The 140278-nt window shown below is 45.8% G+C and overlaps 8 protein-coding genes and 2 long non-coding RNA genes across 15 annotated transcripts in view; 6 read left to right on the plus strand and 4 right to left on the minus strand.

Moving 5' to 3' along the window:
• The first annotated feature begins 5406 nt into the window (after window positions 1-5406).
• PVRIG (PVR related immunoglobulin domain containing) lies at window positions 5407-10061 on the plus strand. Its single transcript, XM_028523617.2, has 5 exons — window positions 5407-5604; window positions 5692-6039; window positions 6129-6252; window positions 6345-6402; window positions 6504-10061. The coding sequence occupies exons 1-5, from the start codon at window positions 5463-5465 to the stop codon at window positions 6660-6662; spliced, it is 831 nt and encodes a 276-aa protein (XP_028379418.2). The 5' UTR covers window positions 5407-5462; the 3' UTR covers window positions 6663-10061.
• A 4985-nt stretch (window positions 10062-15046) lies between these two features.
• Window positions 15047-17165, plus strand: LOC118499532. Its single transcript, XR_004902026.1, has 2 exons — window positions 15047-16148; window positions 16559-17165. It is a non-coding gene; the product is annotated as an uncharacterized LOC118499532 (long non-coding RNA).
• A 4663-nt stretch (window positions 17166-21828) lies between these two features.
• LOC118499533 lies at window positions 21829-36676 on the plus strand. Its single transcript, XR_004902027.1, has 3 exons — window positions 21829-21869; window positions 28894-28895; window positions 36472-36676. It is a non-coding gene; the product is annotated as an uncharacterized LOC118499533 (long non-coding RNA).
• A 12046-nt stretch (window positions 36677-48722) lies between these two features.
• PILRA (paired immunoglobin like type 2 receptor alpha) lies at window positions 48723-65714 on the plus strand. Its single transcript, XM_036020739.1, has 7 exons — window positions 48723-48905; window positions 49254-49646; window positions 59845-60042; window positions 63716-63746; window positions 64835-64884; window positions 65103-65134; window positions 65305-65714. Exons 1-7 carry the CDS (start codon window positions 48848-48850, stop codon window positions 65425-65427), a joined length of 885 nt encoding a protein of 294 aa, XP_035876632.1. The 5' UTR covers window positions 48723-48847; the 3' UTR covers window positions 65428-65714.
• Window positions 65715-66157: 443 nt separating this feature from the next.
• ZCWPW1 (zinc finger CW-type and PWWP domain containing 1) lies at window positions 66158-86075 on the minus strand. The gene is made up of 16 exons (XM_036020740.1): window positions 86008-86075; window positions 84990-85240; window positions 84444-84534; window positions 83455-83545; window positions 83042-83199; window positions 82709-82831; window positions 76553-76669; window positions 75702-75822; window positions 75009-75084; window positions 74279-74383; window positions 73257-73340; window positions 72577-72643; window positions 71853-71941; window positions 70065-70125; window positions 67268-67402; window positions 66158-66629 (listed from the first exon to the last, which is right to left on the minus strand). The coding sequence occupies exons 1-16, from the start codon at window positions 86033-86035 to the stop codon at window positions 66322-66324; spliced, it is 1905 nt and encodes a 634-aa protein (XP_035876633.1). The 5' UTR covers window positions 86036-86075; the 3' UTR covers window positions 66158-66321.
• A 5187-nt stretch (window positions 86076-91262) lies between these two features.
• On the plus strand, window positions 91263-96481 carry MEPCE (methylphosphate capping enzyme). Its single transcript, XM_028506001.2, has 4 exons — window positions 91263-94177; window positions 95260-95478; window positions 95639-95765; window positions 95890-96481. Exons 1-4 carry the CDS (start codon window positions 92519-92521, stop codon window positions 95940-95942), a joined length of 2058 nt encoding a protein of 685 aa, XP_028361802.1. The 5' UTR covers window positions 91263-92518; the 3' UTR covers window positions 95943-96481.
• Window positions 96482-97481: 1000 nt separating this feature from the next.
• On the minus strand, window positions 97482-99192 carry PPP1R35 (protein phosphatase 1 regulatory subunit 35). The gene is made up of 4 exons (XM_028524580.2): window positions 98346-99192; window positions 98014-98263; window positions 97797-97933; window positions 97482-97696 (listed from the first exon to the last, which is right to left on the minus strand). The coding sequence occupies exons 1-4, from the start codon at window positions 98622-98624 to the stop codon at window positions 97523-97525; spliced, it is 840 nt and encodes a 279-aa protein (XP_028380381.2). The 5' UTR covers window positions 98625-99192; the 3' UTR covers window positions 97482-97522.
• Window positions 99193-117712: 18520 nt separating this feature from the next.
• Window positions 117713-122145, minus strand: C3H7orf61 (chromosome 3 C7orf61 homolog). Its single transcript, XM_028528571.2, is given in 4 exon segments — window positions 117713-118008; window positions 118011-118212; window positions 120428-120763; window positions 120999-122145. Coding segments are annotated over 4 exon segments (621 nt in total). The 5' UTR covers window positions 121053-122145; the 3' UTR covers window positions 117713-117979.
• Window positions 122146-122279: 134 nt separating this feature from the next.
• Window positions 122280-133073, minus strand: TSC22D4 (TSC22 domain family member 4). 2 transcript variants are annotated; one of them, XM_028528559.2, is made up of 5 exons: window positions 132441-133073; window positions 130959-132001; window positions 128515-128681; window positions 123382-123430; window positions 122280-122958 (listed from the first exon to the last, which is right to left on the minus strand). In XM_028528559.2, exons 2-5 carry the CDS (start codon window positions 131718-131720, stop codon window positions 122749-122751), a joined length of 1188 nt encoding a protein of 395 aa, XP_028384360.1. In that variant the 5' UTR covers window positions 131721-132001; window positions 132441-133073; the 3' UTR covers window positions 122280-122748. The 2 variants fall into 2 exon arrangements, with proteins under 2 accessions (XP_028384360.1, XP_035876635.1); XM_036020742.1 differs by lacking the exon at window positions 132441-133073 and adding an exon at window positions 132236-132362.
• Window positions 133074-135768: 2695 nt separating this feature from the next.
• The window catches only part of NYAP1 (neuronal tyrosine phosphorylated phosphoinositide-3-kinase adaptor 1), a 9287-nt gene continuing 4777 nt past the window's right edge, over window positions 135769-140278 (plus strand). For 2 of the 5 annotated variants that reach the window (XM_036020743.1, XM_036020746.1), the window contains exons 1-4: window positions 136126-136278; window positions 137484-137635; window positions 139035-139390; window positions 139849-140278. The exon at window positions 139849-140278 is cut by the window's right edge and continues 1094 nt beyond it. In XM_036020743.1, coding sequence (XP_035876636.1) covers window positions 137568-137635; window positions 139035-139390; window positions 139849-140278 — 854 coding nt within the window. In that variant the 5' untranslated portion in view covers window positions 136126-136278; window positions 137484-137567. Of the gene's footprint in view, window positions 136279-136338; window positions 136514-137483; window positions 137636-139034; window positions 139391-139848 lie in introns of those variants that run through there. The other 3 variants (XM_036020745.1, XM_028515805.2, XM_036020744.1) reach the window with 3 other exon arrangements.

Raw genomic sequence — 140278 nt, forward strand, 5'->3', positions numbered from 1 at the left:
TAACACTAAACTGAAACGGAACCTTAGAGTCTTTTTTTTTAATCTTTTTTTTAAAGATTTTATTTATTTTTAGAGAGGGAAGAGAGGGAGAGAGAGAGAGAGAGACATCAATGTGCGGTTGCTGGAGGTCATGGCCTGCAACCCAGGCATGTACCCTAACTGGGAATCAAACCTGCGACACTTTGGTTTGCAGCCCGCACTCAATCCACTGAGCTACACCAGCCAGGTGAAACCTTAGAGTCTTAAGACTCCAAATGTTTGGGCATCTTCATCAGTTAAAAAAATTTTACCTGGCTGGCGTAGCTCAGTGGATTGAGCGCTGGCTGGAAACCAAAGTGCCCCAGGTTCGATTCCCAGCCAGGGCACATTCCTGGGTTGCAGGCCATAACCCCCAGGAACCGCACATTGATGTTTCTCTCTCTCTCTCTCCCTCTCTCTCTCTCTCTCTCTCTCTCCCCCCCCCCTCTCTCTTTCTCTCCCCCTCCCTTCCCTCTCTAAAAATAAATAAAATCTTAAAAAAAATGTTATATGTTTTATAAACATGTTACTTAAACATTTGCTTGTACATATTAAAATACAATGGATGAGTTAGTGATGAAGTAAATGTTTCTAAATACTTGATTGGTTAATAGTACAATACACTTTTTTGCACTAAAAACGTAGTGAGAGCAAAGTGAGAAACATTTTTTAAATCATAACTTAATATTTCTTTTTTTTTCTTAATTCTCACCTGAGGATATATATATTGATTGCAGAGAGAGAGATAGAGAAACATCCATCAGTTGCCTCCCATATGTGCCCTGACCGGGGATTGAACCCGAAATCTAGGTATGTGCCTTGACTGGGAATCAAACCCGCAATGTTTTGGGTCTACGGGATGATGCTCCAATCAACTGAGCCACCTGGCCAGGGCCAGAGCTTAACATTTTTGAGTATAGCTGAAACTTTAGCTTAATAGTTTCAATGGCCTTCATATCTGAAAAGAGTACGTCTCAAAAACATGTAAATCCAAATGGAATCAGTTCTGCTTTGGCTGCATTTACTACTTTAATAGATGAGCTCAAATCCACCGAAATTACTCATTTAGAAGACTTGTAACAGGTCGTAAAATTATTTCCAACAGCAAATAACAGTATCACCCATTGTTTGGGACCACAGAACTGCTACATCCTGTAGCATATAAATTACAGTCCATCATAATAGGCTGTGGGTTTCCCTCTATCTTAGGTTACTGATCTTATTAGAGGTGAACCATGACATTTGGATCTCAGTGAGGGCACCAGTGTCACTTAATAGTAATAAAACTTCATTGTATTTTTATCTTTAAAAATTAAAAATGTTAATCATTTTTTCTGCATGACACCAGTGAATGTTTTGTATACCACCTGTGGGACACACACCCCATCTTGACAACCACAGCTCAGAGGATTTCGTGCCATAAGCTCCTTGCCAGCAGAGGTCGAGCTGTGGGCTTCAAGAGCTGTTCCAGTGGGTTAGGCCCTGCCAGGCTGGAACTGCAGCAGAGGTCAGCTCAGGCAGGAGAGGTGGGGGCCTCCACATAGGCTGAAGCTCACAGGGGTTGATAAATGATACTAAGTAATGCTTTTCAGGAGTGTCACTGCTGTGCATTGCCTGTTAGCTTACTACTGAATAGTTGCTTTTAAAGTCATTTTAAACATGGCTTTTTCAACTCTGGTTTTGGCCATGAACTCTTGACAGAAAGTGAGTTGTTTGTAGTCTCTCCTAAATTATAAAGTGAAGGGTTTTTTTTCCCCAAATTGCTGAAAAAAGTCTTTAGCTAATAAGTAAGCCACCATCCTTTGAACTCTAAGCAACACTGACTCCGAGGGATTATAGGATGAAAGAAGAATTTGTGTTTGGTTGGCCTGAAAGGATGAGGTGGTGGAAAAGTCTTTGCTGAGCTCTGTAGTTGTTTCCCTGGGAATAGGGTAGAATGTTGTGATCCTTGAGAGGATACATAAAACAAGTCTTAAGCACAGATTCACTGAAAACCCTAACTATGAGTTGAGTTGGAATTGCCAAAAGAGTGGGCACTAAAGACTGAAGTCAGGATGGAGCTGAGAAATAGAAGAGTGGCAAACCCACTGAAATGAATCCCAGGAAACTAAAGAAGACCTCTAGTAGGTAGAGGAGCCTAGAATCCTGGGGAAACTTGAAGGAAATTATGTAATTTGATAAAGTAGATTAGAATGAGCAACGGGACTGAGTGGTATAATGGAAGCTGAAAAATACAGCATTTTGTGTGACTGCAGTGGCCTCTCGCATTAGAGGATGGGCAGGCAGCCCAGTCTAGGAATTCTGCACAGGTCCCCACTGATGGGGAGGAGGACTGCCTTTTTTTTTTTTAAGATTTTATTTACTTATTTTTAGAGAGGGGAAGGGGAGAGAGGGGGAGAGAGAGAGAGAGAGAGAGAGAGAGAGAGAGAGAGAGAGAGATCAATGTGCGGTTGCTGGGGGCCACGGCCTGCAACCTAGGCATGTGCCCTGACTGGGAATCGAACCTGCGATGCCTGGTTCGCAGCCCAAGCTCAATCCACTGAGCTACACCAGCCAGGGCAGGATTACCATTTTTTGACAAAAACTTTCTAATTCAATTTAAATTTTTGAACTATGTGTAGGAAAGGCAGCTCAGCATAATCAGTAGTGTGGGTTCTGGAGCCAAAGTTTTTGTCAGAGTTCAAATCTGAGCTTCACTGTGTACTAGCCTCATGACCCTGGGCAAGTTACTTCCTTATCAGATAACTGTAAGTGTGGAATCACTCACAACAAATTTAGCACATAGTATATATTAGATGTTACATCTTAGCTTTTATATTACTTTGATGCCGGAACACAAGTGACTTCTTCACAACATTGAAAATATATGTGAAAACTATATGGAGCAGTTATGTGTCTCACTCTGCAAACTCATGAGGAATATCTTATATAAAGGGATGGTCACCAGTACTCACTGAGGGCCAGAGCCAGGTGTGAACAAAGTACCACACATACATGATTACTCTCAAGTACACTGTGAAGCAGAGTCAATTCCTATGGAGTTCTCCGGGAGATGAAGTCACTTTGCCTAAGCTTGCAGAACTAGGAAATTGTGGTGCCAGTTCAACCCTCCTGGGCCTCATTCTAGAGACTGACCACAAGGGCTGTTTTCACGGCAGCTAGATTCGGGCTATGGCTGTATGGATGTCGGTCACCAAGAGGTGTTAGGGCAGAAAGTGGCTGTTACCAGATTTGTGTCCCCTAACCTGTACCTCCAGGCCCAAGAGGGAAGATGTGGACAAGACAGACCTGATGATTCAGAGCTTATGTTGCTAGATTTAATGGCCTGTTGGGTCTCTGAAGCTCCAAACTCTGGAGACTGTTCAGGGGTAGCCAAGAACAAAGGCCCTAACATGTATCAAAATATAAAAAGCATGCTACTTAGGGCCATGTGGTAATGAGACACATGTGGTAATCCAGAAGTATATCCATTTGTAAGAATTTATGATCAAGATGGCATTTTGGGACAGTAGGGAAAGGGACTACTATTCAATAAACGGGTAGGGGACTTCTGGCTCTCTACCTACAATGTCACACTGTTTTACATCCCCCGCCCGCACCCCTGACCCATTAAAATTCTTCATGGGACTAAAAATAAACCCTCAGTTAAGAATAAAACCAAAACTATAAAATTATGTTTAGAAGTTGGCCTTCCTAAGCAGTATACAAAATTCAGATATGATAAAAGCTCAAGAGTTTAAACTTCATGATAATTAAATTAAGGAGGGGAATGTGAATGAACAGAAAGGTGAAGGAGAATTTTGGTGTTTTCTAGTCTATGTTGTTTGAATTTTATACAATTAGAACTTACTGAGGGGACAACGTGGCTTACAGGTGGAAACAATGGAAAATGTTGGTGGGTAATTAACTTTGTACTATGGCTTTTAATCCATTGATCACCAAGAATTGAGCTCCCTTAGGTACTTGGACTGTGTGGGGGTTGAAGAGCCACCACTAGAGCCTGCCATCTGTGAGATGACTGTCCAAGAAGGCAATGTTCTCTTGGGGACGGCTTCCTGGAGGTGGTAGAATTTGAGCTGGGCCTTGCAGAATAGGATTTCAGGGGTGAGAGACCATGATCTTCCAGGCAAGGGAGGTAGAGGTTGGCGGCAGCCTCTGGTGCCCCACACTGGGCTGAGCCACCTTAAAGTGCATCAGCTCTACACAGGTCTTCCACCCTGTCCCAGAAAAGTAGTGGAGGAAATGGTGAGAACAGGCCTGAGTCAGATTTGGAGATTGGAATGTCAGTCCTTAGAGGTCAAAGGTTTAAGAGAATGTTAACTGGGCTGGGGCCCTCCTTACTGCCATCTGAGGTGTGGATGGGGTGACAGATTCACTGGAGAGACTGATTTGGTTTGTGGACAACAACACAGGATTAAACAGATGCTGAACCAGGCAGGTGGGCAAACCAGAAATGCGACCACATTCCTGAGGCAGGGCCATCTCTCGTTTCTTGCCACACAGTGGACAAGAGAGTCCTCAACAACCCCCTTAGCTCTAACCCTGAGCTCACCAAGTTACTATCATCCCAGAGTCAAGTTCAGCACAAGACAGAATGCAAAGCATGTTACTGCTTATACAGCAGCATTCTCTAATCAACCATAAACCGAGAAGCAATTTGGAGCAACACTTTGCAGAAAAAGTGACCTGAGTCAGGGAGGTGGCAATAGGAGTGACAAGAAATCAGGTGGCCACAAAGGAAAGTCCTCAGGATTTCCTGATGGGATGGAGATGAAAGAAGAATCACAGATAACTATGCTTTTGGCCTGTGCAGTTGGAAGCCAGTAGCCCTCAACAGTGGGGAGGGGGTGGGCTGCAGATGAGGCAGAGTTCAGTCTGGGGCTTGCTTGTGTTGTTGAGGGGGAGAGGGAGGTCTGAGCCAGAGACTTAAATGTGGGATAGGCTGGCATATAGACAGTGAGGACACCCACTTCGGGTGTCCTCAGTGGATACGTGATCGGTCAAGCTGGGCTTAGCTCTTAGGTAGCCCCTGCTGCTTATGGGTCTTCCTCTTCCCATGTTCCTCCACATTCCCTACCTCTTAGTGGGGAGGGTCTGGGTCAGAGCCTTCTTCCTAAGGAGAAATAAGGGTTCCCTCCCTCCTGAGTGAAGGAGATTCTTTTGAGGTCCCTTTGCAGTGTTCTTCCCTTCCCAACCCCTCACCTGTCCCCAGGGCCTGCCCTGCTGAGGTGGTTACCCACAGACAGGGCTGGTAAAGAAATCTGAGCCACCCGACCTGCTCACACTAAAGCACAACACGGGGACAGGAAAAACCTTGTCGCTGTCACTTTAAGTGTCCTTAGGGAGGGGGGTTCATGGCCCTGTGTTCACCAGCTGAGGTCAGAGAAGGAAGTGGATCTGGGTTGCAGAGAACACAGCCCAGCTGCCCCTGGGCCTGCTCACACATGAAAACTTCCTGCGATGAGAGCGGAAACAGGTGCTATCCTCACCATGACAGCCCCCAGAGCCTGGGCCAGAGGGGAGCCATGGACAAGCCCCGGGCTCTGGTCCTGCTCTTGGCACTGCTGACACTCTGCATCACTGCTGGTAAGTGGGAAGGCCAGAGAAAGGCACAGGCCATGGGGATGTGCTGGAGACTCTGCCTTATGCCCTTCCTATGTCTGCATCCCACAGGGACACCTGAGGTGTGGGTGCAAGTTCAGATGGCCACCAGGTCCCCATCTTTCACTGTTCGCTGTGGATTCCTGGGATCTAGCATTATATCCCAGGTAACTGTGAGCTCCGGGGGCCCTGATGGTGCTGGAGGAACCAAGCTGGCTGTGTTGAACCCAGAATTTGGCACCAAGAAGTGGCCCCCTGCCTACCAGGCCCACTGGGAAACTAAAACCAGCATCTCCCTCACCCTGGAAGAGTCTGATGCGAGAAGCCCCAGTCCTAACACCACCTTCTGCTGCAAGTTTACTTCCTTTCCTGAGGGCTCCCAGGAGGCCTGTGGGAACCTCCTCCTCGGCACCGACCAAGGTAGGGCTGATGAGGAGCAGGGCCCAGGGAGGGCAGGGAGGAGATTGGGACACCAGTCGCCAATCTAGTATGTCTCTCTTTGTGCACAGAGCTTCCTGCCCTTACTCCAGCCCCTGTTCTGCGGGCTGACCTGGCCGGGATCTTGGGGGTCTCAGGGATCCTCCTCTTTGGCTGCATCTACCTTCTCTACCTGCTGCATCGGCAGAAGCACCGGTGAGACCTAGCCCCAGCCAGGCCTAGTCTAAACCCTTACATCACAGGGCCAGCCACATGCTTTGTTTCTGACCCTCCTAACTCTCTTCCAGGTCTGTCATGAAGCTTCAGCCACCCCTCAGCAGCCTCCCAACACAGACACGAGCAAGGGTGAGGATCAGGGATGGCTTTGGAGCAGGGAACTGGGTGGGCTGGAGCGGGGGCCATGATGTGGAACCTCACTTGGGCCTTTTTCCCCATTACCCATGCAGGCCGCCAGCCAAGCTTCCCTGGCTTCTCTCCACATCCCCTACGCCACCATCACTGCCAACTACTTCTGCCCGGCAGATCTGGACACGGTCCTTCCACCCCAGCCATTGTCCAGGTGGGCACCGATCCCCACCCACACAACACGCCCGCCTGCCCCCTAGACACCTCTGCCAGCCTCTGCTTGCAGCAGTTTCATCTCCGTTGAGAATGGACTCTATGTTCAGTCAGGAGAGAGGCCTCCCCACATCCGTTCCAACCTCATCCCTTTCTCTGACCCTCGGGGGCCCAGAGCTAGGGAGGGACATATGAGAGTTCAATGAGAGGGGCCCCAACTCTATTCAGCCTTCCTCACCTCCCAGGCCTCTGGGACCCCCTTCCATTGGTGTTTACACATCTTATTAGGCCTCTATTTAGTGTTTCCACACCCACCCAGCCAGGGCCCACTTGCTGTGGATGTGGTCAGCGTATGTGCTCGTGTGGGTTACCTGTGGGCACATGTGTGTATGAGAAGTGACAAAACCCATGCCAGGTCGTTTCCTGTTTTCAAGTACCCAGCCCTCCCAGGCAATGTCAGTAACTAAGTTAACAAACGGTTTATTTGACTGAGGTCTTGGCTGGGCCTTTTCTTCTTTGGGAGCTTAAGAGGTTAGAGGTATTTTTGACCGCTGGCAGGTAGGAGCCAGGTTGGAATCAGAGGGGGCAGGGCGCCAGTACAGGACAATGTCCCTACCCTGACCCCTCCCAGACAAGGGGTCCCTGGGGCTGGGGTGGCCGTGTCAGGCAGGGGACTCCTGGCCCTACAGGCCTTGCTGAAGGACACCAGGTGAGATTGACAGGATTGGGGGTCCGACAGCCGCAGGCAGGATAGTCCATATTCAAACCCCACCATGTCCTAGGACAGCACAAGGGCTTCTGGGGCTTCAACTTGAGAAAAGACCTTGTGGTTTGACTTAGTGTCCCTATAACAGGACTCCCTGGGATGGCCTGGGGGTGAGCCCTGATGTCCCCCATCCAGAGCTGACACTCAGAGGCAGGGCACCTACCTCATATCTGCCCACAGTGGCTTCCTTTTGCTCCCCCTCTGTCACTAGGGAACCAGGACTACTCTCCACTGGCCACTAGCACACAGGCCCACTTGACACAGGGACTGAACTCACGCTCCCCTGCCCATTAATCTTCCCGTCCAGGATGCAGCTCTCCTTCTGTAAACAGACGTAGCAGTCTGGGCCCCATCACACGTCTGCCACATAAGACAACGTGTGAGAGAGCTCTGTAAGCTGAGAGGCTCCACGGGAATGTGGGGGATTCCATGAAGTGTGGGGAGACAGTGGAGCTCTGGAGCCAGGCTGAGCCTGCACTTCCAACCAGGGTGAATCCTAGTTCAGGGGCATACCTGCCACTTAGCCCCTTCCTTGGTCCTACATATGGGAAATCCCATGTAGAACCAGTTGCCAAAGCAGGAACCACCCTTTGTGCTTCTGCCTGTCTCAGGGAGGGCCTGCCTGGAGACCATGTTCAACCACAGAATCTTCTAGAAAACCAGCTTACTATTCCAGTTGTGCTCAAAAGAGGCCTTCTCAGAACCCAGGCCCATCCAGCCACCAACTCCACACTGTGCTGGGGAGAAGGTGGACCAGACATGGTGAGGGGGTGGTGAAGGGGTTATTGGGCCTGCCTCCCTCAGCCAGTGATCATCCTCCTCTGAGGAGGAGCCCCTGGCACTTGCCTAGACAGCTCAGTGGTCCCTGCAGGGCTGGGGGTCTAAAGGAGAGGGGAGGGGTTGCTGTGGAAGTCCCTACGGAGGGTGAGAAAGATGTCAGTAGGGGAGGAAGTAGCTGAGGGCCCAGCCACTTTGGAACCATGTTGAGACCAGGGACAGGGGTCTGGGGGGCAGTGGGGCTTGCAGGGTCTCAGGGGAGGCCTTAGGAGGTTTACTTCTCTAGGAAGGGAAGTGCCATTCATGGGACAAGGGGAGCTCTGAGGATTCCCCAGCCCCTAGCCCAGCTGCCAGCCAGGCTACTTGCCTCTAAGGGAGTTGAGGGAGAGGTCCTCTGGCCTGAGCTGGTCTTCCACAAACAAGCTCAGGAGGCCACAGCCCAGCCTGGTCTTCGTGGTATGCAGAACCAATATCCTGGAGGTGAAGGGAATCTCTGCAGCTGGTCTGCTCCCAAGTGTCCACCCCCGAGTGCCAGACCCAGCAGTGCTGAGGGGAGCAGCTGAGAGGACCATCTTGTGGCTCTACATTTGTGGGTATGTGGCTGGACACAGCCTGGGGGATCAGCAGTCCAGGCCCCCTTCTCAGACCCAGTCTGGGAGATCATGCTCACATTCATTCAACAAGTGTAGAAACTGGGACCCGAAAGAGGACTTGCTCAAGTAGACAGAACTGAATCAGCCCCAGGATATCCACAGACAGGCACCCAGGTTGTGCCCTCACACATAACCCAAGAGAAGGCTTGTGCTTTGAACTTGCCCTGGGTTTGATCCCAAGGGCTACTTACTCCCTGGCTGTGGGACCCAGAGGACTTAACCTCTGCGAGGCTCACTTGCTCATCTGGCAAGTAGTAAGGGTGATAAGGCCTGAAGTGAGTGGGGACTGTGCATTAGGGCCCAGTACCAAGCAGCTCTGCCTGGAGTATCTTATTTGGGACTTCAGCAACCCAAGGGGAAGGTAGTAGGTATTTTCAATAGTGTATTTAACAGATGTGGAGCCTGAGCCCAGGGTCACAGACTGGAAGAAAGAGGTGCTCGTAGCATTTGGGGGAGAGGAGGCCTGGGACTCCCCGCCTGGCCCTGGACACATTTGCTGCCCCAAACTCCACCTCGCTGGGGCGGTGGGGAGAGGTCAGAGCGCATTGGTGGGTACCCATGGAGGCCCCGGGCATTTGGGGTCGGATGAGTTGGCCCTGCAACGACACCTGCTGCCCAGTGGCACGGCTGCTCCCGAGGGTTGCTGGGAGGTACTTCTGCAGAAGACACTAGCCCTGCCAGAGAGAATAGGATCCTTGGAGGCATCTTGGGGTCGCACAGGGTTGTGGCCCACTGGCGACTGTGACCCTCACCCCCTCCTCAGCCCGCCCCTGTCCAGCAGCACTCTGGATGGAACCCCTGACCACCTCCACCAGTGGTCAGCTGATCCCCCAAACCCCACCCAACCCCACTGTGGTCCAGCAGTGGGTCCCAGAATCTGTCTGCCCTGACGATCTGCCCCTCAGCAACCACGGAGCCCTCCTTCCATGGCTCAGCCCTAACTACTCTCGGGCTCGTCCCCACTTCCAGCCTGCCGCAGCCCTCCTCCCTACCCATGTCCCGCCACCTGTCCTGGGAGCTCACTCCTGGTCCCTTCATTTCATCTCCTTTAGTGCCTTCCCTTCTCTCCCCGCCACAACCCCCTGCCTCCTCTGTTCGCCCCCAACATCCATGTGGCCCACTGCTCCTCCTGATCCCTGCTGTCCAGCTACTCTTGGCTCTGAACCCCCAGCTGCCACCGCCCTGTCCAGACTCCTAGGAGGCCAGTCAAGGTGCCCAGCAGTGGAACTCCCCCTCCCTGAGGTCCTTTGTGAGGTACCCACACAAAGTGCTGGAACCTGAGTGCCACACCCACCCGCCCACCCACGGGGGGAGGGTGGTAGTGATGGGTGACCACGGGCCACCAGTTTGCTGGGGAGCCTCATACCCTTGCCAGGTACGCTGTAGAACACTGGTCCACATTGTGACCTAGCTCCCAGCCCGTTCTGGGCACCCACCTACCTCGAGCTGAGGTGGCCAAGAGGCTGCAACAGTGAATGGCATGGACCTGGGACCTGGAAAGAAGGAATCAGACAGAGAGGTGTCAGGGCTTAGCCAGCAAGACAAGACCCTGGCCAGCATGAGGCAGGGGCTGAAAGGGACAGAGGAGCTAAGAGAGCCTCCTCTTCTCTGGACCTCTCCCAGACCCCATAGAGGAGCATCTCCCCAAAAAGAAACCACAGACTCTACCCCCATTTTCAACACAGGGATGCACAAATGCAGAGGATACTGTATTAATAGATCTGTTGGCCCAGCCATGGGCAAGGGAAGCTCTCCAACTTCAAAACTGCTGATGTGGCCAGTGACATCTGGAATTTCCATAGCTGGGTCCTTAAATAGTTTCATTTCAGCATCTGTGAAATGAGTCAGCTCACTTGGAAAGCTGGGCTGTTTGGAGAAAAGTAAATAAACTAACATTACAAATGTTAAAATTAAAATATCGGGGTGCTTTGAGAAGGTGCTCCAAGTAGACATTTAAAATAAAATCTGAAGGTAAGTGGGAGTTGTGTAGGCAACAATCGTGGGGAGACCCTTCCAGGCAGGGAAAGACAGACAAAGGCCCAGAGGCTGAAAAGAGCTGGGCATTTCAGGGGCCCAAAGCAGCTCAGTATGTTTGAAATAAGGTGAGTGAGAGCAGCAGGCAAAGCTGACAGAAGGGGTCAGGATTTTTTTTTAAAGATTTTATTTATTTATTTTTAGAGATGGAAAGGGAGGGAGAAAGAGAAGGAAGAAACATCAATGTGCAGTTGCCTCTTGGGTGCCCCCTGCTGGGGACCTGGCCTGCAACCCAGGCTTCTGCCCTGGCTGGGAATCGAACTAGCCACCCTTTTGTTCGCAGGCTGGCACTCAGTCTACTGAACCACACCAGCCAGGGTGAGATCAGGATTTTATTATAAGGATATTGTTATAAAATCCAGGGTTGGTTTTAAGTAGAGCAATAAAATAACCAGATTTACATTATTAAAAACAAAAAGACCTATCTGGGTAAAAAACACCTGTGTGGGAGGCAGGGCAGAAAAGTGGAAGTAGGAACAATTGAATCATCCAGATGGAAGATGGGGGTACCTGAGTCAAGGATGGTGGAATATAAATAGAAAGAAATGGATGGATTCAAAATATGTTTTGGAGACAGAGTTGTTCCTCATTGCTGGGAGGGGATTAAGGATGGTCTCAAGGGTGATGCTGTTTTTCAGCTTGAGCGACTAGGCAGAAGAAATGCCACTCACTGAGATGGAAGGTGGATAGGAGCATGTTCCAGGGAATGGGTGACAATCAAGGAACCAACAAGAGACAGATGAAGTTGAGATGCTTGAGACACAGGCAAGGTGGGGGCATATCGACCTGCCCCCGCCTAGAGCCCAGACCTTGTCTTAGGAAGGGGCAAGATCTGCACACAAAATATTGATGAGAGAAATCAAAAGTTATAAATAGAGAAGTATGGCATATTTATAGATTGGAAGGCTCATTGTTAAGAGTCCAATTCTTCCCAAATGTACAATATGTACAGACTCAATGCCTTCTTAATAAAAATCCTACCAGACTTCTTTGTAGAAATTTGCCAGCAGATTATAAAACTTACAGGGAAAACCAAAAGTGCCTACTGCAGAAAAAACAAAACAATTTTGAAAAAGAACAAAGTTGGAAAACTCATACTATTGGCTTCAAAACTTACATAAAAGACTTCCAAAGGTTTGGGGAGATGTAAGCCAAGAAATGTAGATGAAGACCAAGTATACCTGGCAAATGTATTTTGGTCATCCGAATGAGTATATGTATATATTTTTAATGTTCTCTTTTGAAATCATTTTTATTTTTTAATTATAGTTGACATACAATATTACATTGGTTTCAGGTGTACAACATATTGATTAGACAGTTATGTGACTTACAAAGTGATCACCCCAGTAAGTCTCATACCCATCTGACACCATGCACAGTTATCACAGTATTATTGACTTTATTCCCCATGCTGTACCTTACAACCTTGTGATTGTTTTGTAACTGGCAATTTTCACATCTTAATCCCTTCCCCCCTTTCACCCATCCTTCAAAACCCCTCCCACCTGGCAATCATCAAAATGTTCTCTGAATCTATGAATGGAATGTTTATGTTTGTTCATTTTGTCTTGTTTTTTAATTTCACATATAAGTGAAATCAGATGGCATTTGTCCTTCTCTCTCTGACCCATTTCACTATTGTAATACCTTCTAGGTCTATTCATATTGTTGTAGATGACAACATTTCATTATGGCTGAGTAATATTCCATTGCATATATGGACCACCTCTTATTTATCCATTCATCCATCTATGGATACTTAGATTGTTTCTATATCTTGGCCATTGTAAACACTGCTGCAGTGAATATAGGGATGCATATGCCTTTTTGAATTAGTGTTTTGGATTTCTTTGGACAAATACCCAGAAGTGGAATTGCTAGGTTCTTCTTTGTCTCTTGTTAATGCCTTTGTTTTAAAGTCTTTTTTGTCTAAGTATTGCTACCCCGGCTTTTTGTTTGTTTGTTTCCATGTGTATGAAATATCTTTCTATCCCTTTACTTTCAGTGTGTGTGTGTCTTTCAGTCTGAAGTGGGTCCCTTCTTCTTTTTTTCTTATGTTTTTAAAGATTTTTATTAGTTTAATTTCAACCAAGTGAGAATACATGCCAGGGAGCAATAAATCAAATGCTCTAAAGTGGGTCTCTTGGAGGCAGCATTTGTATGGGTCTTGTTTGTTATCCATTCAGCTACCCTGTGTCTTCTGATTGGAACACTTAATCAATTTACATTTAAAGTAATTATTGATAAGTAAGTAGTTATTGCCATTTTACTATTCATATATTTTTATTTTTCTTTAAAGAAGACCTTTTAACATTGCTTGTAATACTGGTTTGGTGGTAATGAACTCCTTTAGCTTTTTCTAGTCTGGGAAGCTTTTTATCTGTTCTTTGATTCTAGATTACAGCTTTGCTGGATAGAGTAATCTTAGTCGTAGTTCCTTGCTTTTCATCATTTTAAACATGTTGTGCCAATCCCTCTGGCCTGCAAAGTTTCTGTCGAGAAATCAGTCTTATGGGAGCTCACTTGTAAGTAAATAATTGCTTTTCTCTTACTGCTTTTAAGATTCTCTTTGTCTTTAACCTTTGGCATTTTAAATATGATGTATCTTGGTGTGGGCCTCTTTGGGTTCATCTCATTTGGAACTATCTGTGCTTCATAAACTTCTATGACCATGTCCTTCACTGGGTTAGGGAAATTTTCTGACATTATTTCCTCAAACAGGTTTTCAATCCTTTGCTCTCTCTCTTTCTGGTACCCCTATGATATGAATGTTGTTATGCTTGATGTTGTCCCAGAAGCCCCTTAAACTATCTTCATTTTTTAAAAATTATTTTTCTTTTTGAAGTTTTCACTGGGTGCTTTTGGCTGCTTTATCTTCAAAAATTTCTGATTCAATCCTCTGCTTCATCTAATCTGCTGTTGACTTTCACTAAGGATTCTTCATTTCAGTTATACTTTTCATTTCTGACTGGTTCCTTTTTATGTGTTTTTATCTCCATTTTATGTTTTCTACCTCTATTAAAAGTTCTCACCTGAATTCATCTATTCTCCCCTTAAGTTCACTGAACATTCTTATAACCAGTGTTTTGAACTTTGCATCTGGTAGATTATTTATTTCCACTTTGTTTTCTATTTTTTTTCAGTTGGAGCATGTTTCTTTGTCTGCTCATTCTGGCTGCCTTCCTGTGTTTATTTCTATGTATTGGATAGAGCTGCTACATCTCCCCATCTCGGTAGAGTAGCCTTAATGTAATAGGTGTCCTTGGGACCCCAGTCTCCCTAGTCACCTTTTCATCCCTCAGTGGCATGTCCCCAGCAGGTCCTCAGGAAACCAGGCTCCCGTCAGTGCTGACACAGCCCCATATTGTCCCAAAGCCACAGCATCCCCCCCCCAGCACCCTAAGGACACCAACCGCCTTCAGCATGCAGAAGAAGCCAAGTTCATGGGAAGAATTTATATCTCTTATCAATCACGTATCACAAGAGTAAAAGGCAAGTTATTAATGAATGTATCCTAGAAGATACTTTGCATACCTCATCCAGTCCCCAAGGACCAAACATAATGATTGAGCTTTAACAAGCCTCCAACTCCCCAGTGATAAGAGACAAACATGAGCCAGAGCAAAATGGAGATCAGATGAGACTTCTGCACAACGCCAGGACCCCTAAAACACTAAACCCTCAGATAGTGAGCTAGAAGAAAAAGAAGAGGAGGTGGTGGGGTTGAAAGAATGAAAAATATCTCCCAAGAGCATCCCTAACCACTCATAACACTCTTGAGGGTTTAAACCAGAATTCACAGTGCCTATGAGGCTTGGAAAATACAAAGCCAACAATGTCATTTAATGTGACCCTCTAGTGGGTAGCATACCTGACCTAGCAGATGTAGACACAGATCTCCTCTGGAGAAAGACTCTTAGATCTAGGCCTCACAGAATCCCCACAGATTAAGTTCCAAGCAATGAAATAGCAATTTTAAAAAATCATCAAGTACAGTCCTGGCTGGTGTGGCTCAGTGGATTGAGTGCCAGCCTGTGAACCAAAGGGTCGCTGGTTCGATTCCCAGTTGGGGCACATGCATGGGTTGTGGGCCAGGTTCTCAACAAGGAGCACGTGGGAGGCAACCACACATTGATGTTTCTCTCCCTCTTTTTCTCCCTCCCTTCCCCTCTCTAAAATAAATTAAAAAAACCTTTTTTAAAATAAAAAATCAAGTAGAATAAAACAAGTATTCATGTCTAAGAGAACAGCAGAAACAATTAACTGCAGAATTAGACCCTCAACAACTGCTGACATTAGAATTATCTGACACATATTACAAAATAATGTTTAAGGAAATAAAAGAAGACAGTGGTAGTATGAAACAGAAGCATGTAAAAATGACCAGATGGGGAAAACCACAAATGGAAATTCTAGTAATCTAAAACAAAAATTGAAATGAAAAAGTAGATGGATAACTTAACAAATTGAATACAACTGGAGATAAAAATTAGTGGGCAGACTAAAAATAGGTCCAAAGATATTATTAGAATGCAGCATGAAAACACAGAGATGGGAAACATGAAGGAAAAAATCAGAAGTAAAAGACAGAATAAGAATGTCTGCCATGTCTAATAATATGACTTAAGAAAGAGAGACTAGAAAACTGGTAAAGAAGCAGTATTTGAAGAGACAATGGCTAAAAATTTCCCTGTATTGATTCAAGAAGCCCAATAAATTTGAAGCATAATAAATAAAAAGAAGTCCACTGTTAGAAGCCTTTTAGTGAAACTGTAAATGCCCAAAACAAAGAGATGTTAATAGCAGACAAAATGAAAAGCCATTTCTACAGAATAGCCACAAATAAACAGCTAACTTCTCAATGGAACTCAGAAGACAGTGCAATGGCATGTTTGAATTGTGAAGGAAAAACAATGTCGACCTAAAGTTATGTACCCAGATAAATTATTTTCAAGAACACTAGCAAAATAACGACATTTTCAGACAGAATAAAAGTAACAGAAAGAAGTAAAGTCTGTGGGGCAAAAGGGAATGATGAGAAAAAAGTAAGGATGCAGGTAAACCAAAACAAATATTAAGCTTACAAAACAATGGCAACAATGTCTCATTTGTGAGATTTAAAAGGCCAATGTGTAGGGATTCCAGTTCTGGTTGAGTAAACGCACTGCACCCTACCTCCTCTATTGACTGCAACTAAAACCCTGGACAGAATACATAAAGAAACTATTGGAAGACTCAGAAAAGTAAATAATAGGAGACAGATTGGAGAGAGGTGTCAAAACTCAAGGGAAAATATGGCAGTGAGTTTACCGTTTTGTTTTGTTTTTATCCTCCCCTATCTCCCAGCTAGGGCTCAGAACATCCTGAATCCCAGAAGTGCATAGCAGGCACGGGGGGAAAGCTCCAAGAGAAACCCTCCTGGTCAGAGGACTAGGACAGGGAGAGTAGGGGGAAACCCTAGTTTCATTTCTAACCCCACCCAACCTTGCCCAAAAGCAAGTCCCTCTCTCAAAGATGCCCTCTTGTCACAGTAGTGGCAACATAGCAGCATCACCAACATACATGACCACAGTGACAGAGACTAGAAGAGAGAAAAAAGTCTTCTTGCCTGACCACAAAAACTGACAACTGGAGCCCCTAGGGTTGAAAAAGGGTAGGGGAAATCCCCTTGCTTTTTACTCAGTGTTTCCTCCCACTGCTTCCCCGCAAGTGGAAGATGCAGTTACAGGAAGTGTATGACAAGAAGTGCCTAAGCAAACTAAAACACTGGCTTTCTGTATGTAAAAGGAGCAAGCTTGAGAAAGGGATTCCATAGGCTGCATATGAAGTCCCAGGCCCACCGCCGAGATACCATACATGGAAACGATCCATAAACACATACCAAAGACTTCGAGAATGAAACTGTGGTGTAGATTCCCCACCATAGTCTCAGAATGGCCTGGGGGCAGGGAGTGGGAAGAGAGGAGGAAAGGAAGGGGTGGAATACATGCACAGGACAAATCCAAACACACAAATATTTGAAAATGCAAATGGCATTGGAACCACAGCCCACAGAAGCCATGTTGGGACTTGTCGTCTGAACCTAGTTAGCTCATTGTCTACCAAAACAGAGAAATCAACATTCTTTAAAGGCTTTTAATAGGGCCCAGAAGCTCAGAAAAATACTTAAAATATCCTGGATGTTACCAAAATTACTTGACATACAAGAAGTAGGAAAATCTCAACAACCCACAGGCAAAAGACACAAATGTTGGAATTATTAGTCAAAGACTTTAACATCATGATGTTCCATGAAATAAAGGTGAACAGTCTTTTTTTTTTTAAGAGTTTATTTCTTTTTAGAGAGGGAAAGAGAAGGAGATAGAGAGGAAGAGAAACATCAATGTGAAAGAGTTACATAAATCTGTTGCTTCTCGCATGCCCCCAGCTGGAGACGTGTTCCCAGTCAGGGCACATGCCCCACAACCCAGGCATGTGCCCTGACTGGGAATCAAACCAGTGACCTTTTGGTTTGCAGGCTGGCACTCAATCCACTGAGTGACACCAGCCAGCGCATAAAGGTGAACAGTCTTGAAATGAATGGAAAGAAAGGCATTCTCAGCAGAAAGTAAGAGCCATAAAAGAGCCAAATGGGAATTTTTACAGCTGACAAATATGGTAGCTGATACAAAAAAGTGAATTGAAAGAGTCCAATAGCAGAATAGAGATGAGAGAAAAAGAACCTATAATGTAACAATAGATCAAAAGAAATCATTCAACCTGAACAATCGAGAAAAATAAGATTTTAAAAAATGAACAGAGCTTTAAGAATTTTTTTAATGTTTTATTTATTATTTATTTTTAGAGAGATGGGAAGGGAGGGAGAAAGAGAGGGAGAGAAACATCAATGTGTGGTTGCTTCTCACATGGCCCCCACTGGGGACCTGGCCCACAACCCAAGCATGTGCCCTGACTGGGAATTGAACCAGCGACTCTTTGGTTTGCAGGCCAGCACTCAATCCACTGAGCTACACCAACCAGGGCTAAAAATAATCAACAGAGCTTTAAAGACCCATGAGGCAACATAAAAAGGTCTAACATATGTGTCATTGGAATTCTGGAAGAAGAGATAGAGATCAATGCAAAAAGAAATATTTGAGCAAACAATGGCTAAAACTTCTCAATGTGGTAGAAGATATAAATTGAGAGATTTAAGAAACTCATGCAACCCCAGGCAGGATAAAGTCAAAGAAAACGATGTCCAGACACATCATATCAAACTTAAGATAAATAAATGAAGCTCAAAAGCAGCCAAAAAATAACAAAGCAGGGGAACAATATATATACATGACTGCAGGTTTTTCATCATAAAATGTGGAGGCAGAGATAACATTTTCCCCCTTTTCCTTTTTTAAAAGTTTTTATTAAATTTATTGGGCTGACACTGATCAATAAAATTATATAGGTTTCAAGAGTACAGCTCTATAATACATCATCTCTATATGGCATTGTGTTTTTGCCACTCAAAATCAAATCCTCTTCTGTTATCATATGTTTGATCCCCTTTACCCTTCCCCACCTTCCCCACCCACCTTTCCCTCTGGTAACCATCGTATTGTCTGTGTCTGTGAGTTCTTGTTTGTTCAGTTGTTGCTTTCAGTTTTATATCCCACATATGAGTAAAATCATATGGTTCTTGACTTTCTAACATATTTCACTTATCATAATATCCTCAAGATCCATCAAGTTGTTGCAAATGTAGTATTTCATCTTTTCTTGTGGCTGAACAATATTCCATTGTATATATGTACCACATCTTCTTGATCCAATCATCTATCAAAGAATACTTTGGTTATTTCCATGTCTTGGCCACTGTGAATAATGCTGCAATGAACACAGGTGCATTTATTTTTACAAATAAATGTTTTTGAATTTTTCAAATAGATAACCAAAAGAGGGGTTGCTGGGTCATATGGTCAAAACTACATTTTTAAAGTGCTGAAAGACAAGAACTGTCAACCCAGAATTCTGTGTCCAATGAAAACATCCTTCAGTAATAAGGATATTTTCAAATGTTTCTATAGTGTCCTCACCTGGCATTGATATGCAGGCAATTCTGGCCTCATAAAATGAGTTTGGAAGTGTTCCCTTTACAATTTCTTGATAGAGTCTGGGAAGGATTGGCATTAATCCTTCTTGAAATGTTTGGTAGTTTCAATGAAACCATCTCATCCAGGATCATTTCTTTGTTGGTAGATTTGTGATTATTGCCCCAATTTCCTTATTTATTATTGGTCTGATAGATTTTCTACTTCTTTATTGACATTTGTAAATTAAATGTTTCTAGGAATTTATCAATTTCTTCTTGGATTATACAATTTGTTGGTGTATGATTTTTAATAAAATCTCATTATTTTGTATTTCAGTGGTATCAGTGTAATTTGTCCTCTTTCAATTATAATTTAATTTTTAAATAATTTTTCAGTTTTATAATCGACATTCAGCACCATATAAGCTTTTTTCTTTTAAATATTTTATTGTTTATGTTATTACAGTTGTCCCAAATTTCCCCCTTTGCCCCTCTTCAGTCAGCCCCCTCCCATTCCCACAGTCCATTCCCTCACGGTTGTCCATGTCCATGCATATACGTATGTTCTTTGACTATTCCCTTCACCTTCTTTCAACCAGTCCCCTCTCCCCCGTCCTCTCTTACAATTGTCAGCCTGTTTCATGTTTCTGTGCCTTAATTCTATTTTGGTTGTTAGTTTATTTTGTTCATTAGATTCCGTTTATAAGTTAGATCATATGGTATTTGTCTTTCATTGACTGGCTTATTTCACTTAGTGTAATAGTCTCCAGTTCCATCCATGCTGTCATAAAAGGTATGAATTCATTCTTTTTCACTGCTACATTGTATTCCATTGTGTAAATGTACCACAGCCTTTTATCCACTCATCTACTGATGGGCACTTACGCTGTTTCCAAATTTGGGCTATTGTAAATAATGCTGCTATAAGGGTGCATATATTCTTTTGAATTGGTGTTGTGAGATTCTTAGGATACATGCACAGAAGTGGCATTGCTGGGTTAAAAGGTATTTTTAATTTTTTGAGGAAACCCCATACTGTTTTCTAGAGTGATTGCAATAGTCTGCATTCCCACCAACATTGCACTAGGGTTTCCTATTCTCCACATTCTTGCCAGCCCTTCTTGTTCGTTAATTTATTAATAAGAGCCATTTTGGCTGGTGCGAGGTGATATCTCATTGTGATTTTAATTTATATCTCTCTGATGGCTAGTGATGTTGAGCATTTTTTCGTATGCCTATGGGCCATCTGTATTTCCTCCCTGAAGAAGTGTCTGTTCAGGTCCTTTGCCCATTTTTTAATTGTATTGTGTGTCTTCCTGGTGTTAAGTTGTATGAGTTCTTAAATATTTGGGGGATTAAACTCTTTCTAATGTATCATTGGCAAATGTGTTCTCCCCTACAGTGGGTTCCCTTTTCATATGTTTAGAGAGAGGGGAATGGAGGGAGAAAGAGAGAGAGAAAAACATCTACATGCAAGATAAACATTGATTGGTCTTTCTCCCACACTCCCAAGTGGGGACCTGGCCAGCAATCCAGGCATGTGCCTTGACAAGGAATCTAACTGGTGACTTTTTGGTCTGCAGAGCAATGCCCAACCTACTGAGCCACACCAGTCAGTGCTCCCTTTTCATTTTGGTGATGGTTTCTTCAGCTGTGCAGAAGCTTTTTAATTTGATTAGTCCAATTTATTTATTTTTTCCTCTGTTTCCCTTGCCCTGGGAGATAGATCAGCAAAAATACGGCTATGTGAGATATGTGAAATTTTACTGCCTATGTTTTCCTCTAGGATTTTTATGGTATCACAACTTATATTTAAGTCTTGTATCCATTTTGAGTTTTTTCTGGTATATGGTATAAGTTGGTGGTCTAGTTTCATTTTCTTGCAAGCACTAGTCCAGTTCTCCTTCCAGCATTTATTGAAGAAACTATTTTCATTCCATTGTATGCTCTTGCCTCCTTTGTCAGATATCAGTTGACCATAAAGGTGTGGATTTCTTTCCAGGCTCTCTATTCTGTTTCATTGATCTATAAGTCTGCTCTTATGCCAGTCCCAAACTGTTTTGATTACAGTGGCCTTGTAATATAGTTTGATATCAGGTATGTGATCCCTCCAACTTTGTTCTTCTTTCTCAAGATTGCTGAGGGGTCTTTTTTGGTTCCATATAAATTTTTGAAATATTTGTTCTAGAGCTGTATATTATACCATTGGTATTTTATTAGAGATTGCATTGAATCTATAGATTGCTTTGGGTGGTACGGACACTTTAATGTTAATTCTTCCAATCCATGAACACGGTATATGCTTCCACTTATCTCCACTTATTTGTATCTTCCTCAGTTTTTTTCTTCAGTGTCCTATAGTTTTCCAAGTACAGGCCTTTCACCTCCTTGGTTAAATTTATTCTTAGGTAACTTATTTTTTGTTTTTGTTGCAATAGTAAATGAGATTGTTTTCTTAGATTCTCTTTCTGATAATTTATTGTTGGTGTATAAAAATGCCATCAAGCCCTGGCTGGCATAGCTCAGTGGATTGAGCACGGGCTGTGAACCAAAGTGTTGCAGGTTCAATTCCCAGCCAGGGTACATGCCTGGGTTGCAGGCCATAACCCCCAGCAACCGCACATTGATGTTTCTCTCTCTCTCTCTATCTCCCTCCCTTCCCTCTCTAAAAATACATAAATAAAATCTTTTTAAAAAATCAATCATTAAAAAAATGCCATCAATTTCTGAGTATTGATTTTGTATCCTGCTACTTTGCCAGAGTCATTTATATTAGGTCTAGTAGTTTTTTGGTGGAGCCTATTGGGTTTTCTAGGTCATCTGTGAATGACAGTTTTACTTCCTCTTTTCTAATGTGGATACCTCTTATTTCTTCTTGTCTGATAGCTGTGACTATAACTTCCAGTACTGTTGAATAAGAGTGGTGAAAGTGGACATCCCTGTCTTGTTCCTGGTTTTAAGGGAATTGCTTTTAGATTTTTCCCATTGAGTATAATGTTGGCTGTGTGTTTTTCATATATGGGCTTTGTATGTTATGATCCACCTATTTCCACTTTGCTGAGAGTTTTTATCATAAATGGGTACTGGCTTTTATCAAATGCTTTTTCTGCATCTATTGATATGATCACATGGTTTTTACCTTTCATTTTGTTTATGTGATGTATCACATTTTGCAAATGTTATTGATTTGCAAATATCGTACCAAACTTGCATCCCCAGGAATAAATCCCTCTTGAGCATGGTGTATGATCTTTTTTATGATTGCTGGATCTAGTTTGCTAATATTTTGTTGAGAATTTTAGCATCTATGGTCATCAGGGATATTGGCCTATAGTTTTCTTTCTTTGTTGTGTCTTTTTTTTTTTTCCCTCGAAGATTTTATTTATTTTTAGACACAAGGGAAGAAAGGGAGAGAAACATGAGTGTGAGAGAGAAACATCAATCAGTTGCCTCTCGTACGTACCCCAACCAGGAAGTGAACCTGCAACCTAGACACGTGCCCTGACGGGGAACTGAACCAGCAGCCTTTTGCTTGCAGAACGACGCCCACCCACCAGAGCCACACGGGTCAGGGCCCACATTGCTTTTCTTAAAAATTATTATAAAATACACATAACATAAAATTTGCCATCTTAAACATTTTTAAGTGTATAGTTGGGTGGTAATAAATATATTCACCTTGTGCAACCCCCACCATCATCCATCCCCATAAATCTGTTCACCTCGTGGATCTGAAAACTCCACACCTATTAAACAATAACCCCCCACAACCCCCTCTCCATAGCCCTTGGAAGCCACTGTTCTACTTTCTGTCTGTTTTTTTTTTAAATATATTTTATTGATTATGCTATTACAGTTGTCCCATTTCCCCCCTTCTCTCCCCTCCACCCTGTACCCCCCTCCCGCCCACATTTCCACCTTTAGTTCATGTCCATGTGTCATACTTATGAGTTCTTTAGTTTCTACATTTCCCATACTATTCTTCCCCCCCCATCTATTTTCAACCTACATTCTATGCTACTTATTTTTTTTTTTATTTTAAAGATTTTTATTTATTTATTTTTAGGGAGGGAAGGAGAGAGAGAGGGAGAGAGAGACAGAGAAACATCAATGTGCAGTTGCTGGGGGTTATGGCCTGCAACCCAGGAATGTACCCTGGCTGGGAATCGAACCTGGGACACTTTGGTTCCCAGCTCGCGCTCAATCCACTGAGCTACGCCAGCCAGGGCGCTACTTATTCTCTATACCTTTTCCCCCTCTCTCCTCCTCTCACCCCCCTGCTGCTAACCCTCCATGTGCCCTCCATTTCTGTGGTTCTGTTCCTGTTCTAATTGTTTACTTAGTTTCTTTTGGTTTTGCTTTAGGTGTGGTTGTTAATATTTGTGAGTTTGCTGTCCTTTTACTATACACGTCTTTTCTTTATCTTCTTTTCTTAGATAAGTCCCTTTAGCATTTCATAAAATAAGGGCTTGGTGATGATGAACTCCTTTAACTTGACCTTATCTGAGAAGCACTTTTTCTGCCCTTCCATTCTAAATGAGAGCTTTGCTGGATAGAGCAATCTGGGATGTAGGTCCTTGTCTTTCAAGACTTGGAATATTTCTTTCCAGCCCCTTCTTGCCTGTAAGGTCTCTTTTGAGAAATCAGCTGACAGTCTGATGGGAACTCCTTTGTAGGTGACTGTCCCCTTACCTCTTACTGCTTCTAGGATTCTCTCCTTCGTTTTTACCTTGGCTAATGTAATTATGATGTGCCTTGGTGTGTTTCTTCTTGGGTCCAACTTCTTTGGGGCTCTCTGAGCTTGTTGGATTCCTTGGAAGACTGTTCCCTTTGCCAGATTGGGGAAGTTCTCCTTTATTATTTGTTCAAATACGTGCTCAATCTGTTGCTTTTCCCCTTCCGATTCTGGTACCCCTATAATTCGGATATTGGGACGTTTAAAGGTGTCTTGGATGCTCTTAATCTTTTCCTCAATTTTTTGGATTCTTATTTCATCATGCTTTCCTGCTTGGTTGATTCTATCTTCCTTCTGGTCCACTGTATTGTTTTGAGACTCATTCCTTCCTTTCACTATTGGCTCTCCTCCGTGTGTCTTCCTGCATCTGTTTTATGGTAATCTGCATTCTTTCATCTAAATTTCGTCCAAAGTCAACCAGTTCCGTGAGCTTTCTGATCACCAGTGTTTTGAACTGCGCATCTGATAGATTGGCTAATTCTTGGTCGCTCAAAAGGATGAGTCCTGGGGGACTGATCTGCTCAGTTGAAAACATATTTTTTTTTCCCCCTGTCTCTCCTTTTTTTTTTTTTCCCGGTCTGGTTGCTCTTGTTACGGTGGGGGGCAGAGCCTTAGGTGCTCACCGGGGCTGGGCACCCCAGTCGCTAGATTGTGACGTTATATGTGGGGGTGGGGCGGGAGCGGGGGCGGGAGCGGGAGCGGGAGCAGGAGCAGGGACGGGAGAAAACAATGGCAGTAGTTCCGTTCTCCTGGATTCGGACCCTTGTCTGGGCTTCTGGGCCGCGAATTCTGCCCTGGTCCACAATCGCTACCCCTCTGGGTCTGCCAGCTGCAGCTTGCGTACTCAGGGATCACCACTGCCTTCTTGCACGCCGGATGGCTTTTGCACCGATTTTGCACCAAACCTTCCCCCGACCTCCGCGCGCCGCCGACCGAGCCAGCCCCGCGCCCGCCGGGCTCGTCTTCTCCTACCAGTCTGGATGAACGCGTCTACTTCAACCTCTTGGCTGCCCGACTTCCATTCAGATAAATCCTCTGCCGGATCTGGGTGTTATTCTGATAGTAAATTATTGTTGTAAATTATTGGTTTTCTAATCTTGGTTGTACGAGGAGGTACGGTGTGTCCACCTATTCCTCCATCTTGCCGGAAGTCTCTGTCTGTGTCCTTTGTTGTGTCTTTAAGCACAAGTTTAATGTGCACTGCATAGTGATTTGACTTACATATATCACAAAATGATTGCCATGACAACTTCAGTTAACATCCATCACCTCATATTTTTTTAAAAGGATATTCTCAAATGAAGAAAAGCTAAATGGATTCACAGCTGGCACACCTGGTCCCCTGCCAAAAAAAAATGCTAAAAAAAAAAAAAAAGTTCCTCACTGGGAAGAGAATGACACCACAGGAAAACTTGGAATTTCAGGAATGTAGCATGAGCAACAGAAATAGTAATAATCCAGATGAATTTTAGAGATTCCTTTTCTCTTTTAAAATTATTTAAAATATATATATGACTGTTGATATAACATTATCTTGTGAGATTTCCTGTGACTATAGATTTAATACATATAACAATTATAACATAAAAGGGAGAGACTGGAGGGATCTATGTGGCTTTAAATTTTCTTCAGTTCACTTGAAATGGTAAAATAGTAATTCAAACAAAACTGTTAAAAATTAAACATACATATGATAATCCCTAAACCACCCCAGCAACCACTAAAAAACTACACAAGTTTGCCTTAATAAGTGCTGTTGTGGCAACTGGAAATCCACAGGCAAAAGAAAAATGTTTTTGTTGGGAGTGATGAAAAAATTTTGTGAATAGATTATGGTGATATTTGTGCAATACTGTGAATGTAAGTAATGACACTGAATTGTATACCCAAAAAAAGTTAAAATCACAGTTTTAAAAATTAATAATATAATATACAAAAACCATTAAATTATACACTTGAAATGAGTGGATTGTGTGGCATGTAAATTATGTCTAAGCAATGATTTTTTTAAGTGGGACCAAAAAATATTAACTACATATACTTGAAAATAAAGAGACACACAAGTAAGTCTTGAATCAAAAAGAAATTAAAAGAGAAATAATAAACCACTTGACAAGAAGGAAAACACATCATAACAAAACCTTAGGATGCAATGAAAGCTGTATGCAGAGAAAAATGTCCTGCCTTAAAGTCATTTGTTATTAAAGAAGAACGATGAAAAATGAAATAAATAAAGGATAAACAATAAAGTGTGAAGATTTGGCAGAGACTGTTAGGTGTTCCTCAAAACCTAGATCCTTTTTTACCAGACACACAAAAGTGTGAGTGTTATGGAAATGACTTCATGTATTTTTGTTAATTTTTAACAGAACATTATAGAGCTAAAAAAATGTTGAAAAATTGAAAAGGCAGCCTATTAAAACTTACAACACTAAGCTTAAATATTTTATTTGTACCAAAACCAGAATTTATTACCATTTTGTGTTTCTGGCTTTAGAAAAAGCAAACTCTCCATGACCAGTGTGGCTCAGTAGGTTGGGCATCATCCCACAAAGCAGAAAGTCAGTTCGATTTCCTGTCATGGCACAGACTTGGATTGCAGGTTTGGTCCCTGGTCACATCAACATTTCTCTCCCTCTCTTTCTTCCTGCCTTCCCCTCTCTCTAAAAATAAATAAATAAAATCCTATTTAAAAAGTCAGCATCTCAAATGTCCTGCTTAAAGCAAACAAACAAACAAACAAAAACAAGGCAGAATGGATTCAAGATGGCAGCAGAGGAGCTGGCAGCTCCGTTTATCTGCTCTCAGACTGACCAGATTTGCAGTCAGAACACAGAGCATATAGTGAGTGAAAGTGTCTGTAAGTAGAATTTCAAGAGCATGGGGAGTGCACAAAATATACAAGAACTGGTCCGCCTGGGAGCTGATGGCCCAGGTTTTCTAGGTGGACCACCACTGCCACCCAGCCCAGCACTGATAGCTACACAGAGTCAGGGCAGGTATAGATCAGCTCAGGACCTGCAAGCAACTGGGCTGGCAAGAGAAGGCCTGGGAGGTGTGAGCTCTAGAAATAGCACAGAGGGAGCAGGTCTACCTGAGGCTGAAGATCTCAGGAGGGAGTGGGCTCAGCACACCACCACTGCCCTGTGTTATGGTGTAGTTTCAGGGCTCTTCCCAACACCATTTTTTCCATCTGGGAAAGATTCAGAGAGAAACTTTATCTAAAACTGTCAGAGGCTCTGAAAGAGGTGGTGAGTCCTGACCTTGAAAGATTGTGAGTTTTGGGGGGAGGGAGGTATGTGGAGAACAGGACCCCCAGGGACCAATGCTGTAGCATGGGGACTGTATAGAAACTGATTTAAAAGGGGAGCTGAGGCAAAATCTGAGGCTCAGCTGGGTTCTGGGACTTGCATGCCTGTGCAAGGGCAGGTCACAGTGGTTTTGCTAACAAAAAACTCAGAAGCAGAGAATACACTGAAGGAACCCCAGGATCTGACCCAGCATAGCTTGTGGGCAGAGGGTAGCTCAGAGTGGAGAATTACGGCTGAACCTCCTGTGAGACAGCACCAAGCTAAGGTCTGGAAGGCAGGAGCTGAATGCCTACAGTCAGCCAGATCCTTTTGCAGACAGGTGAACCCAATCCCCACCTGCAGGATTACAGGCTTGGCAGAGCTGCGAGGTCAGGTTCAGGAGTTTCCTGCCGCATACATTTCCTCAGGGAAAAGAAGAAAAAATGCTGATAGGGCCCTTTACCAGACACTGCATGCAACACAGCTCCTCGCCCCAATCTGCTAAACCCAGCAGAGCAAATACAGACAGGCACAGCAAGGTGCTATCTTCTCTCCTGCATAGCCGTTTAACATTCATTTGATATCCTTCAAGTTTGAGCATAATATGGCACCAAGCTTTATAATATATTTTATTTTAAATCTCATATATTGTTCTTCCTTGCTCTTACTCCATACCACCTCCTTCCTCCCTCTTTGTTTTAAACTTTATTTTCTCTCTTGCTATGACTTGTCCCTATCCCACACTCTTACTATTGCTCACCTCTCCAGCCTCTCAAAACCATTTGTGATTGTCACTAGTCACCTCACATTCCTTTTGTCATTCTTAAAATACCCTTACTCTCTCTCCACCTTTATCAATCTTTGCTCATAGGTTGTGGATAAGTAGGTTGTTGTTACAGTTCTTCAATCTTATTTCTTGAGTCACTATCTTTGTATTTCAAATCTCAAATTTTACGATTCTCCTCTCCTACTCCATTTTGTCTTCCTACTGCCCTTTCCTTTTTTCATCTTAAAAATTAATCTTTCCCTGTCTTAGTTGGGTTTTCACTCCACACTCTTATGTATTCCTTCTCCTTCTATCCTCTCAAAAAAAACTTCTCTTTCCTCTAGACATCCCTTAAGCTCTTCTTTCTTTCCTTTTTCCCTCTTATTCCCATCCCACCTATATAAATCTTAGCCCATTGGCTGTTGATACTCCTATGGGTGAGCTTTTCCTACAATTAGGTGCATATTATTTTATTTTTTTTCTTGTTATGGTTGTCTGTTTTTCTCTCATTAGATATATCTTTTTTCTTTAAATTTTGGTTTCGGCCCTGACTGGTGTGACTCAGTTGGTTGGAGTGTCATCCCATAATCGAAAGGTCATGGGATCAATTCCTTGTCAGAACATACCTAGGTTCAATCCCCTCCCCCTAATTCCCAGTCCAGGTCTGGGCATGAATGAGATGCAACCAGTCTATACTTCTTTCTCACATTGGTGTTTCTCTCTCTCCCTCTCTGTCTCTCTAAAAACAATGAAAAAAATGTCCTTGGGTGAGGAGTAAAAGAATTAAAAATGAAATAAAATAAAACTTTCTCTAACAAGTGCATATTATTTTTTAAAAATTTGGTTTCAATCCAATACTATATGCTTTTCTTCTCTTACTCCATTCCACCTTCTCTCCTCCCTTTGCTATTTATGAAGTTAATTTTATTTTCTTTCCCTCTTTGCCTTGTCTCTACCCCATACTCCTATTATTGCCCCTCCCTCTACCCTCACAAAATCTCTTTCAGTAAATCATCTCATATTCATTTTTCCTTTCATATAATAGTCTTAATCTCTTTACACCTTTATTAATATTGGCAATTTGCTGTTGATAATGTAATTGTGGGTGATTATTTTTGCAGGTGTGAGTCTGTTTCCTGGTCTGCTTGGTTTTTGTTCTGGCAGCACCTGAACAACAGTATACAAGATGTGTATACTCTCAGAATGACTCTCAGTCAGCCAGCCAGAGGGAAGAACCCACCAAAGAATCACCCAACAACAACCAAAACCCAAATACAACCAGAGAGCCCACATAAATGGTGTAAAAGGCAGCTTAAGAGCATCAAGCTCAGGTGATCAAGGAGACTGCACCACGGAGTCCCACAGGTCTCCTATCACAGAAGATCACATGAAGACAGGGAGTCAAAGCAGATCAACCTAACACAGAGAAAAAGATAAGAAGAGTCACCTAAAATGGGGAGACAAAGAAACAACCCCCAATCAAAAGGGAAGGAGGAATCCCCAGAGAGACTGCTAACTGAAATTCAGACAACCAAACTATCAGACACTGAGTTCAAAAATAATGGTTATAAGGACTCTCAAGGAGCTCAGTGAGAACCTCAAAGAACTCCAGGGAAGCTTGAAGGAACTTACTATGAAATAAACCAGCATGAAAAAGGACATGAAACTATCAATAAGAGCCAGGAGCAAATGAAAAATACAATATCTGAAATGAAGAATACAGTAGAAGGAATTAAAAGTAGGATAGATGAAGCAGAGGATTGATTCAGTCAACTGGCGGACAAAGTAGAAAAAAATTCCCAGGCAGAAAAACAAAATGAAAAAAGACTCAAAAAGAACAGAAAGGGTTAAGAGAGCTGCAGGAAAAGGTTAAACATAATAGTATCTGTATAATAGGGATACCAGAAGGAGAAGAAGAGGAGCAAAGGAGAGAAAGTCTGTTTGAGAAAGTAATGACAGAAAACTTCCCTAACTTGATGAGAGAAAAAGTCACACAAGTCCAGGAAGCACAGAGGGTCCCAATCAAGATGAACTGAAAGAGGCCCACTCCAAGACACATCAAATTAAAATGGCAAAATTCAAAGACAAATAATCTTAAAGGCAGCAAGAGAGAAACATATAGTAACATAAAAGGGAACTCTGATAAGGCTAACAGCTGACTTCTCAACAAAAACACTACAAGCCAAAAGAAAATGGCAAGAAATGTTCTGAGTAATGAAAAGCAAAGACCTGCAACCAAGACTATCTACCCAGCAAGGTTATCATTTAAAATGGAAGCAGAGCCCTGACTGATGAGGTTCAGTGAACTGAGTGCCAGCCTGAAAACCAAAAGGTCAGTGGTTCAATTGCCAGTCAGGGCACATGCCTGGGTTGCAGGTCAGGTCTCCACTTGGGGGCATGTGAGAGGAAACTAATCAATGTATCTCTCACACATTGATATTTCTCTCCCTCTCTTTCTCCCTCCTTTCCCTTCTCTCTAAAAATAAATAATAAATAAAAAACATGTAAACATTGTAAACATGTATGCACCCAATATAGGAGCATTTAAATGTATAAGAAAAACCTTGGAAGTCTTCAAGAAAGATATAGACAGCAACACACTAATAGTAGGGGATTTTAACACCTCATTGTCAACAATGGAGAGATCTTCCAAGCAAAAAATCAGCAAGAATATTGTGGCACTGATCGACACTCTAGATCAATAGACTTAATTGATATTTACAGAACATTTCACCCCAAAGAATCAAAATATAAATTCTTTTCAAATAAACATGGAACATTTTCAAAGATAGACCACATGATAGAACACAAACGAGCCTCAACAAATTTAAGAAAATTGAAATACATCTTGACATGATGTATTTCAAGAAGCATTTTCTCAGACCACAAGGACCTGAAACTAGAGACCAACTTCAAGGAAAATAATCAGAAACAGTCAAATTTATGGAGACTGAATAACATGTTATTAAACAATGAACAGGTTAACAATGAGATCAAAGTAGAAATAAAAAAAGTTTCTGAGCCCTGGCTGGCATAGCTCAGTGGATTGAGCGTGGGCTGGGAACCAAAGTGTCCCAGGTTCAATTCCCAGCCAGGGTACATGCCTGGGTTGCAGGCCATAACCCCCAGCAACCACACATTGATGTTTCTCTCTCTCTCTGTCTATCTCTCTCCCTTCCCTCTCTAAAAATAAATAAATAAAATATTTTTTAAAAAAATTTCTGGAAACAAATGAAAATGAACACAAAATAACTCAGAACGTATAGGACACAGAGAACGCAGTTCTGAGAGGAAAGTTCATAGCAATACAGGCCTACGTAAAAAAGACAGAAAATTTTCAAATAAACAACCTAATCCTACATCTATAAGAACTAGAGGAACAACAACAAACAAAGCCCAGAGTGAGTAGAAGGGAGGAAATAATCCAGATCAGACTAAAAGAACAATCCAAAGGATCAATAAATCCAGGAGCTGTTTCTTTGAAAAGATAAACAAAATCAATAAGCCTTTATCAGACTCATCAAGAAAAAAAGAGAGGACCTGAATAAATAAAATCAAGAAATGAAAGAGGAGAAATTACAACTGATACCACGGAGATACAAAGGATTACAAGAAGTTACTACAAACAATATATGCCAAGAAGTTTGAAAACCTGGGTGAAATGAACAAATTTGTAGAAACATATAATCTTCCAAAATGGAGTCAAGAAGAAGCAGAAAGCCTGAATAGACTGATAGCAGCTAGTGAAATTGAAGCAGTAATCAAAAAACTCCTGCACACAAATGCCCTGGACTGGATGGCTTCACAGGAAAATTTTACCAAACATTTAGGGAAGAGCTAACCCCTATCCTTCTCAAACTATTCCAAAAAGTCCCAGAATAGGGAGACCCCAAACTATTTTTATGAGGCCAGTATTATCCTAACTCCAAAGTCAGATACAGACACAACCAACAAAGAAAACTACAGGTCAATATCACTGAAGAACATAGATGCTAAAATCCTCAACAAAATATTGGTAAACTGAACCCAGCAATACATTAAAAAGACCATACATCATGACCAAGTGATATTCATCCCAGGGATAGAAAGATGGTACAATATTCATAAATCAATAAATCTAATACATCACATAAACAAAAAGAAAGACAAAAACCACATGATCATATCAACAGATGGAGAAAAAGCATTTGAGAGTGGGAGTAGAGAGAGCATAACTTAACATAATAAAGGCCATATACAAAAAACCTACAGCCAACATCATACTCAACAGGCAAAAGCTAAAAGCTTTTCCCCTAAATCAGGAACAAGACAAGGGTGTCTTCTTTCACCACTTCTATTCAACACAGTATCGGAGATTCTAGCCACAATAATTAGACAAGAAAAAGAAATAAAAGGCATCCAAATTGGAAAAAAGGAAGTAAAACTGTCAGTGTGTGCAGATGACATGATCGTGTACAAAGAAAATCCTATACACTCCACCAAAAGAACTACTTGACCTAATAAGTGAATTTGGCAAAACAATGGGATAGAAAGTCAATATTCAGAAACTTAAGGCATTTTTGTATCAGAAACAGAAACTAGGAAAAAATCCCATTTACTATAGCAACAAGAAAAATAATGTACCTAGGATTAAACCTAACCAAGGAGGTAAAATACTTGTATTCAGAAAACTACATAACACTGAAGAAAGAAATTAAGGAAGACACAAAAAAAGTGGAAGCATATACTTCCATTTGTGTTCATGGATTAGACTTAACATCATACAATGTCCATACTACCCAAAGCAATCTATAGATTCAATACAATTTCTATTAAAATACCAATGGTATGATTTACAGATCTAGAACAAATAATTCAAAAATTTAATGGAATCATAAATGACCCCGAGTAGCCTCAGCAATATTGAGAAAGAGGAACAAAGTAGAACTGATCACAATATCTGATATCAAACTATATTACAGGCCACTGTAATCAAAACAGTTTTGAACTGGTTTAAAAACATACACATAGATCAATGGAACAGAATAGAGAGCCCAGAAATAAACACATGTCTTTATAGTCAATTAATATTCAACAAAGGAGGCAGAAGCATAAAAAAGAGTAAAAATAGCCTCTTCAACAAATGGTGTTGGGAGATCTGGACAGGTACATGCAAAAACATGAAACAAGGCCACCAACTTATACCGTACACCAAAATAAACTCAAAATGGGTAAAAGACTTAAATATAAGTCATGACACCATAAAAGTCCTAGAGGAGAACATATGCAGGAAAATTTCAGATATCCCATGCAGCAATATTTTCACCAATATGTCCCCTAAGGCAAGGGATATAAAGGAAAGAATAAACAAATGGGACTACATCAAATTAAAACCTTCTGCATGGCAAAAGAAAACATCAACCAAATGAAAAGAGAACCAACCATATGGGAAAACATATTTGCCCATGATACCTCAGACAAGGGTTTGATCTCCAAAATATATAAAGAACTCACATGAATCCACACCAGGAAGACAATTCAATTAAAAAATGGGCAAAGGACCTGAACAGACACTTCTCTGAGGAGGACATATAGATGGCCCAGAGACATATGAAAGGATGCTCATCATCACTAGCCATCGGAGACATGTAAATTAAAACCACAATGAGATACCACTTCACACTGGTCAGAATGGCCATCATTAACAAGTCAAACAGCAAGTGCTTGTGAGGCTGTGAAGAAAAGGGAACTCTAGTGCACTTTTTGTGGGAATGCAGACTGGTACAGTCACTGTGGAACCAGTATGGAATTTCCTCAAAAACTAACAATGGAAATGCCTTTTGACCTGGCAACTCCACTGCAGGGATTTTACCCTAAGAACCCTGAATCACCAATTCAAAACAACCTATGTACCCCAACAGCAACATTATTTACAATAGCCTAGTGCTGGAAACAGCCTAAATGCTCATTAGTAAATGAGTGGATCAAAAAAACTGTGATACATTTACACAATGGAATACTGTGCAACAGAAAGAAAGAACTCCTGCCCTTCGCAACAGCATGGATGGAACTGGGGAGCATTATTCTGAGTGAAGTAAGCCAGGCAGTGAAAGATGATCTCACCTATAAGTGGAACCTAAACAACAAGACAAACAAATGAACAAAATAGAACCAGAGACATGGAAATAAAGAACAAACTGACAGTGACCAGAGGGGAGGGAAAGATAATGGGGGAAAGAAAGGGACGGGTCTAGTCAAGGAACAGGTATAAATGACCCATGGACATGACAACAGGGTGGAGATTGACTGTGGGAGTGGGGGGAGGCTTGGCGGGGCAGGGGAGAACTATGGGGGAAATATTGGGACAACTGTAGTTGAACAACAACAACAACAAAAAGGCAAGCTCATCAACAACACTTTAAAAATCTCCTGAGTTTCTTGCCTTCCCTTTATGTCTTCTGTCTGAAGTTAGTGCCTCACTTGCTTCACTGTGACCCTGGTCCCACATCTAAATATATTTCCCAGCCTCTCTTACAGATGGGTGGTGTCATCCAACCGATTTCTGGCCAATGTGGTGTGGGAGGAAGTGATGTAACCCCTCTGTGGAATCTTCCACACTCTCTGTCTCCCCATTTGCCAGAGGGATGGGGAGGACCCTAAGGAACCAAAGGAGGTGAAGCTATGAGACAAAAGGAGTCTGGGTCCATGAATTACTGATTGGAGGTGAATGCCCAAGAAGCCCTGGACTGAGGGCATCCACTAAAATGTTGTACAATCCAGGACTGCACTTCCAAACCACGGGCATTGGGGGTTGTTTGTTACCATCGATGGACCTAAGGTCCAAAAGTGAAAAGATATATAAGATACAATTTATTTGATTGACTATAAACCCCCTTTCCTTCTGTCTACATTTCTCAGGCTACACTGTGGCTTTCGAACAAAGAGCCACTGAGCACATCTCCATTCTTAGCCACCGCACTTCTGCCAACAGCACATTCACACTCCACCTGCCTCTGTCAGGTCAGGAAGCAGGGTGGGTCCTGACTGGATACATGACTCTCTCAGCAAAGGCAATTAGAAGAGAGCTCGAGAAATGGACAGTTACAAAGGAAGGGGTAGGCAGGGTGCAGGAACACTAGAACAGTGTGGTGACTCAAGGCCAGCCCAATGAACCTGATCTTTTCATCTGCAGGCCTGAGAGAGTGGTTACCAGAATCCAGACAGAGGGAGGGAGGGAGAGCTGTGCAGAGAGGGCTGCTTGACAGGCACTGGGAACAGAGTCAGGCAAGAGGGATCCTACCCTGACCCCAGGCTCTAGAAAGTCTAGAACATAAACACTCAGGTGAATTTATGAAACCACACATGAACTTCGGGTCACCTGGATTCCAGCACTCCCATGCTGGCCCAGCAAAACTTGTAACCTATAAAGAGGGCTCTCGTGACTAATATCCTTCCCACCTCACAGAAGTGCTTCTCCCCACAGCCTGCCCCATGTCCTGACCCAAGGGGACTGGACCCAAATGCCATAAGGCTTGGGGAGGCTCTTGTTGATGGAGAAGCCTGCCTTTGTACAGGCCTGTGTGAAGGAAATGAACAGAGGAGGTAAAGGTGTTACAGAAAAGACAAATTAACTTGTTAAGTCTTTCCCTCAGATAACTGGAATGCAGTAGAGTTTTGCAAACAAACAATTGTGTCCTGGTTGTGTCAGCACCCACTTTCTCTCTTCTCTTTGGGTTCCAGTTTGTGGTTCCAGGTGCAAAGCAGCATGCTCTGCATAACAGCTGCACATGGCACTGTAGCACTTTAAACAATTCTTATCACATGTCTACACATGCACATGTATGTATATAACATACATGCATGTGTATTGTATATGGGTTTGACATGTATGATGCATGCTATCAATATTGCTTTATAAAGTGGTTAAAATCATGATCTAAGTGATAGCAAGTCAGATCGTGAAATTCAAATATTTTATAATATTTTCTACAATAATAAGTTCTGATACATAACCTACCACAAGTGAATATGCTGTGTAAGATGTATGACATTTCCAAATGTAAGTATTGCTGCAAGAATTGTATTCACGATTTCAGTTTGTGCCTTAGCAGAGAGACATTTCCAAATAGGAATTTATAATAGATGACTACCTCAGAACTATAATGAACCAGGAAAGGTTGTCTAATTTGGCATTACTGTCAGTAAAAAATGAATTATATGAAAATTTTTATTACAACAGCATATTTAGTGATTTTGCTGAAAAGGTAAATTTTACATAATAAATATGTAGTAATTTAAGAATTCCTTATTTAAGTGTCCTGCAAATATAACCGGCCCATTAACAGAGAGAACATCCAAGCTCATGCAATAATAATTAAATACAGGCGTCTTTGTTTTGTTCATTTTTATTGGTATAAAAACATGTATTTCTCACCCTGGCTGGTGTGACTCAGTGGATTGAGCACTGGCATGAGAACCAAAGGGTCACTGGTTTGATTCCCAGTCAGGGCACATGCCTGGGTTGCAGACCAGGTCAGGTGCCCAATAGGGGGATCTTGTGCGGCAACCACACATTGATGTTTCTCTCCCTCTCTTTCTCCCTTCTGCTCTAAAATAAATTTTAAAAATCTTAAAAAAAAACATGTATTTCTCAATTTTGTATTATGACATATACCCCTCAGGACAGAGAGAGAAAGCATCTTTTTTGTAGTAGACAATGAGCTTCATTGATAATGCTTGAATATTTTGACACAAGGCTTCTGGGCCTCTGGCCCAGGTCTCACAGTGTAGGAGACCGTTCTGCGTGACATGGGCCCAGCTCCCACTTGGAGATGCACAGGACCCACGCCCACAGATAGGTTCTCACGTGAGGTATTAGGCCTGCAATGTGCCCACACTGCTTTGACTCTTGCTCTTGCTAAAAAACTCCCTCACTCTGAATTGAGGACATTTACTACAAAATAACTTCCTAAAATCCATGCTAAACCTTCCAAGGATGAGTGTAACCAGTTCAACTACTTTTCCCTTTTCATTTGCAAATATCCCTCTTCAGTGCTTCCATTAGCGGCATTGGCTCCTTTGTTTTCTGTAAAAGGTAACCACCTAAAGTGAACTTGTGCATAGTAAATAAGGACCATCTTGTAATGTGCCGAGAGACCCAAAAAGGCTGGTCATGGCAAGGACCAAGGCTTTTGCTCCCCTTAAGAGAAAAGCCATGCTATCTCTTTTCCTCCACTGGACTCAGTAGTCTATGTGAATGTCTCATTTCATCCATAATGACGTGGACACTGAGGACCATTGTCTGCATCATCACAGTTGGTAGGAGCAAGCCCACCACCCACAAGGAAGGAGGCCTGCCTGCACTGAATTGACCACACCCCTGCAGGGCAGTCCAGGCAGGGGGCCTGGAGACACGGCTTTGGGATCTCACTGTCCTACCTCCCTCTCTCTCTGCAGGATCTCACTGCAGCTCCCGTTGTCTAAGCACAGTGAAACCTCAGTCCATCAGCCTTTGGACAACAGCAGGGAGGAGCAAAGTGTCCTGTCCAGCAGGTCTTGGTAGTGTCATACAAGGTCCAACAGGAGCGCATGCCTTATTTTGCTGCAGAAAGCATAGCTCTGTTAAAGTCTAGCTGATTCTTGCATCATCTCCTCTACCCTTAGAAACAAAAGTCACCAATTTGCACTGAGGAACACTGCTTTGGCTTGTACCAAATAATTAATTATCCACAGAAAGTACAGTTTAATAAAGGCCAGGGATGGATTATGTATTGGGGACAAGGGCTGCAAGTATGCTGACTCCAGATTTTCAGATCCCAGCCCCAACCTCCAAGAATCCTCTTCCTCCTTTGGTCCCTTGTGTGGAGTCATCCCACTCACTCACTCGTCTCAGCAAATAGAAACTCTCCCTGGGGTCTCACTCACCTTTACAAGCTTGTGCTATCTGCAGTTCAGGGCTAAATGTTTTCATCACAACTTTTATCTACCCTCAGTGAACCCCGCCAGAGCCAATGGTCCACGTTTGTGAACTGGGAACATAGCGGTGCCCAGTCTTGCGCAGTAGGCGTGGGAGGTGGAGAAGGGGTGATGCACCTACCAGCCAAGGAACCTGGAGCTACTGGGGCTACCAGGAGCTAGAAGAGGCAAGGGAGGATCCTTTCCCAGAGCCTAGAAAAGGACGACCCTGCCGACACCTTGATTTTGGACTTCTGTCCTCCAGAACCATGAGAGAGCACATTTCTGTTGCTTTAAACAAAAAATAAGTGAACAAACAAACAAATACCATGGGCTGGGAACATGCAATGACATGAAGTCTGTGGGCTGAGACAAACTGCAGCCTATGCTCAGGACCTTGGCTGAGGTATTTGCCCATTCATTACGTGCCATTGTGCCATTAGGTGCCTTAGCACCTGCTCAGCCTTTGAGAGCAAAAATTACTAAAAACATATTTTTTAAAGGAAAGAAAGAAAAGAAAAATGATTTGTGTGTCAATCATAATTCATCTTAAATTTGAATTCTGCAAAGTGCACACAAATTTCCTAGGCTATCTGAGGACCACTTGGGAGACCCCACAAATGGGGCATGTGGCATTGATTATGACATTTTGGGGAATGTCATGAGCCTGTTGTCAAACACAGCTATTATTAAAAATTAAATAACATACACACAACAATGTAAAAGTATTTAATGCCAGTGCACTGTATACTTACAAATAGTTAAAATGGCAATTCTTATGTTACATATATTTTACCACAATAAAAAATTTTTAATAAAAAATAAATATAAAATTACAAATAAATTATATCAAAAATGAAGGAAGCTCATCTCTTCCTGTAACAGGGTGCAGCCAAGAGGGGGAGCCCCAAATAGGGATTTGGAATGGGGTCCAGAACTCAGGGTGTCCAGGAAATATTAGAATGTCCTCACCCCGCCCCCCGCAGGTATGGGTTGGGGGAAGGGACAAATGGATCAGGGCCAGTGAGAGCTGTTTTGCATAGCAACAGCTTTGCAGCTAACTTCTGGTGTGGTCATTTAACATATCTATAACCTTTAACTGGTCACATAGATATGTTAAATAGTTGTGGTCCTGCTCTGAGCCAGGGGAATGGAAGTAACTTCCCCACCAAGACATAACTGGGAGGCAGGTCCCCCAGGTTACAGCGCCTCTGTGGGAGCTTGGAGAAGATTGGCTCCATGACATGGGGCCACACCTGCCCAGACTCACAATGGCAGCCCAGTAAAGCCGGAAGGATATGAGAGCGCTGGCAAGTGTGGTCAATTGTGGGAGTAGTTGGAAATGGGGCTGCAGAGGAAGATTGGCGCGGGGATTTAAACCCAGATGTGGCAGCCATTGGAGGGAGAATCACTTGGTCTTTAGCAGAGTGGGGACTCCCGTAGCCCTGTGAGAGAGAATCACCATGTGGCTTTAGCAGAGAACCGCCACTCGGCTTGGCAGAGTGGCGATCCCCCTCCTCACAGCCATTGAGGGGAGAGAACCACGTGGCTGTGGCAATAGAAAGGAGAGCCACGTAGCTTTGCCAGAGTGGGGACCCCCACAGCTTTAGAAGGGGGAACTACCACCTGGCTTAAGCAGAGATCCTGGCAACACAGCTGATGGCGCTGGGAACTGAGGGAGGCCTGCCAGCTGAGATGGATTACTGGGAATAACCAGGGGCTGCCTGAGCCACGGACTTCTATTTCTTCTCCTGATATATGGTACCCCAGACTAGGCAAAGGGGGAAGGAAGGACTGTGTGTGTTTGTGGGTGTTTTAAGGGACTTTGGGATTTTGGTGAAGACATTAGGTCACTACTTTAAGTCTGTACAGCATTAAATAAATATTTCCTTTCCTTTTCATGAATCTCTGGCATTGAGAGATGTCTTTCCTCTGGCAGCAGACATAACGAACCTGGGGGGGTTCCTTCTGGGTAATAGTACATCACCTTTGGGCCCCCCACTGTTGTTCTGTAACATTCTTACATATTTTACCATATGTTAGTATTATCTCTACACTTGAGGTTATTTACACTGTTGTACCTGCATAGTGAGGACACTGTATAATGACTGCTGCCTGCTTCTTCCCAGCTCCACGTTCAGTGACTTCACAGTGATAGTTATATTTGCCTGTCCCATTTATTCATCTTCTTTAACTCCCCTCAGCAATGTTTTCAGTGTTCAGATCTTGCACATCTGTCATATTTATTTCTAAGTATTTCATATTTTACACTATTGTAAATGGTATTGTTGTGAGTTCAATTTCCAATTCTCTGTCAGTGTATAGAAATGCAACTGATTTTTGTATATTGACCTTGTATCCTGAAGTCTCACTTCACTCACTTATAGTTGTAGTGGCTTTTTTGTAAATTCCAGTGTATCTTCTACATACACAATCAGGTCGTCAGTGAATAAAGATGGTTTTACCTCTTCCTTTCCAATCTGGATGACTTTTGCCTTAATGGTTGTACTCGCAGGATTTTAATTTATAAAGATGACTGAACGACAGGTCAGAGAGGCTAATGCCATTGACAGTTTTTATTACTGACATTTCTCAAGGGGAGGGGCGGGCCAGACCGTGCATGGGCACCAGTGTCAGTCAGTAGATAGGACCAAGAACAAGAGGAAAGCACAGGCCACAGTTGTGTTTTCTTCAGGAAAAGCAAGGCAGGGCAGGGGAATCAGTTTAGGATTGGCTAGTGTGTCTTAGGGCAAGGGAAATAGGGGCTTGATGTGTGAGAGTTAGATAAAAGAGGTAGTTGAAGATGGTGAGTTTGCTTATGAGAGGCATGCATCCAGAAGAACCCTTAGCTATCTCTAAGAATTGGCTAGCCCTGGGAAGGGCAGTCTCCCCCAGTCAGGGAGGCTGCAAATGACAAAGCATCAAGCATACAGAAAATAAGAAAATATACAAGGTCTGTCCAGAAGGTATCCAGACACATAATATGAAAAATAGAGACATTTACTGAAGAAGATATCAGATACAAGAAACATCATACATAGGACAATGATGCCTCAGTCCCCTTCAAAGTAGACTCCTTTGGACCTCACACAGTTCTCTCAATTGCCATCAGCTGTCCCATCATATTTTCATGAATCTCATCAACAGTCTGAAATCTCTTCTCTTTCAAAGGTGATTTTAGTTTTGGGAAAAGCCACAAGTCACGCGGCACCAAATCTGGGCTGTAGAGGGGTTGAGTCACCTGGGTGATTTCATGTTTCACAAAAAAGCTTTGCATGAGATGTCATGCATGAGTGGTTGCATTGTCGTGATGAAGCTGCTAATCACCAGTTTCCCATAGCTGTGGCCTCCTGAATCACCCAAATACTTTCCATGGAGGAATGTTTAAGCTTAATGCAAAACTTGATGCAAATTCATTATTCTACTCACTCAGTCGTTTTGAATGTGATGGCCACACAGTACACATGCTTCCTCAATGGTGTTTACCACCTCCACTGACTAGTACAGTGAAGTCATCATTGTTCACGCATGTGCATTCCAATACACTCCTTGGTTTCTGAGTTACATCAGTGTTGTTCAAACTGTTCCCATTATATTAACACTGGCTGGACTTTTCCCAGACAGACCTCATAGTTAGAGCCCTGGCTGCATAGCTCAGTTAGTTAGAGCAGCAGCCCCCAATCTTTTTGGCACCAAGGGCTGGTTTCATGGAAGATCATTTTTCCATGTATCTTGGGGGTGGGATTGGTTTCGGGATGATTCAAGTGCATTACATTTATTAGGCAATTTATTTCTACTATTACTACATTGTAATATATAATAAAATAATTATAAAACTCACCACAATGCAGAGTCAGTGGGAGTCAGATGGGAGGCAGTGACACCCGAAGTGTTTATGTCCAGTCTACTCTGTAATCTCTTTTTGGTGGTTGTCACTACAAAAGACCCTGCCTCACGAAGATAGAATGCTGAAAATGGAAGCAGGCTTTTCAGTACTTTTGTGGCAGTCTCAGGATATTCTGCCTTTATTTTAATCCAGAATGTATGGAGATGTGAAGTGGTCTCAAACATACTTTTAAGGCCACTGTCCTTTACGATCTCAAGCAGTTGATCCCCTTCTAGCTTGGACAAAGTCCATTCAACAGGCTTATTCACAAATGGGTTGTGGATCCATTCCTTCCCAGTTCAGGGGTCTTTTGTGTTTGGGAAGTAATGCTCACACTCTTGAAAGCTGGGATAGGTGAGCATGAACCAGCCAGGAGAAAGAAGGCCCTGGCTCAGTCTCTTTCAAAATTTCTGCTAATGTTTGAAACATGTCAGAAATCCCAGCATTCACTCATCGCCCTCATAATTCCAGTTTGGTTCTGAATGCAGCCACTTTATCTGCCAACTTGAGCACAGTGTCATTCTCCCCAGAAGTGACAGATTGAGTTCATGCGTGCTCTGCCTGCATCTCTTCACAGAGCTGTGTGAACAGATGGGAGCTAAGGACATGTACTTGAATGTGGTTGATGATTTTAATCACATCCTGCAAATCATTTTTAAGTTCAGGTGACATTTTTCGGCTAGCCAGCATTTCTCTATTGATGACACAGTGCGTAGACTCACATTCAGAAGCGACCTCTTTGACCCAAGCAGTGAAACCAGAAAGCCGTCCAGTCATGGCAGCCTCTCCATCTGTGCATATACTGACACAAAATGACCGATTCTGTTTTCCTGATATGAAAGACTTGAACAGTTCTGCAGCTGTGGCGTTAGTTGGCAACAAAAGTGTGCGTATCCTCATGCACATCCTCCTGAAAAATATATCGCACAAAAACAAGCATTGTTGCCTTCTTGTCAATATCTGTAGACTCGTCAACCTGGACTGTGTACCACAGTGACTCATTAATCCTCTCTAACAATTGTGCCTCAATATCCTCTGCTATTTCATCAGTTTGTCTAGCTACGGTGCTAGCTGAAAGAGGAACATGGGCCTCTCCTAAAAGTTCACAACAAATGTCCTTAGCAGCAGGCAGGATCACTCTTCACTAACAGTAAAGGTCTTCTTAGCTTTAGCAATGCAGTTAGCCACTGAGAATGATGCTCTTAGTGCAGACACATTTGATGAAGATGCAATAATTGTGTCTGTTCTTTGTGTTCACATTTTTTTTCTTTTGAAAAACTCCAAAGCCTTGTCTTTTAATGCAGGGCGTTTTGTCTCCATGTGGTAAAGCAGTTTTGAAGTTTTCATGGCTTAGTTGGATAGCTGGTCCCCACATATTATACATAGCAATATTGAAGAACGTGAATCACCTGTGCAATGACCCCATAATTTAAGTGGGACTCTTAGTATATTCTTTTAAATGCAGCTTTCTTCTTGTTGGCAGTCTTAGAGTCTTCTGCTGTGTGATCGTTGGGTCTTCCCCCTTTTCAAAGGAGCTCTCCAGTGACATTTGTTTTTCACTCATTTCAGCTAGGGTTAGCATATGGGCTCACCAAAACTTACTGAGACAAGTGCACAGTGCGGGAAAGAGGCATGGACGGGAGTGGTCAATAAAATAATGGGCAGGCCACGTGCAGACTAAAATAAGTGTCAGATTCTGACTTAAAGCCTTCCATCAGATGCAGCTGTACAATTGAAGCACATCAAGTCACTTGCCACAATAAAGCCTGCCACCAGATGCAGCTTAATTGTCACTTGCCACTCACTGATAGGGTTTTGGCATGAGTCTACAAGCAACTGATTTATTATGGTCTCTGTGGTCAAACCTCTCTGCTAATGATAATCTGTATTTGCAGCTGCTCCCCAGTGCTGGAATCACCACCTCAGCTCCACCTCAGATCATCAGGCATTAGATTCTCATAAGGAGCATGCAACATAGAACCCCTAGCATGAGCAGTTCACAGTAGGGTTTGCACTCCTATGAGAATCTAATGCTGCTGCTTATCTGACAGGAGGCAGAGCTCAGATGGTAGTGCGAGCCATGGGGAGTGGCTGTAAATACAGCTGAAGCTTCACTCACTGGCCTGCTGTTCACCTCCTGCTGGGCAACCTGGTTCCTAACAGGCCATGGACTGGTACTGGTCCATGACCTGGGGCTTGGGGACTCCTGAGTTAGAGCATGCTCTTGGTACACCAAGTTTATAGGTTTGACCCCAAGTCAGTGCACATATAAGAATCAAACAATAAATGAATAAATAAGTGGAACAATAAATCAATGTTTCTCTCTCAAAAAAATCAATAAGTAAAAATATTTTTTAAAAAACATATAGCCAGAGACTTCCGGCAAGATGGAGGAATAGGGGGCGCACCGTACCTCCTCACACAACCAAGAACAAAGCAACAATAATTTACAACAATGATTTGCAGTCATAATATCAGAACTGTCAGAGGATTTATCTAAATGGAAGACGGACAGCCTAGAAGTTGAAGTAGACCTGTACATCCAGACTGGTAGGGGACTACGAGCCGAGCGAGCAGGCGTGGGGCTGGCGCGGGTCGCAGGCGCGCGGAGGTCGGGGGAAATTTGGCGCAGAATCGGCGCGACAGCAATCCGGGACGCAGGAGCGAGCGCAGTGGTGTAGCGGGGATCCCTGAGTACGCAAGCGGCGGCTGGGGGAATCAGTGGGGCAGCGACTGGGGATCAGGGCAGAGCTCACAGCCCAGAAGCCCAGGGAAGTGTCTGACTCCAGGAGAACGGAAGGGTCACCATTGATTCCTCCTGTCCCCGCTCCCGCCCCTGCCCCCACATATAACGTCACAAGCTAGCGACTGGGCGCCCAGCACCGGTGAACACCTAAGGCTCCACCCCCCACCGTAACAGGAGCGACCAGACCGGAGAAAAAATAATTAAATAAGTAAAATAATAGGAGAGACGGGAAAAGACGTAAGATATGTTTCCAGCAGAACAGATCAGACCCCCAGGACTCATCCTTTTGAGTGACCAAGAAATAGCCAATCTATCAGATGCACAGTTCAAAACACTGGTGATCAGGAAGCTCATGGAACTGGTGGATTTTGGATCCAAATTACATGAAAAAATGCAGATTACCATAAAAGGGATGCAGGAAGACACACGGAGAAGAGCCAATTGTGAAAGGAAGGAATCTGAATCTCAAAACAACACAGTGGACCAGAAGGAAGATAGAATCAACCAAGCAGGAGAGCATGATGAAATAAGAATTCAAAAAATCGAAGAAAAGCTTAAGACCATCGAGGACACCTTTAAACGTTCCAACATCCGAATTATAGGGGTACCAGAAGGGGAAGACCAACAAGTGGAAAAGTTATTTGAACAAATAATAAAGGAGAACTTCCCCAAACTGGCAAAGGGAACAGTCTTCCAAGAAATCCAAGGAGCGCAGAAAGCCCCAAAGAAGTTGGACCCAAGAAGAAACACACCAGGGCACATCATAATTACATTAGCCAAGGTAAAAACGAAGGAGAGAATCCTAGAAGCAGCAAGAGATAAGGGGACAGTCACCTACAAAGGAGTTCCCATCAGACTGTCAGCTGATTTCTCAAAAGAGACCTTACAGGCAAGAAGGGGCTGGAAAGAAATATTCCAAGTCATGAAAGACAAGGACCTACATCCCAGATTGCTCTATCCAGCAAAGCTCTCATTTAGAATGGAAGAGAAGATAAAGTGCTTTTCAGATAAGGTCAAATTAAAGGAGTTCATCATCACCAAGCCCTTACTTTATGAAATGCTAAAGGGACTTATCTAAGAAAAGAAGATAAAGAAAAGACATGTATAGTAAAAGGACAGCAAACTCACAATTATTAACAACCACACCTAAAGCAAAACCAAAAGAAACTAAGTAAACAACTAGAATAGGAACAGAATCACAGAAATAGAGGGCACAAGGGGGGCTAGCAGTAGGGATGGGAGGAGGAGAGAGGGGGAAAAGGTATAGAGAATAAGTAGCATAGAATGTAGGTTGAAAATAGATCGGGGGAGGGCAAGAATAGTACGGGAAATGTAGAAGCTAAAGAACTTATAAGTATCACATATGGACATGGACTAAAGGGGGGGAAGGTGGGTGGGAGAGGGGGCACAGGGGGGAGGGGAGTGAAGGGGGAAATGGGACAACTGTAATAGCATAATCAATAAAATATATTAAAAAAAAAAACATATAGCCCTGGCTGGTTCAGTTGGTAAGAGTATCACCCTGTAAACCACAAAGTCACAGGTTCAGGTCCCAAACGGGGCACATGCCTAGATTGTGGGTTAGATCCCTGATCAGGACGTGTGCTAGAGGCAACCAATCAATCTCTCTCACATTGATATTTCTCTTCCTCTCTTTCTTTCTTCCTTCCCCTCTCTCTAAAAATCAATAAGCATGTCCCCAGGTGAGGATTAAAAAAAAAAAAGGAAGAAAATGTAGAAATGTAGTGAGTGTACTTGGCCCTATGATGACTGGATGTAAAACAAATGCAGGATCTAAGAAAATACAGTTAGAACATTTTATTTACTTTTCTTTCCAATTGCAAGGGATGGAACCTCCAGCACAATGAGTGGGTTAGTGAAAGCAGATTCTTTGCCTTACTTCTGATCTTGGGGGTAAAACAGAAGGAGGGTGAGGTGGGATGGAGGGGCAGATGGTGAGACAGTGATGGGTGTGACCAGTGAAGATGGGAGAATGGACGCTTGGGGAAGATTTAATGCAGTGGTCCTCAAAATGTGGTTCATGGCTCATTATGTCACTGCTGTCCCCTCCCCCATGGCCACTTGCTGCATTTAGGCTCTGCCCATCTTTGCATCACAAAACACCAGGCCCCCTTCCTCCCACAAGCCCCCTCTGTGAGTGGAGCCACAGCTTGAGGCCGACTCCCAGGCCCTCTCATTCTTGTTGAGGTAAGAAAGGATGAACAAATCTGGAGACCACATGCCATCTCTAAACAGAAATCATGTCTCATAATTCCTAGCCTCAGGGGGATCCAACTGGGTCCGGGGACTGAACATGACAGGAAATGTGCAACTTGCATCTAGGGAGGCTGTACAGGGAGCCAGCATAGCCTGAGGGCACCTGCACAGCAGGTTCTCTGCTAAAGTTACAGACAGTCTATTTTGTCAAAGTTCTGCGCTGCCCAATGGAATGAGCAGTGACACCCCTGGTGGAGTCCCCTTCCTCAGGCAGCCTGGCAATGAGGAGACTGTCCAGCCAGGTCTTATAAGTAGAAAAGCAAGGTGAGAATGGAACCCAAATATCACAATATCACCCCTCAGACAAGGCAGGGCACCCTCTGGAGGTCCTGCCAAGAAGTCAGTGGGTCCCCTGTCCTCTCATCTGCCCACATTTCCAACTGTTATCAATTCACAAGCATCTTTCACAGCCCAGAGGACTAATGACCGTAAGGCTCTGTGGCCTCAACTTCCCCATGGGTAAAATGGAGATAACAGTACACCCACCACAGAATGTTGTAAAGCTGAAAATGAGGCAATGGATGTTTATTGCCTGACTCAGATAAGAAGGCTCCATAAAATTTGAAACCCCTATTCTCAGGCCTTGGAGGAGGGTAAGAAAAGCAGACAGAGGTAGGCAGGAGCTGTCTGACTGGCCTTGGGACAAGTGTGGGAGAAAAGTGCTACGATTGGGGAAGAAACTGATAAAAAAGGAAGTCGGTCTGCTGCTTCCATCTCCAGAAGACCAAGGCCACTTCCTCTAAAGAAATCATAGCCATTCACCCACATGGTCTACTCAGTAAGTTGATGCCAACCTCATTCTGGGGGAGGGATGGGCAGCCTCCTGTGAGTCACCAAAGCTCCCAGTCCCCAGTCTCTCACCTTGTTCACCACCAGTCACAGGCTGGCATTGATGGTCCCAGTACTGTCCCTGGGGTGACCCATTTACTGCTCTGAGTCTTAATCCCCTCTGACCAGGGACCACTCTGGATTGGCCAGGGTCTCACAGCTGTGGATGGAATCACCTAAGAAATATTACAGAAATGCAGCCTCCTGGAGCTCAGCCTCCAGAGCTGTGCACCTTATGCCCAGGCCTAGAGATTCTGTGGTGCAACCATGTAGAAGCATCCAGAAGGGACAGAAGGTTCATGGACTTCACAAGACTGGAGTTTGAGCCTTAGCCGGTGCGGCTCTGTTGGCTGGAGCATTGTCCCATAACTAAAACATTGTGGGTTCGATTCTTAGTCAGGGCACATGCCTGTGTTTAGGGTTCAATCACCAGTTCCAGATATGTGTGGGTGGCGACCAATTGATGTTTCTTGGATCAATGTTTCTTTCTCTCCCTTGCTCTTTCTCTAAAAGCAATGAAAAGATGTTCTTGGGTGAGAATGAAAAAAAACAGAGACTGTAATTCATGTCCTGGACCCATGACTTCAGAGTCATGGACTTGGGGCAATCCCTCTCTGAGTCGTGGTCGCCTCAAATGTGAAGTGAGAAGACAGATGACCCTGCAGACCCAGATTTGAATTCTGTGGGTTAGGGCATGGCCTCCAGAAAGCCCTCTCTGGGGAGATGGAAGGGTAAGATCACACTCACCTCTTAACTTCAGAGAGGGTGTGAGGTGCACAGAGGGAACGGAATTGGGGGGGGGGGGGGTCTTGTTTCTGCCTGGGGACTACAGGGGAGGGCCTGAGGCCAAGAGCAAGCTGGATGCACCTGGGGCTGGAGCTGAGGGCTGAGGGCGTCTCCATCAGCGTCCCTCCCTCCTACTCTCTCTAAGGGGCTGTAGCTGGGCAGACTTCAGGGCTGCTTTTCCTCTCTTGGAAGAGCCTGAGCTGGTCCTGCTGCCACCACTTCCCCTGGATTGAGAGAGAGAAACAGAGGCTGAGAGGCACCCAGAGAAGCCGAGAAAAGGAGAGAGAGAAAGACAGAGCTGCAGACTGACTCCTAGGAGATGAGCAAGTCCCTGGCAGAGAGGCAGTAGAGGTGAGAGAGGGGAGGCCCAGGCAGCCAAGGTCAGGACCACACCCTTCAGTGTGAAGATGGGGACTGGGGGACCTTTATTATGGTTCTTTTTCACTGACAGCAAGGGAGGCCCTTTTGCAATATAGGAAAAGAAGAAGCCAGATGGAGGAAGGAAGTGCTTGTCACTCTGGGGCAGGGGTGTTTGAGGAAGGCTCCCACCCTCCCTCAGCCCTCTTAAGGAGCCTGATCCCGCCCCTCCCAGTTGTCAGACCACCCCCAGGCCGCCTCTCCCTTAGGCTCCCCTCTGGCCTAGAGGCTCTGCTTGTCTTCTCACCCCAGGAGGAGAGCAAGGCGATGGGTCTGCCCCTGCTGCTGCCCCTGCTGCTGCAGCTGCCAGCATCTCTGCAGGCTGGTGAGTGGCCAGGACCTCCTGGCTCTGTCCAGGGTTAGGGGGACAGGGAAGCCCCTCCTCCCACCTCTGGCCTGTGGCCAGGCATCTGGAGAAGGGGTCTACTGGGGTAGCCAACTAGGCCTCCCACCCACAACAAGCAATGGGCTGGGCTGGTCCCACAGTGCTGGGTCCCCCACACCCCTCACTCTCCTTTCTACCCCAGGCCTGGAAAGGGGGACACACAGCCAGAGAGTCAGACATACCACCTGTCACACTTCTGCCCATGGGTGAAGGTGCCAGGCAGTCTGGGGTTGTCTTTTGGTCTCTCCAAGTGGCTACAAAGTCTCTCCTGCTTTCTCCTTCCTCCAGGAGGCTCAGCAAAATGCAAATCAGGCCCTGCTTTTCAAGTCGACCAACCAGCGCACCTCTCAGCCCCTGTGGGTGGTTCCATCTGCATCCCCTTCTCCTTCTGTTACTCCTGGGAGTTAGCCAAGGATCCCAGGGTGAAAATATCCTGGAGAAGGGGACACTTCCATGGGGAGTTCATCTACAACACAACCCCACCTTTCACCCATGAGGATTACAAGAGCCGCCTCTCCCTGCTCTGGACAGAGGGCCAGAGGAATGGCTTCCTCCAGATCTCGAACTTGCGGAAGGAGGACGAGTTTGAATACTTCTGCCGAGTTTGTTTGAACACACAGACAGGACAAACTGAGGAAATGTGGCAGTCCATTGAGGGGACCAAACTCACCATCACCACAGGTGAGTCCTGCTGCCCCAGCGTCTGGTGGCCTCCTGCCCCAGGACTGGTCCAGGCGCCTCTCTTCCTGACCCTTCTCTCAAATCCTCTGCCTGCTCTTGACGCCTTCCCAGGCCTCTGACAACTTGACCTTTTTCGCCATAATCTCCCCAAACTTGGGCAGCCTTCCTTGCCCATGCCCCTCACTGTCCCCTTCAGATCCAGCCCCCAGCCCCATCCCCAGTCTTCAGCCCCTTCCTGGCTTCCTGGTTGTCTTCCCTTCTTGCTCCCAGCTGGGGCTCCAACCCTGCCCCCTGCCCTGGCCCCAAGTCCTGCAGGTGAACTTGACTTTTCCAGGATGTGGCCTGCCTTCCCTTTGTCATGTGCCTGTGTGTTGAGCCCCAGTGAGCCCCCTGTCTGTATCTCCCCACAGCCATGAGCTCAGCCTGGCACACACAGGAGATACCCAATGAGGGTCTGAGGACACCCCTGGCCTGGCCATTAACACCCCACCACCTGTTTTTCCAAGCTCCCTGCTTCCTTTCCCTCCTCTGCCCCCCAGAACATGGCCCTCAGTGCTCTAGCCTCAGTGCCGTCTCTTTCCTCTCTTTTCCCATCTCCATCCTTTGTACCCTTTTTCTCTCACAGCAGCCCCCCAAACCCCCACCTTCCCCAAAGAAACCCCTGCGTTGTACCCTTCTGCCTCTGTCCTGGTCATTAGAGGCCCCTCTGCAGCAGCAATAAGGGCAGCTCCCACTTACTGTGCACCACATCCCCACTGAATACTTTGGCATGCATCTTCCTAATCAATCTGCACCACACCCCTCAATAACAGTAGGTACCACTATCGTCTTCCTGTTCCAGAGGAGCAAACCAAGGTTCTCACCTGCACAAAGTCACCATCACAGCACAGGTGGAATCTGAACCCAGTTTAACCCCACAGCCGTCTCTCCTAACCATTAGCCTCTCAGTCTCACCTACTGACTTTATCATCCTGTTGTCTTGACCTATTTTTAACCTACTATGGGGTTGCTGCATTAACAGGTCTTCCTTAACTGCTCACTGGGGCATGGGAACTTGAACCTGAGCTTATCTGTCTCCAGGGCAGTGGAGGAGGGGCTCTCTCCAGGCCCAGGCATAAAGGGGTACAGTGTAAGTCGATTTACTTTTTATAATTGCTTATGCTGGCAACTCTAAACTGTCAGTGATGAATCACTCCTCCCAGCCTGGGTAAACCACTACCATGTCTTGACCACAGAGCTGGTTTTAGATCAATTATAAAGTGGCTCACAACCTGAATTAAGCCAGCAGCCTTGGATTTATACTTCTGGCACTTCCCCATAGCTCCTTACGTGGCCATTTTTAAGTGAGTTGGTCTCTTTTTAGATCCCTCCTCTTTCTTACTTTTTTAAAAAAAATTTTTAAAGATTTTGTTTATTTATTTTTAGAGAGGGAAGGGAGGGAGGGAGGGAGAGAGAGAGAGAGAGAGAGAGGGAGAAACATCAATGTGTGGTTGCTGGGGACCGTGGCCTGCAACCCAAGCATGTGCCCTGATTAGGAATCGAACCTGTGATGCTTTGGTTCTCAGCTCGCGCTCAATCCACTGAGCTACGCCAGCCAGGTCCTCCTCTTTCTTTCTTAATTCTTCCTTTTCTCATTTTTCTGTTTGAGTCGCATTTAGTTTAAGTTTTTGTCAGTAAATTAATTTTTCAGTTCATGCCATTAATAAGATATTCGTGCTCATTATTTAAAAAAAAACACAAGGAAGTAATTAAAAGATATGTTTTTAATCCAAGCACCATAAAGTAAAGACATCACCTGCCCTGACTGGTGTGGCTAGGTTGGGCATCGTTCCTCAAAGCGAAAGGTCACTGGCTTGATTTCTGGTGAGGGCACATGCCTGGTTTGCACATTCCATGCTTGGGCACACAGAAGAGCCAACCAGTTGGTGTTTCTCTCACACACTGATCTTTCTCTCCGTCTCTTTCTCCCTCCCTCCCTCTCTCTCTCTAAAAATAAATGAAATCTTTTTTAAAAAACAGATATCACACTAAAAGAATATTTGCAGTAAATATAATTGATAACTTTGTGGTTGGCTTATTAATTTTATTATGTACAGATGTTTTCTTTTATAGTGAAACCTAATAGTATTATCCTTTGTAATTTTTAAAATTTCATTTCTAAGCCCAAAATCCCATATGCCTCTATGGGTTGAAAATATTTTAATTTCTTCTAACTTTTGTATGGTTTCTTTTCACAATAAAATGCTTTAATATAGTGAGAATTTATTTGGTATATTATGGGAGGCAAATAATTAAATTGATCTTTATACCAAGAAAGTACTCAATTGTCCCAATCTAATTTTTTGATTTATTGAATATTTTTTTCTCTTCTTCATTGATTCATAGATCTGGCTTCTAAGTTTGTTTGTGGGATAGCATGCATTTCTGGTCCCACCATTCTGCCTCACTGTTTTTTGACAGGGTCATTTTTTAAAATTTATTTTTTAATCATTTTTAAATTTTCAATTATAGTTGACATACATTATTATATTAGTTTCAGGTGTACACCTCAGTGGTTAGATATTACATGACTTACTAAGTGATTATCCTGATAAATCTCACACCCATACGACACCATATATAGTTATTAGAATATAATTGACTGTTCTCCTTATGCTGTATTTTACATCCCCATGACTATTCTGTAATAACCAATTTGTACTTTTTATTCCTTCACCTTTTTCATCCACCCTACCAACCCTTCTCCCATTTGGCAATGGTCAAAATGATCTCTGTATCTATGAGTCTGTTTCTGTTCTGCTTGTTCATTTATTTTGTTTTTACATTCAATTTTGATAGATATGTATTTATTTCCACTTTATTGTTCACATTTTTTATCTTCTTCTTCTTCAAGAAAATCCTTTAACATTTTACATAATACTGGTTTGGTGGTGATGAACTCCTTTAGTGAGGTTCTTTATCTGTCCTTTGATTCCAAATGATAGCTTTCCTGGCAGAGTAATCTTGGTTGCAGGTCCTTTCTTTTCATCACTTTGTTATTGTTGTTTTTTATGATGAAACAAATATCAATTTAATGCAATCACACTTTAAGTGTTTACTAATTTAAACAGATATCATCTAAATACTATAGATATCATGTAAATACTATAGATTTTTAAAAACTTTTTGTTGTTGTTGCTCAGTTACAGTTTTTCTGCTTTTTTCCCAATTGGCCTTTCCTGCCCTGTCCCCCCAACTCCTACAGTCAATGCCCTCCCATTGTCTCTGCCCATGAGTCCTCTATTCATGTTCCTTGACTTGCCTCTTCCTCTTCTTTGCTCCATTATCTCCTTCTCCCACCCTCTCTGGTTACGTCAGTTTGTTCTTTATTTCCAAGTCTCAGGTTCTATTTTGCTCATTTGTTTGTCTTGTTGATTAGGTTCCACTTATAGGTGAGATCATATGTTATTTGTCTTTCACTGTCTGGCTTATTTCACTTAACATAATGCTCTCCAGTTCCATCCATACTGTTGCAAAGGGTAGGAGTTCCATCTTTTTTTCTGCTGCATAGTATTCCATCATGTAAATGTACCACAGCTTTTTGATACATTCATTTACTGAGGGGCACTTAGGCTATTTTCAGCACTTGAATATTATAAATAAAGCTGCTATGAACATTGGGGTGCATAGGTTGCTTTGAATTAGTGATTCAGGATTCTTAGGGTATAATTTCAGCAGTGGGATCAGTGGATTGAAAGGCAGTTCCATCCTTAGTTTTTTGAGGAAATTCCATACTGTTTTCCACAGTGGCTGCACCAGTTGGCATTTCCACCAACAGTGTACCAGGGTTCCCTTTTCTCCACAACCTCACCAGCACTTGTTCGTTGATTTGTTTATGATGGCCATTCTGACCGATATGAAGTGGTATCTCATTGTGGTTCCAATTTGCATCTCTCTAATGGCTAGTGATGACTGCCAACTTACACCATACACCAAAATAAACTTAAAATGGATAAAAGACTTAAGTCATGACACCATAAAAGTTCTAGAGGAAAACACAGGAAAATTTCAGATATTCCAAGCAGCAATATTTTCAGTGACACAACCCCTAGGACAAAGGATATAAAGGAAAGAATAAACAAATGGGACTACATCAAATTAAAAAACTTCTGCATGGCTAAAGAAAATGTCAACAAAATGGAAACGGAATCAACCATATGGGAAAATGTATTTGCTAATGATACCTCAGACAAGAGTTTGATCTCCAAAATATTTAAGGAACTCACACGACTCCACACCAGGAAGACAAACAATTCAATTAAAAAATGGGCAAAGGACCTAAACAGACACTTCTCTAAGGAGGACATACAGAGGGCCCACAGGCAGATGAAAAAATGCTTTTCATCACTTTGAATATTTCTTGCCCAATCCTTTCTGGCCTGCAAAGTTTGTGTTGAGAAATCAGCTAAAAGTCTTATAGAAACACTCTTGTAAGTAACTAACTGCCTTTCTTTTGCTGCTTTTAAGATTCTCTCTTTATCTTTAACCTTTGGCATTTTAATTATGATGTGTCTGGGTGTGGGCCTCTTTGAGTGCATCTTGTCTGGGACTTTCTGTGCTTCCTGGACTTGTGTGTCTATTTCCTTCACCAAGTTAAGGGAGCTTTCTGTCATTATTTTTTCAAATAGGTTTTTAATTTCTTGCTCTCTCTCTTCTCCTCCCACCATCTCCATGATGTGAATGTTGATACACCTGAAGTTGTTCCAAAGACTCTTTACATTATCTTAATTTTTAAAAATTCTTTTTTCTTTTTGATATTCTGATTGGGTATTTTTCTGTTTCCTTGTATTCTAAATTGCTGGTTTTATTCTTGGCTTCATCTACTCTACTGTTGATTCCCTGTCAATTATTCTTCATTTCAGTTAGTATATTCTTCATTTCTGACTGGTTCTTTTTTATGCTGTTGGAGTTCTCTCTAAGTTCATTGAGCATTCTTATAACCAATATTTTGAACTCTCCTCTGTAACCAAACAAAACAGAGTTTAGCTGCCTGCCACAACAAAAGCCAAACTCATGAGGCAGGTGCTGGTACAAAAGAAAAGATTTATTCAGGTGCCACACAACCTGAGAGAATGCTAGACTCATGTCTTGAAAACCATCTCCTCTTCCTGATCAACAGTCCTAGCCCACAGCTCTGCTAGGAATTAGGGAGGGGAGTGCTTTTTTTTTTCCCTACCCAATAATCTTGCTACCTGTTGGCATGCTCAGTCCTATCCATTTATATTTCTAGCTTTTGACACACTTGGGCCAGCCATAGCTTGTGTTTTGCCTGTGTCCACCCAGCACAAGCCACAAAGCAATCTGCAGATGGCTGCTACTTGTGCTAGGCTTGGAGGTTCCCAGGCAAGGCCAGGCCGCCAACCAAGTCTAGCTGATGCTAGTCCTGGGCCAAGGCCAGCTGCTGCTAGTACAAGAGGTATGGGGCACACTGAGGCACGCTGCTTGTTTGAGAAATTTCAGGAGAATCTGAAGCATGAGCCAAGACAGGACATTTGTATGGAAAAACTACTGGAAACAGCTTGGGTGAGCCCAAAAGTTGGGTGGGGTAGTGCATCAGGGAATCACGAGGGCAGGGCCAACAGTGAGAGCCAGGTTGATGGAATCCCAGATATGGTGCCCACCTGCTAGGTCTGTGTGGGGAGGGCTCACAAAAGGAACAATGGTCTGTGTCAGCACTTCCTCCTGGGGAAAAGTCACCCCCCAGCTTATGTACTGATGCAAGATAATTCAGTTCCTCCTCATATGGTCTCTGTTGCCTTTCAAGCTACTGCCCCAGTGTTGGAGCTCTGAGAGAGTGAGTCCACGTAATTTCACGTGCAGTCCCTGTCAGAGAAATTGCCTGGGACTCAAGAAACCCTCTGTCTCCCTCAGCCTCAATCCCCACTGGTTTTTATATCCAGAAGTTATGAGGACTTCTCTTCCTGGCACTGGAACCCTGGGCTGGGGGACCCAGTATGGGACTGGGACCCCTCACTCCTCAGGTGGGACCTCAACAGCCAAGATATCCTTCCTGATTTTTACCTGCCACACATAAGTGTGGGGCCAGCCCATTCCAAGACTCTGCCCTTCTTACCGGCCTCAATGTGGCTTCTTTAATTCCCTAGTTGTAGGACTTCCATTCAGTCAGATTTCAGGCAGTTCTGAATAATGGTTGTTCTGTAGTTTAGTTGTAATTTTGATGTGGTTGTGGGAGGAGGCAAGTACCACATTTACCTGTGCCACCAAACTGACCGACCAGCAGTGAGGGTCAAATATTTTTAATGTTATTTATAAGTTCCTCTTAGCATGCTAACTTATTATTTTTTTCCATTTTTACTGAGGAGTAATTAATATGCATCACTGTATAGGTTTAAGGTATACAGCATGATGATTTGATTTACATATATTATGAAATGATTGCTTATGAAAATACCAATGGCGTGTTGCACAGAACTAGAACTAATAATCCAAAAATTTATATGAAACCCCAAAAGACCCCTAAATAGCCACAGCAATCTTGAGAAAGAATGAAGTTGGTGGTATCATGCTATCTGATATCATGGTAAACACAATAGCATGGTACTGTCATAAAAACAAATATCTAGGTCCATGAAACAGAGTAGAGACCCCAGAAATCAACCCACAGCTATACAGTCAATCAATATATGACAAAGGAGGCAAGAAAATACAATGTGGTCAAGACAGTCTATTCAATAAATGGTGTTGAGAAACTGGACAGATAGATGTGAGAATAAGCTCAAAATGGATTAAAAGATTTACATGTAAAACCCCAAACCATAAAACTTCTAGAAGAAAACATAGGCAGTAAAATGTCTGACATTTCTCTTAGCAGTATCTTTTCTGATATATCTCCTCAGGCAAGGGAAACAAAAAATAAACAAATGGGACTACATCAAACTAAAAAAATTATTGCACAGCAAAGGAAACCATCAACAAAACAAAAAGACAACCTACTGATTAAGAGAAAATATTTGCCAATAATATATCTGATAAGGGCTTTATGTCCAAAATTTATAAAGAGCTCATAACAACTCAACATTGGAAAATCAATCTAATTAAAAAATGGGAAGAGGACCTGAAAAGACTCTTTTCCAAAAGGATATACACATAGCCAATAGATCTATGAAAAGATACTCAAAGATATAATTATTAGAGAAACGCAAATTAAAACTACAATGAGATATCACCTCACACCTGACAGAATGGCTATCATCAATAAATCAACAAACAAGTGCTGGTGAGGATGTGGAGAAAGGGGAACTCTCATGCACTGTTGGTGAGAATAAAGATTGATGTGGCCACTATGAAGAACAGTTTAGAGGTTCCTTAAAAATTAAAAATGGAAATAGACATATGTATCCACTTCTGGGTGTATAGCCAAAGAAACCCAATATGCTAATTCAAAAGAATAAATGCACCCGTGTTCACTGAAAAATTATTTACAATAACCAAGATATGGCAATAACTTGTGTCCATCAATAGATGAATGAATAAAAAAGTGGTGGCATAAATACCAGTATATATAATGGAATATTACTCGGCCATGAAAAAGAATGAAATCTGACCATTTGTGACAGTATGGATGGACCTACAGGATACTACACTAAGTAAAATAAGTCAGACAGAGAAAGACAAATACAATATGCATTCACTTGTGTGTGGAATCTAAAGAGCAAAATAATAAACCAAAAGGTAGAAACAGACTTATAGATACAAAGGTCAGATTAATGATTGCCAGATGGGAGGGAGGATGGAGGACTGGGTGGAAAAGGTGATAGGATTAAGAAGTACAACTTGGTAGACCCAAAATAATCATGGGGATGTAAATGACAACATAGGAAATATAGTCAATAATCTAATAACTATGTATGGTGCCACTTTGTAAAGCACATGATTATCTAACCACTGTGCTGTACACCTGGGACTAATATAAAATAATACTGAGTGGCATCTATCCCATTGTAGCAATGTATCATAATTTACTTAATCAGTTTCCTATTTAAAGACATTTAGGTTGTTACCACATCACAACAATGCCACAAAGAATACCCTTAAACCTTTCAACATTTGCACCAGCATTTCCATAGGACAAATTCCTAGCTCTGAAATCACTGGGCCTAAGAGCATGTGTGGGTATTTCACACTTTGATAGACATTCCCGAATGCATTCCCAAAGGTTGTGTCAACTTTGACTCCCATTGGATCAATACTGGGTATTTTCCCCTACTCAGATCAGTTTTTAAAAAACAACAACAGCCTTTTGTTTTAATACTCATTTTTTAAAAATTATGAATGGATAAGAGTTATCATTTTATGTAATAAATGAGAATTGCAGTTTTCTGTATTACTCTATGTTCTAGAAACTAATGTCTAGGAATTATCCATTCCTTAAATTTTTACTAGAGCTTACCCATAAAACCACCAAGCTTAGAATCGTAATGAAAGACAGTTCTTTAGTAGCATTCTCACTTCCTTGTCTACCCATCAGTTACACTTTACTACTTATAAACCCATTTTTTAAAAAATTTTGTTTCCAAAAATCATCCATTTCAGTGTTTTTTTTTTTTTTAATTTATCAACCTATAAGTGAGCATTCACTCACTCACAACTTAAACAAACTCTTATTGTTGGGTTTGCAAGAGTCTTGTCTGTTTTCTTGTTTTTTCCCCTAAATAACCACTTCCTAGATTTTTTATACCTTTTGCTATTCTGTTTCCTAATAAATTTATTCTGTCATACGTTTCCATTACTTTCAAACTATGAGTTTCCTTAGGGCTCACTCCCCTCTGTTTTTGGTTATTTTTTTCTTTAAAAATTTCATTCATTTAAAAATGTCTTCCCATTTTAAATAGTGAAAGCATTTAGCACTATAAATTTAATATTAGACTGCAGCTTTAGTCATATTCCAGTTTTTTTTTAAATATGTATTGCTCTGGCTTTTTTAGAATTTATTTTTACCTTTTTATTGAATTTATTGGGGGACACTGGTTAACAAAATCATACAGGTTTCAGGTGCTCTGGTTTCCCTTTTCTAAATAGTGCGTTATTATGTGCGGGGTCCGGCAGAAGCAAGGCTTGCGTGAGTGTGGTTGGTCAGGCACGTGAATGTCTCTCTGGAGGTGGACAGCACTTTGAACATTTCACCTAAAATGTCACATGGTGTGCTTGAGTGTGCTATTATGTTACAGAATTACATGCTTGCGATTTTGTAATAAAAGATTTTGTAATAAAAAGGGGCGTTATTTGTGCTGAACCCTGTATATTTCTAAGAATTTAAAATAGTTTACCTTATCTGAGAGATGGTATTTACCCTTTTATTACTAATTACCCTTTTATTTCTAACAAGAGTGGACAGAGAATCTGGTCCATGGTAACCTAAAGATTTTATTAGAATTAGAATTTTTTTCTGTGGCTTAGTTTTATGTTATTTTTTAATGGTGTATTAAACATCTAAAAAGTACAATCTGTAGGAACTAAAGTTCATGAACATATATTAAAGTAACTTTAAGAACATATTTCAAATATATATTAAGTGCTTTACAGATGTTTTCTCACTTATTAAGACAATCCTATAAAAGGACAAATATTATTTGATCCCAGGTATGTGAGGTGTCTAGAGCAGCCAAGTTCATAGAGACAGAAAGCAGAAGGGGGTGGGGGCGGGGCGGGGCGGGCCATGTTCCCAGGGCTGGTGTGAGGGTAATGGGGAGTTGTTTGTTTAATGGGGACAGCATTTCGGATTGGGAAGATGAAAAAGTCCTGGAGGTGATGGTGGTGATAATTGTACAACAATGTGAATGTGCTTAAAGCCGTTGAACTGTACACTTAAATATGGTTAAAGTGGCAAATTTTATGTTATGTGGCTTTTGTCGCAATAATTTTTTTTTTAATCCTGTGATCTAGTTATCTCTGTTTGTAGGTGATGCAATGAGGTTCTGAGGTCACAGCACTGATCGGTGGTAGAGTCAGGATGTAAACTGAGTGATGTATATTCTAAGCCTTCAGCCTTTCACCTTGTTAATCCCCTCCTGTGTGACAGCCTCAGAGGATTGCTCCCTGAACCCAATATTCCCCGAACTAGGGTGCAGGATGTGACAGTTTCACTCAGATACCTCCAGTTCTCCAAGGGACAATTTGCTTATTTCTCATGTCTTCTCAGCCACCGAGAAACCCACAGAGGGGCCCACGAGCACCATCACCACCACCACAGATGGCGTCAATGTCTCTGAGAAAGAGAGGAGCTCAGGGTCTTGGCACTTGACTCCAGGAGCTATAGCTGGGGTGGCAGTGGCCAGTGCTGTGCTCATAACTGCAATTTTGGGAATGTTGGTCTGCCTCAGGTGGAAGAGAAGGAAAGGTAAGTTGTCAAAGATCCCACTCTCTCCCCAAGCTTCCCAACCAGGTGTTTCTCTGAACCCACCTGCATCAGAATGACCACAGGTGCCTGTTAAAAAGGCAGATCCCTGCTGGGGGGTAGCTCTGGGCTTGGGAATCTGCATTGTTAACAGTTTCCTCAAGTTGTGTCTGTAAGTGAGCAAGGTCGAAACCAGTACTCCAGACCAACTGCTTGCCACAAGTCTGATCATTTTTCAGTTGTTTCTTGACTTAATCAATTCTCATCAGTCCTCGCCATTTGGTTCATGGAGAGGACAGAACAGAAGGGACAGGCACTTGGCTCAGCTCAGCCAGCATTAGTGGGGTGCCCTTTCTAGTCCTGGCTTGTAATTGGAGATAGAAGCAAATAAAACAGAGGCCCTGCTCTCACATAACTCTGAGGGGGCACGAGGTGCCTCATGGGCTGATTGCCTCACTTGGAAAGAGCTATGGTAGGTTGGGAGGAAGGAGAGGAAGCAGGGAGGACTTCCCAGAGGAAGTAACACTGTCAAAAATTGTCAAAGAATAAAAAAAGAATTAGCCACAGAAGTGGTGAGGGTGTTGTAGAGATCTCTGTTCCTCCAAGCAAAGGAAACCATTCTGGTAACCATAAGTAGCTCAGTGCTATGAAGGAGGTGCTACGATGGGAGAAGAGGACATGAAGCAGCCAAGAGGCAACCTCACTTTGCCTCGCAGATATGCAGATCTGCAGAGAGAGACGAATTCTGGAAAAGGTTAAGAGGGAATCAATCAGTGAGACTTGGTGATTGGATTAATGTAGGGACGAGGGAGCAGGAAGAAGTCTCATGTTTACAACTTGGGTGAACAAGGCTATAATGAAACCAAGTGAATTAGGGAACTTAGGAGGTCAAAGGCCACATTTTTGGGGGAGAAAGACATTTCCTCCAGATTGGGGTATGTTATGTTTGAGATACCTGTATGGCATCCGAGTAGAGATGTCCATCAGAAATTTGGATATTATGTGTTAACAGCTCGAAGAGAGCACAGTTAGAGGCATTAATTATTTATGCCCCAACAGCATCAAAATTGATTTGAAATTACTTTTAGAAATTTGCTACAAGGTTTCCCCCATTAGATATTAAAGCACAAAGGTGAAGAGCATAGAATCTGACTGCCTGCCATCAAATCATGGCTGGGTCAGCTCTGGAGGTGCTATTACTCTGTGCCTCAACCTACTCATCAGTAAAATAGGGATAATAATAGTAATTATCGTGGGGGTTGTCGTGACAGTTAAATATAATGCATTTAGAATAGACCTTGGTGCAAAGTAAGCACTAGATGAACATTAACATATAATTTTTAAGCTACAATAATTAAAGTGATGCAACACCAGCATATAATAGATAAACAGATAACAGATAAAGTGATGGAAGAAAAGAAAAAACTCTAATATAGACAAGATAAAAATAGACCCAAATATATGAAGGAATTTAGTAAATTAAAAGGTAAAATTTCTAATTAATAGAAAAAGATGAGTAATTCAATACATAGTGCTGAAACCATTGTATAGACATGACCTCTCAAAGTATGACATAAAACTGAAAAGCAATGAATAAAAATACTGACAAATTCAACTTCATAAAAATTGAGGTTGTTGCCCTGGCTGGTGTGGTTCAGTGGATTGAGCATGGGCTGCAAACCACAGGAGCACCAGTTTGATTCCCAGTCAGGGCACATGCCTGGGTTGGGGGCCAGGTCCCCAGTACAGGGTGCCCAAGAGGCAACCACACATTGATGTTTCTCTGCCTCTCTCCTTCTCTTCCCCTCTCTAAAAAAAAAAATGAATAAAATCTTTTTATAAAATGAGATTTTTTAAATACTCTGTAAAGAAAACACCACAGTGGTTTCTTCTAAAAGTAAGGATAAGGATCATATACAAAGAAAAAATGTGACATAGTCACCAACGAAACAAAAGATTGTAATTAACAGATTTGACTCAGATAAGAAGCCATAAATCTGTAAAAGCATCCTTGCACATGATTGTGTTTTTCCTCGGCAGTATTTAACCATGCAGTTTAGAAACCTTTAGGGCTTATTGGTTAGGGCTTGTGTTCACCAGTCAGCACTAGAGACCACGAGTAACAGTGGTTTAAATAAGACAGAGGATTCCCCGCCCACACACACACACTCCCCCGTCTATAAAAGGATCTGGAGGCAGATTGCAGAACCCACTGTCCACAGGTACTTAGGCTCCCACCTTTATCCTCACTGTCCTGAAGGTTGTTTCCTTGTGGTCCAAGGTAGCTTCTAAGATCCCAGCCATTATTTCTGAATCCAAGCAGGAAACAGGAGGAAGGAGGAAAGGACAAAAAGGCTATGACCCAATTACTGGGTCATACTGGGTGCCTAGATTATCTGTCCTCTAGAAAGTAAGGGTGAGAGTCGGAGAAGAGAAAATGTACTAAAGTCCAGGAGCCTCCCTGGAAGTCCTACCCACGCGTCCCCTTATATCTCATTGGCCAGAGTTTAGTCATATGTCCCACACCTATCTGTAGGGGAGCACACGGCCACTCCAAATAAAATCAAGGTTCTGTAACTGAGAAAGAAGAGGTGGATGGATACTGGATAAGCAAATAGCATGCCATGCCAGAGACGTATGCAGGATCGGAGGTTTGCCGGCTCGGTATGGCAGGACAAGGGAACTCAGGAGGTCAAGGAGCTGGTGAAAGGGTCCAGACGGAGAGTGGAGGACTCGCAGACATTCTAGGTAACCTGAAAGAAAGTGCATTGTCAGGGGACAAGAGCTCAGGGAGGTCAAAGCACGGGTGTAGGGGGAAGGTGACGAAAGAGAGCTGGGAGAAAAGAAAGTTGCAGCATAAAAATGATACTAGCATGTAGTTTTAGAGTTCTTATTCCCAGTGATTAAAAAAATAAAGGCCAGGGTATGGCTGAGTGAGGTGGAGGTCATTGGAGTTGGGGGGGAATGAGTGAGTCTGGCATGTTAGAGGACTGTCCCTGTGGGTGGTGACACCTCTCAGGAGGGTGGTCGGTGGTGGACAGGATGTGTGTGAACCAGGGACCATATGCCTGGGGAATGCTGTAGGGACTTGAGGAGGATCTGGAGGGGGAATAGGGTGTTTGTGGGGCGGGGGTGGAGGGGTCGGCTAGGTAATAGAGTCCTCAGCGGAAAAGAGGAACAGGTTGCAGTGCAAACACAGATTCTAGACATGAGGTTCACAAGGTGGGAGAGAGAAAGAGCCACCTCAGAGGGAACGACAAGCTGGTTTGTCAAGGCAGGAGGGAGCAATGATGCCTGTGACAAGAGGGGGTAGTGAGAGGTGGGTGGCCAGGGCTCAGCAGTGGAGGGAGCAGGCTGGGGGATTGCAGGGAGGTCAAGGGAAGGGGCAGGAAACAGACAGAAAGTTAGGGAGACGGGGCAGGGTGAAGGGGCACTGGGTGCAGAGAGCTTCCCTGATTTGGTGTTGAGGACAATAGCAGGACAGGTGTGGGTGGCTTTAGGGTGCCAGCTGGGTGCTTTCTCTGAGTCCCAGGCCCTTTTCATATGGGTTTCAGCAGAGCTGCTCTGCTGCCCTGGTTTATCCAAGGGTGGTGTCAGAGTAGGACAGAGCAGAGAAGACAGGAGGAGAGATGCTATTCATGTATGACGCACTGACATGCTATTGATTCCTCTACAGCTCTGCAGACGAAAGCAAGAGCCCCAGACACGTAAGTGCTTGTCCTCTAAGTGGGGGGCACTGCTCTGGGAAACAAGAGGTGTAGTAATGAGAACAGTGAGAGAGACCCTTTCACAGCTGCTCTCATCCTTGACTTTCCTAGGAACATCCTCATACATCCCTAACAGGCTGGGCTCTTTATTTCTGGAGGCTTTGGCTCCTAAGAACAAGCAAACAAAAAATAAAAATCAAGAACAGTGGACCTAGGTGTTCCAGCAGTTTCTCTGATTCTTTCCCAGAGTGTCTCCCTGTTCTCTTTCTGTAGTATCCCCTTTTCTCCTCCTTTCCTGGCCAATTCTCAGCTTTTCCTTCTGTTCATCCTGTTTTCTTTCCACCTTGAACATTACCCTTTCCAAACGCATTTCCCTGTTCCACGCTTTTCCCTCTTTCTTGCTCATTGTCCAATCTGCCTTTCCCTGCTGAGGTGCCAGGAGAGGCCATGGGATTCGTGGCCTCCATCACCTCTAACATCTGCCTTTTCTCAGAGCACCTTCCCCACTGAGCTCCCAGCCTGGCCTCCTCTCTGTGCCCTTCCTGTCCTCCTCTCCCTCCCACCAGTTTCCTTTTCTCCATCCTTCTTCCCATTTCCACATTCACCCTTCTCCCTCTCTCCTTTCTCTGCCTCCCTGACTTTTTGCCAGCTGCCTTCCTCGGCTCCCCTCCCAGGATGGCGTCTCCTCCTGGGGACCAAGGCCTGAGCACCCAGCCAGAGGCCATGACATGAGCCTCCTGGTTTTCCTTCTCCAGTCTTAACCAAGGCAGGGCCAGCACAGGGGACAGGAACTCACCCTTCCAATTTCTCCTCCCGTGCCCCCTTCCTACAAAAGTGGCTTCCCTAGAACAATCCTCTTCCTGTTGGCACTCAGGGACCTCTCCTGGGCTGCACCACAAATCGCCTTTCAACGCTCTTCCAGGCATTGGAAGAGCCTCCAATTCTGAGAGCCTCAAACCATTGCCTACACCCTCCAAGTATGTCCAAGCAGCTCGCAGAACCTCCCACAAGAAAACCAGCCAGGTGCAGGCCTTAGCTCTTGTCTGCTCAGCCTCTGACACATTTCCCACCCTCTCCTTCCCATGCAGGGGATCCTTCCATAACACTGAGGAGAAGTATGAGAACATTGGGAATACAGGTCAGTTCTACCACTGTCACTGCCCACTCTCCACCTTGGCCCTTCCTACTTCCCCACACTCTCTCCCCACACCCCTCCTCTTTCCCCTGCCTCTCCCATCCCTCCCATGTGACCCTGGTCCTAAACTGGCAGATGACCTCACTGCTGAGCCCTCCACCCACTTCTCTACCCTGGATGCTGTGCCATCTGACCCTGGCACATCTTGATTTTTTTCCTAGGACAACATGAAGACCCCAAGCTGGACCCAAAGGTAAGCAGCTCAGACTAGAGCCTGAAAGAATTAGGGGGAAGCTTGGAGAAGGTGGGGTGGACATACAGGGGGACTGTGGTACCGGCAGGGCTCTTAGATGTGGGATCACTGCTCTCAGACGGGGTCAGCTCCCCTCCACTTCAGCCCCTTCTCTTTCTGTTCTCACCCAGGTTGATGGCATCCTCTATGCCTCCCTCGTCCTTGCCAGCTCGACCTCACCGTCAGCACCTCCCTGCCACCCTGTCCACAACAGCCCCCGGGAAGAGACCCTATACTCTATGCTAAAGGCCTAAGGAGTGGGACTGAATGATGACCTCCTTACAGAAAGCCGCTCACAGGGATCACCACTTCCTATAATAGGCCCAGCCAGTCACAGATGACTCAGAAGTCAACAGACGTCAAAGGCCACCAAGGACCTGAGAGAAACAGCCATTTGCTCCAGTTCCCTCTTCAACTTCTTGCCCACAAAAATAAAAGAACATGTAGGATTTATCTAAATGCCATCTAAGGAGAAAAATGATGTCACCTTCAACTTCTGTCCTTCTCACCAAAAATGAACTGTAATAGCACACACCCAAGATCCCTTCTCTAGTTCAGTGATTGCCTCAGGCCTGGAAACAATATAGTAAGTCTCCCAAAACTGGTAGGCAGCTTAGAACCCAAGGTCTGCCCCCAATCTAACTATTCTATTTTCCTTACAATAATAACTGGCATGTATTTTCTTATGCACCACCTGATTTAAACATCAACAACCCTGTATGTTATTGGATGTGCTCATTTGAGACACAAAACAAAGAAACAGAATGGTTACAGTGCTTTTCCTAAAGCCACACAGCTAGTAAATGATGAGCCAGATGTGAACCCAGACCTGCCCTTCTCCATGTCCCTCTCCGGGGACTCAGGTCTCTTTGCCTTCCCAGATTCCTGTGCTGTGCAGTTCTCCTGCCAGCCACAATGATGTGCCACAGGGACATGAAGGAGGGAGAGAAACCAAGTTGAAGCACATTATTAGAGACAAACCAATTAAACCAGTAACCTATTTTATTAACACATAAAACATACAACTCTGACTTTAGCCACTTATTAATCTTGTAGTCAATGACCAATCTCAACAATTCTCTGGGGCCCTCTGAAAGGCTCTCCTTCCTGCTCCCAGGGAAGAGGGGATAGAACACAAACACACAGAACTACTCCTCAAAGAAGGTAAACTCCTCTGTGTCATCTCTATGCTGCAGCTCCACCCTCTGCTCTGTGTTTTTTCTAACATCTTCCATGAGTTGCTCAAGGTCCAGGCCACTGGAGGTTTCATCGTCAGAGGGGAAGCTTCCAGCCTCCTGCAGTTCCTGAGATCCGGGCTCTTCTCTCCCCATGGAAGGACAGGCCCCGTGATGGGTTGGTAGGATCAGGCCCTTTGGCACCATTCTAACCTCCTTTCCTTCAGACAAGCTGGTTGCTGACACCTTGCTTTGGGGAGCTTTAAATTTCTTCTTAAGACCTAAATGAAAAAGTGACAAAACTGAGAGTCTTATTTAGTCATCTGTCCTTATCTTTTATAAATCAAACTTCTAAATTTCTATTCCCAAAAAACCTCTGGAAAAGATTACTTTTGTCAATAGAAAGAAATGGGCTTTGTAGTCAGAAAGACCTGGATTCAAGCCATGGATTGACCATATGCTAGACACATGAGTCCTGAGTAAATTTTAAACTCTTTGAGCTTCAGTCTAAGGCCTTATTGTCCAAATGGCAAATATCCATTCATAGAGATATTGAAAAAATTAAAGGGAACTGGCAAGGACGTATGTATGTAGCCAGTGCATAGCAATACTCAATAAATGTTAGTTCCTGCCTCCTTACTCTTCTCAGTCAAACCCACAACCATTATGTTTCTATAGTGTGTACTGCATTCTACAGTCTGAGAGATGCCCTTTTGACCTAATTTTTGTTCTTTTAAAGTAATGAAAATATGGCAGAAAACTGTACTTGAACAATTAAAATAAATAAATATATATATACTTTATTGATTATGTCTAAAAAAATAAATGAAAATCTGTAGAATTGTTTTAAAATTATTCAGGAGGACAGATGCAGACATGAAGACTATTTCCCCAAACTTTTTTCCAAGAAGAGCTTTACCTGGTTCATCAGGATCTGAACTTCCATGTACTTCTTTCCTTCCCTTTATGGGTACAGGGACAGCTGCAGGTTCATTTCCCAAAGGTCTATTCATCGACTTCCCTTGCTGAGCCCCGTCTTGTCTGTCTGCTGTGCCTGCATCACCCCAGCCCCCAACCATGAAGAACATTTGTTTACTTCTCTATTTTTTTTTGCTTTTTTTTTTAGGTTCAGTTACTGATAGTGTGAATTTGTTGCCATTTGATCTTTTTAAAATATATTTTATTAACTATACTATTACAGTTGTCCCATTTTCTCCCTTCACTCCTCTCCCCCTGTATACCACCTCCTATGCACATTCCCCTGCTTTAGTTCATGTCCATGGGTCACACATATAAGTTCTTTGGCTTCTACATTTCCTATACTATTCTTAACTCCCCATCTATTTTCTACCTACCATTTATGCTACTTATTCTCTATATGCTTTCCCCCTCTCCTCCTCCCACTCCCCCAATGACCACCCTCCATGTGATCTCCATTTCAGTGATTCTGTTCCTGTTCTAGTTGTTAGCTTAGTTTGTTTTTGTTTTAGGTTCAGTTGTTAATAACTGCAAGTTTGTTGTCATTTTACTGTTCATATTTTTTGTCTTCTTTTTCTTAGATAAGTCCCTTTAATGTTTCACATAATAAGGGCTTGATGATGATGAACTCCTTTAACTTAACCTTATCTGGGAAGCACTTTATCTGCCCTTCCATTCTAAATGATAGCTTTGCTGGACAGAGTACTCTTGGATATAAGTCTTTGGCTTTCATGATTTCAAATACTTCTTTCCAGCCCCTTCTTGCCTGCAAGGTTTCTTCTGAGAGATCGGCTGACAGTCTTATGGGCACTCCTTTGTAGGTAACTGTCTCCTTTTCTCTTGCTGCTTTTAAGATTCCCTCCTTATCTTTAATCTTGAGTAATGTAATTATGATGTGCCTTGTGGTATGTTCCTCCTTGAGTCCAACTTGTTTGGGACTGTCTGGGCTTCCTGGACTTCCTGGAAGTCTATTTCCTTCACCAGATCAGGGAAGTTTTCCTTCATTATTTGTTCAAATAAGTTTTCAATTTCTTGCTCTTCCTCTTCTCCTTCTGGCACCCCTATAATTAGGATGTTGGAATATTTAAAGATGTTCTGGAGGTTCCTAAGCCTCTCCTCATTTTCTTGAATTCTTGTTTCTTCCTTTTGTTCTGGTTGAATGTTTATTTCTTCCTTCTGGTCCACACCATTGATTTGAGTCCTGGTTTCCTTCCCGTCACTGTTGGTTCCCTATACATTTTCCTTTATTTCGCTTAGCATAGCTTTCTTTTTTTCCTCTAATTTATGACTATATTTAAGCAATTCTATAAGCATCCTGATTACCAGTGTTTTGAACTATGCATCTGATAGATTGGCTATCTCTTCGTCACTTAGTTGTATTTTTTCTGGAGCTTTGATCTGTTCTTTCATTTGGGTCATTTAGTAAGGGTGTTCATGCCTTAGGTGTTCACCAAGGTGGGGCAACCCACATTGCTGCATTCTGACGCTGTATGGGGGGGTGTCCAAGAGGAAACAATGGCATTGTTCTGCTCTCTGCTGGTTTTCAGTCACTTCCCCTGCTAACCACAATCAAATTGGGCCCTTCTGGTGCTGATTCCTGGGTGGGTGGGTTTGTATACTTTCTAGGACCCTGCTGATCTCTCCAACAAACTCTCCTGTGAAGTAAGACATTTATCCTGCCGGCTCAACCCCCACAGGTGTTTTCAATCAGAGGTTTGAGGCTTTATTTCTCTGTGCTGGAACTCTGGGTTGTGTCTCGTTCCTCAGTTGTGCCACCTGGTTTATCTGCATGCAAATGTGGGACCACCCTGTCTGCCAGCCGCCACCTCTCCGGATCCACCAGCCTGCCTTGCTTGCCCTGGTCCTCCAGTCACTGCCTTGCTGCAAGTCCTCTCCACCTGGCTGCCTGTCTCCACCCCTTCTACCGGTCTAGATGAATATTTCTTCTTTAATGCCCTGGTTTTCGGGCTTCCCTACAGTTCGATTTTCTGTCAGTTCTGTTTATTTTTTGTTTTTAAGTTTGTTGTCCTCCTCAGGATGATGGTGTCCGGAGGGGAGAGAAGAGGGAATTTAAGGGGACAGTGGGAAGGGTTCACAGGAACAAACTTAAAGGACACATGGCCATAAACTAAGGGGAGGGTGGTAATGGGAGGGAAGTGGGGAGGGTGGGAGGGGGGACTGGACTGGGAGTAAAAAGGAGAAAACTGTATTTGAACAATGATTAAAATAAAAAAAAAGTTTGTTGTTGTCCTTCTTTTTGGTTGTGCAAGGAGGCACAGTGTGTCTACTTACGCCTCCATCTTGGCCAGAAGTCTGTTTACTTCTCTTTAAATAACAGCTTGTCAAGGGTCCATGTAGTTCCCACATTTAGGTCTCTGCCCTGTATCTTCTGCTAATCTTAATCTAGTAAATTCTCTCAGTTTCTTTTTTTCCCAAATACTTACCCCTTCTCTCCTCCACCCCCATCATCTTCTTTTTATCATAGTCTTCACAGCCTGCCTTCTCCAAGAAGTCATCCTTCTTGGCTAAGAATTTAAAACATTCATTCCTAAGAATTTATAATTCAATATATAGGAGGCTACAGCTTCTCCAATGACACTCATAAGTCCTGCCTGTTTTCTCAGGTTCTGGAGCTGAGACCATCAATAAGTTCCCAGCTACCTGCAGACCCCTTACACTCTCTATTTCTCCCCTGCCTTAACTGTAGTACATGTCCCATTTCCAGATGGCTTGCTTACCTCTTGCCTTGGGTTTTTTTGTCTGAGTCTTGGCTGGCTTGGGAATAGGCAAAGTTGGGCCCTAAGGATGAGACAGAAAAATAAGAAAATAGAAATAGATTCACCTAATTGTGTTTTTTAAAGAGTGGGATGCTATAGAAATGATGAGAAGATGAGCCACAAACTGAGCAAAAATATTTGCAAAAGGTACATCTTATAAAGGACCGTTATCTAAAATACAAAGAACCCATAAAACACAACAATAAGAAATAAACAACCCAATTAAAAATGGACCAAACACCTTAATGGTAACCTTACCAATGAAGATATACAGATAGCAAATAGGCATATGAAAAGATATTAAACATATGTCATCATGTAAATGCAAATTAAAACAATCAGATAGTGCTACACATCTATTACAATGTCCAAAACCCAAAACACAACATCAAATGCTAGCAAGGATGTGAGGAAACAGGAACTCTCATTTGCTGCTGGTGGGAATGCAAAAATATATCAGCTTTTTTGGAAAACACTTTGGTGTTTTCTTACAAAACTGAATATACTCTCACCATATGATCCAGCAATCAAGCTCCTTGGTATTCACCCAAAGGAGTTGAAAACTTAACATGTACATGGATATTTATACCAACTTTATTCATAATTGCCCAAACTTGGAAGCAAACAAAATATCCTTTAGTAGGTGAATGGATAAACTGTGGTACATCAAAAAATGGAACATTATTCAGAAAATAAAAGAAAAATGAACTATCAAGCCATGCAAAGACATGGAAGAACCTTAAATGCATTATTCTAAGTGAAAGGCAGTCTGAAAAGGCTACATACTATATGATTCCAACTATATGACATTCTGGAGAAGGCAAAACTATGGAGACAATAAAAAGATCAGTGGTTGTCAGAGGTTGAGGGGTATTGGGGAAAGAGATGAATAGGTGGAGAACACAAGATTCTTAGGACAGTGAAAATACTCTATGATACTATAATGATGGATACATGTCATTGATACATTTGTCCAAACCTATAGAATGTGCAACACCAAGAGGGAATCATAATGTAAATTATGGACTTTGGGTGATTATGATGTGTCAATGTAGGTTCACTGATTATAGCAAATGCACCACTCTGGTGGGAGATGTTGATAATAGGGGAGGCTATATATGTTTGAGGAAGGGGGTATATGGGAATTTTCTGTACCTTCCTCTCAGTTTTCCTGTGACCCCAGTACCACTCTAAAAATCTCTTTATGAAAAGCAAATCTATATTTCATGTGCCTGAGAAGAGACTAAGGAAACAAGTGAATGAATATCCTAAGTGTCCACATAGTAGGAAGGAAGAATAAAGAGAAGCAACCTGGTATTCTCTGAAATTGCTCCAGTAATAACCAAAGAACTTCAGTAGGAATTGAGATGGTAATCAAGAAATAAGTTTCTACCCCTGGTCAGGTAGCTCAGTTAGTTAGAGAGTTATCCCAATACACCAGGACTACAGGTTTGATCCCTGGTCAGGATACATACAAGAATTAGCCAATGAATGCATAAATAAGTGGAACAATAAATCGATGCTTCTCTCTCTCTCAAGTCAATCAACCAATACAAATTTTTTAAAAGAAATAAGTTCCTAGAGGTCTGATATATTAGAGAGAATAACCAAGGATAAAGGAGAGTCTCCTTTGCTTAAGACCTCTATGAGATAAGACCAGTCAGGACAGTTCTTTAGGAAATAATAAGACCATGCCAACCAGATGCCCTGTAGGAATATCCTAAAGGGAGTCCTAAAGATCAATCTTACTTTTTTTCCTTCCTCCTCCTCCTCCAAGTCTGAGTCTTCCTCTTTCTCCAAGGAGAGATCTGGGCCTTTAACCCCAGAAAGCATTAAGTCTAGAACAGGAATAGGAAGGAAAAGCTAAATCATTTATTCAGTAAAATAGGTGATGAGTTAGTTAATAGAACTGATCCCAGAGAATTAGTCTTCTAACCCCGCCCTTCATGTCCAAGTATTATTTTCTCCATAAAACATGACCCTAGGCCCTGGCTGGTGTAGCTCAGTGGATTGAGCGCAGGCCTGCGAACTAAAAGGTCACTGGTTCGACTCCCAGTCAGGGCACATGCCTCGGTTGCAGGCCAGGTCCCCAACTGGGGGAGTGCAAGGGGCAACCACACATTGATGTTTCTCTCCCTCTCTTTCTCCTTCCTTTCCCCTCTCTCTAAAAAATAAATGAATAAAATCTTAAAAAAAAAGAAAAACATGACCCTAGATTATCATGGTTCAACCCTTTCTAAGTCCTATCATTATTCAATGTGTACCCTTCCTCCCTATCCCCACTCTTTCCACTCATCCATCCATGTATCTATCCCCAACACTGGGTCAACAGTATTCATGGAAAGCCTACTATTATAAAATCAAGAACTAGGCTAATGACATTAGACATAAAATAAAGTTAAGTTTCAGTTGCTGGCCTAATGAAAGAATCCCTCCTCTCCCTCTTTAGTCCTCATCCTCCTACATATCCTACCTTTTCCTTCCCTACTATGGTCAGATCCATTGTATCTGCTCCAGAAACCAAACAGTGTAACCCGCTCCTGAGGGAACCAAAAAACAAAAGCATCATCTACTACTCTCCCAGTTACTATTGTTGCCCTCTGATTTCAAGAGTTATGAAATATAAATTCATATTGCATACTATTTTCACTTGAAATCTCACAGTAGATTCATCTAGATTTTTGTGGAGATTAATATTATAGTATTATAGTAAAATAATATATAATTATGTAATATATCTTCACTTTCCCAGTTTATAATTCAGTGAATAATTGGGAAGGGGAAATTCAGTTTGTCAGACTTCACCCTACCCCTAAAGGCCGATTGTGAGGGTAAAAACTGACTCTGCATAAAAGGGAAGTTAGGGTACATACAGCTGAGGCTTGAAGTTAGAATAGAAATGGAGGATGCCCCCTACCACAAACTATGTCTGGACTGAGAGAAGATCCCATTTGTTCAATGGCAGGTAAAAGAAGGAATGAGTTAAGGAATTATCAAGGGAATTTGGCTTGGTAAAAAAAAGACTACATAGTTCTAAAACTAAGACTGTGTAATGGGGAAGGACAAACTGGATTTCTGCATAAACAATATATGGTTTGCTTTGGATCTCAAGTCCCAAAGAGGAGCTAATATGTAGTCTAAACACTCTCCCACCTGAATACTGATCTGTTCTGCCTCTTGAGCCATTATCATGGCTACCCGCAGTTTCTGGCAATAGTCCTTGTTCCTGCACTTTTTCTGAAATGGAAGATTAGAGTCATGATACATGTCAGAGAAGTGACCCCACCATGCTGCTGTTTACCAGACATTATCTTTAACTGCATTTACTTTTGGTTCCTGATATTGATATGATACTTTTATTAATCTTTTGAGTTCAAGAATGCAATTCCCTCTTAGCCCACAACACAAACCCTTCTCCAATTCTCGGCAATATTTTCAATCAACAATTTGGTGTCCTCTCCAAAGTAAATTCCATGGAAATTTGAAAAGGCAAGATTAAAGGAGTTCAGATGATTACACTTTCAAGCTTCTCACAAATTTCTTTAGATCTAGGTGCTTAATACTCACTGACTCATTTTCTAAGGCCCCGGAGCTGCTGGACCCCTGCTCATTTGTAAGGCTGGCCAAACCCAAAGTGGTTATAGGGAAGAACTATCATTTGGTTAATGCAGTGATTCTCAGCCAGGGGAGGTTTTGCCCCCACAGGAGACATTTGGCAACATCTAGAGACAACTTTTTGGTTGTCACAAACTGGGAGTTGCTACTGGTTAAGATGTCAGTAGAGCCCAGGAATGCTGCTAAACATCCTACACTGCACAGGACAGTCCTCAACAACAAGTAATTCTCTAGCTCAAAATGTCAGGTGCCTAGCCTGAGAACCCTGAATTAATCTGTGCCCTCATTTCTGCCACATCTGCTATGGCTAAACTGTAGGAAAGCAGAGTCTTCAGGAAACCCTCCCATCTGAAGGCAGGGAAGAACACTAAGAAAAAGCATTATCCTGTTACAATCCTGGTAGAAAGAGTCCCTCATGAATAACCTTACTCTTGCACACTTGGTCAGACATGGGACTTTCTCCTGACACAGCTCTCCCTGGGAAAAAATCAGGTTTAATAAGGGGAAGATTTAGCTTTCAAGTTTTCTGTATTACAATTTTGACTCCCAAGGTTGCTCACCACTCCAGTTAGCTCCAGAGACAGCTCCTGGAAGTTCTTTAGCATGTTGACTGGGATCCAAGCACGAGAGACTGTTTCTCCAAAAAATGTCACATGGTACTTAGACTGAAATAAAAAATGGTTACGGCCCTGGCTGATGTGGCTCAGTGGATTGAGTGCTATTCTGAGAACCAAAGGGTTGCTGGTTCAATTCCCAGTCAGGGAACATGGCTGGGTTGTGGGCCAGGTCCCCCAGTAGGGAGCACACGAGAGGCAACCACACATTAATGTTTCTCTCCCTCTCTTTCTCCCTTCCTTTCCCTCTCTCTCTAAAATTAAATAAATAAAATCTCTTTAAAAAAACTGTTATGCTATGGACTCTTGTCTTTCTCCTTGCTTTGGCCCTCTAGCCAGAAAAGGCAGGGGAAGAACTGAGGAGTCACAGGAAGGAGGTGCTGGGCCTCATCTGCTCCCTTAAACCTGACCCACCTGACCTACCTAACTTGTTGTTCTCCCATGTGACCTCAGGAATCCTAACCAAAGCATATTTATGAAAACAATAAATGTCCTAACAAATATTTAATTAGATACAAGCTTATTTCTATATGTGAGTACTTATTTCTGTTTGTCACTCTAGCTAATTGTCTGTTTCTGCTCATGTCAACTGGCTATATTTCTAACCCTGTACATTTGTTAGAATTAATTTGGTCAATACTTTAGCCCGACCATCTAGTGAATCAGGAAAACTCACCGGCAGGGAATCAAGATGAGAAGCAAAAAGAAAATATTCCCCCAGGTCAGGATCACATTCTACCATGCCTGGCCACCTGGAGAAGAAAGATGGATATAGCAGACAGAAGAGAAGGGGTTAGATGAACAGAACACAAGCTCATCAATATACATGTACAGAAACGGGCAATGTTTTGTAAACAAAGGATCCCAAAGACAGAATCCCCTGTCAATTCCTCCCAGTGTTCACTACCGAATGACTGAAGCGACTTCCAACAATGTATGAAGAGGCTTAGCATCTTTCTCGTAAAAAGTATCTTATCCTTAGGCCTTCCAGAAACTCTGAGAACGAAGTCTTCTGACTAGGGATATCTCCAAAGAAGAAATTACCCATCCTACCCTCTGTTCTCTTTACTTTGTCCCTAATATCTCAGTGTTTTAAAAAATGCTGTAGAGCTACCCTCCTCTTTCTACCCACTCAGGGTAGAATTATCAGATCCTTTTTCCAGGAAGATATCACCTCCACTGTGAAACTCTAGAAAACATGCTCTTTCAAAGCCTCCAAGCTTGGTACTTTATTTTTTCCCTTACCCCATGCTCTTTCTAAAACAGGTACCATTTCCATTGTAAATGCTTTCAATTTTCTTCCCTTTCTACTTGAATCTACCACTCCCAAGTTCATGAAGGATGCTCTGAGTATGCCATGGTGTCCTACCAGGGGTAACCATATTGCTTGGCCCAGATGATGGATCCTGGGATGTAGGAGGCATAGGCCACTTCACTCTCAGGCCCTACCCAGGTCTCCTCAGGGATATCACAGCGATTATACTCCAAGTCTGAAAAAAAAAAAAGAGAGAGAGAGAGAGAGAAGGAATGGAAATGAAGGGAAGGAAACAGCTTGGATGACAGCAGGAGGTAGGACAAGAAGAAATTGATATAGGCAGCAGGTGAGACCAAAAGGGTACCTGGGAGATGGGCATGGAGGACTTGCCAGAAGTTAAGAGTGCTGCCTCCTTATACTCTAAAGAAAGAGATTCTAGACTTCTCCTATATCCCACATTGTCTGACCCTGCTTCCATCTATGTAACATCATGATTATAATTTGAATGAGACTCTGTTTTCCCATCTGTAAAATAACTGGGCTGAACTAGAACATCATAATCTCTTTGTAGTTTCAAACATTCTAGAATTCTAAGCCACTGAATCTCTCACCTGCTTTTCCCCATATATCCAAATTTCCTTCCTATCCACCAACCCATTGCCAATAATATAATCAGGACTGACAGGATTGACAGGGTCAGACCAATGTTGCAAAAGATGAAATTTGCTCAGAACATATGTTTAGATTCCATGACCCTCCCCATAATACAACTCTTCAAGTTGTCTTCTTCTAGCCCATTATGCCAAATACAACTTCATATAACAGGAAGATCCTTTTCTCCCATATGCTGCAAGGACCCCTGGAATTGAAACTACACCTACAACATAATTAATTTAAAGGATATGTGCAGGAAAAGAAAGGGTGGAACAATAAAACTCCCCCCCAAAATTTCCACTCCATTCTACCTGTATTCTGGTCACAGGACCAAGTATCTGGAAGGACTGAGGGGTCAATGTTCCCACGAAGCTGCCTCCACTTCTCACAGTTTGGGGAGGAACACTGGACCCAGACTAGACATTGACCTGTGACAGGAAAAATACTGAAATAAGAGACTCAAAAATATGGTCTTCCTTCTTCAATCCAACTGAAATCAATATACTCCCCGCCAGAATCACATAGCCTTAGAAATCACCCAGTCCAATCCCTAACTTATAAATGGAACCAAGGCTGAGAGAAGATAACTGACTTGCTGAAGTTCGGTCTAACTTTGTGGCAGAGCTGAACTTAAAATCAAGAACCTCACATTTCAGTCTTTTACTATATACCATGCTATCATCTCTTTCGCCCTGGGCAGAAAGGAATGTTTCCTGTATTGACAGTTCTTAAAATGGGTGGATTCCATCCTTCTGGCTAGTGTCTTGTTCTCTATTGGCATGTCAGCACTGAAAAGTTCTTTTGGAGAACTCTACCCAGCATCTTTTGTGTACAACATCCAGAGCTCCTATCTGAATGTTACTGATTTACCTGTCACCAAATCACCAAGTTGCAGCCTTTGGGATCAATATAGCCTTGAGTTCACCCCCCTCCAAATGACTCAGGTCTAAGTCCATCATTTCTCAATCAACTATTTACTTCAGGCCCTGCTGAAAAGCAAAGCATTCCTTTTATCCATTACCTACCAAACTTTCATCCCCACCTTTCTCTATCCTCACATTTTCTAAATTGATCCAGTATCTCTCACGGCCTCTCCTCTTTCCCTTCTAAATCCTTAAACTGTGTGTGTTTTGGTGGGGGAGGGAATTCCAGATAAGAGCAACAAAAGCCAACATATCCTCAACCTCTTATCTGAACCTCTATCTCCTTTTTGAAACCTGGTGATTAATTGACATTGCCTCTACCTGACCCCACCCCACCCACAGCCCTCTAAATAGAGTTGGTTCCTTCTCATACATCTCATGTCTCTCATGCCAGAAAATGGGTTCAGCATCATCCTTATTCTCTATTGCCACTTCCAGACCATTATCATCCTTCTTCCTATAAAAACCCTTCCTCCCTTGAGGTCCATGCCATGGAACTGCCCTGCCTTCTCATCTCCCTTGAAAAGATGCTGACATCTGGTTCAGCCTCCTCCTCTCCACCCGCTGCCCTCATTCCAGGTGACACTATTTCCAGAAGGGTAACTCAAAAAAGCATGCCATTCTCTGAGGTCCTTGACCTTTTCCTCCATGCCACCTCAGTAACCCACTTCACTTCAGGAACCCACATCTACCCTTGCATGCCCCACCCAGGCATCTGCAGGGACTACATACTCCCTGAACCACTTACCCAAACACCCGTCTCTGATAAAAATTTTCCATCCTTGCACTTTACTTGTTCAAAGACCCCTACAGCAACTTTCACTTTATATAGATCTCTGATCCACTGGCCCCTACCTTCCCCTCAATCCAGTAGCAACCTCTTTTCTTTATTCTGCACTTACTCAGATATGACTCCTTAGATATCCACTCTACTTTTTCTGTGCCTATATTCATTAAACTGAACGTTGCCTGAGAAAAATCACATAACCACGCACATAGGAGTACTATATATTCACAATATGTTTCCCTAGTAAGTTCACTCTCCCACTGTCAAATTTTACCTTAAATGCCTGATAAGGAATACCCTTCATCCCATCAAAATCATCCATTAGAAGAGCATATTATGGATCATTTTCTCAATTACTTAATTTTGAAAAACAAAGTACTAATTGAGAATGATGTATTATTCTGAAAAGACAGCTGCCAATGATATTTTTGGATGTTTGTACCGATGACCTAGCAAGACTAGAAAAAAAGAATGGGAGAAGGAGCTGGGTACCATAAAAGTAAACACAGATCAAGAAAATAAATGGTTGGTTTTCAAAATACTGAATATTCATGAGGAAATGAGTGAGGTAAAAAATCATCCTAATAACATAGAACTTGGGTTGGGATGAAATTTCCAATGACAATAACAAACAGTTCTTTAAATACCCTTTCAAACAATGCAGAAAGAAAGATGATATGTTTGAAATTGTATTTGAGGCTCACAACATGGCTCTGTGATAATAAAGATTGATATCATAGACACATAAGATCATGTCGATTGACCACTCATCTTTTTTTTAAGTTTTTTAAAAGATTTTATTTATTTATTATTTATTTATTTATTTTTAAGAGAGGGAAGGGAGGGAGAAAGAGAGAGAGAGAAACATCAATGTGTGGTTGCTAGGGGTCATGGCCTGCAACCCAGGCATGTACCCTGACTGGGAATCGAACCTGCGACACTTGGTTCACAGCCCACGCTCAATCTACTGAGCTACGCCAGCCAGGGACCACTTGTTCTTGAAACACTAGTTTCTTTAGATTCTGTGATCCATTCTTCTGATCATTCTTCTGTTCCTCCTCCTTTTTCTGGCAGCTCCCTCCTCAGTCTCTTTTACTAGATTCTCCTTGTTCTCCATCCAATCTCTAAATGTTGGGCTTTCAAAGCCCAATTGGTGGATGTTGTTCCCAATGTTATACTTTCTCCTAAGGCAACCTCTCCCATTCCCATAGTTTTGAAATACATTTTCATTACCAACAACACAGAGATGTATACTAACATCCTCTGTTCTGAGCTCTTTGACAACTCTGGATGTCTCACAATGATCTCAAACCTATGGGCCCAAACCCAAAAACTTAACCTTATTCCACAAATCTGCTCTTCCTCCACCTCTCCTCACTTCCTTTCATGTACTCCTCAAGCCAGGAACAAATCATCCTTGACATACTCTCTCCTCTCTCACACCCCCCACCCCATATCCAAGTAATTACCAAGTTGTGACAAAGTTACCTCTAAAATGTATTTTACAACCATCCATTTCTCTGTCTCCACTTCATCATCCTAATCTAAGCCACCAAAATATGTAATCCTAGCACTAACTTCTTAACTTGTCTACTCGTGTCCTCCCACCTCTCTACTTCATTCTCCAACTGGGTCCTTTTAAAACATTAATTTGATGATGTCACTCCCCTGGTTAAAACCCAGGGGACTTCCCACTGAACTTTTGAAAAAAATTGTCACTTTGTAACATGGTCTTTGATTTCATCACTACTTACCTCTTTACATTTATCCAGAGCCACTTCCCTTCCCTGCTTCCCCTCGCTCTCTGAATTTCAATCACACCAGCTTTCTTTGAGTACCTGGAGTATGCCGAACTTCACCCTACCTAAAACTCTTTCTCCAACTCTTACCTTTCCCCTTCAGGTTTCAGCTTAAATGTCATTTCCTTACAATACATTCCCTGACTGACCCAGTTTAACTAGGTCTTCATTATTTCCTCTCATGACACTCCATTTTTTTTTCCTTCATAGTACTTAACACAAACTGATTGTATTTATCAGATACTCCCTTTCAATTTCCTACTCTAGGAGGACTCATCTCTTCTGGCAACTGTAAGAAACAGAAAGAGTAGTTCTTTTATAGCAAAAGGCTTATACATTCACTACAATCACAATCTGACTCATAAGCACTGCCTAAGGAGTGAACTTCCATCTTTCAGTGTAAAGTCCAATCCCTTCCCTAATACTGAGAAGTTCAGGAGATGGATCAGTATCACCCAGTTCACCCAACTGCCCAAATTAGATGAATACTTCCAGTTCTTTATATTACCATGTCATAATAACATGAGAAGTGGTCTATTGCCCAGGACTACCTTGTTTGGTGCCTGCATAGTCTTGCTGGAGTCTTGCTTTTTCTTCAGTATGATACAAATCATATTATGCTTCCATAATTAAAATTATATACATACACACATACATGTTAGACACAAGCTGATTGTTTATTCCATTGTTCCTTACACTTTGGGTTCTGTTTTGTCTGTGTATGTGTGTGGTGTGCAAGCCTGTTTTCCTCCAGACTGTTCATGCTACTTATTTTCAAAGTTTAAACATATGTACTAATATACTGTATGATCTATTTTACTTCTTATCCTTAAATGTCTCAATTACCAAGGTTACTTCATTAAAATATTTATTATCTGTCCAGTACACTAAAACGGTAAATTCTATAATTCAGGGATTATCTATTTTGTTCACCACTATATTTCTAGCATCTAGCACACTGCCTGATGTATAAGCATTGATAACTATTGTTAAAAGAATAAATAAATATATATTCCATCCTTATCTTTCCTCCATCCAAACTCAAAATCTAAGTGTCCTTTCTAATTAAGAATAATTCTCTAGTTCTCTTCTCATTCCCTTCAATTTCTTCCTTTCTATAAACAATTTTCCCTGAGCACATAAATATGCTAATAATACACAGGTCAAGTCTATTTCTTTTCAAAGAAAGTTAAAAAAAGAAAAACATTACCTCAACTTTACACTTACTTCCCCCTTTATTTACCATTTTATCCCTCCTAGTTTTTCACATCTAAACTAGTTTAAAAAGTATTTACTCTCAGCCACTATAGCCTGCCATTTACCCTGATCAACCCATATAAGGGTTCTAATCAAGACCCTAATGACTTCCTAATTGTGATATCCCTTAAGCATTTTCAAATCTTTATCCTTTGATGTCTCTGTAGTAGCATTTGACAAGCCTAAATACTATATATATATATATATATGGTTTTTAAAAACTCCCTTCCTTGAAATTCTATCCTCCCCTGGCATCTGTGATAACATTCTACTAGTTTCCTGCTACCTTTCTAATTTTCTCTTAGTTCTTAGTTTTTCTCTGGGCAGCTAGCTCTTCCTCTGCTCAATCTTAAACATTATGTTCCCCCAGCACTTTTTATTATGTTCTCTTTTCCTTCCCCAACTTCTTCTTGGAAAAATTTCACCCATTCCTACTGAAGAAGATAACTTCCAAATTTCTATCTCCAACACAGACCTCTTTCTTGAGCTCTAAATCTCATCAAAGACCCCCTAACTTGTCCAAAGCTGAATTTACCATCTTAAACTTACTCTTTCTTCTATATTCTCCATTTTAAAGATGTATTTATTTATTTGTTTGTTCGTTTATTTATATATTTAGAGAAGGGAAGGAAGGGAGAAAGAAGGGGAGAGAAACATCTATCAGTTGCCTCTTACGCACCCCAAGTGGGGACCTGGTCCACAACCCAGGCAAGTACCCTGACCAGGAATCGAACTAGTGACCTTTCGGTCCTCCAAATGACGCCCAACCCACTGAGCCACACCCATCAAGGCTATCTTCTCCATTTTAGATAATACCTTTTTTTAGCCACTCAGTCACTCATGCCAGAAAACAGGATTGTTCTAGAGGCTGAGACCCCCCTCTTCCTCAGTTCTCATAACTGGCTGCCATAGCATGTTGATCCTGCCTCCTAAAAATCTCAAATTTGTCTCTTCCTCTTCACTGCTACTGTCCACCTTCCTTGCTTGGAAGAATTACTATTCTGTGAGTCTAATCTTTCTGAAAATCCATCTTCCACGCTACTGCCAAAGCGAGTTTTCTAAAATGCAAATCTTATCAAGTTTTCCCTATATAATTTCAATGGTTCCTCTTTACCTGTAAAATAAAATCCAAATTCCTTAGCTTCACATGTAAGGCCCTTTATGATTTGGCCCTTGCATGCCTCTAGCCTTATCTTCCTCACCCCTGCTACTTCCTACTCCACAGCACACTCAAAAGCTGCAAACATTAGCTCTCCTCCATAACTCTGACAATAATTATCAGTCTGATCCATCCCCATTTCCACCTTGGTTCATCTGACTAAACTATACTTCAAGTTCTTGCTCAAGCAATATCTTATCTTAGAAACTTTCCCAGGTCTACTTCCAACTTGTAGCTTTCTTATCTGCCTTCTTTAGAAGCCTATCTCCCTTGTGGCAAGCTTATATTCATTTCTTCTGTACTCACCCAGCACCTCCTAAAATGCCTGATATGTAGTAGGTACCCAAAAACTATGGATTATATGAATGAATAATTGAATAAATTAAATATTTCTCTCTTCCTCAGCAGCATATCCTACAAGTATCTGTGAGAAATTAATTATAATATTTGCAGAATTCCCTCTAACATTCTAACCCCTGCCTCTCTCCTCCATCTCCAGTTTTCAAGCCCAAGTAGTTTTTCCAAACCATGGCTGAACTCACCAAAGCCACTTTCCTCTCTTTTTTGTTGGTCCCTGATCTGAGAATGATCCTGAACCATTTTCTTCGGTTGGTCTTTCTGTCTGTGCTCATACCCACTTTGGGCTTTCTTCATATTCTCATCTTCTGGGAAGATAAAACATTTGTAGGGTAGGGAGATGAGGAAGAGATTCTTTATAGATAATAAAGCAGGAAGAAGGATGAAGGAAGAAGAATCATAACATGATAGTTTCAAAGACTTAGGTTGGAAATTTTCAGCCTGCCCACTGCCCAGTTCCCTAATTTCATGGATTAAGTACGAGACTTGAGCCAGATATCAAATCTGACTATACTTACGAGCTTTCTTCTTTCTTTTGCTTAAGGAGAGTTTACCGAATTTCTTCTCAGAGGTTGTAGGATCTGGCTGGCCTGGCTTAGATGTCTTTGTCTTAGGAATTATTCCATCTTCCTGAGAAGCTGAAATCTCTAGAATATGAGGTACCATTACCCTCTCTCTGAAAATAAGATTTTTTTAATGAAAAAGTAAAAGAATCCAATGAAAAAAGTTAAGAGCATAGAAGAATCCTAGGCTCCCTAAGGCCTCCTGAGGTCATTTTATCTATCTACTTGCCTAGTTTTCCCAATTCAAACAGATATCTTCCCCAAGGTGAGAGAAATCTACAGAGATATAAACAATGACCAGATAGATAGGCCATTTGTAAATATTAAGTCCACCCTGTGATCAACCTGCTTCACAAGGATAAACTTACCTATTAGCATTACCATTATCAGTAGTAGAAGAAGCATTTCCTGTTTCCTTGTCTAACTGGGTACATCTTATGGGCTGGACATAGGAAGTCTCTGCAAAATCAAGGCTAGATTCTATCACCACCACCACCATCACTCCCACCCCACCAAAAACAAAATATTATAAGCAGAGAAGTAGTTAAAGAAAATAATCACTCCATTATTTCCAAACTGTAACCTTATATTAAAATATCTTCTACCTGTTGCCTGGAAGAGTCTACTTTTGGAGTTTTGTCATATCATAAAATTGCAAATCTTTAAATTTTCAGGAAAAAATACAAATCTATGTCCTTCTGAATTTCCAGATTGATCTGCCTCATTCCAGGATAACCAGGAAAATTTTTAATTTGCTTATTTTAACTTTTATTTTATGTACTATGTTTTATATCATTTGTTCCTCAAACTTTCCTCTAGAAATTGAGGTACACCTAAAAATAGCTGAAAATGTCAGACTATTCTTCTTAGCCTCATGACCTTATGCAGAGGGTCTTGGGGCCTACACTATGAAGTGCTTTGTTCTAAATATCAAATCCCTAACATATGTTGAAACAGTGTAAGAAATAGAAAAATTATAAGGGTAGATGGAAACTAAGTTCTTCAAACCTGGGAAAAATAATTGATCTTTTCTAAATAGATTCTGAAGATATAAAAATGAATTTAAATTACATTTAAAAAATCTAGATGAGGCCATATTTACATTCTTAAGTCAATGTAATCTACTTTTCTAAAAGTCTGTACCCCCATCTAAGGTGATTTAGCTACAGTCCTGTTGATAGAAGACGAAGTATATTAAAATATTTCAAAGTCCTATCTATAAGGTCTTTTAAAATATTCCAAAGTTGTATCTAATATTTTCTTACTTAGAAAGATGGAGGGAAGGAGTAAAGCTGTCAACATACTCTACACCTCAGGTAACAGTGTCTCTGCCTATCTGAAACTATTTTTCTCTCACCACAAGCCATACCCATGCATTGCTGGAGGGACTTCTGGAGCACAGTCTGGACAATCTCCTCAAATTCTTCATCGGTAAGACTTGATTTTTCCTGCAGAGACAGGAGTAGGGAAGGAAAACTGCTTGTCTTTTCACAGTTCTCCTCTCTGGCTGGTCAGAAAAGCCTGCTTTACATGAGGCAGTAAATTCACAAGGCTGAGAGCATGAAAACAATGATCATACATAAGGACTCTATAAACTCTATCCCAGATATATTGGAAATAAAGGAACCAAAGAAAAGAAGAAAGTTTACTACATTTCTGTCCACCTCTATTTTCATCTCCATCCTACCTCAGGCCCTACCTACCTACCCACCCATTATTTCCTGCTAAATGCTTTCATCAAAACATTTTTGACCTCTTGAAGAGAAAAAAAATGGAAGTTTCAAAAAAAGAATAAAAAACTGCAACTACAAGATGAATTTCCCCAACATGAAAAGATTCTGTTTGTCCACGGCAGATGACTAGAAGAAACTGTCCCTCTAGAGCCCAACAATATAACTGATACCTTTTCTTTCTTCTCTGCTTGCTTGTTGTCTTGAGCCTTTACTCTTTCCTCCTGGCCGCTGCTGGCACCATTCTCTGTGGTTGCCTTCTCCTCCTTCTCTAACCTGGCCTTCAGAAGGTTTGGCCTGGCCTCTGCCTCTTGGGAACTTATCCCCAGAGTCTTCCCTTTGGGTGAGTTAGGGCTATAGGGCATCAGGCTATGCAATTTTTGTGCAGGAGGGGCAAAGGGTTTTTTTGGTCCTTTCCCACATTCTGAAAGAAATTTGATCATCAAATGAAATTTATGAAATATAAAGCCTAGCACAGAAACTGCTAAACACTGCCCACTGACTGACCATATCAGAATTATCTGGAGAGTTAAACAGATTCAGATTTCTAGGCCTCTCCTCACCCACCCTCACCTCCCCTGCCCAGAGATTTTGATGAAATATTTTGAAATTAGGCCTGAGATCTGTAATTTTACAAAACTATCTAGATGATTCTGATGTACTTCCAGGCTTAGAAACCACTGAGTAATTTAGAGGTAATAAATATGATAAATATAAGCATATGGGAAACTGAATTATTCAGACATGAAAAATTTTTTAATTTATTTTGACTTTGGATAAAATTTTATAGAAAATTAAGAGAAAATGAAAAAAATAATAAAAATCTACAAATGATATAATGAAAACTGTAGTGATTCTTCCAGGTATAGGTAATATCTCTTTCTTTCTTCTATAACACTTTGTACCTGTCTGGTGGCATTCACCCCACTCACATTTATGTTATAGATATTACAATGTCTTTTCTCTCCCTACTAGTTCATACATTTCTTGAGCAAGACTGTTTCTAAGATATATATTTCACTAAAAGTATCTAGAAACATAGCAACTTTAACAGAGTGAACACAAAATATATGTGACTTGAACTTCCCTTTGGTGAGAATCTGAACCTCTTGGTCCAGATGACCAAGAGCTGAGACAGAAGGGAAAAATAAGAGAAATGTATAAAGGAAACCTCCCTCACTTTTAACTCACCATCTTTACTGTGCAATGTTGTCATCATTCAGCTCAGAAGCTACACTTTCTTTGTGCCTGTTTTAAAAAAAAAAGAAATTGACTACTATGACTCTGATTGAACTTGATTTTAAAATTTCTTCTATCTTCTTGGGTTCAGGATTTCTTTAGGGCATAATTAGCTACTATTTTAAAGATTAGCAATAGTCCTTAGTGTTTTAGGTGCTGAAGAGATAGCTGTAAGACATCTGTGGGCCAGCAGAGTGCTGAGACAACTTGTGGGTGATGTTCCAGTAATTTATACATTTTTCTCTTTTTTTTTAATTTTAAAGTATTATTTCTTTTTTTAATATATATTTTTAAGATTTTATTTATTTATTTTTAGAGAGGGAATGGAGGGAGAAAGAGAGAGAGAGACATCAATGTATGGTTGCTGGGGGCCGTGGCCTGCAACCCAGGCATGTGCCCTGACTGGGAATCGAACCTGCGATGCTTTTGGTTCCCAGCCTGCACTCAATCCACTGAGCTACGCCAGCCAGGGCAATTTATACATTTTTCCAATTTATACTTTCCACTATTGATATTATTTCTACTGAGGTTTTTGTTTTAACAGCCTAAATTTATAATCCTCTACCCAGTTTTCTTTATTTTTATAACAGTTACAATTAAACACTGTAAATGTGGTAGGGTCTTTACAGGTCATAAAATGCCATCTCCCCTTTTTACAGATGAAAAACACGCAAAGAGAGGTTACATGGCTTGCCCAAAACTTTACTGTTAATACATGGTTGAGCCAAGTTGAACCCAGGTCTTTGGCTTTCAAATCCTACGAATACCACATCTGTTCTTCTCTATGATCTTATTTCTGGCTGTTGGTTTTGAGTACTTTGAAGGCCCTAGACTTGAAAGACAATGTTCCAACTCTGCCATCTCCCACCCACACTTTCCCTCTTTAGGGACCCAAAAGCAGCATAAAATGGGCCTTTTGGTTCACATACAGTTCCCTGTAAAGGATCTGAAATTTTTAAGACCTTCAAATGTTCAAGCTATAGTAAACACTCAGTTGTTCCGAATGTAGAGTTCCTCTCCCTGGTTCCTAAGATAAATTCAGAAGGTGTTGGGGCTTGACTTAGTGTGGCCACAACACGGCTGAATGTAAAGTATTTTTAAATTATCTTTTAGTACTTTTCTGTTCCTTTTCTTAATTCTATAAATATGGATAATTTTGATGTACTGTTCTGCAATAACTACTTTTCCTTCATATTAGGGGGCACATTTTCTCACTTTTTGCATCATAACTTATCACCACCACCACCAAAATTTACTTGCTTGAAGAAAAAAAGCAAATGGGAAATTGGGAAGAGAAACACTACAGCAAACTGGTCTCCTTCTTTTTAGATAATCCTAAATAGAAGTTAAAATCCTGAATAAAATTGGCTGCAAAAGGAACATTAATTTGACTGCAAATGAAAAACATGTATCTTCTCCCAGATTCCATAATTCCAAAAAATAATGAAAAGTCTCTATTTCTAAAAGTCCCTCTAAAAGATTACCCTTTAGAGGGTAATCTAAATTACAAAAAGAGCTATACTAAATTGGAAATGAAAATTAGTGTATTTGAGATGACAACATTTGAATTATAAAAATGTACATCTTTATAATATGCTTGTGTATCCATAAACCATCTCTGGAAGAACACAAGAAATGGACAAAAGTGCCACTAGAGAATGGAGCTGTGTGGAAGGGAACTTTGTATTGTACCCACTTGTGCATCTCTAGCATTTTGTAACATACACATATTATCTATCAATTTAAAGGTGATTTTTTAAAATTATAAATTCTTTAAATAAAATAAAGAGTAGTTAGATCAACTTAAAATGCAAAAGTTTTGCGCTGGCTGGTGTGGCTCAGTGGATTGAATGCTGGCCTGTGAACCAAACAGTCACCGATTCAATTCCCAGTCAGGGCACATGCCTGGGTTGTGGGTCAGGTCCCCAGTATGGGATCTGCAAGAGGCAACCACACATTGATGTTTCTCTCCCTCTCTTTCTCCTTCCCTTCCCCCCTCTCTAAAATAAATAAATAAAATCTTTTCTTTTTATTTAAAATTTTTTTAAAAAGCAAAAATTTCTGAGTTAGGTTCAAATCATTATCTAAGCTCATAGTGACCTCTCTAGGCAAAAGTGTGTTACTAAAGCCACAACCAGCTGGATAAAATTATGGATCATCACTGAGTTAAAAACTGTTGTAAATCTATAAGCAGTGATGTATAATAGTTCCCTTTTAATCTAGAGTGGGAATGTGATAAAGTACTTTTCAAGAAAATCTTTAACTTGATCAATAGAGAAAGGAAGGACAAGAAGTCACTGACAACTCAGGTGTTTGCTCCTCTGTTCCAGACTAATTATTTTCTTCCACAACAAATATTGAAATGTAGTTCAGAGAGAAATATTTTTAAATAGTTAATAAATACACAAAATACTACCACCTTTCATCTGACCAGCTACTAAATGACTGGGGACTCCAGACCCAAGAATAACAATTTCGGTTTTTCTTAGATAAAAGGCAAGAGAGGGGAGAAAATCCATTTAATCTTCATTTTTGAAAGTAAAAGAAAGCTCCATAACTCAGATGTTACTTATCCAACATAAAAAAGAAAGATAAATAAGGAAGGAAGAAGAACTTAGAAACAATATATACAGGGAACCAAGAGAAGGTGAACAAGGCATTCCAAGAAATTTTTTTTTTCATTTAAACACTAAAAATCATCACATTGTTTTTAAGATAAAACCACCTAGCTAAGCAGAGTTCTCAAAGTGTGATCCAAAGACTCCTGGCAGTCCCTTCCCCTTTCCAACTGCTTATCTGTGTTAGGCTAGATTTTCTCTGATACTTCAACCAAAACAAGATAGCATATCTTGGAGATATTGTGGGTTTGGTTCCATCCAAATAACCACAATAAAGTAAGCGGTAACCTTTTTGTTGGTGGAAGGTCTTGCCTTTGTTTTAAAAAACACGCAACATCTGTGAGGTGCAGTAAAGGGAAGTGCAATAAAACAAAGTATGCTTGTATTATAATAGATTGAATTCAGAAACAGATGAAAATCCAGCTGTCCTCTATTAAGCCAGACATGAGAGATATTGCAAAAATGTAAAACACCATTCTTCACATTAACTTTCCTCTCATATAGGAAAATACATTTTTCATTAAAATGTCATGTTAACATGTAATGGATTTACTGTTGTTACTTTAATGTAATAAGTGTTTAAAATTTTCTCCATTCAATTTCTGCCTTTCAGTCAGATATTAAACATTCCGTATAATTTCTAATGTATTCACACCAAAATATATAAATAAATATAAACCAATCTCTGGAGTCCTTTAGAATTTTTAAGTGTGTAACATGTTTGAGAACTAGTCTAGCTAAATAACTTAATTCAGCCTTACCAATATTTTACAAAAAGTATTAATTCTCCCCCTCCTTCCCCCATTTAGAATGTGTTCACAAATTTCTCCCTCCTAACTGTCCGATTCTTCCCTCTTCATACTGTTCCTGGAATCCTTGGTCCAAGAGAATAAAACTCTTTTAACACAGACTCAGTGAGCCTCAAAAACCTGTATTTAAAGATTACATTTAAAATCTCCTTTAAGCTGGAGTTGGATTTCCTTTTGGCTTTAATGTCTAATGGCATGCAGACCTCTGCTTATTTACATGCCTCGATTAGTAATAGTTGTTTTTCTTCCCCCCCCGCCCGCCGCCCCCCGTTCAGTGAGCATGATTTAAAACATTTAACAAGACAAAAAGAAAGATTCCTACTACCCTACTGCCTGTACTAGACTACCTGACAAGACACTACTGTCATAACTACTGTATTTGAACTGAACCTTTTACAGAATTTTATAAATTAACGGTGAACTAAAGCTTCTTGGTTTAGAGAGTGCGAGGAAACACACAAATATAGCCACTTATCACAAAAGTACAGACTCATTCGAGACTTGGATCTTGTTTTTGCTATCTTCTCTTGATATGCACTGCCAAAATTGCTTCCACGTGGGCCCATTACGACCTTCAACTAGCCTTTTTGCGTTGTTTTCGCTTAAAGGGGCACATCTCCATCAATTTCCAGATCCTCGCACCATTTTCCCTCTCACGGTTCCAAGGTTTGACACAGTGTAAGGACTTAATTCCACCTTTAAAACGTGAGGTAAGAATTTTTGGCGACCGCCATTTTTCCTCGATCTACCCTCCCCAAATCTTTCTTAAAGACAATTAAGACTGGAGGTATTACAGAGTCAAAGTCCTTGACGCTCCTCAAAGAGTAAAACAGTGTCCTTCTAACATCTCTTCCCCATCCAGAAGCCCACCGTGACAGAATTTCCCCTCAGCTGTCCCTCCCGCTGAGGCACCAGGATCCTCACTCTGGCTCAGACTGTCGTTGCCCACCAGTTTGAATGTATGGGGTTACTTTGCTTGTTGGTTGGGGATGAATCTGAGGTTAGAGGTTCTAAGGGGCAGGAGTAAGAGTTGATTGTCGCAATGAAGGGAAAATTTCTCAGAGGAAATGTTCCGGGAATGGCCGCGCATAACACCTTCATTTGAAACCGAAAAAGAGCTAGCTACCTTCTGGAGCGAGGAGACCTAAAGACGAGGAGCAGCAAGAGCTACTGCAACAATTCTGCAAGCTCCTCCAACCTCGACCGACTTTTCCCGCCACCAAGAAAAGGCACGAGGCCACACAGAAACTCCACAGTTCCCTCCAGCGGCGAACTCTGTGACGAGACACATGCGCAGCTGGAGGATGCGTTTGCGCTTGCGCAGCTGAGGGAGTGCCACCATCTTCCAATCGAATGCCCTCTAAAACTACAAATCCCATAATCCTAGTTGGGCTCGTTTTTTTTTAGGCGGCAGGAGCAGCGCCTGAACGTTAAGGAACTGCATCGTTCTCTCACTAACTTTTCTCTATCCCAAACGGCCTTTTTCTTCTTTTCGTTCCCTGGTTCCTATTCTTCCTTCTAGTTTCCCTCGCACTTTTATTTTAATATTTTGTTTGAGACTTTCCATAACGCCATTCTCGCCTCTACTGCCTTCTTCTCAGCCACAGGACCCGCACCCCAAGCACCGTTGGCGGGGAGAAGGTGCCACCTAACATCCAGTAGAAAGGACTTCGAGTAGCTTCCCATTGGCCGAGGCAGCGGCTCAAGCAGACCTAACCTCTTCCCCATCCACGCTGTTTTTTTCTATAAGGCGGCGCAAAGCCAAAGACCTAGGGAAGGCCTTCGTGCGAGATGGTGGTGGTTGTAGGGTCTGAGTCCACAGGTTAGGGGCTTGCACATTGGTGCTGGGTGGTGTGCGGAGGCGTTGGTGTCGGGGATTTGGGTGTGGAGGTAGAGGTAAGGGCGTGGTGTCCCCAGGTGATCGCGCTTTGGAGAACTCTGGAGAGAACAATTAGGCCATTTCGAGAAAGAGGAAGTTGGACCACATTGGCTGTTTTGGTGCTGATGTTTTTTCAGTTCAGCAGAGAATATTTTCCGGGGGGAGGGTGGTGAGTTAAAATGACCTATCGTATTTTACTGAGAATAGTTTCTTGGAAGACGGTCAGTACACAACGTCCCTTCCCTTACTCTACTTTCAATGTACACCACTTCACCCCTCCAAAAACATAAGTAGGTGGGCAAAAGGGAACGACCAGACAATGAATAATTCATGAGGACCACCTTGTTCCTTAGCCAGGCCCCTCCGAGTCGTGCTGACGCAAGTTACGTGTGTACCAAACCTGGGGAAGCACGTAACAGTCACCGCCCCTAAAACGGAGGGCGGGGCGTCATCTTCAGCACGTGCTGCTCCTACCCGCGCAAGCCCAAAAGGGTGTGCGCAGGCGCTTCCCGCTAGGGGGAGGAAGGAGGCGGGGTAGAGAGGTTGTTGGGTTTAGAGCCGGGCGGAGACCGCTGAGACTCATTCCTCAGGAACAAGGGTCGGGTGTCAAGGAGACCTTTTCACACCAGCTCCCCGTCCCCCGCCTACGGTGGGTGGGTTCGCGCGGCAGAGACAAAGGATTTCAGTAGGCACGAACATAGCTGCGAAGGGAAGTCGGGTGTCAGTTTGGGGTTGTGGGCTTTTGGGGAGGATTGAGGGGGGCTATATTTAAACTCCCGGAGCCGTTAAGTTGGTTCGTACTCGGATGCGCGCGCGACCGGGGTGGTGGCAGAGTGCGCATGCGTATTTCTGGGGCGAGAGGAACGCGCTCCAGTACTGCGCGCTCGCGGCGAAGCGGTAGTGGTAAAGGAGAAAAGGGTCGGCGCACGCGCGTTTGCTTCCTCGAGTTCTTCGGGTGTCGCGGGCATCTTGTTTTGGTCTCGCGGGCGAGTGGGGCGCGCTTCGGGGGCGGTGCTTGGGCGCGAGACTAGGGGAGAAGAGCAGAGCTGCGCGCGCACTCGGGAAAGGGGGGGGAAGGGAGCGGCGTCTAAGGAGGGGGATTAAGCCCCCTGGTTCCCCCCTCGTAGCCCTCGCCTGGGACAGAGTAAGGGGAGGAAATGATAGAGATGGCGGCGGAGAAGGAGCTGTTTCTGGTCCCTGCCCCGCCGCCGCCACTAAAAGAGGAGTCAGGCGGAGGGGGCAGCCCCTCAGTGCAACTGCACCGAGAGGCCGCCTCCGGGGAGCTCCGCGGCGGGACGCAGCGCGGGCCGGGCCCACGCACACATTCAGCTGGGGTCCCGGCTTCTGGGTCGTGCAAGGGGAGCCCCAGGGCTTCATCCACCCCTCGGGGTGGCCAGTCGCAGCAGCAACGAGGGGGCAGCCCCCAGGCGCACGGGGAGGCCCGCTTGTCGGATCTCCACGGGCGAGCCGCTCCTTCGGATGTGGGGGAGGAGCGACGGGGAGGTGGCGGAACAGAACTGGGCCCCCCTGCCCCGCCTCGACCCCGTAATGGCTATCAGCCCCACCGGCCCCCTGGGGGAGGTGGGGGCAAGAGGAGAAATAGCTGCAATGTAGGGGGAGGTGGTGGAGGCTTCAAACATCCGGCCTTCAAGAGGCGCAGGCGGGTTAATTCGGACTGTGACTCTGTATTACCCTCCAACTTCCTCCTGGGGGGCAATATCTTTGATCCATTGAACCTGAATAGTCTTCTGGATGAAGAAGTGAGCCGCGCACTCAATGCAGAGACCCCTAAGTCATCCCCACTTCCGGCCAAGGGGCGAGATCCAGTGGAGATTCTCATCCCCAAAGATATTACTGACCCGCTCAGTCTCAATACTTGCACTGATGAGGCCCAAGTAGTGCTTGCTTCACCACTCAAGACTGGTCGGAAGCGGCATAGACACCGGGGACAGCACCACCAGCAGCAGCAGGCAACTGGAGGGAACGATAGCCACTCTGTGCTGCCCACAGCCCCCCTCACGCCCTCACTCCATGGGGAGGGGACCACACAGCAGCAACGGCATAGGGGCCAGAACCGAGATGCCCCCCAGCCCTATGAACTCAACACAGCCATCAACTGCAGGGATGAGGTCGTGTCTCCCCTTCCGTCTGCCCTACAGGGTCCCTCAGGCTCCCATTCAGCTCCTCCAGCTGCCTCGGTTACCTCTGCACTCCCGTCTTCCTCCTCACGACATCGAAAACGTCGCAGGACTTCCAGCAAGTCAGAGGCAGGGGCTAGGGGTGGAGGCCAGGGTCCCAAGGAAAAGAGCCGAGGGAGTGGGGGAGGTCGCCACCACCTCCATCAACTACCTGCAGCAGGTTTCAAAAAGCAACAGCGCAAGTTCCAGTATGGGAATTATACCAAGTACTATGGGTACCGGAATCCTTCCTGTGAGGATGGTCGCCTTCGGGTGTTGAAACCTGAGTGGTTTCGGGATCGGGACGTCCTAGATCTGGGATGCAATGTGGGCCATCTGACCCTGAGCATTGCCTGTAAGTGGGGCCCATCCCGCATGGTAGGCCTGGATATTGACCCCCGGCTCATCCACTCGGCCCGCCAAAATATCCGACACTACTTGTCTGAAGAGCTGCGTCTACCACCCCAGACTTCCGAGGGGGACCCAGGGGCAGAGAGTGAGGAAGGGACCACAACCATCCGAAAGAGGAGCTGCTTCCCGGCCTCACTGACAGCCAGCCGGGGTCCCATTGCTGCACCTCAAGTGCCCTTGGATGGAGCAGACACATCAGTCTTCCCCAACAATGTTGTCTTCGTCACGGTAAGAGGGTCTTGGGATAAGGGGCAGTTATGAGGTTGAGATTAAAAGAGAATGAGGCAGGAAAACATGAGCCAGAGGGGTTTCTGTGCATGTAGTCCTCACCCAGAGAACGAGAGCATCAAGAGAAGGGTCTGAATCTGCAACTAATTCCACTGGGTGTCTCTTTCACAATGTGGAAAGGTGGGGGCTCTACCATGGCTCCTTTCTCATGACTGCTAGCCCCCAAACGGGATCTGACTCCTTTTGCCCTGATCCCTTACCTGGACTAATCCTGACCAATCCGCCTTTTCTTGGGGGTTACTGCTAATGCTCTGTAGAGAATTTGGTCCATATGGAAACTTGCCCTCCAGCAAGGTATCAGACATTGAATGTCTTGGGGTAGGAGGAGAATTAGGGTCATGGCTAATATTTACAGTTTCTGTCCTTTGATAGGGACTTTGTTAGATACAGAGTTTGTTGAAGAGTGTCATGGTCAGGAACCTAAGTTGCTTGGCTTTGGATCATCTCCACATTGACCCTAGATTGTGGAATGGAGAAGAGTCAGACTCTGCAGGAGGGGAGAGTAACATGTCTTCACTCTAACCTCTGCTCACATAACTCCTCATAAAACATTCCAGTTTCACCATCTGAGGTAGTATTGGAAAAATGGAGTTTCCAGAGGATGGTAATGAGCTTATCTGGAAAAGGTTTTGTAAGGGATGGGCTCTTCACTTCTCAGGAAGAAAGAACAAGTTTGAAACCTTGCCAGCCCTAACTACTGAGAAGGAACCAGCAGTTAGGTCCCTTTGTATAACGTTGAGTCACTCAGCTTAATGAACAGGGTCTTGGAGGAACTCCAGCATTCTTTCTCTGCAGTTTCACCCCAACTGTGGAGATCTCATGGATACTTTGCCCAATTTTAAACTACCCAGGCTCCTTTTTGTTTGGTTTACCAATACCATACAAGAAAATTAGACCGAGGGTATCACAGATGATTGTGGCCGAAGGTTAAAGTGAGGCTATAATATGAATTGGGGGGGGGGGGGGCAGTGGTGCTTTTAATGTGTCTGTTGACCTTGATGATCCCCAATTCTTGCCCTCAGGGTAACTATGTGCTGGATCGAGATGAGCTGGTGGAGGCCCAAAAACCCGAGTATGACGTGGTGCTTTGCCTCAGCCTCACCAAGTGGGTGCATCTGAACTGGGGAGATGAGGGTCTGAAGCGCATGTTTCGCCGAATCTACCGGCACCTACGCCCTGGGGGTATCCTGGTCCTGGAACCCCAACCTTGGTCATCCTACAGCAAGAGAAAGACTCTCACAGTGAGTTGGAGTTTCAGTGGAAGTTGGGGGTATCCTTCATTTAGTTAAGGCAAAAAAGTCCTCAAGAAATCATAAAGAGGGTTTTCTAAACAAGGAGCAAAGTATCCTCCATCAAGGGAGAAGGCAGCAAGCTGAAATGGTCCCATGTTCTTCTCCCTAGGAAACAACCTACAAGAACTACTATCGAATCCAGTTGAAGCCGGAGCAGTTCAATTCCTACCTGACATCCCCAGAGGTGGGCTTCTCCAGCTATGAGCTTGTGGCCACACCCCACAACACCTGCAAAGGTAAAACTGGCTTATTTTGTTCCGGGAGGAAGGGAGACTGGTCCTGGTCTGGGCTGGGAGGGTACAGACCCTGTGGAGTCATGAGGTCCTGCGTTACCCTCCTGATTGCATACTCTCCTCTCAGGCTTCCAGCGTCCTGTGTACCTGTTCCACAAGGCCCATTCCCCCAGCCACTAAACGGCACCCTGAAGAGAGAAGTGTCAAGAAGCTGCCTGCTGCTCCTAAGGACCTGGGAGAAAGAAAGTATCCCAGTCTCTCCTTTCTGGCTCCAAAAAGTTTCCTTTCTTGGATCTGCACAGAAAGCTTATTCTATGTTGCTGCCCCAGCCTCCTCCCTATACTTATGGTACCTAAGCAGCAAGCCCAGCTGTGCTGGGGTTACCATCTTCCTCTCTCCCAGCCCACTGGGCTGAATGGCATGGACTGTTTGCCGACCTCTGTTCTCCTAGGGCACAGGAGGTGGGAGTTACCAAGTTCTCTAGCCTCTTCCTCCTGTTCTGCCAAGGAGAGATTCTCATTCTTCCTCAGCCCTTGTCCCTAGCTACGTTTCAGTGGACTGTGGGTAGATGGACTGAGGCCTATGAGGAGGAAGCTTGGTGGGGAGGCACGCAGGTACTGTGAATATCCCTCTGCTGTCCCCCATTGGAAAGAGGGGGTTGGGTTTGGAATGTAAGAACAGCACAATAAACTTGTTTAGGGCAGTGGCCCCCACACCTATGTCGAGCATTTTTAGCTGCTGGTAAGGGGTGATGTACCAGTACCATCTGTGCTTCTTCCTCTCTGCCCAAACTATAGTTTCAGGGTTTTTCAGTGGTTGGGAAGATAATGGATTGCCAGATCTACACATAACTTTATAGAACCCTAGTCAGGAAAAGGGTATTGATGCAAATTTTGATGTGAAAATTAAAGTCTTCCCCCACACCTCCAAAATGAAAACCCATTGACAATTTTTTTGTTGTTGTGGAAGTTTTGGCAGAAGGCTAACTTTGGAACTTAACAGTGAAGTTAACAGAGCTAGAAAAAGGCACTTTGGGTCAGACCACCTACCTGCTATAGGACCCACCTACATGTATGTACCCTCCTGTTTTGGTGCTCTGGAACCAGACTGATAGGCAGTTTAACTTAATATGTAGCTCTTCAGCTTGTCAAGTGTCCCTGGAGCTTTGGACATTCAACAATGAGTACTCTTTGGTCAGGTGTAAAGATGGGCAAGGCTCTTGAAGGTAAAGGGGGATAATTTAAATAACTAGGTGCTGGTAGCTACCTTGCAGGCTCCCCAAGTCAGGTGGGCTGAGACCTACCTGTTAAAAGTGATCAGAAACAAGTAGTGCAAAGAAACAAGTGGAGTGTTATCAAAAACAAAGGTGGTAGGTGTGACTTTAGTCAGGAAGACAGGGGGAAGAAATGGCTTCAACCAGTTTTATACTTGTCATTACTGAGTTCCTTAAAAAAAGGAAGGGCAGGGGGCAAAAAACTTCCAGGCAGCTTCCAACCTGCGGCTTGACCCCACCTTAAGCTTCCAAGAAAAAGTCCCATTTATTAGCAAAACCACTTTATTCTGATACTTATTTTTTTTAAGATTTTTAGAGAGGGAAGGGAGAGAGAGACATCAATGTGTGGTTGCTGGGGGCCATGGCCTGCAACCCAGTCATGTGCCCGGACCTAGAATTGAACCTGCGATGCCTGCGCTCAATCCACTGAGCCACGCCAACCAGGGCTGATACTTATTAACTGTAGCAATTCTGTGAGCCTCCAGGTCTACACTTCCCATCGCCTCAGTGTCTGATGCATGAGAAAGGTATCCTCTGAAGGGCGCGGCCGGAGTTGAAGGCGCAGAGAGGGCAAGCTGTCCAGGGTTAGGTGTGGAGATTCGTAAAATAATGTTTCTGGGTCACACAGCATAGTCATGTCTGGCCCTGGCCCATGTGGTTCCTGTTGGAATTGGAGTCCAAAGCAAGGTTACACTCGGAGAGAAGAACCCTCGGCAAAAGACGGGAGGGAACAGAAGAGGATTCAAGACCAAATCCCTCACCTTTGGGGGCGGGGCTCGAGCATGGATTGGCAGCAGCGCCAACCTCTCCCTCAGCGCAGCATTCAGAACCTGTTCCTCCGGCACCTGCAGGCTCACCAGGTCCCGGAAAAGCCGCTTGGAGCGGGGCACGTTCAACCCTGAGACCGCAGGGGGAGTAGGGGTGAGCCGCAGCTCTCACCCCTACTCCCGCGCCTGGCCAGCTGTCTGTCCCCCTCACCCTCTGCTACGCTCTCCTCCACGATACAGCGGGTCTGGAACGACTTTCTCAGCTGTTCCTCCACTGCCTTTGTGGCATCGAACTGGCCTGCGGCTGCGGCCCGCGCAGCCTGCAGCTCGAGGCTCAAAGCCAAGCTGCTGTGCTGCGCAGGCGCACCCAGGTCCTGCGGTGCCACAGGCTCATTAGGTGCGGCGGTGACCGGCTGCGGCTCGGATCGGGCCGGGGAGGGTGGCGCCAAGCGGAAGCGGACCTGGTAGCAGAGAGGAAGAAATGGTGAAGAAATGGGTGCTGGATCATTGGCAGGCTGCCGGCCAGGCCTTACGCCAGCTCACCTGCCGCCCCTTGCGGGCCCCGCCCCGCTGGTTTGCCCCCCACTTCCGCCGCCTCGGGCTGCAGGTCTGCCGCTCTGGGCTGTCGGACAGCGGGCTCAGGCTCAGGTCCAGGCCGGGCTCGGGCACTGGGGCTCCGGGGTCCGGGGTGCGGGGTTCTGGAGGTGGTCCGGGGGACACCACCGCCTCTTCCCCTTTCACCAATTTTATCTCTGACTCTTCGCAGCCCATCATCTTGGACTGGCTGCAGGGGGTTGCTAGGGGCCAAGGGTCACAGGGCATGCGCTCACACCCCCTTTCCCCGGCTCCTCCCAAACACCATTACCGGAAACCGTTCGTTCCTACGCAAGTGACTCTCCTAAACGTCATTTCCGTTGCTCCTCGTGTCTCTAGCGGGCTTCTCACCGCAACCTCAGCTCCACCCCTAGGCTAGGATTTTTAGGGCTGAAACCTGTGGAAGTCCTACGGATCCTCATCAGCACCATTTCTCCTTTCAAAATCTACGACAAGGTGTTCTTGCCCATTGATCTCTTCACCAGGAAAGCTTCTGCTGGAGTCCCATATGTGTCAGCCCTCCCTGTCAAGATGCTAAATCGGACAGCTTTAACTTAACTGTCCAGCTTTCCTGTATTGGACCTCCCTACTCCGTGACTTCACAGCATCTCCAGGTTTTCTGTCCCCTCTGAACTAGGACCAGAGCTTCCCAGTTTGAGGGCAGGGCTCACTGACCAGCCTCCTGCCCCATGGTTACCCGAGCGTTAACTGCCTCACTCAGCCATGAGGCTTTTTGACTTTTTCCTTTTCGTGGGTCTCCTAAACTATTTGTCTCTATAAAAATAGATGTTTGTATGTTGCATAGTTTTGTGGGGTTTTTTTTGGGGGGGGGGTGTTTTTTAAGAAGGGTTTCGTGGGTTTATCTAACCCCTAGACTCCAAACCAGAAGGGTGGAGGTCTGCTCACTCCCTATGTTCCTTAGGCAAGTCCTCTCAATTCTGTGAACCTCTGTTCTTGGGTTCAGGACTCCGAGGATCTACCAAAAATTAGTTAATTAGTAAAAATTAGTTAATTCAGCAGGCATGTTTGTGTATCACTTTTCAGTTTGAGAGTATTCACATCCTTTATCTTCCTAAGAAATGCTGTGGAAGATCAGATAGAATCGATAGCGTTGCCCTCGTTTTACAAAAGTTTTCGAGGATCTCAGTGGTGAACACTAGAGGCTTACCTGCTGAAGTCAGTAATAAAGTAAGCTCATTCCTTCTACTCTTCATTTGTAAAAGGGAGTAGGGAGCTACAAATGTAAATAAATACTTACTTTTTTAATGGAAGTATAACATTTAAGATTTTCAATGGTTACTTAACTTGGAAAAGAGAATAGAATGAAGGGAAAAGAGACAAGACTTTGAATATACTTTGTTTATTTGACTGTGGAAACCTATGATTTACAAGATTATGTGATAAAAATTAATTTAAAAAAAATCAGACCCTAAAGATTGAAAGTAAAATGAAACACATGAACCTAAATGTTTGTCTAGTTGGTGGCCTAAATGAAGAGAAGGGAACTCTTCTGAATGACTTGAAAACACACTGATTTAACTGTACATCCAAAGATCTACCCTAAGGACAAAATCAACTGCCATTTTAAAAAATTGCCATAAAATCTTAAATTGTATTCAGTAGTCATATTGTCAGGAATAGGTGAAATGTGTAGGCTAAAACATAATTATGTTGAGATTACTTCATAAATTATATGGTTGTCTGATCACTATGCTGTTCACCTGAAACTAGTATAGAAACTAGTATAGTATAGAAACTACTGAATGTCAAAAAAAGACAAACACTGTATGATCCCACTAATATAAGGTATTTAAAGTGGTTAAAATCATAAAGACAGATAGTAGAATGGGTGGTTGCCAAGGGCTGGGGAGGAGGAGGGAGATATGGGAAGTTAATGGGTTTAGAGCAGCGATTTTCAACCTTTTTCACCTCATGACAAACTTAAAATAATTACTAAAATTCTGCAGCACACCAAACTATATTTTTTTGCCGATCTGACAAAAATAGGCATAATTTTTATTTATTTGCATTGGACAGCTATCATAGTGTTGGCTGTTATTTTATTTGACAGTCTAAAGGAAAAGAGGTCAAGTCCCCTGACTAAATAGGTGTTACATGCTTTAAAAATTCTTGTGGCACACCAGTTGAAAATCTCTGATACAGAGTTTCAGTTTTATAAGATGAAAAGAGTTATGGTGATGAATGGTAGTAATACTTGCACAACATTATTAGTATATTTAATAACACAATGTACACTTAAAAAGGTTAAGGTGATAAATTTTGTGTTATGCATATTTTGCCACAATAAAACATTGGGGGGAAATAATTATGTTTATTTGTATTAGAACAGGAAAAATGATGCAGTTCTAAAATCTGATTTATACAAATTCCTTGTAGTCTTGATTTAATTAGGAAGTATCTGTATGAATTCATGGCTTAAATTAAAAAGCATATCTGCCCTGGCCAAATGGCTCAGTTGGAGGGTCATTCCATACACCAAAAGGTTGCAGGTTTGATTCCTGATCAGGGCACATATCTAGGTTGCAAGTTTGATCCTAGGTCAGGATGCATATAGAAGGTTGCCGATTGATGTTTCTCACATAGATATCTCTCCCTCTCTCTTCCTCTGTCTCTAAAAATCAATAAACATATCCTCGGATGAGGATTCTTATTGAAGTTGGGTAATAGGTACATTGGTTTATTATAACATTTTCTTTATTTTTGTATATACCAGGTATATCCAGAAAGTACCCAGCCATCTACTATGAAAAATAGAGACATTATTGAAGAGTATATAAGAAACATTGTACATGAGACAGTGATGTCTCAGTCCCCTTCAAAGTAATCACCTTAGGACCTCACACAGTTCTCCCAGTCTGTCAGCTGCCCTATCATATTTTCCTAAATCTAATCTATGGTCTGAAATCTATTCCCTTACAAAGATGATTTTTTAAAAGATTTTATTTATGTATTTTTAGAGAGAGGGGAAGGGAAGGCAAAAGAGAGGAAAATATCAACGTGTGGTTGCCTCCCACATGCCCCCTACTGGGGTCCTGGCCCACAACCCAGGCATGTGCCCCAACTGGGAATCAAACCACAAACCTTTGGTTCGCAAGCCCTCGCTCAATCCACTGAGCTATACCGGCCAGGGTGATGATTTTAGTTTTGAAAAAAGCCAAATGTCATTGGGCACCAAATCTGGGCTGTAGAGGGGCTGAGTCAACTAGGTGTTTTGATGTTTTGCCAAAAAGAACTCTGCATGAGATATGATGCATGCCATGAGTAGGCACGTTGTCATGATGAAGCTGCCAATCACCAGTTGCCCATAGCTGCAGATTTCTGAATCATCCAAATAGTTTCCAAGGAGAAATGTTCAAGCTTAACACAAAATTTGATGCAGATTTATTGCTGTACACACTCAGTCATTTTGGATGCAATGGCCACACAGTACACATGCTCACTCAACAGCATCTACCACCCCCACTGCCTAGTACAGTGAAGTGGTGATTGCTCACACATGTGCATTCCAGTCCGCTCTCCTTGGCTGCCAGTTTACATCAATGTCACACAAATCCTTCTGATTATATTAACAATGGTTGGACCGTTTCCAGACATACCTCGAGTATGTGAATGTTTCTATGGTAAAAAGCTTTTTATTTTCCGGTGTTTTGTTTGTTTGTTTTTAAGGAGGCTGAGGTAGCTTTGTCACACAGGAAGTGTTGGAGCTGAAACTTGGAACTGCCCCCCAGGCCTTGACTGTGCTGATGGCTATAAAGGCTCTATAGGAATCCTAGCTGCAAATGCCGTGAACTTAATTCCCCAGCCTTAAAATCTAGCCAATACCTCTTCCTAGGCCCAGACAGAGATAAAAACAAACCATTCTGTTTGATAGCTTATGTTGTGGGCCTTCAGGAAGTGAAAAGTAAATCTAATGACTTTAAAGAAACAACATTAATGTTAGGGAATAAGGGGTCTCAGTCCTGCCCCCACTCTTTCTAGGATTTTTTTGGCTGGACCAGGCTGAAAGTCTAGAATTGCTTTTCCTCTTAAAAAAAAAAAATCCGCCCTGGCTGGTGTAGCTCAGTGGATTGAGTGTCAGGCTGCAAACCAAAGGGTCGCTGGTTGGGTTCCCAGTCAGGGCACATGCCTGGGCTGCAGGCTAGGTCCCCAGAAGGGGGCTCTTGAGAGGCAACCACACACTGATGTTTCTCTCCCTCTCTCCTTCCCCTCTGTCTAAAAATAAGTAAAATCTTAATAAATAATAAAGAATAAAATACCTCCTTTAAGAAGATACTGATAAGTGAGGAAGATTCTCTATCCTTAACTTTAGTCTTGAGGCAGCATGTTGTAGTTATATGCAAAGATGGATTCCAATTATATGCCCCACTAAACTACACCCTGACTTAGGACAGTAAAAGGTGGAAAGGAGGAATCCAGAAGAAAGGAGTGAGGAGAGAAATTGTAAATATGGTTCAGGAACTGAACCCTCCTCTATTCTAAGCAAAAGAGAAAAACAGAAAAGCTACCATTACCTGAGATTACTGTGTAGTGCCCTCTGCCTCATCAACTAGCACTTCCCTTCACTCTCCAGGCTGGAGAGGTCTCACCTCTGCATCAACTGCCATCCAGGGAAGAGTGGGGTAAGGACAGAAAGGGAACGCTGAAGGAGGAGGGAAAGAGGCACAAAGAAAACCCCTAGGAAGAGGTCACACTTTAGGCTCTTAGGTTCTGTCTTTGTGGGTTAGACTTCACCAAGTAGTGGTGGTGGTCCCTGTAGTCATCTGGGAGGGGCATCCCAGACCTGAATCCCAGTTTGGAGAAGACAAGTGTGTCCTGGAAGGGGTCATTCAGGGTTATCCCCAAGCTTCTGCTGGTCAGAAGCTCTGGGTGGGCTAGGTGGGATAGGAGACAGGACAGGGTCAGGGGTCCTTCAAGGAACCATGCCATCGAGTTGTGGTGGGATGCCTCCAATGCAATGCCCCATGGAGTGGCTGGGACTGCTGCAGAGGGCAGCTGGGAAGACCCATCAGGGCTGAGGGGGCAGGAGAAGAGTAAAGGTTCCATCCACAAAGACACCCTCCAATAAGGTCAGGACAAGTCAAAGAAATGAGGCAGCAACCCTCTACCACCACCCTCTGCAAACCCCTTCTGCAGAGATCCCTCACTTCCCGTCTCCCACTCCAAAAATGGCTACTGCCTATGGATCAACCCAGAGACACTTCCACATTGTGTCCCTGTCACACAGGGACTACTGGAGGATAGGAGTGGCTGACCTTGCACTTCAATGGCTTTGACCCACCCTCCAGGCATACACAGCATACTTTCCCCCATCCGACGTAATGTCAGGGGTTCATAACCCCCCTAGCAGAAGTTCGAGCCTGAGCCCACTACTCCTTTCTCTCAATGCAGAAGGAACAGATTGAGATTCAGAGAGGAATGCACAGGTCTGTTCCAGACCAATACACTGACCCTGCCCCTCCAGCACCAGGGAAAGGATTATAGGAGGGCCAGGATGAGAGTCTTAGTGAGAGTCTCCAGGGGTAGGGGATGAGGCCAGACTCTGGGATGAAGAAGAGTTAAGAGTAGGGAATAGGGTCAGAAGTTGTCTGCTTGTCTGGGTGGAGAAGAGAATAAAGAAGGGGAAACTGGATGAAGCTAGGAAAAGAATGAAACAGATTTTTAGAGTTGGATGTAGAAAATTCAATGGAGCTAGACTTGGCAAAGGGAGGAATATTGGACTGAGGGCCTAAGCTTGCTGACAAGGGGATGTTCTTGATGTCAACACAGGGAACAGAAGGTTGATGACAGTTGGTTTGGGCCTAAAAGAGCCTGGGAAGAAGCTGGTCTGAAACCACTGGAGCTTTAAGGGTGGGTGAGGTAAGAACCATCAAAGATATGGCCATAAGCCAGGAAAATTGGACCATTGATAGGGGGAATTTAACTACGCAGAGGGACATGTGGCAAGCTGCTGGCTTTATGCTGGTATACAGGCCCAGACAGATCTCTGCTGGGCAGGGAGTCAGTGCTGAAGATCTCAAAAAATGGAATGGAGGCAGCCTGTAGCTCTATGAGGTTGGACATGCAGGAGGGTCTCCTGCTGTTGGGGGATCTTGGGGTGAAGGGTGATTCCATGGAAACCTCTATTCAGGCAGTGAGGTCTTTCCACAGCCTGGGAATGGCTGGTGGAAGAGAAGGATTTGAGTGCCTTGGTCTCCACTCTGTGCAGTGACCCCACGACCATCTACCAAATGCCAACAACCAGCAGGAAAATACAGGGTGGGAGACAGGGATGGAGAGGAGGGGTCATGGTGGCAGAGAGGAGGTATTTGGGGCTGGGACATTATTAAGGGACCCCTGGAGGCTGGGGCTATGGTTCATAGTAGTAACATCTTGAGCAGCTGGGCAGAAACCTGAAGAGGGACCAGGGTCAGGGGTAAAAGGACACCTGAGAGGGAACCAAAGCTCTGAGGTCCTGCCTTGGTCCTGAGTCTGCAAGAAATGGCAAAGAGCCTTCTGGTGTCCACTGCTGCTGAGACTCTGGGAAGCTCATGTGGGGCAAGAGGACTCTTCTCCCCCAAAACTACTAGGGCAGGGGTCTCCAGCCTCTACAGACCCCCGCCTGCCCTTGTCCAAGGCGTGAGCCAGGCCTCCAAACCCCTTTATCTCAGCTTATGTCTCTGCCCAATCTCTCCTCATCTTCCCCAGGCTGCCCCCAAGAGGTGCCTGGACACAGGCTGAGCCCTGTCCTAGAACCTGGGTGTCCAGTGCAGAGTGGACCTTAAAACTTATGAGAAAACTGACCCAGGGTCACCAGCTGATAGGTACAGAGCCAGGGCCAGAGCCCAGGGGACCTGCCTCTGTGTGATGCTCCACCCTTCCTCTCCCCACACCACCTCTGCCATTTCTGCTCAGGTGAGGGGAAACTGTGCTCCCCAGAGCCTAGCACAAGGTCTGCTCCAGACAGAGAAGATAAATGTTTGTCAAATGAGAGAAAACTACTCTTCAGGTTATAAACACTATCCCTGGTTCTGACAGTTTGGGATTTGATGAATGTGGTAATTTTTAAAAATTGACCAAAAATTCTTTGACACTCCTTTCGAGGATGGAGACTATGTCCCCTTGAATCTGAGCAGGTTTATGACTCAGGTGCACCTTCGCCGAAGCAACTCTGCTTCCTGCAGTCCAACCACCTCACCCACAAGCTGGGAGCTGGAGTGAAAAGAGGGCAGGTGGAGAAGGCCAGCCTAGAGGCAGCCCTGCTTAGGGTCCCCCAAGGAGCCGAGCCATCTCCTTTTGTTATGTAAGTAAGCAAGTCTCCTGATAACCATCACATTCCATCCCATGCCCTGGCTGCCAGGGAGCTCAGCATGGTACACAACTTGAACCAGATTGCAGTAACCAACCTTGGCCTAGGTCTCTAACATGTTTCTCTCTTTCTAGACTTAAAAAAATGAATGTTAACTCCTACATCACAGAATTGCTAGGAGGATTTAACAACTTCCAGGACCTATTATATGCTAGGCCTTGTGCTAGCTGCTTGAAACAAAACCTTGTACGGTATTAGTCCCATTTTGCAGAGGAAATATATCTACATACAAAGAGGCCGAGTGATTTGCTTAAAGTCACACAGCAAGCAGGTGTAGGAAATAGGACCACACTCCAGTGTTTTCATAGATTTAAAAGATAATGCGTGCGTGAAAGCATCTAAAACAATAATATTTCCTTCCTCCCATCTTTGGGCTCCCTCAGCCCAAATGAATATCCCTCAGCTCGGGCACTTCTCACCCCACACTGTGACCATCTGCCTACCCCAGCAATTGGGAACTTGGCAAGGTAGGGGACTGTGATGAATCACCATTAAAACCACCTCAGGCAGGCCCTGTCAGGTGTGGCTCAGTTGCTTGGAGCATCTTCCCATAGATTGAAGGTTTGCAGGTTTGATTCCCAGTCAGGGCATGTACCCAGATGGTGGGTTTGTTGTGCATTCTCTCTTTCCTTCTCTCTTTTTCTCTAACAGCAATGAAAAAAATACCCTTGCATAAGGATTAAAAAAAACAGTCGGGATATAGCACTCAGTAGGTGTTTGTTGAGTGAATGAAAACCACACCACTCTATCCCATTACTTGTTCTAGAGTTCCTTCCTTCATCCCACTAATACCTCCTGAGCACTTGCTCTGAAGATCCAAACACCACAGTCAGTCCTTCATGTACATAATTTTGTTAAATCCCACCAGTTACAGTATGTTGTTATAGGTCTCATTAGCTGTGTTTTTTTCAGCGAGGTCTAAAACTGTGGTTCTCAAACTCCAGCATGTGTCAGGCTCTCCTGAAAGGCTTATTAAACACAATGCTGGGCTCCACCTCAGAGTTTCTGATTCAGTAGGTATTACCTGAGAAATTGCATTTCTAATAAGCTCCCAGATGATACGGATGATGCTGATCCATATTTTGAGAGCCACAGCTGGTAATTGGTGATGCTTCAGTCAACCCCAAGGTCTGTCTGACTGCCCAGGCTCTTACCCACAATGCCTAGCACTTCCTAACCTGGGAGCGAGGCAGGTGGCACGAAGGAGGTCTTTGCACAGATATTATTTGGGGTGCACAACTTGGGGAGACATGCAGTCATCCCTTCTGGTCTTTCTGCCCACCCCCCATACCCACCCACTCCCCTGCCTGGAGGCTCCTGAGAGTTTGGCCTAGTCCTGGTCCTAGGATCTCTCCCATTTCTTATCTCCTTTCCTGGCTGATGCTCAGCTCCTAGACTAAATTATCACTATTGTGTGTATATTTGGGGGAAGGCTGTTGCAGTAGGCTGAATAACGGCCTCTCAAAGATACCAGGTCTGTATAAGTGGGAGGAAGCAGGAGACTTGATACAGGAGAGGGGGCGATGTGACAAAGGCAGAGACCAGAATAATGTGACCATAGTCAAGGAGTGCCAGCAGCCATGAGACCAGACACGGCAAGGAATGGTTTCTCCTCTAGAGCGTCTAGGGAAAGCACAGCTCTGCCAACACCTTGATTTTGGATCAGTGAAGCTGATTTTGGACTTCTGCCCTCCAGAACTATAACAGGATGGATATCTGTTGTTTTAAACCACCAAGTTGATGGCAATTTGTCACAGTAGCTCCAAAAAACTAATACAGCCTGAAGAAAGGTCTGGGTTGCAGCTCAGACTCAGACAACTGTGTGCCCCAGGGTCTTGCCCACAACTTCACCTTGGCAATGTCCCCATCCCTGGAGAGGAGAGCTGGGACTGGAGGCCCTGAGGTAGGAAGGATTTGGTCATAAGGACCATCTAGTCTTAAGAAGGTTTCTCCAGCCTCTACAGATTTGCCAAGAGAAATGAGTGAAGGCAGGAGGAAAAAGAGTGGGAGGTGGGAGACCGGTGGAGTGTTGTGGGTTCCAGGGAAGGAAGCCTGGTGTCAGGATTCCAGAGCAATAATTGGCTGAGAGTCCCTCTGTGGGGGGAAGGGAAGGAGACTTATGTTAGCACTGGAAGGTGGAAGGTGGGGAGTGGTTAGGAGGTCACTGTGTGGAGAAGTTGATTGGGAGGGTTTATGTCCAGCCATGCCCATCCAGCAGCCTCCAGCATCTTGAAGTCCAGGGGGTGGCCACACAGCTAGCTGTTCATCAGTCCAGTTCAACAAGTGCTGGGTTGCCATGGCAACTACTAGGCCTCAGACACAGAGTTTTAGAAGACAGAAACCTAGGAATCAGGGCCCAGGCCTGTCCCTACAAGTTACTTCTCCCACCAGTGTCAGTACTTCAACCCAGTATATTTCCCATCCGCATTCCAGGCTTAGGAAAGGCTTGTTACTCTGGCAACAAGGCCTGAGCAAAGGGCTCAGCCTAGGCTGGTTCTGGGGAGAAACAGAAGGGGCTGCAAGTGGGGTCTGGAAGCCCAGCAGGAAGCAAACTTGGTGGAGAAAGAGGCCTTTCTACCAGGGGTGTGACCACAGAAACGTCTGTGTTCACAGAGGACACATCTGCAGTCCAGATCCCAAGTCTGCTTCCAGGAAACAAAGAGGAGGATAAGGGACTCACATCCCACATAGCACTGGGCCTGGGGCCAGAAAGATTCTCCCCAGCAACACCATCTCTCTCTTTGGGCCTTGGTCTCCTCAGCTGTAAAACAAAAGGTGGGGGACGAGCGGGGAGCGGGAGCAGGGAAGTTATATTAGATCTCTGAGCAGCTTCTGTTCCAGACACCCCTCCCCTAACAGCATACACACACACACTTAAGTCTTTTGCCACCACCCAGGGATGGTCCCCTCCACTCGGCACCTCCTGTGGTCAGCCCCTTCCTGCCTCCTGACCAGCACTCCCGCTTCTCCTCAGCACTCCAGCAGCCCCCCTCCCAACTAGCCAAGGTGGACTCCTAGGACCATCTAGTCTTAAGAGGGTTCAGTAGGGAACCTCATCTAACCTTCACCAGCCTCACTCCCAACTAGCCACAATAACAGCTCAGGATGACTGGGTAGAGAGAGCATGCTCACAGCTGTTGTAATTAAGAGTGGCAGGTCTGGGGTCAAAGATGCAGGAGATCATCTGCTCCTCGGCAGCAGAAAAAGATATAGAAGCATAAAATGGGTGCAGGAGAGCTGGAGAGGTAGAGCAGGTCAGATTCCCCTGCCAGGAGCGAGTTCTATGCTTTGGGAGTGAGGAATTGAGGTAAGACAGGGTACAGGCTCAAATAAAGGAATGGGGGAGTTGTGGGAGCCCTAGCATTCCAGGAGAGCCCCACCATCGCCCACAGGGAAGCCAGCACGTAGGGCCAAGCCCAGGTTCTCCAACGGGATCAACCTCTCCTTTGTCTTTCCACCCTCAGGCCAGACTGAGGGTGTTCCCCCTTCCCCACTGCAGCCTAAGTGTCTCTTCCCTCCACCACTTCCAGGAAACTGGCCCTCCCTCTCCACCTCCTCCCCAGACCCCAGGCCAGCTCCCACCACCCTACTTCCAGCTTCATCTCTCCCCCACTTGGTGCTGAAACCATCCATGTAGTGAGCCTGGTGCTCTTGAGACAAGGTCCATCCTCTCCAGATCCCCTCCCCACATCTCCAAAATCTGTGGGGTGTCGTGTCCAATGTGGTTCCACAACACTGAAGCTGCCTCCCCTCAGCCCTGTAGTATCAGCTTGAAGGACCAATATACCTGGCTCATAAGGTTCATCCACCTGGCCTGTGCATCCCAGGAATTCCATGGGCAAGTCTCATCTTGCTCACAGAACATTCTCACCTGGGGAAGGGGTAGTTACAGTCTGGAGGTGAGGTGACCTTTCACACACACGTAAACATGCCTCTTAATAAGTACAGGGCCCACTGAGGAGTGGTGTCACAAGGTGTCACGAGGCACTAGCATTCCACCAGAAGAGATTAGATCCCTCGGGCCATGCTCTGTGAAGACCTTGCTGGTCCTGTAGGAAGGCAATCAGGATGCCAGACATACCTACCAGGGAGAGGAGGAGGACATGCGGGCAGAGAGTTGCAAGGACCACAAGACAGCCCAAAAGGCTACTCTGTGCAAATTAGAAAAATGTGCCCCTTCCTCAAAGCCCTTTACTGCCATCTCATGGCAAATTGCCCCAAGGGGATTCTACACATCTATGTTGACTGTGGAGTCGTGCAGTGCACAGCCTGCATGATGGTAAGGGGTGGCTCTGAGGAATGGAGGAGCAGGCTCTGGGAGAGAAGGAAGGAGGACCGCTGGGTCCAACTGGGGGCGTGAAAAAAGCAGTGGTCAGTGACAAGGACTCTGGGTCTGGCAGACCTGTTTCCACTTTCATTCACTGTGGGAGCTTGGGGGAGTTAGGGAATCTTTCTAAGCCACAATTTACTGATTTGGAAAATGGGGGTGATGGCCTTAAGGCCTTGGGGCTTTAGACTAAACTGAGAGATAGAGGCAAAGCTCGCTGGTCATGAAGTGAGTATCCCAGTGATAGTGGACAGGGCAATGAGAAGGGCAGCTGATACACAGAGAGGGGAAGAGGGAGAGACAGAGGCCAGCTGTTCCTGGCCAGCTACCACAGTTTCACTAGCTTGTTGAGAAGGTGTTTTAACTAAAATACAGTTGTCCCATGGAACCAGTGTCACCAATGACCCATTCGCCACTGTTGGCAGCCCCGAGTGTTTAAGGGTAATAGGCTGGGGCTCCTCCATCAGCAAATATGTCTTTGGGGCTTCAGGGAGGGGGCAGACTGTGGTGGCAGGCTCACACTGGGACACCTCTCTGTTAGGGGACACACTTACACCACCACCCCCTAGGGCCACTGAGGCCGTCCAATCCAGGCCCAGGGCGGAACAGAGAGAGGGCAACCTTGCACCGAGCACTGCAGTGCCACTTGGGGCTTGGGATCCCAAGATGACAGGTTGTCCAGGTCCTCTAGCTCTGAGGCTGCCCTGATGGGCCTTCCCACATTTCTACCTGGCCCCCACAGGTTCCACCCTGCTGACCTCTGCCCACCTGCCTCCACCAGACAAAGGAGGAGGTCAGATTAGACCCTGGGTGAAGGCATGAGAGACTCCGCCTCCCAGAGGCCCCTGGGGAAAGAGGAAATAAAGGAAACTAGACAAGTACGGTGGCAGTGACCAAAAGTGAAACCCAGAGCAATGAGGCCAGGGAGGGGCAGGGACCGCAGCTTGGAGCTGACATAAGTCTGGATTTCATCCTGCATGCTACAGGACACCTTGAAAAGATCTTAAAAGAAGAGACGACATGCTTTGAGTTACACTAAAAAGATCTCTCTAATCCCATTTTAAAAATTTAAAAATATATTTGCATGGCAAAAAAAAAGAGACAAATATTGTATGATCTCACTTATATGTGGAATAAAAAAAAAGAACTGATAAATACAGAGAACATATGGGTGGTTGTCAGAAGCAGGAGTAAGGGGTGGGTGAAATGGGCAAAGGTGGTCAGAAGGCACACACTTCCAGTTACAAGATAAAGAAGTCCTGGAATGGAAGGTACAGCATGAACTATAGGCCATAATAATATTGTATATTTGAAAAAAAAAAACATAAAATAACAGTTAAGAAGATTTTTGAAAAGAAGAATAAGGTGGGAGGAGTAACACTACCCAATACTAGATTACAACAGTAACCAAGACGGTGTGGCATGTCGAGGGACAGACACGGAGATTAGCAGAACAGGACAGAGAACCCAGAGTCAGACCCACAGACCCGCATGACTACACCCAGCTGACTTTTTTTTTAAGATTTTATTTATTTATTTCTAGAGAGGGAAGGGAGGCAGAAAGAGAGAGAGAAAAACATCAATGTGCAGTTGCTGGGGGTCATGGCCTGCAACCTAGGCATGTGCCCTGACTGGGAATCGAACCTGCGACACTTTGGTTTGCAGCCCGAGCTCAATCCACTGAGCTACACCAGCCAGGGCTTTTTTTTTTTTTCCAGCTGACTTTTCATAAAGGTGCAAAAAGAATTCAATAGAGACAGAATGGTCTCTTAAACAAATGTCACTGGAGCAACTGGACATCCATAAACAACAACAACAAATAAACCTTGCCCTAAACCTCACACAAAAAGTAACTCTACATGGATGACAGACTTACATGTAAAACTGTAAAGTACAGAAAAAATAGGAAAAAATCTGCAGGACCTTCAGGCTACTGGCAGAGTTCTTAGACCTGACTCCAAAGGCACAATACACAAATGGATTATTTGATAAATTGGGCCTCATCAAAAAGAAAACTTTTTTACTCTGTGAAAGGCCCCAATGAGAGGATGAATGACAGCTACAGACTGTAAGAACGTATTTGCAAATGACATATCTAAAAAGTACTTATGTATCTAGAATACATTTTTTAAACTCTCAAAGTTCAAAAATTAAAAACAGTAAAAATAAATAATCCAATTAGAAAATGGGCAAAGCGCAGGAACAGAAGCTCACTAAAGAGAACATGCCACCCTGACCGAGGTGGCTCAGTGAGTTGAGTGTTGTCCCGAAAACCGAAAGGTCACTGGTTCGATTCCTGGTCAGGGCACACGCCTGGGTTGCGGGTGTGCAAGAGGCAATCAACTGATGCTTCTCTTGAACATTGATTTTTTTTTCTCTCCCTCTCTTTCTTCCGCCTTTCCCTTCTATGTAAAAATAAATAAATAAAGTCTATTTTAAAACTATTTCATTTATTTATTTTTAGGGAGGGGAAGGGAGGGAGAAAGAAAGGGGGAGAAACATCAATGTGTGGTTGCATCTCTCACACCCATCACTGGGGACCTGGCCCACAACCCAGGTATGTGCCCTGATTGGGAATAGAATCAGCGACCCTGTGGTTTGCTGACTGGCACTCAGTCCACCGAGCCACACCAGCCAGGGCTCAGAGCACAGGCTCTTAAACTCTACGTTAAACTCAAACTCTGTGGGTCTCTAGAAAATACCCACAATGCAGCAGAAAAATCATCAGAGCAAACAATAAAGGAAAAACAACTGGGTTTTAAACTTAGAGGAGGAAAGAGGAAGCCAGAGAAGAGTGATCCAGACCCCCTATGCCCTGGAGACCAGCCTTCTTGCAGCCTCACCTGCCCCAGCTTGGGCAAGTCCAGCCAACATCACATCTCACTAGACATTACGCAGGTTCCTCCTTCAGAGAAGACCGGACCTGCCCTCCCAAACCTGTCCCTCTGCAGCCACTCACCCCAAGCAGCATTGAGGGAAAGGCAAACAGAGAGCAAGCCATTCCTCAGCTTTAGCAGGGAGACAGATGAGTGAGCATCCCGGGTGAGCTGGGCAGATAGGTGTGGAGCAGGTGGGCTCAGCTTTGAAACAAAGAAGACAGAGAAAGGAAGGAGAAATCCCTCCCTTAGCCCATTTCCCCTTGGAGATCTTATCAGCTGTCTGCCCAGCACCCCAGACTGATCTAAGGAGCAGAGAGGCAACTTCACTAAGGGGTGGACAGTGCTTGAAAATCCAGCAGCAATGATGCAGGGGACAAAGGACTCAGCATGACCCACCACAAGAAACACCTGCACCCAGTCCCCTTGGAAAAACTCCAGCCCTCTGAGCCTCACAGGTGCTCCCCTCAAATCCCTATATCTCCAAGTCCTTGGGAACCATGGACATTTCTGGTGCAGAAATGCACCAGTGTTGGGGGGGGGGGTAGGGGGTCCATTCACAGACAAAGGATGTTGGGCCTGCAACAGTCCTGGAGATTAACATCTCATTTGATTGGTGACTTCTTTCTTGAGGTAGAGAGGAAAGAATGCCAGCCTTGCAATCCTCCAGTCTTTTCTTCTTATTGATCTCATGCCTGCCACTCCTCAGAGGAAAATGGGAACAAGGTGAAATACAGCTACAGATACCCACAAGCACACGCAGGCACATGTATCTGTGTTCATCCCGCTGTATGCGCCTTGTGTGCACGTCTGAGAACAACTTTTAAAAAAAAATCCTCACCTGAGGATATGTTTACTGATTTTTAGAGAGAAAAGATGGGAGGGAGAAAGAGAGAAACATCAATGTGAGAAACATCAATCAGTTGCCCCTCATACGTACCCTAACCAGGGATAGAACCCACAACCTACACAGGTGCCCTGCTTGGCAATCAAACCCACAATGTTTTGGTGTATGGGATGATGCTCAATCAAGTGAGCCACTGGCTAGGCCTGAGAATGACTTTGAGGCAAAGGTCTGCATGCCTGTGGCCAGACCACAGTGGGGCTCAGTCAGTTGCTGGCTCTCCCCACCCCCAACGCTGGGGCTCAAATACTAAAGGGGACGAGGTGCAAGGGAAAGGAAGGACATGGATGAAAAGATCTGGCGTCCAAAGCTGAGACTTTGTATCTGGGTTCAAATGTTTTATCCAGATCAACTCTCTCTGCAGCAGCTTTAAAATGTTGGGAAGCAGGGCTGAAGAATGTTGGAGGCACCATGCGTCCCCACCCCTGCACTGGAGTATATAGTGGATAAAGGGAGCGCAGGACCCAACAGGCACTGAAGGGATGTCACTCATGCAAGTAGTAGTAGTAGTGTGACCAGGACTCTCTGTCAAGTGTCCTTCCTGCTCTCACTCTACATGCCTTCTTTGTCACTTCTTAAACTGCGTTCCCTCCACAAGGCAGCTGGTTGGACGATGCTTCCCACACACTAGGTGAAGGTTTGCTTTCTGGTTCAGTTCGGCACTGTTTTAGGCCATGGGCTACTAGTCAGAAACTGTAAATCTTCACCACTATCATAATAGAAGCTAGGATTTACTGTGTCCATGTCGTGCCAGGCATCATAGTTCTGATCCTCATGACAACCCTATGATAAGGCATTACTACTGTCCTCATTGTACAGATGAGGAACTGAGGCTCAGAGAGGTTAACCAATTTACCCAAGGTTACACATCCAGGAAGTGTTAGCTCAAACCACTTCCCATGCCCTTAAGTCCTGCATTTCACTGCTGCCTCCCAAGTATACTGGTAAGAAAGTAAATATGATGATTTCAGATACTGTTAAGTACTATGAAAAAATATAACACAGCAAGAGATAGAGGATGATCGTGATGGTGGGTCTCTCCCGTTGTCAAGGTCGGGTGGTCAGGGAAAGAGTCCTTGAAGATGCAGCAGCATCTGTACAGAATCCAGACTAAGAAACCCACCGTGGCAAGAGCTGAGAAAAGGGCATTTGAGACATATGGAACAGTTCGATTTTTTCCCAAGATGACAGAAAGCCATTGGAAGGTTTGAGCAGGGGAGTGACATGCTTTGCTGTGTGATTATAGGAGGATCCCAGGGAAAAAGCAGAAAAGATTGTACATTTTCAGGAAATTTGATGGCAATGAGGGAGGGTCAGGACTGGGAAGAGAGCCAGGATATCAGAGACCAGCATTCTCATTTTGCTCCCCACATTTCCCAGGGACCCTCTCTTTCACAGGATGGGTAAGTTTTTAAAATAAACAAGGACCCTTGGTCCAGCTGAGCCCACCCATAGTTCTACCACTTCTGTCCCACAGAATCTGAGCAGCTTCAGGGAAGGGGAAGTGTCTTGAGTTGGATGGGGATGGGGGTGACAGGTGTTTTAAGGTGGGATTTTTGCTCAACTGTCATCAAGAGGTAGGTTTCCCCAGGGATCACTTTGTCCCCCATTGCTGTCTAACAGGAGAGGACTGGGGTGAGCAAGACTTCTCCCAAATCTCCACCCCAGGAGGTCCCACATGCTTTTCTCCCAGTTGGGAAGTTCCTCCTCAGGTCCCATTACAAGCCTTCTCCAGGGCTCTGGGCTGGATTATGGGCCTTACTCTTCCACCCCCTCCCTTTCTCTCCTTCAAACCTCCTGCCTCCATGTGGCCAGTCCTAGACAGGACTGGATCAGGTCTGGGGAGACAGCGAGGGGTAGGAGATACCAGCAGCTCCCTTGGCTGCTGGATGAACTCACCTTCTTCGTCCCCCATCCCCATTCCCAAGATGCCGAAGAAGCCAAAGGAAAATGAGGGCAGTGTTTCTTCCCATAAGCCCATAGCCTCAAGCCCAGATTGGTTCCTGGGCCCGTAGCTACTTGCAAGGCTATTTACCAGTGACTCCCAGGGGCTGGAGCCTTCCCTAATCTGTCAAAATCTTAGGTCCTCAGTAGGAAGATAGGAAGACAGGCCTGTGTCTAGTGACCTGGAGGGGCTTTACAGTCAATCCCAGACAATGAGGTACTATTCCAAAGCCCTGAGACCCATTAAACCTCTGGGCTTCCTGGAACACAGGTCCTGTATGACCTATTCGGTCCCAGTACTTCTTGGAACATAATGGAGATATGATGAGTAGCTGGTGATTGAAAGCCCCAGAAATGATGCCTGTTTTAAGGACCCACCTGAACACAGGCTTTGACTCCAGGCTGAACTCAGGACTAATTCCCAGTGAAGCCACTTTACTTATACATTGAACATCTGCTATATTAAATTTGTGTACACATGTAACATGTACCTAACATGTCTGGTGTGAGCTAGGCTCATTAGCTGAATGAAAACATGACCTGTCCTTGTTTTCTCTAAAAAATGGAAGCAGTAACCACTTCATCATAAAGCTGTTGTGAGCATTACTTAGAATAAGATGCATAAAAATAGTCATATTAGGTGTTTAAGAAGTGGTGGTTAATGTTCATTGTGGCTGTAAGTGTTGAGGTGCTGTGGACAGGCCATAGGCTCTAGGTAGCAGAGTTGTAGGGCAGGGCTGCCCAGTGCTCCTCCGGACTCTTGGGAAAGGCCACCGAGAATCCTAGCACGTGGGCCCCAACCCTCTCAGAGCTCCAGGGCCGAGGGGAGGGGGAGGGAAGAAGTTGTTTACTGACTTTTCCAGTGAATGCGTGCTTCCAGCAAACCATCCTTGTCCCTCCTCACTGTCTCCTAGCTTTGCTCATATGCTACTCACAACTAACCTCTGAGTGGGCAAGACTCAGCAGCACAGCAATCCGCACCCTTCCCTCCTCCTCCCCAGCCTCTGCTGCCCCCTAGGCTTGGGCCCAGCTGCCATCCCTTCTTCCTTCCCCACGCCACCTCAAGCCTGTGAACCCTAAAATCCCTGAATGTTGTTTGTGAAACATCCCTGCTTTTCCTTAGGCGGCCACCCGTGCCTTTGCTTGGCCCCGCAAGAGGGTAAGCTAAGCTCGAGAAGGGACGTGCGGCTTCACGGTTTCCCCTCGTGTCCCCAACCCCCACCAGGGCCCCATCCTGAACGTCGCCAACCTCCTTCCAAATCGCCAGAACCTGGCCCCTGCAACGCCTGCGGTAAACCCAACATTCCGCCAAGGAGCTCAGCCCACCAGCCACGTCCCAGCCAGCGTGGCCGCAGGGATCCCTGGGAAGTGTAGTCTTTGGCAGCTCTCCCCGGGGTAGTGGCCAGCAGGGCTTGAGTGCCTTCCCCACAGACAGGCATCCTGCTATCACCTTGTGCGTCTTCAGATCTACGGACTCGCACTGTGGTGAACCCAGGCGTACCAGGGGGGCTGGGCAGTGAGCTGGCTGCTGGATGCAGGCAGCTTACAGGGAGATCTCTGTAGGTTCTTGGACAAGTCCCATAACCTTGGCAACAGTCTCTAGGATTTTGAGGGAGAACAGGCTCAGGACCTGGCATACAACGTGTCCTTAGTAAACAGATACTATTGCTATCTTTGCTGGCCTGGCAGAGTTGCCAGAAACAGTTCAGCCCCTAAGTGTGTGTGGGCCCAGGACCAGGACTGTTGATTCACCCTGCCCCACACACCCCCACCAGCACACACACCCAAGAGGCCCAGGGGTTACTCCTGAACATGTTTGGTCCAGCAACTCAGGTGCCCCTCTCTCCCACCCATAACCCTCATTGCATCTGACCACCCACGAGCACACTCCACACAAACTCACAAATATCTGAGATTTATTTCCCAACATTTTGGGGGAATGTTGTGTTTGTTTTCTGTTTTTTGTTGGTTTTTTTTTTTTTTTTTACAAATCGAATAAAAGGAATGAAGGGGAGAAGTGGTACCCCAGGCCCCTGGGCTCCTGATGAGAGGTGACAGTATGCAAATGTCTCCTCACCCACAAACTCCTGGCCTGCTGCCCTAACCTCTCCTATCAACCTTACCTAAGAGTGAGGTGAGGGCTTTTGGAAGATGTGGGGTTCCCCCCTAGAGGGGACTCTGGGCATTTTGTTTGGGCCCTGAACTGGGTCCGGCTGAGGGCAAGTGTGGGCACAGATGTGGCGCCGTCTGCACTTCTCTTGCCTGCGGGCCAGCTGCCGCAGTTGTTTCCGGATGGCCCACAGCACCAGATACACTTCGCGTAGCATCTCAGCTTCTGGTGACTGCAGAGGGGACCCAGTCCTCACTTGGGAAGGAACTGAGGTAGAACTCACAGATGACTGAAAGAGAAAGATTTGCACATGTAAACAGCTTGGTCTATGGAGAAACCGCTGGTAGAAGCACCTGCAGATATATAGCAAAGGCTTTTAATTCCACCTCCTTCATCAGGCCTCACCTCAGGCACTGCCTCCTCCAGGAGCTCTTCCAGGCTGCATTAGGTGTTTGTCTCTACCCTTGTGTTTGGCCCATCATACCACGTTTCAACACTATTTGTTCTGTGGACTCGTCTATTTTCGACACTAGAATGCAAGCTCCTGGAAGACTGGGACCATGTCTGACCCACTTTTGAGTCCCCACTAGTGTTTCATGGAAAGTGGGTTTAAATGGAGAAGGACCTCTGTCTCCAGCCCAGAGATCCCTTCTGCCCTCCATGTCTGTATAGCCCACTGCCTCCTAGACATCTCCCGGCAGATGTTCTATTGACATTTCAACTCATCTTGTCCCAATGCCTAAACTCATTATCTCCTCCCCAAAGTATGCCCTTACTCCTTCATTCTCCCCCCTGTGAATGGCTCCAGCCTGCTGTCTATCTCTCTCAACTCCCTCACCATCTTCCAGTCAACCACTTGGTACAATTCTACCCCTTAAATATCACTCCACTCCATGTTCTACCTGATGCCTCTCCTTCAGTCCAGAACATCCTTCTCTCTTAGCCTGCATTGTAATGTCTCCGAAAGGCCTTCCTCCCTTTCCTCTTGCCCCTTCTGACCTCCCCTCCACAGGGCAGCCAAGTAAACTTTAAGTTAATGCTGCAATCCTTCACTCAAGGCCAAGGTAACTTGATTTGGTAGTGATCTACACATTACCCTTTTATAAATTAAGTTTTTGACTTTGAGATAATTGTAGCTTCACATGCAGTTTGAGAAACAATAGAGTTCCTATATACCTTTTACCCAGTAGTAGTACCCCCCAATAGTAAAATCTTGCAAAATATCATAATCAGGATATTGACATTGACACAATCCACTGATATGATCCACATTTCCCCAGTTTTACTTGTACTGTGTGTGTGTTGAATGCTACCCAATTTTGTATCATATGTGCAGCTCATGTATCCAACTCCCATAATCAAGACAATAAAGGAGATTCTCGTCACACAAGGACTCCTCATGTTGTCTTTTATAGCAAACCCACCTCCCTCACCCCACCCCTGTTGCCCCTGGCAACCACTAAACCACTAATCAGTTCTCCATTTCTACAATTTTGGTGTTTCAAGAATGGTATATCACGTACGTGGAATGACACAGTATATAACCTTTTGGGATTGGTTGTTTTCATCAGCATAATTCCCTTGAAAGTCATGTAAGTTGTTATGTGTGTCAATAGTTTGTTCCTTGTTCTGGCTGAGTGGTATTCCATGGTACGGATATATCACAGATTAACCATTCACCCACTGAAGCACATTTGGATTGGTTTTGGCTATTATCAATAAAGCTACTATAAACATTCACATACAGATTTTTTTGTGTGTGAACATAAAATTTCATTCATTCATCAGGATAAATGCCCAAGAATACAACTGCTGGGTCATATGATAATTGCATGTTCAGTTTTACAGGAAACTACCAAAATGTTTTCCACAGTGGCTGTACCGTATTACATTCCCACCAGCAACGTAGGAGTGCAGGTGAGCTTTCTAAATAAAAATCTGATTGTATCACTCTGCTCAAATGTCTGCAAGGGCTCCTACTGCTCTTAGGGTCAAATTCAAACTCCACAACCGCCCACCCCCTGCCTTGTACTAGCTGGCCCTCAGCCCCAGGATCACTTTGCTCTGACCCAAACACCCTGGCACAGCCCTCCAAACATCTCGTCCTTCCTTCGTGAAAACTCCTTCCACTCCCTCCACTTTCCTCTAACCGCCTCCACCCTGCCTCAATACTTCCGATCTGAGCTTCACTCTCTCTTCTGTGGGGAAGGCTGTCCTTGACTTCCTAGGACTGGATGAGATGCCCTTCCCCTGGGCTCCCACAGGCGCCAGTGCCTCCCATGTCACATCTCTACGGCACTGAGTCAACAATGCCTATGATCTTGTCTGTAGCCCCCTTAGTCTGGGTAGAGCTCGTTCACTATGTACCCTCAGAGCCAACCTCAGCACCTGGCACTTAACAGAGGTGCAGGAAATACATGTTTAATGAATGGAGGGAGGAATGAGTCTTTGGAGGGTGGGGAAAGTGGGAGGGTTTGGGGGGACAGGGGAGATATGGTACTGACCTTCCAGCTGCACATCTGCCATCCGGACTGGAGAGCTGACACCACGATCGTGGAAACAGACTTGACAGCCACGAAGGGCAGCTGTAGCAGGGACCGGGACCGGCCCTGGCCCCCATGGTCCAGCTCCACCTTCGCCCCATCTGTTGTCTTGGCCAATGTGCAGGGATCAGCCACCATGGGGAGCACTTCCATCTTGGAAACCTTAGCCTCTTTGAGGGACTCCACCAACTTCAAGGTCTCATCCACGCTGGGAAACTTCTCCAACTTCAACACATTTTTCTTGGAGTCAGGGTGTTCCAACATGGTTGACTTAGTTTTCTGTTTCCAAAATAAAACCTAACAACCAAGAAGGGAGAGGAAGGATAGGAGAGAGGGCCAGAGTAGAGACAACAGTCAGAAGGGAAGTCACAGAAGGGATGGGACAGTATGTGTCCTGGACTCCTCCCTGTCTGCCTTACCCCTCACCTCCTTTCCTGTCTAGTTTGGCCACAGGAAGCCAGAACGGAAGGGAGGCCAGGTAGGGGCCTCCTCCCCAGCATGGTATGAGGAAGGGTCAGTTTCTGAAACTCACCCAGGAAGTAATCTTTTGCCAAACCCATCGGAAGAACCTCTTGACTACAACCATTTCTCCTAATACATGAGTCCCAAGTAGGAGGCAAAACCAGCATTGAGGGGGTGGTGTGGGAGGACAAGCTGCAGGCCAGTGGCTGCCACGCAGGGGTCTCGCAGGAACTTCAAGTGCAGCAGTAAAGAAAGAAATAGAGAATCTAGGGGGGAAACTCCCCCTGATGACTCATCCTAGGCCTTTCCTCCCCTCCCTGGGACAGGGAGAGGAGTTGAAGAGGATGAGAACACAGAGTAAGGGAAGGTTCTAGTCCATTGTGAGAGCCTACCTGGCCCTGACCCCAACCCCCGAGGCCCTTCCAGAACCCCTGAGCCAATCCCTGTGCCCTCAGCCCTCCCTCACCCAGAGACAAGGGAAACTAACATTTATGGAGCGCCTGTTACTCACGGGGCATTTCCTATATATGATGTCCTATAATTTTCACAGCAGCCCTCACGTAGGTATCATCGTCAGTGCCATTTTTACCCACAAGGAAGCTGGGATTCAGAAAAACCAAAGAACCTGCCCAAGGTCATAAATCTAGGGAGCTATAGGGCAGGGGGTCCAACCCAGGTCAGCCTCCAGTATTCAGCTCTCCACAGCTGTCCTTTCTAGTCTGGGGACAGGGTCCTCCTGAGGCTCAGGCTGCTGGTTTCCCCTTTCCCCACTAGATGGGGTCCTTCTTCCTACCTGCCTCTTTTGCCTGGGGCAGCAGCCCGGCTGAGGCTGTCTGGGAGGGGCCTGCTCACCCACAGGGCCTTGTCCTCAGCCAGCTGGGGGTGGAAGCCACGGAGGCGGGCCAGGCCAACCAGGCCTGGCGAGGGCACCGTGTGCCCGGGAAGCCTGGCCCACACCCAGGGCTGAGACAAGGGGCCCATTCAGGGCCCCCTGCCCCACCCCCAAGCAGCTACCCAGATCCAGCCCGCAGAGGGGACACACTGGGAAGCTAGGGGTGGATCCTGCACAATTACCAAAGGCCTCATTGTTTGCCTGTGCCCCCCCAGCACGTGGGCAGATGGCCCCCTCCACCCTCCCTCCCTCTGCCTTGCCTTGCCTGCCCCTTCCCAGGACCTGGCAGGCCACTGGCTCCCTTTCCCAAATCTCCTTTGACCACTAGGAGCCACATTAAACCTCCCCAGTTTGGGCGAGATCTCTAGGGAAGCCCACAGTCTCAGTCCTTCTCCCACAGTGGAAATTGCTGGTGCAGGGCCCCAGTCTGGACACAAGCAACAAGAGGTCAACTTCAGATTCAAGTTTCTTCAGATTTTTTTAATTATAATTATTATTTTAATTACAACCTGAATCCCAGAACTTCCAAATGCTGGCCATACTCCCTCCCCTGGACAAAGAAGAGGGAGCACTTCCAGGGAACAAGGTGAAGACAGGGTGCCTTGCCAGGAAGCCTCCAACACCCCCAAACAATCTACCGCTGGGGGGTCCTAAACACTGACCCCTAGGGAGGGAGAAGGGAGCTCCATCGAACACCCTGTCCAGAAGTCTTCCCTCCTCCATCAAAGCCTGGGCATGCCCCAGCCCAGTCCCTGGGCAGTGTGGGGAGATGGAGGAAGGGTGGGGGGACAGGCCAACTCTGAGCCTTCAATTCCCATCCCCAGGGATCAGGGGGAATTAAAGCTGCATAGGAAGAGGGGGCAGGCAGCTGGCACAAGGCCTGGCAGCTGTGGCAGCCCCCAAAGGCACATTGTGAGGGAAGAGGGGCTCAGACGGAGGGCCCGTTGGGTGCGGGGGGCCCAAGCCTCGGGACCCCCGAGGAAGGCAGCTGGGCCAGCTGTTCAGGGCTGGCCAGGGCACGCAGCAGTCCATTCTCCTGCTCCAGCGCAGCATTCCGCTCAGCCAGGTCCCGGATCTGCTCCTTCAGCACCTCCACCTCCTCCCGGACCGCAAACATGAGATGGGACTTCACCAGGTCCTGGGAGACAGGTAAAGCATCAGAGGTCCCAGGCCATCCCAACCTCGTTGCTTGCCCAGTACCTTGCAGGAATGGGTATGAGAGATCTCCCTGCTTCCAGATAATGAGGGACCACTGGAGAAGAAGCAAAGCAGGAGGATGGAGGCAGGGCAGGGGAAGAGGCCAGACAGAGGCAAGGTCAGGGCTCAAAGATATAGAGGCCAGGAGCAGGCCCAGAGACCAAGGGAAGTTAAGGGTTCAGGTGGAGACCAGAGGGGTGGAGGGCCCAAGGGAACCCAGTTGGGAGTGGGTGGAGGAGCTGGGAGTCAGTGTTCCCCAATAATGAGGACAGCAGGGGTGGAGCAGCAGGCCAGCTAACAGAGGCAGAGCCTGGGCATCAGTACATGGGCAGGGACCTCCTGGGGCCAAGGTGGCTTTTCTTACCATGGCTTGCTCGATCTTGTTGTCAATGCCAACGAGGCTTCCGGAGCCACTGGAGAGACACAGGGAGATGAGAGGTGAGGAGGAACAGGTGCCAAGCCAGGTGTCTGGACACCACAGCCAGTTGCCTTCCAGGTGTTTCTCAGAGCAGGCTCTGGCCTCCACAAGCCCCATTGCTGCAGCCTCCCACCCACACCCCAGCCTGTACCTGTGACAGTAGAGAATCAGGGAGAGGAGTGTTTTGTCCATCCCCCGGCGGGGCGGGGGCCTCTGCCCAGGGCCCCCTAAGCCCCGGTGGGGTGGGGGTCCAGATGCCCCCCGAATGGGGGATGCTCCTCGAGGGGAGCAAGGAGAGGAGACACAGCCCCTTTTCTGAGGCGGCCCCGGAGCCATCCCTACCACTCGGGTCTCAAATGATGACACCAGGGATTTGACAGAGATTCCTGGCTGGGCCATCCCCGAGGGGCAAGGGTCCCCAGGCCCTCCCCAAAGGGAGAGGGCTATATTAGAAGGACTGCCTGGGGGGCTCAGAGCCCCCCGGGTAGAACAGGGTCTGGCTGGTACCGGGCAGCCAGAGAGAAGACAGTACCCAGGGGGTGCTGGTCCGAGAGATATACACCAACCCCCAGGGCAAAGCCTGGCTGCTATTGGCTCCTCAGGGACACGGGGACCCCCCTCCCACTGGCTTTGTGGTGGGCGGGAATTCCCAGACTCAGTCAGTGCCAGTGTCCCCTTCTCGCTCTGGCACCAATCCCAGAGCAGAGGGGAGGGGTCTGGCTGAGGGATGTCAGCTGGTAGGCCTGGCTGGGGAAAGGCTGTGGTGCCAGAGACCTGGGTCCGGGAAGGGATGAAGGCTGAGGGACAGCCTGGCCCTGGGAGGCCTCTCCCTGCCTCTGACTCCATCCTGCCCCCTCTGGTTTAATGCCCAGCCTCCCTCAATGCCTCAGTTCCTCTCAGCTGAGATGGGGGAAGCAGTGCTTGACATGCTTATGGTCTCCCTTGGACTCTAAGCAACCCTTCCTTCTAACATAAAGTTCACATCATGGGTCACCCCTGGTGACTGACCAGAGGGTCCCCCACTTCCCATGGTGAGGACCAAGAGGAATGGGAAAGGTTACCATGGCAACAGAACAGAGTCCAGAGCCCTGAAAGACAATCACAGCCAACGGTCCTGGGTCTGGGATATGGGGTCTTGAAGCAGCAAAGGCTTGAGGAGAGATGGTAAGGTGAAGTTGGAGGTAGGACACTGGGAATAGGAGCAGAGGCCTTTTGAAGACCCCTGGGAACAGGAGACAGGGAGGGGGAAGAGTAGGTCTGGCTGCAGTTATGTTAAGTGACCACCAGAGGTCGACACAGGCCAGCCACAACTATCTGCAGGGCCAGGATCTGGTTTCCAGACCCAGACTCCCTCCAGTTAGTCCTTGCAGGACCAGGGCCTGAACCGGCCTTTTTGCCCTGCACTATCCCACATGGCTCCCTCTCCCCACCACTCAAGGCCCAGGTTCCTGTGTGGTACCATGGCTCACAACCCACCTCTGTCCAGCTTCTGTCTCAGCTGCCTCGGTCCCCTCAGCCCCAGGGCCAGCCCTCCAGCATGACCCCGTGCTGCACAATCACCAGTTCTATCCTGCTGCCCACCCCCATTTCCCCCTCTCTCAGAGTAGGTGGCCCCAACATCTACATTCTACACCCTTGTGCTCAATTGTCAGGTCCTGTCTGCTGGCTGTCAGTTCCAACTTGCTTTCCTGCAGTGGGGGTGATTAGCACTCATTTCAAGGTGACCCTTGAATGAGGCCCTGCAGCCAGGAAGGGAGCACGAGGGAGCTTGGAATTTTCCATTTCCCATCCAAGCTCTGGGTGCAGAAGGCACTGACAGGAGGGTAACCAATGGGGTGACCAGGCCTGAGAGAGCAAGCAGCACAGGGTGGGGTAGGGGAAGGACACCTGGAACTCTTGGAATTGGAGGAAAGAGAACAAGTTTAAGAGTAGAAGCAGGCGGGCCAGCTGGAGAGTCAAAGCAGCTTTCAATCTATTTCAATCTGAGACACCTGGGTGGAGGCTAGCCACGCGCAGAACCCCTCCCCCTCCCCCTCCCCACACATAAACAGACACAGAGACCAAAGAGGGGTAGGTTCACAGGAATAGGAACCCTGGCCTTGCTTGGCAGACACTCGGGTAAAGATGCCAAGTTGTTGATTCTTGCCAGAAATAAAGGAATACTACAATAATAAACATTTGTTGGCTGAGAGATGACTATCTCCCATTTGCCTAGTGCTAGAGAGTTTTTGATAGCATTTTCCATTGTCACATCCCAATATTAACACTTCAAGGGACGAAGACTCTGGCTGGCAACCCAAGCCCTCTTAGAACTCCGAGGCACTGTGCTGGAAATTCCTGGGCAAGATCAGGAGCCGGAAGTTTGGGGTTGGCTGAGTGAGATCAGCTCTCACCACAAGCCCAAAAGGTGACTTTGTATGAATTAGAACAAAATATCCCCTTCTTCAAGACACTTATTGCCATCTTCTGGTGTCAACAGTGACTTCAAATGCGTGTGGTGCTCCCCTGGAGTTGTGCAGGGCACAACACGCACAACTGGGGACTCTGGGTCTGCAGGACTCTTGGGACCTGGGGCAGGGACAGCCCTAGAGTTGGTCTTCCTTTCTGAAGGTCAAATGAAACAGTCTCAAAATGAGGATCAGATGAAGGAGCTGGAGATCTGGGAGAGGCAGATTCTGATCCTGGGGACAAGGGCCAGCCCTGATCCCTTGCTGTGTTCTAAGGAGCCCCAGGGGCTGGGCCTAGGCCAATAAAGTGGCATCCGGCTGCCCTGTCCACACTCCCTCCCGGATCTGTGGTGTCTTTGGGGTGGGGCCCAGCCAGGAGGTGGCAAGGATGGCTCTTTGCCCAGCTTGGGAGAGCTGTTCCTGCCTCTGTTCTGGAAAGGGCACCCTAGAGATGGCTGCCTCCCTCTCCTCTTGGGACACAGGCATCCAGTAAGAAGGTGGAGAGAATATGGCTTTGGTGTCAGACACAGGTTCTGATTGCAGTCCTGCAACTTACTAGATGGGCGACCTGGGGCTAGTTGCTAAAACCCTTTTCCTGTAAGTCTCAGTTTCTTCAAGTGGGTATCATAGAGTTCCTTTCAGGATTATGTGACATAAAATGTAGCATGTGACCCAAAGGAGACACTGGATATAAATGTACCTTTTCTTTCCTGAGTTCTGAGTATTCAGTCCTCAAAATGCTTGGATCCCCAGTGCTGCCCATCCACCCACCCACCCCATCCATCCATCCATCTATGCAATTATTCAAGCACCTCCCAACTGCCAGGCCCTGTTGAGGGTTCGAAGGTTCTTGCAACCCAGCAGCATGTGAGCAGTCTGAATTCACCAGCCACCCTCTGTTCTCCCTTCCCCAGACTCAGGAAATTGGTCAGACATCCTTAATTTATCTGGGATCCAGGCACTTAACACCCCAATACATTTTCCATCTCAAAAGGAAGGTCCCATGCCACTTGAACTCCATTCTCCTGCCAGCTTCAGGCACACCAGAGAGGTGAGGTAGGGGCTATACACCCCATTCCAGGGGACCAAAAGGGGGCCCAACCCAAACCCGCTGGCCCAGCAGGGTGGAGCACAAGGGGCTGGGCTGGGCCAGAGCCCCAGAGGCTTGCAGTGGAACAGGGTAAAGTGGAAGCTGGGAGCTGGACCGGTCAGACTGGGGTGTGTGGGGGGGGGGGGGGGTGGAACAGAGGACAGGAGGGAGGGGACAAGTCAAAAGAATAGAGCTCAGGAGGTTTCTGGAGGCAGAAGTCTCTAAGGGAAAGCAGAAGGTTGGGCTCTGAAATCAACAGGGGTGGAGGAGGGGCAGGGAGCCCTAATGCCAGGTTACTTCCTAAGTAGGAGGAGGAGAGGGTGGGAAGAGCTGAGAATAGCAGCGTTGGGGGCAGGTGACTCTTCAGGCCCTGGCCGACCTCACACCTCACACATTCCTGAGAGCAGAGCTCAGACGGGAGCCTAGACAGCACTCTGCCCACACACACTCTGTCCCTCACTCGCTAGGGTCTCCACCAGGCCCCTCACCCTCCATCCCATCCACCAGTTCACGGCCATCCCTTCTCTTTCCTCTTTGGCTCCTGGCTCTCTTAAGGCCTTGGTCCTTTTTCTTTGGTGGGGCTCAGTCCCTGATTCTGGGGCTTGGTCCCACATGGCAGGAAGGAGGAAGAATGAACCCCTCAGCACCCACTCACTCACCGCTAAGCCCCGCCCCTCAGTCCCCTAAACCGGAAGTCCCTCCCCGAAAAGCCTCAAACAGGAAGTCCCACTCCTCCCTCCAAAATAAAAGTTATGACTCCCTAGCCTTTCTCCTGGGTTCCTATCAGTCTACCGCCAGAAGCGAGCAGCCTGGCTATCTGACTCACAATTTCGTTCCTCCCTTTTCAGCTTGCTGACGTTCCTATGTTCAAACCTGGCCCTCAAAGCAGGAAGTTCTGCCCACCGTGCCACGGAACTAAACATGCCACTGAAAAGAATGGGGCTTTCTCCCTCGACAGGGCAAACCCAAGCAAGATCTGCTCTCCTGCGCCTTCCCTGCACACCGCAGCCATCCTCTCTGTGGCTTTGACTTCGTCAAGGGGAGGACTCAGCCCTGGGTTGTTCCTAGCACAGAGGACAGAACCTTAAAGACCTGCTTTCTCGGTACCCTAGGACCCTAAAATAGTCCACATGGACTGTAAGGATGTGACTACTAAGGACAGGAGTTCTGATCCCCTCTGTCAGAAGAGTGAGATGGGAATTGGGAAGATACTGACGCCCTATTCTCATCTCCAGCATATATTCCAGTAAATTCTTAGGGTTGGCCAGATGATTGCTAAATCCGCAAGAGCTCTGGAATTTAACAATGACTCCCTTCAAATTCTAAAAGAGTACTATGATTGACAACCCTAAGCCAAGGAGTCCACCCAGCTCTCTCTAGAGAGGCAGTGGGTCCCAAATCAACTTTGACTAGTATGTTATGCCCAGGCCAGGTTTCTCTGTTTCAGAGATTCTCTCCAAGTTCAATTTGGGTGAAGGACAAATACCAGGCAGTTTCATGTGACTATCCCAGGTGTTGGGTTTGAAGGTGGAGGCCACCTACCTATCATCATCGCTGTCCAGGTGGCCACTGATGGCCAACATGGAGCGGGCCAGGCTGAGGCTCTGGGCTGCTGCTGCTCCAAAGGGGTCTGGAGACTTGTGAACCAGACTGGCATCAGGGAAGAAGTAGAGGGCCGGGGAGCTGGGACGAGAGTCGAGTGGGGGCACCTGAAGGCATAGAGATAGGAACTGTCATGTCAAGTGAGAGAAAGGAATGAACCACTTTACAACCAGGGGGTGTTTCCTCTCTCTCCACCTTTCCCCACACGCCCCTATCCCCGCTATCTTCTGAGGACCCAGGAGTCCTGCCCTTGCAGCCCCTATCTTCCCCAGGACTAGGAAAAGCAGTGGGCAGGCACTAGAAGCAAGGAAATAGAGCCCACCCTGAGGACTGGGTGAGTGGCTTCCAAAAAGTGGTTCACAAGGTATCTAGAGGGGCTCTGAGCTGCACACTTGCACCCTGCCACCAACTGAGCCAGGACCCCTAATCAGAGGCTGCTCAGAGAGTGTCCACCTTCTGTCATCTGACTTCTTAAAGCAACCTCAATGTCACTTCCTCAGAGAGGCATTTCCCCATCATTCAGCTAGTAAATTCCACTGAACTGTTTTTTTAAATACATAACATTATCTGAAATCAGAGTATTTTTGCCTCTCCACTGCTAGAAGGTAAGCTCCAGAGGGCAAAGCTTAGTTTGTTCAATAGCTATTTGTAGAATGAATGAATCCTCAGAAACTGGTCCTCTTCCTTCCCACCCACCCTATCCCCCACCCCCCACTCTACCCATTCCAGCTTCTCCTCTCAAACTTCTCTGGAGTCAGGTGATAGTTCTGCTCCTGCTCTCTGGCTCTGGGGTGGGGGTGGGGGGAAGCAGGTTCCAGAGATGGGGGAGGCGGGGCCTGGGCGGAGACAGCCCAACAGGCACTGGGGGAGGCTGCAAAAGGGCGAGGGCCACAGGAACAAGACGCCTCTGTGAGGCCCCAGGAGGCCCCAGCTTCTCGGAAAAGCCATGAACAGACAGTCCAGGGTACTTGGAGGGACACAACAGGGGAATGATGTCCAGGTGATGCCCCCGGCCCGCCTCCTGGCCCCTGTTAGAAGCAACTGAGAGAGAAGACGCATGGGAGAAGTGTAGGAAAAAGATTAACTTTGGAAGCAGCAGCACAGATGCATGCACACAGGAAGGGATCAAGACCTGAGAGAGGGCAAGGGGGCTTGGGTCCCTGAAAAGAGAGGCACAGGGTCTGCAGGCCCAAGGAAAGCTCAGGCAGGGCTTAAGGACAGAGAGAGCAGAGGTGGGGGCAAAGGGTCTTGCTTTGGGAGAGTGTGTGGGGAGTGGGGAAGGGACCAGCAAAGGAAACAGCATCATCTCCCCTGCGGTAGGAACTGAATGAAAGACCTCAAGAAAAGTAGTGGGGGGTGGCATGAGATATGTGAGCTTGAGGCCATGAGGGAGTGGGGGGAGCCGGTCCTGGCCGGTCCTGACAGGGCCCAGACATCCAGTCTCAGGTTATTTTTATACTGTGGTTTGTGCCCAAGGCCAGGATGGGTAAAGTTCCCATCCTCACACTCCCTGTCTTTCCTCCTGCAATCCAAGGTGTTATTTTCTCCTCCAGGACAGAAACATCCAATCGCCACATCCCTGGCTGCCCACTCCCCACCCCAGAGACCCAGGCATCCTGCCCCCCAGCCCAGACTTGTTCCTCTTTTGGAGACAGGAAGCAGAAAGAGCAAAGGATTTAACTCTTTCTCTGCTGCTTTCCGCCTCTCTCCCACTCCACCATGGCCAACCCCTGTTGAACCTGGAGAGGCCCAGATGCAGGGAGCTGAGACAACAAACCAGCAAGCCCCACTCCCCCATCCTTGTAATGGGTCCCCTCTAGCACCAAATTCCTCAATTTCTCAGAGAAATCTGGCTCAGGACAAAGCTAGACAGGTGGCTAGGTAGTGGAAAGAAAGAAGCTCCCCACCTTGGAGATGGGGCTGCAAAGGAGAAACAGCAAAATGCCTACTTTTTGCTCCTCCCCCAACCCTGGCAGCTCCTCTCCCAGAGGCCCAAACACCCTGCCTGTGGCCTCCACCCTCAATTCCTGAAGGGTGAGACCAAGACAGAAGGTGAAGGCCACACTGAGGAGGGCACATCTCTGTGATGGAGAGAGAGGACTGGCTATGTGGAGATTGAGACTTGGGCCAAAGGCAACAAATAAAAGGCCAAAGAGAGAGAAAGGTGTAGAATGTGGGGAAGAGGGAGCCTGAGAAAACAAAGGCTGCGTGAGGAGTAAGAAAGGAACTCCAAGTGAGATGGCAGGAAGGAAAAAGGGGCTATCTGATCTGATGCACAGTTGATGATGGAGCAGGAGAGGTCAGTATGGAAGTGGAGGCCAAGGCCAACATGGGCGAGCACAACCCCTCAGGTGTCTCCCCCCAACCTGGAACCCAGCTCTTACCTGCCCCATCTCCTCTGGAGCAACCAACTCCATCCTCAGCCGTAGGGCTCCATCCTTAGTCCGGGACAGTGGAGGAGTCCCAGCTGCTGAGCCCCCTGCCTCCACTTCCACCCTCAGGGAGGACAGGGGTGTGGCAGCTCGGGATGTGCCCGCGCTATCCCCGACCCCAGGCTCTGGGAGGCACTGCTGGGGTGGGGAAGCTGACAGAGGGGGTGTTTCCACCTTGGCCTTGCCAGGCACTGCCAGCTGGCCCAGCCCCCCAGTGAAGGAGCGAGCCTGAGGTCCAGGGGAGGTGGGAGGTGGGAGAAGCCAGGAGGTGGGACCCTGAGACAGGCCTGGCTGTGGGGTATGGGTGCCCAGGCCCAAGCTGGCCAGCTCCAACCTGGAATCCAAAGATCTGCCCCCAGTGCCCCCTGAGGCCCCACGAATCCCTTCCAGGAGCCGGCCAAAGCTAGGGGGCTCCAGGTCTCTCTCGTAAACATCCACACATGTCCAACGGCCACGGCGATAAGGCTCTCCCAGGCCCTGTGGCAGCTTCACCACCCGGAAACGGGAGGCAGGGGCCCCAGGCGGAGGGGAACCGTTCCGGGGGGTGCCCTTACCCCCTGGCTCGGGGTTGGTTTCCCCATTGGGCAGGCGGGGTGGCGGCCCAGTGGGGACCGGCAGGGCAGGGGAATCTGGACCTCCAGGGCTCCCTGGGCCCTCATAATCCGTGGTAACGCTGGTGATTTGGAAACTACTCTTCTTCTTGCCCCCACTCATGGTCCCTGGGGCTCAGGACGGGGCCAAAGTGGGCGGAGGAAGGGGCAGTAGTGGCTCTTCGAAGGGACTCAGGCACCCCTGGAACAGGGGAGCCACATGGCAGGGACATCAGGGCCCCTGGGGACATCTGGGTCCGACATGGCAGGAGGGCCTGGTAGGAACTGGGGGTGCCTGGGTGGTGAAGGGAGAACAGGGTAGGGGAGGCGGCGAGAGGGGGGAGCAGGGGCAGGTTTTTCCTGCTGCTTTCTGTCGCTGACGAACTCCAGAGCTGAGTTTGCAAACTAGAAAAAGAGTGAGAGAGTGTGTGTGTGAGAAAGCAGTGGGCAGGCCACCTCCGGGTCTTCCTCTCTGGGTAGCAGAATCGGGGAGGAAGGGGAAACCACCAGACACCCAGAGACAAAGAGACAGAGATGACAGAGACCAGAGAAGAGGGTGCAGTCAGAGTGGGCGCAGGGAGCAGGAAGAGGCAGTCCAGACCCAAAGCTGGGCATTTCTCGCCTGGGATTCAAACTCACGGGATTCCAAGTCGTCCCAAGAGCAAAGGGCTCCAAGGCCTGGGTGAACAGAGGTGAAGCACCTCCTCGGCCCGCCCCGGCTACCGGGAGGCCTCTTCTGGTACTCAAGCCCCCTCCCCCCGCCCCCGCCCCGCACCCCAGCTCCCCCATCCCAGGGGCAGGCCCTGCCCGCCGCCACAGCGCCCCGCCCAGCCCAGCGCCTTACCTCTCGGCCTCAGCCAACAAGTTGGACCGGGGGTCCCCGCCGCCTAAGATGTCGGGCTGTCCTTGCCCTGGGGCCTCTTGGCCCCAGCAGCGCGAGGGGCACAGGCGGCAATCAAAGTCTGTTCAGCCCTCTTCGGGGGCCGCACCTCACTCCGTAAGGCATCCCCGTGGAAAGTTTGCGCTCCGGAAAAGAAGGAACCCCCGCCTCCCTGGTGGAGCCCAGGCGCGGCCTCTGAAGCCCCAAGCGTCTCCGGGCTGATACGGGAGGGGGCGGCTCAGCCCCCTGATCCTCTAGGTGGAGGCGCTTCGGTGGTCCGGTCTCCCAAGTCTCTCTTCCCGCGTGGCACCAATGGGTCTCTCCGCTGCTCAGCTCCTTTTGGTTCTGTCTCACTGTCTCTCCCTTTCTGAGCTGTTGACAACCCCCACACCAGGAAGTCCTGCCTCCTCGGGCCTGCTGACTGCTCCTCTCCTACTCCTCCTTCCCCTCTTCCTCCCCTTCCTCCGCCCTCTCTCCCTCCTGGGGCTCCCGGCCAGCTGGCGCGGTGCCAGGACTGCCACTGCCGCTGCTGGTGCGGCAGCAGTTGCCGCTGCCGCCGCCGCTGCTGCTTCTGGGACCCGGACCAAGCTCCTTTAACCCCACACCTGCTGGGCCCAAGCCCAGCTCTTCCTCGGAGGGAGGGGCTGTGGAGGGCGGAGGGAAGGGGGAGGAGCCTGCAGAGCGGCCCGGGATTCCCTTACTTGTAGGCACTTGCTGGCTGCCATTGGCCTGCAGACACGCAGAAGAGTGGGAAGGAACTGACCAGGAGACCTACTGGTACCTGCCACCCCATGAACACTCAGTAAATGTTATGGAGCTGCTAGAGCTGTTATTGTCGTATCTTCACTGGTTTTCACAGTCACTGTATGAGGAAGGTGTTGTTATTCTCCCCTATCCTGATTTTTAAAAGTGATTATGAGAATTTTCAAAAATGCCCATAAAATGGACTCTCAGGTACCCATCATGCAATGTCAACAATAATCAGCTCACAGCCTATCTCGTTTCATCTATTACCTCCTGTTATACTGTGCCGGGTTATTTGAATTTCATCCCAGGCATCATATTATTCCCCTTCTTAGATGTGGAAATGGAGATTGAGGAGGTTCAGAAGGGGTATCAGTGGTAGAGCAGAGACATTCCACACACTCGGGTATGTCTTTGTCTGGCCCCCATGTAGAGAAACAACATGGTACTTAAACACACAAAATCACCCACACGGACGCACCTAAGGACGAACGAACTGCTGGCCCCAAGCAAGGGCACCTCTCCCACCTCTCATCTGTCCCACTTTCCCCTCCCATTTCTTGCTCACTATAGAGAATCCACACTCACAAAGAGCCAACTATGTGCTTGGTGTGAAAGAATACACTTCCAACTGCCATTGTCTCTTTTTTTGATACCCCAGCTAACATGCTGAGAGGAATTATTTTAGCAAAAGCCACCTCTGCTTTCACTCTTACATTTAGAAAGAAATGAATTATTTTAAAAAAGATTTTATTTACTTATTTTTAGAGAGGGAAAGGGAAAGAAACATCAATATGCGCCTCTCACACACCCCCACTGGGGACCTGGACTGCAGCCCAGGCATGTGCCCTGACTGGGAATCAAACTGGTGACCCTTTGGTTCACAGGCCAGCACTCAATCCATTGAGCCACACCAACCAGGGCTGAATTCTAATTAATTTTGATCAAACAGAACTATTCTCAAGTATATTAAAAATCCCTTACATTCGTTCACTTCACATAAGTATCTGGTAGATTCTCAAACAGCCCTGGGCAGAGATAGCGGATTTTGAGCTTCAGTGTTTCTAAGGAAACTGAAGCTCAGGGGCATGCAGTTATTTGCCCAATGCCCCAGACCTAATATGGTGGCAATAAGACTGGCCTGAGGCTGACATCTCTCCTTCCTCAGTTTTAGTTCATGGATATGTTTTAAGCAACCTTTAAGATCAGGCAAAAATGAAATGATGCAAAGCCCCTTGCTCCCATGTTTATATACTTACCATTTATCTCATTGTTAAAATGCATTTGCGCCCTGGCTGGCGTAGCTCAGTGGATTGAGCGAGGGCTGTGAACCAAAGTGTCGCAGGTTCGATTCCCAGTCAGGGCACATGCCTGGGTTGCAGGCCACAGCCCCCAGCAACCACACATTGGTGTTTCTCTCTCTCTCTCTTTCTCCCTCCCTTCCCTTTCTAAAAAGTGGATAAATAAAATCTTTTAAAAAAATGTATTTGCACTCCCACCTGTCTCCCTTCATGGTAACAATGGCTGCTATAGCCAGGAGGCAGCCTCCCCAAGCACACCCTGACTCTGTCCCTCTGGCAATATTCACAAAACATTCCTGCTGCCCCACCCCCAGATCCTTTTTCCTTCAGCTCTGACTAGTTACAGAATATTCAAAACCCCTCTTTAGACCCTCCCCTTCCCACTGTCTCAGACCCTCAGCATTAGTTTGGACTCCTCTGAGTTTACAGTCCCTAGAACGTTATTGGTCTCTGTAGAAATGTTTGTTGAATTAATCAATAAAAATCCATTCACACTAAGGTGTAAAAGTGAAAATACTGTTGTGTTTTAATGTATTATCTCTCCTGGGGATTTTATAATAACCCTTTAGTGTATGGGGTCCTTTACATTTGTATTCATTACTTTACTGCCTCCAATATTATTGAGGTAGGTGAGATGAGGCATCTCTCAGAGAGGTTGCGCCATTTGCCCAAAGCCACGCAGCACATCGCAAAGACTGCCATATAAAGTAAGATTAACAGGTTCCAGGGATTAGGGCGTGGATACCTTTTAGGGGTTCACTTTTCAGCCAGTTAGGGGTAGAACTGAGGTTTTCTTGAAGCTAACATGGGCCAAAGGGAACTAAGGAAGGAATTTTTCATAGCACTGCTGAGAAAAGACCGAGCCGGGGACCTGGCCAAGGTGGCTGCAGTCAGTGACCTATCCAGAGCGCTCAGATCCCAGCGGGCTCTGCCCGCGGAGTCAAAGGTTACTAGGTGGATGACTCTGCCACCGGGGTGGATAGGCGTAAGACTTTGAGCCCAGAAGGTGACACAAAACCCAGGAGCCCGAGAGGCTGGAGGGATAGACGAAACGCACCAAGCAAGCCAGCACAGTGCTTTCCCGGAACCTGGGGGTCGGCGAGAAGATGGCGTGCGGCCAAGGGCGCACGCCCCCTGCTGGGCAAAGATCAGGACGGTCCGGCTTCCGACTCAAAGCCCCTCGGCACAGAAAGAGGTGCCCCCCTGCCGGTCTCACTGCCTCACTGCACTCGGGCCCCGCAGCAGCAGACTGGCCCCGACCAGACGCTGGGTGAGCAGCCGGGAAGGTCCCGGCGAACAAGAAACGAGCGCGGGTGCAAGCCCCAGGCTGCCGCTGGGGGGCACCGCTGTGCGCTGCGCCCCGCTTCGCTCTGCGGGGGCCTTGGACACCGAACTGAGCACTGCCCTGCCGGGCAACGGGCACCGGGCGAGAGGCAGCGAAGAGCGGACGCCCCAAAGCGGGGCCTGGCTGGCGCACGGTCCCCGGCGCCCTACGACCTTTCTCCGAGTCGCCCCGCGGACTCCGCGGTCCCCGTACTTCCCAACCCAGCCAGGCGGCGCGGCGCAGCCCGCGCCCGGTCCTTGGAGGGTGTGGAAGGGTGGGTTTGGGGCCGGGGGCGGGTCTGGGGGCGGACCCGGAGGCGGGGCTGTCTCTGCGGCAGGACCCAGCTCCGCTCCCCTCGGTCTCTGTCTTTCCTCCTCCCTCCTCCTGCTCCGGGCGGAGCCCGGCATGGGGGGGCCGGCGCCCGGCAGGCCAGGTACGGTGATGTAGAAATTGGGGAGGCTTGGTGCGGGGCGATGGGATGGGGGCGATCAGGGGCAGGGAGGATTGGCGGGGAGAGACGGAGGAACCCTGGATAGCAGGACAAGGGGAAGGGGAGGGGTGGCTGAGAACCTGGGGCGCTTGGATGGAGAAGGGGATGAAGCCGGCCAGGTTTGGAACCGAAAGAGCAGGGAGAGGACGGCAGTGAGGAGGGGCGCCTGGAATGAGAGGTGAGGCTGAGGCGCAGGAGAGTGTGTTTGGGGGAAGGGAACCCAGGCAGGTATGGAGGCCGCAGCTCAAAAGGTAGCTACGGGGCCAGACTGGAGACACTGGGGTGGGATTGAGGGGCGGGGACTGGAAGAGGGTAGCCAGGAGCTTCCCAGATCCTGGAGAAGGAAGATGATTTGGGCCATCAGTGAGGGAAGCGGAGACCATCGCTGAGGAGCCAGGACGCAGGATGAGGGGTGGACCGAGGCCTGAGCCCAGACGAAGAACTGGAAGGGCCCTAGGGCGGCAGGGGATGGAGATATTTGGATGGTGATATTGTAGATTCCCAACTCAGAGTGCCCCCACCCTTTTTCCAGCATCCCAGCCCTGCCCTCATGACACTCCCAGCTTCAGGGCCCAAGATGGGGTTAGGAGTCTGACTGTCTCCCCATTCCCCAGTAGGGTGCAATGTACGCATGTAGGCCTGGGCATAACTCCTTGTCCGGTTCGGTGCAGCCTATTTGTGTATGTCAGTCTGGAGGTCTGTGTGTGCTGTGGGTGTGTCGAGTGTTTATGTCTCTGTGTGTCTGCCTGTTCCTAGGTTGTGTTTACCTATGCTGATCTATGTATCTGGTCCTCTGTAGGTATGGGTCTATGGCCCTGTGGTTTGTGTGTCTGAAGGTGTGTTTGTTGGGCCTGTGTGGTGGATCAGGATATGTTTACAGGATGGCAGTCTCTGTCGATCTTATCTCTCCAGAGTGTGTATTTGTGGCTCTGAACACCTTTGTCAGACCGTGTGACTCTGTGTACAAATGTCCATCTGTGTCCGTGGGCCCTTAGAGGCTGTGTTTGGTTTTTTGTGCCTCCATCTGTTTTCTCCCTGTGAGGACTCAAGTCATGTCTCTGTTCCTCTTCCCCACCCCTCTCTTGTTCCTGTCCCCCCCCCCCAACCCCACATCTTTTTTTGTTTTTCCCTCCCATCCCCCCACCAAGTGGATCCGGGACCCAGGGAGGGCCGCCCCCCGGGCCTGGTGGTGCTGAGCAGGACCCCTCAGCCCCCACCTTCTGTCTCACGACATGAACCTCCTCTACCGAAAAACCAAGCTGGAGTGGAGGCAGCACAAGGAGGAGGAGGCCAAGAGGAGGTAAGACTGCGTCCTGGAATGCCCCTCACCTACTTACCTCTGCCTCCCCCTGGCGGGGCCACATCCCTTCGGCCCTTCCTGAGTCCTACGGCCTGGTCATCAGTCAGATCTCAGAGTCTGTACAGAATTGTGGAATGGCACACACCCTGTTCCCACCCTGCTCCTGGCTCCAGCTCCTGTCCTGCCCTTTTGGAGGGCTTGCAGCTTAGGAGCACCCTGTTGGTTCTTCCTCATCCCCAGAGGCCTAAGTCACTTCTTCCTAACTCACCTCTGGCCCATGGTCTTCTCCTCTCTGTCAATTTGGGGCTGGCTTTTGGCTCCCTTGTCATCTGACCTTGGAAGGGGTAGGCCCTTCTGCCCTCACAGCCCAGGAGCAGGTCATTAGAGGGGTACCAGAAAAGATCCATTTGGTCCCCTCTCAGCGTCCGCTGGGGGAGGTGAATGGCCAAGTGACAGGGTTGTGTGTGTGTGGTGAGGGACACGTAGGCTGGACCCTGCAGAAGAGCCAGGGCCTGCTCTCTCTCTTTGCCTTCCCAGGGACCTGGGGCCTGGCCTTTCCCATCTTGCTCCCTTCCCCTCTTCATTCCCATTGACTGCACAACCTCTTGGAGGCTGAGTCAGAGCAATCTCCCTGCTCCCTTCTCCCTCCTCACAACTGGAGAGTTTAATTCTTGTTGTTAATTAGATTAATCAGAGCAATCGCTGCAGTGATCTGTCCCTAATAAAGGGTTAGTAGACAGGGCCTTAATGAAAGCCCACCCCACAGTTCTCCCCTCTTCCCTGCCAGCCGCCCCCACCCTTCACTCACCCAGAAGCTCAGGGACAGTGAAAAGGAATCAGGCTGGGAGGTTAACAGAGACATGACAGCACTGAGGGAAGAGAGAGAGAAGGGTCAGCCTGGGAAGGATGCTCTGATGATGTGGCAGTACAGGCCCAAGGCTGGGAGAGGAGGCGTGGTGAGGTGTGGAGCATAGGCCACCAAGGCTGGACACGGGGGAGGCCAGAGGCCAGGTGTGGCCCAGTGTGAATGAAAAGCAGTAGAGCTGTGCTGGCATGTGTGTGAGCCAAACGGGGCTCTGCTGCCTTAGTTTGTGTCTCTCTGCCTCTGTATGAAGCTATCCACATGTGTGCTGTGTGCTAAATATGCCCAGGCTGGGATCAGCCAGCTGTAAGATACTCTCCTGCACACATACTCCCCCCTTTTCTCATCCCATTTTTAAAGCCTTGGGATTCTGCCTGAAGCTTCTACTTTAGTGCCCTAGACCTTCGGGCTTCCCTGAATCCCCACCCCAGTCTCTTCTTCCTCCCTGGGAGGCCACAGGGTTGCAAACTCTTCTTGAGGTGGAGAAGGGGCCTGAAGCCGTTCAACCTCTGCTCCATCTTGGCCTTCTCTCCCCAGCTCCAGTAAGGAGGTGGCGCCTGCGGGCCCAGTAGGGCCTGGGGCTGGCCCAGGGCCTGGGGTTCGAGTTCGGGACATCGCCTCTCTGCGCCGCTCCCTCAGGATGGGCTTCATGACAATGCCAGCCTCCCAGGAGCACACCCCCCATCCCTGCCGCAGCGCGATGGCCCCTCGCTCTCTCTCCTGCCACTCCGTGGGCAGTATGGACAGTGTGGGGGGTGGGCCTGGGGGAGGCGGTGGGGGTCTCACCGAGGATAGCAGCACACGAAGACCCCCAGCCAAGCCCCGGAGACACCCCAGCACCAAGCTCAGCATGGCAGGGTCCAGCACAGAGACTCCCCCCAGCAAGAAGGCAGGTGAGATACCCCTACCCCTCCCCAGGGGGAGCTGGGAGCCAGGAGCCAGAAGGATCCATTCCAGGCCAGGGGAAGACTGCTGGGAGGCTTCATTCAGGGAAGAACCAAGAAAGTGGAAGATTTCATTCTCAGAGGGGATGGGGGGGTGTTCCTTTTTGGAAGGGCTTGAGATGAATTATTCAAGGACAGGGAAAGCTTCCTGAAAAGTCCAATCGTGGAGGAACATGAGGATGGGAGAGAACTGAGGGTGAGAGCTGCAGATTCTGAGGAGTTTATTAGAAGGACTGAGGGCTGACAGGATAGGACAGGAATCTACTGCAGCTGTAAGTTAAGGGATGTGGGCAAAATGAAGAGGCAGATATGTCCTTGCAGATGGGTCAAGAGGTCAGAAAAGGTCTCCCCATTCTGTTCCCCAACTAAGAGTCCAGTTTATTTTTTTTCTTTCCCATTCTTCCCAGGCTCACAAAAGCCAGCCCTAGAGAGCCAAGAGTCTAACCGGAAGGTTCCTCCACAGAAGCCCAGGCGAAGCCCCAACACTCAGCTCTCTGTCTCCTTTGATGAGTCCTGTCCCCCAGCCCCCTCTCCTCGAGGGGGTAACCTGCCCCTTCAGCGCCTCAGTAGAGGGTCCAGCATTGCTGGGGACCCTGAGGTGGGTTCCCAAGAAGAAGAGCCAGTGTACATTGAGATGGTGGGGGATGTCTTCAGGGGAGGAGGGAGAGGTGGAGGGGGCCTGACTGGCCCCCCTCTTGGGGGTGGGGGCCTGACCCCTCCAGCTGGCGCTGACTCAGACTCGGAAGAGAGTGAGGCCATATATGAGGAGATGAAATATCCGCTGCTCGAAGAGGCAGGGGAAGGCCGGGCCAACGGGGCCCCTCCACTGACTGCCAC

Source organism: Phyllostomus discolor, chromosome 3 (assembly GCF_004126475.2).
Source record: "Phyllostomus discolor isolate MPI-MPIP mPhyDis1 chromosome 3, mPhyDis1.pri.v3, whole genome shotgun sequence".
NCBI classification, from domain to species: domain Eukaryota; kingdom Metazoa; phylum Chordata; class Mammalia; order Chiroptera; family Phyllostomidae; genus Phyllostomus; species Phyllostomus discolor.

What these genes read in the sequence shown, in the direction of transcription:
- PVRIG (XM_028523617.2), top strand. Translation starts at nt 5,463, where the DNA reads ATGAAAACTTCCTGCGATGAGAGCGGAAACAGGTGCTATCCTCACCAT. An exon ending in CCTCCTCGGCACCGACCAAG is followed by an intron (nt 6,040 to 6,128) that starts GTAGGGCTGATG and finishes CTTTGTGCACAG; the next exon opens with AGCTTCCTGCCCTTACTCCA. An exon ending in CTGCATCGGCAGAAGCACCG is followed by an intron (nt 6,253 to 6,344) that starts GTGAGACCTAGC and finishes ACTCTCTTCCAG; the next exon opens with GTCTGTCATGAAGCTTCAGC.
- MEPCE (XM_028506001.2), top strand. Translation starts at nt 92,519, where the DNA reads ATGATAGAGATGGCGGCGGAGAAGGAGCTGTTTCTGGTCCCTGCCCCG. An exon ending in ACAATGTTGTCTTCGTCACG is followed by an intron (nt 94,178 to 95,259) that starts GTAAGAGGGTCT and finishes TCTTGCCCTCAG; the next exon opens with GGTAACTATGTGCTGGATCG. An exon ending in ACCCCACAACACCTGCAAAG is followed by an intron (nt 95,766 to 95,889) that starts GTAAAACTGGCT and finishes CTCTCCTCTCAG; the next exon opens with GCTTCCAGCGTCCTGTGTAC.
- ZCWPW1 (XM_036020740.1), bottom strand. Translation starts at nt 86,035, where the DNA reads ATGATGACAACATTGCACAGTAAAGATG. An exon ending in CTCATCTTGATTCCCTGCCG is followed by an intron (nt 74,384 to 75,008) that starts GTGAGTTTTCCT and finishes TTTTTATTTCAG; the next exon opens with TCTAAGTACCATGTGACATT. An exon ending in TTCAGATCCTGATGAACCAG is followed by an intron (nt 66,630 to 67,267) that starts GTAAAGCTCTTC and finishes TTTTTCATTTAG; the next exon opens with GTCTTAAGAAGAAATTTAAA.
- TSC22D4 (XM_028528559.2), bottom strand. Translation starts at nt 131,720, where the DNA reads ATGAGTGGGGGCAAGAAGAAGAGTAGTTTCCAAATCACCAGCGTTACC. An exon ending in CTCCAGAGGAGATGGGGCAG is followed by an intron (nt 128,682 to 130,958) that starts GTAAGAGCTGGG and finishes CTATGCCTTCAG; the next exon opens with GTGCCCCCACTCGACTCTCG. An exon ending in CTGGACAGCGATGATGATAG is followed by an intron (nt 123,431 to 128,514) that starts GTAGGTGGCCTC and finishes GTGTCTCTCCAG; the next exon opens with TGGCTCCGGAAGCCTCGTTG.
- PILRA (XM_036020739.1), top strand. Translation starts at nt 48,848, where the DNA reads ATGGGTCTGCCCCTGCTGCTGCCCCTGCTGCTGCAGCTGCCAGCATCT. An exon ending in CAGGTGGAAGAGAAGGAAAG is followed by an intron (nt 60,043 to 63,715) that starts GTAAGTTGTCAA and finishes ATTCCTCTACAG; the next exon opens with CTCTGCAGACGAAAGCAAGA. An exon ending in TGAGAACATTGGGAATACAG is followed by an intron (nt 64,885 to 65,102) that starts GTCAGTTCTACC and finishes TTTTTTTCCTAG; the next exon opens with GACAACATGAAGACCCCAAG.
- PPP1R35 (XM_028524580.2), bottom strand. Translation starts at nt 98,624, where the DNA reads ATGCCCTGTGACCCTTGGCCCCTAGCAACCCCCTGCAGCCAGTCCAAG. An exon ending in GGAGGAGAGCGTAGCAGAGG is followed by an intron (nt 97,934 to 98,013) that starts GTGAGGGGGACA and finishes CTGCGGTCTCAG; the next exon opens with GGTTGAACGTGCCCCGCTCC. An exon ending in CTCGAGCCCCGCCCCCAAAG is followed by an intron (nt 97,697 to 97,796) that starts GTGAGGGATTTG and finishes CAATTCCAACAG; the next exon opens with GAACCACATGGGCCAGGGCC.